The sequence below is a fragment of the Cryptomeria japonica genome, chromosome 6, assembly GCF_030272615.1.
Source record: "Cryptomeria japonica chromosome 6, Sugi_1.0, whole genome shotgun sequence".
NCBI classification, from domain to species: Eukaryota; Viridiplantae; Streptophyta; class Pinopsida; order Cupressales; family Cupressaceae; genus Cryptomeria; species Cryptomeria japonica.
This window is the reverse complement of record NC_081410.1, coordinates 81033346-81177524: the sequence shown is the minus strand read 5'-3', so window position 1 is coordinate 81177524 and position 144179 is coordinate 81033346. Positions and strand designations below refer to the sequence as shown.

At 37.3% G+C, this 144179-nt stretch overlaps 2 protein-coding genes across 2 annotated transcripts; one reads left to right on the top strand and one right to left on the bottom strand.

The window, feature by feature from the left end:
• Positions 1–30087: 30087 nt before the first annotated feature.
• LOC131072865 (lysine-rich arabinogalactan protein 19) lies at positions 30088–32944 on the bottom strand. Its single transcript, XM_058009150.2, has 3 exons — positions 32598–32944; positions 30976–31833; positions 30088–30417 (listed from the first exon to the last, which is right to left on the bottom strand). Exons 1-3 carry the CDS (start codon positions 32721–32723, stop codon positions 30337–30339), a joined length of 1065 nt encoding a protein of 354 aa, XP_057865133.1. The 5' UTR covers positions 32724–32944; the 3' UTR covers positions 30088–30336.
• Positions 32945–33758: 814 nt separating this feature from the next.
• On the top strand, positions 33759–119129 carry LOC131876499 (uncharacterized). The gene is made up of 3 exons (XM_059221916.1): positions 33759–33821; positions 37726–38135; positions 119018–119129. Exons 1-3 carry the CDS (start codon positions 33759–33761, stop codon positions 119127–119129), a joined length of 585 nt encoding a protein of 194 aa, XP_059077899.1.
• Positions 119130–144179: the final 25050 nt, after the last annotated feature.

The window sequence follows — 144179 nt, the reverse complement described above, 5'->3', positions numbered from 1 at the left end:
TAACATGACTTATCTCCTAACGGAGATCTAGATTCCTAATAGGATCTGATCTGGTGAAGAACATTGTATGACCTTAACCGGTCTGGTTACTATTCTGTAGATAGTTACTTGTGGGTTTCTGCTCACTGTGGTTTTTCCCATTTGGGTTTCCATGTCAAATATCTTGTGTTATGGTGATTGTGCTTTTGTGGGTGAATTCTTTGTTTTCTATTTGGTTTGCATTTATCTTAACCGGTTTATTAGTGAATCTGCTGCACCGGTTATCTACTAAATTGTTTAAGAATTTTCTTATAGTATTTTTTGGCATACTAATTCACCCCCCCCCCCTCTTAGTATTCATCAATTGGTATCAGAGCCAACCTTTCTATAAGTCTAACCACTTGGAAGGAGATATGGGGGAATATAGTGTGAGGGAGCTTGCTCGTCGTCTCACTCAGACTGAGAGAGCCTATGATGAACTCAAAGCTAAGTATAAAGCCTCTTTGGCCAAGAGAAGAGAGCATGCTGAGAAACTGATGGAACTTACTAAAAATAGCTCTTCTGATGAAGCAGACATGGATGTCCTAGTTGAAGAAGTTGAAAAATTGAATGAATCTAATGCCAACCTGAGAAGGGAGTTGGAAGGACTGACTATCAAAATGTGTCAGGAGCTTGAGAACAGAAGGAAAGCTGAATATCTGGTAAAAGACAAAGATCATGAGATCTCCAAGCTAAAGCAAGAAATTAGTACCCTTACCGCTCATCTCCAAGAAAGTAAAGTGGAAAAAGAAGAAACGCAAGGTGAACTAAACATGGCTATTTCTGAGAATTCAACCTTGATGGAATCCAATGCTGCTATTTCCAAGGAGCTTACTGAGTCAAAGGAGATACTTGCCAAATTCAATCAGAGTACTGCTAAGCTAGAGAAAAAGCTAGAATCGGCAAAGCCTGCAAAGGATACCACTAGACTTGGTTTCTCTAGTTATGAGGAAGGTGAGACCTTCGGAACAAAAGCTGAAGCATCAAAGAAGCAACCAACATCCAAGGATAAAGATAAGAAAAAATTTAAACCTGTTTGCTTTAATTGTCTCAAAGAGGGACATACTACCAATGTGTGTAGAAGCAAGGCCTACAACAATTTTCCTTATTTTCAAAACAATGTGCCTAGATCCAATAGATTCAATGGAAACTGTTATGCATGCAACAAGTTTGGGCATAGAGAATTTGAATGCAGGTCAGTTTTGCACAACACTGGGAGATATCCTCCAAGGACTCAAGGAGTTATCCCGAAATTTTCTGTGAACCAGAATCCCAACCGGTACAATACCTATGACCATCTTTAAGTTCGTTATCAAGCAGCAAATAGTTGGAGAGAAACTTGTTTGATCTATCGTGGTAGCGGTCACACTGCTACAACATGTAGAAGGAAGAATGGAAGTATGAATGACGGACCATGGAGAACACCTAGAATGGTATGCTATCATTGCAACAAATTGGGACACACTGCCAGAACTTGCAGACTGAGAAAGAACCTATGGGGTGATATACTGATCACTCCAGAAGGGAAGATTGATGTTGAAACCGTTCAAATGGAAATGAATAAAACTTGGAAAAAGAAATCAGAAGAAGAGTCACAGGACGAACATGTTTCTGCACCTAGTGTGGAAGTCTTTAAACCAGCAAACTGAGCTTCAAAAAAGCTTAGGGGGAACATATTGGTGAAATATTTTGAACCCCCCATTTATATCGGTAAAGAAATTTATTGGTATATGTTACCTGTCAATTGGCAGAAGATCTGAAGCAGTAAAAGGCAAAATTAGGGTTTGTACCCTAGCGGTGATGCATTTATTATGGTAGGTGAGAGTTTGTTTAAAAGGGATTTTCATCATCATTTCTACTTAGTTGTTTTCGGTAGAAGAATTTTCAAGAGAAGAGCAACTAGAGCGATTTGTTTAGCATTTGAAGAAATCTTGTGTGAAATCTTGCAATCATTTTCAAGCAATCAATGAAGAACACTAAGCGGTGAACTAGTGACCGAAGTGGTGTATTGTGCGTAATATTGGCAAAACCTAAATTTCAGATTGTGAAGGTATTTTTCAAAATTCATTCTTATCATTTGGTTATGGCTTCTGCATCGCACTCTAGTTCTAGTGCACTCGTAGATACACCTGAGTTTCTTCAAAAGAAAATGAGATACAATGCCCCATCTCAAATTCCCCCTGGAGTTATTGTCAAGTGAGATATTTCAGGGTATATAGACTGTAAGTTGGAAGACCTAGGATCCCTAGTAATTTACTCCCAGCTAAGTTTGTTCTATGGAGATGACAAGAAGATTAAACTAGAGTATAGCATCCTTGAGAAGATGAAATTGCACAATGCGATATACTTTCTAGAAGAATTCTCAGAAGAACATATTTGCATTATCCTCAGCAAAGTGCATGGTGACAAGATGTACCTCGAGCAGACCCATGACATCACACCAGAAGCAATTTGTGTCGTCACTAGATTCTGCAATGTTGGAGAAGTACCAATTCTATGGAAGGTCACCAAAACTAAAATGACAGAGCTCACCGGTTTTGTGAGTGACCAATGGGTAATGACCGTCAACACCATTAAAGATGATCTAGTGAAATATTCTTGCATGGTGATTGGTTACAGGATATTTTAGGCCAGCAGAATGAATTTTGTCTCTACTGCTGCAGTAAATGCTTCTTACAGGATGATTAAGGAAGATACTGAATATGACCTATGTACCTATTTACGGAAGCAATTGTTGGAGAATCTGAAGTCCATCAAACAGGACAAATCACTGAGGTTCAAGTTTGGCCAACTTCTAGTCAGTCTATTCTTCTATTTTCAAGGTTATTTCCCTAGAGTTGGTGATGTTCAATGGTCTACTGACCTGCTAATTTCCAGACAGATTAAGGAGAGTCAACAAGTAGTGGGAATTGCATATTCTGAGGTTCTAAATAAGTATTTTGATGAATTCAAACTAAAGATGAACTAGAGAATGAGGATATCTGGTGATTTAGTGAAGAAGTATGAAGATGACATCTGCTTCACAATAAGGACAAATCACTGCATAATGGAAGTGATGGAACCTAGAAAGGAAGTAGTTGACCCTATGGGGTATGAAGTGGTGAATGACATATTGATTGGGTATGCCTCTACCCTACTTGCCTCCCCACTAGATGCAAAGAAGAAAAGAACTAGTACCTACTTGGAGAGGATCACATCGATTGAGGAACCGAAGCAGAAAAAGAGCAAAGCAGTGCCATTGGTATCAGCACCGGTTACATCTGCCAATCCAAAAGTGACCAAGCGGTCACCAGCCAAAAAGAAACCTAAGATTATTCTGGAAAAAGCATTCAAGAGGAAGCAGAAATCCAGGACTCACTCACCGGAGTCAGAAGGCACTGAACCAAAGATTGAAATAAAGAAATCAAGGCAATCAAGAAAAAAGCCAAAGTCTATTGATAATGTATCAGCAACTTCTGCACCAGTAAATATAGATATTACTTCTTATAAACCAATGACATATTGTCAGAGGACAATAAAGAATATTAGGAGGAAAGTGCTTGATGACTTAAAGGAATATTTTGATGACTTTAATGATAGTGAGAAAGAGGATGTACAATAGGAGGTCATTAAATATTTATGTATTAACGATCGGTCACCTTTTGAGATTAAATCTGTTACTCCAAATTCTTTGTATGATTCTTTGGATAATAAATGGCGTATTTCCATTAAAAGAGAACAAGAGATCAGGGAGAAAAAATTTCCATAGTACTTTCCTGATTCTTCAAATTTTGAGTTATTTGAAATTATTGATAAGTACAAAGGCATTTTCTTTATGAGAAGAAGGTGACTCAAGTTACTAGAAGGTAAAGCCCCTGAAGTAGAAAAAGATACACATATATAGGTTAAAGTTGTTGTCAAAATACACCAAGTATATGAAGCCACTAGGCAGGCTGATCAAGAACCTGACCTATCCTCAGTCAAACCGGATGAGGTATTTGACAGTCAAGGTGAAAGAGTGACAGAACAAAATGACCCTATTGATTTTGATGCATTAGATAATGAGGATGTCATTCCAGACAAAGAAAAAGATCAGAAAGAGAAATAGGACAAAGAGAAAGCGGAGAAAGAGCAAGAAGAAAAGAGGAAAGAAGAAGACAAGAGAAAAGAAGAAGAAAAGAGGAAAGAAGAAGACAAGAGAAAAGAAGAAGAAAGGAGGAAGGAAGAAGAAAGGAAGAAGGAGGAAGAGAAGAAAAAGAAGGAAGAGGATAAGAAGAAGAAAGAAGTGGAGAAGAAACAAGAAGAGGAGAAAAAGAAAGAGTCAGAGAAGAAGAAAGAAGAAGAAAAGAAAAGAGTGGAAGAGGAGAAAGAAGCAGAGAAGAGAAAGCAAGTGGAGATCAAGGCCAAAGAAGGAGGGCAGACTCCTAAGGAAACCGGTGATCAAACCAAGCAGGTTGATTCCACCAATCCTATTGATCTAACTCTTGCATGTCTGACTCAATCAGCAGATGAGTCTGAGTTGTTACGAAGCATTAAACTTGCACAGGAGAGACTAGATGAATTATGGAAGAAGAAAGAACAGGATGTCATACAATTTGTTGTTGACACCCTTACCAGTCTAATTCTTGGTACTAACCTCCCCAGTACTGACTCCTCTCTATCCAAGCTCAAAATTCTTTGTACCGTAGTGGAGGACCAGGTACAATGCTTGGAGGATGTTGCTCAAGCAACTGCAAGAAATAACCATGAAAAGGCACTCAATATTGCCTTAGTCAAGAAAATGAATGAACTCAGGACACAACTACTGAAGCAAAAGGATGATATCAGTGTTGCTATGGGTGAGGGTAAATTACTTTTGAGTAAAATCTACCAACCCCATCTGTTTTGTGAAGATGTGCTCAAACAGAAAGCTCAACTCCAATCGGAGTTACAGGAATACATCTGCAACTTCAAGATGCCCTATGATTTATTCATTGTCTATGGATGTTCATCATTTTCAGCATCAGACTACCAAGATGGACTTAGAAATCAGCAACCGAACCCAAGATCTGTAGGAGCTTCAACTGCTCCTATTGCCAAAACTGTAGGTTCTTCAGAGATGTTTTCTCAACTTGGAAGCTATCATGGTAACTCAAGAAATGAGTACCATGGATTCAATGGAAGAACTGGCATTTCAGATGAATACTGAAAGTGAGATTGCTACCTCGCTACTTGAGTCATAGACATTGGACATGAAGACTTTTGTGCAGAACTTTAAATCTGCTTTTAAGAAATTTCATTCCTTATTGTCATGAACATCTACTCTATTTTATTTTATAAAAGGGATACTTTGCATTACTTTGTCATTTTTGGCAAATGGGGAGTAGTGTACTTTAAAATTTTGGTGAATGTTACCATTTTATGCACTTACTTGTAATTTTTGCAAAGGGAGGAGTATATATGCTTAGGGGGAGTAATTTTGATTATGTCATCATTTTTTTGTAAAGCACTTAGATGTCAAAATTTTCCTAAGTGTTGCCATCAATGCCAAAGGGGGAGATTGTTGGTATTTTGATGATGTTTTGATTGTCATTGATGGACACACACTTACTTGATGTATGAGTTATGCTCAATCGATAGTCGTTCCAACCGGTATTGTATGTCATTGAATGTGTAGTCTTTAAACTATCGGTATTTTTTAGAAGATGGTTTACCAGTCATAGATTGACTGAAGACCCCAAGCGGTATGAAGACCCTAAGCGGTACGAGGATCTCAAGCGGAACAAAGGACCTGAGTGGTAGTCAATTTTTTATCAGAACACTACGATCTTCCAGTCTTCATTTTTGACAACCGGTAATCATTATATTGTATTAACCGATATATATCTGTGATGAGTTACCGACCAGTATTATTGTAATGTGTGATGAGTTATCATCCACCGACACTTTGGCGGTGTTTTTGTGTCGTGTTACCAAATGTGTCTAGATGCACTGTACCTAGGAACTTGTAGTCTAATGTTATTGGACCGACATGAAATCAGATTCTTTTATAAGGACATCATGTCTAGGTTTTGTATGTAACATAGAAAAGGGAAGGTTATTATGTGCGATCATTGAAGAAAATGTTAGGTCTGTGTGAAGAGATAGAGTGTGCAGATATAGAAGATTGAAGTAATGCTGAAATGCATTAACAAGGAGTTGTCAAGGATCTAATTAAGCATACTATTCTATTATCTAGATCATTCACTTGTTGATTACTCACATCTTCGACAAGTCTAAAGCATACTATTCTATTATCTAGATCATTCACTTGCTGATTACTTATCTCCTAACAGAGAGCTAGATTCCTAACAGGATCTGTTCTGGTGAAGAACATTGTATGACCTTAATCGGTCTGGTTACTATTCTACAGATAGCTACTTGCGAGTTTCTGCTCATCGTGGTTTTTCCCATTTGGGTTTCCACGTCAAATATCTTGTGTTATGGTGATTGTGCTTTTGTGGGTGAATGCTTTGTTTTCTATTTGGTTTGCATTTATCTTAACCGGTTTATTAGTGAATCTATTGCGTCAGTTATCTGCTAAATTGTTTAAGAGTTTGCTTATAGTATTTTTTGGCATACTAATTCACCCCCCCTCGCCTCTTAGTATTCATCATTTTTAACCATAATCCATTAGTTGGGAGCCATGTAGAGACCAAATAAGAAAGAATCAACATTTAATTTAATGAAACACTTCACTTTCAAAGTTCCTTAAATTTTCTCTTCGATCAAACAAACCATCAAGAGATAGAGTTATAAAGTGTAGTAATTTTGGGAGAGTTATTGCAATGGCTTGTTGGAAATGAGCCAAGCATAAAAGAACTAATAAATTTGCAAAGAAGGATTGGATTTCAGAGTTTAAGGTGGATTTTAGCCTTAGTCAAAAATAATAGTGATGGTTGACAAAGATTAGACCCAAAAAGAATCTACAATGAAATAATTTTTAATAAAATTCACCTCTACTATCAAATCTTTATTTGATGAGAAAATACACAATAACCAATGCCTAGGGTATTTTAGAAAATACCCACCATCAAAAAATTATAGATCCTTTACCTTAAACTATAATTCAAATATCCATACTAGATTTATGTCTAATCCAATAATGTAATAACAAAATTTGAATATAAGTTCATTCACTATAGGAACAACAAATTATATTGGAGATCCATCCAAGATCCTCTAGATGAAAGATTATGGCATTACTACTTGTCAAGGGTCGTTATGGTCACCCATTTTTCTACATGCAACATATTACTACTATACATGTTAATCATTATGTCTATATGTTCAACAAGGTGCTTACAAACCCTGTCAAACTACTCATCAAAATGCAAGAGCCTTCTAACTTCTCTTTCCATGTATTAGCTCTACCTTTCATGATGACAAAAAACTTATTTATAGAGAAAATTTTCTTGCTAAGATTATCACTTTGGGGAAATGGTTTCTCTATTAATATTCAGAGCCCTTTATCATTCCTTCAAATTCTTAATAGAAATTAGAATTCATAGGCTATGGTAAGACAACAAAATGCACACAAGAGGTAGTGCTAACATGTAAGGGGGACATAGATTTAGAGTTATGTTATGAGGTCTATCACCACCAACCTATAGTGCAACACCTTATATAATCAATTGTTATCTCATATTCTTGACTTAATTTTATGCCTTCAAAGATATCAAGAATTAAGTTGCTACCAATAACTTCAAATAACATGCGAATAAAAAATTATATTGCAACCTTGATTTACTACAAGATAGTTTTGACCAAAATATTGTTAAGAAATATCTAGGCTCTAAAGCCAATGGTTTTTAAATTCAATATCTATCCCAAAAAATCAATCAAGATACAAGACTTGGACTAATACAACATGAAAATATAAAACTTAAATGCAAATTATATAAAATTATTTTTTCTTAATATGGAATCACTATGCTTAAATCCTTCTTCTTTATGATGCTAAAATTCAACCAACATATCATGCTTATCAACACTACCTTATATATGAAATTATAATAGGAATAAATAAAGCATAAAATCATCATGAGATATCAACAATGAGGCACAAATCAGCAACATAAGAGAATCACATAACATAGGAGAAGCATGGAGAAACCCTAGTAGGAAAAAACTTCCACCAAAAAGAGAGGCCAAGTATGCATTATCTACAAACAAATGAGATAGCAATACATTCAATTCCATTCTCATATTTGCCTCCATCATGGTAGCATTGCGTTCCTATCAACAACCTCCTTATGCCTCAACCTATCCTTTTTCCTATAGAGTAAATTTACATCCAAGGAGTTATTGAGATAATATGACAAGAGTTTTAAACCACCAAACCAGGTGTCCAAACAAGACTCTTCATTCCAAATGACCCAACCTCTTTGATTGCCTCCTCAAAATGTGAAAGGATGCTGACTTTGGCTCCAATACATTGCATAAAACTTGGGCATGCCCAAACATGGAAGATACACATTACATTAAATGTAATAATTGACAAAAGACCAAGAGACACTTGTTGCCTCTTCTAAGCACCAACTTGTAAAGTCCAAAGATCTCTCATTTTTCCTCTTTACATATCGTTAGTTATCTCATTCTATAAATCCACATGTAAGGAAAATAATATTAAATAATTATGTCTACAACCCACTTTGTTATGGCTAGTGGAACTCATCACCCCTTATGAATGCATTAGAAACAATAGTGAGAATAAATATTACAAATTATTTTCTTAATACACCCTAAGTGTCTTAGGACACTTTCCAAGGATTTTGGAACCATGAAATATGATTTACAAGGTAGATGGCACCTTAATGCTAACGAATATGACAAAATCTTGTAGGGTTTTTGTGTGAGGGGAAAATGTGCATGCTAAACTAAACGATTGAAATAATGAAGAAAATAACCAAACAAGCCATTAAACTCAACACTTCGAGATAAGAATGTTAAAATCAAAAAAAAGAACACAAATGACAAGCAATGCAAACCAATATACTTGCTTTGATTTGATTATTCCAGGATTTGATGTGTGTTCATGACGTCAACAGATGTTCGATTATGCTCCATGATTGTTGATGAAAATGATAATGGATGTGATAATGCAAATATGGGAGTGAGTAATGATTTCGGCAAAGTGACAGTATGATTTTATGAAGGTGGATGTTTTGCATAGGAAACGGAGGGTTTATATAGAAGATAAAGGTGTAAAGCGGAAAAATCGAACCCTAGTCGTTCTCCCCTCCCCAACTCCAAGGAGAGAAGGGAGAGTCACTAGGGTTGATGGTTTTCACTTGGGAGAGACTTTACATTCAAAAGAGGGGTTGAAACCCACAAGATCCAATCCCACACAATGCAAGATTGGATTCTAAATGAGTTTCAAGGGTTAAGACATCAAGGATACCCTCTTTTGTAAAGAAATGTAGATAGGATGAATGAACTAGGAATGCATGTAAAGTAGGAAAGATTCATTTATAAACAGAGATAGGGATATGGGATGAAGCTGCGGACCTAGAATTAGCAGTAAAATGTCAAGATGGTGCTGTTCTGCAAATTTGAGCAAAAGTTGACAAGACGATGGCGCTCGGCGTGCACACGGTCCTCCGAAAAATCTACGAAACGAAGGTGGATCTGTTCGTCTCTGCACAAGGATTCCAGATCTTCAATTACAGCCGTGTACCTGCAACCTACACACAGAAAAGAGAGGACGATTGGGGGGTTAGGGATGAGGGGTTTGCCTTTAGGTCAAACCCCGGTTTTGGAATTAACCAAGAAACGAGAATGCTGTAAATGTAAATGTTTGTTACATAAACAAGTATTGATACCTTGTTGTAAGAATGTTTGTATTCTTACATGCGAAGGTGTAATGTATGTAGTATGTTGTATGTTGTAAGTGATCTCCTCTTCAATGGTTGAATCCTTGTCTTGAATGCAACACCTAGCCTTGAATGGAGACTTAGAAAACTCAATTGCTTGAAGGAATGCTTGAATGCTTGAATGTTTGAATATCGCTTTCGCGCCTTGCTCACATATATGTCCTCCTCTTTTTCTCTTTTTTTTCTTTCTAGGAGAGGGAAAGTAGTTTATATACTTGTCAATTAGGGTTGATAGACTGATTTTCCCGACCTTAGGCCGACCAGGAAACATTATTTTCCAATTTGCAAACTTAAAGACCCGAAGCCCCATAAGAGACCGGGCCCAAAATAGGGCCAGGGACCAGGGCGCTGGGCGCCCTCGTCCTGAAGGACTAGGGCACTAGGCGCCATGGTCCCACCTCCCGGGACAACAGGGTGCAAGGAGGGATCATGCCAAGGTGTGGAAAAATGCAGTTTTTGGTGTCACAGTAGGTTTCGGGGTCTCCATTCAGGTTCAACGTTGCACCGCCATCATGAAGACCCAAATGCAGTCAAAATTGCAAGTGTTGCAATTTTAGGATGCTACATTTAGGCCCCACTTTAGCCGAAGTATAAGCGTACGCTGATACTTCCGGTAAAGTACAAGGAAACAACATTGAAAAACTTTCACCACGTCAAGGAGGCAAGATACACCCTGCCCCCAGTGGACTAAGGATCTTATGACTTCGATTGACAAAGTAAAAGGGAAGATCATGAGGGAGAACCATGACTGTCAGTAGTAAGGTTCCCTCACTATGAGTCATGCAAGAAAGATATCAAAAATTTTTGAGGCAAAGCTAAATTTGTCAAGAAATTTTCAAGTATCTTGAAAAGATATGAACGGGATGTATGCCCCCCTACGTTAAAGCGATCACACATGCCTCATCGGGGGTGATTGCTTTAAGGTAGTGATACATATAAAAAATGAGAAGGGAAAGGAGCACGTTATCACAAGGATTTAGCCCCCAAGTGTGAGATAAGCCCAAGGATAATAGACACAAAACACAAAGCACAAGGTGACTTTGCTTTCCTCGGGGTTAGTATGCTATATGATAATTCATGTATATCATATGTATGTATGCATAATTGTTCTTCATTCCCCAATCAAGGAAGGTCACCTAGAAGAAGGGAACACATGTGTCTTTTGAGTCAACATGAGAGAGACCAAAAGAGATCTCAATGCTTTGCATCGTCCTCAAGTAGACAACACTAAGGACAACAAATAGAAGAATGAGAATAACACATAGAAGAAGTAACAAAAGAGATCAAGAGAGGAGGAGAGAGTCTGCTATGCTAATGAAACTAGTCTAGCACGTCATCTACCACCCCATCTTGCTGATCAATATTTCGGGAAGGCAGGAAACATGCTAGAGGAGGAACATCCAACACAGCAGATGGAGCTATCACAAGATCCAAACAAGGGCTATGTTCATGTTCCAAGCCACGTTGTTCTTGTCTAGGAGCTAGGATAAGTGCTTTAGAAAATTCGTTAGATAAATGGTTATCAACATCAACATATTCATATTCACTATCAGAATGAACAGGAGTAACCTTTTCATCATGAATAACATTTTCATCTATATCATCATCAAGATTTATAAAAATAGGATCTTTAACTCGCACAGGATCAAGACCATCACACATCTTATGTTTAGGAGATTTCGGTTCAATCGTCGACCGAGGAGAAAATGGAATAATACTGGCTGAAGGTGTTTTTGGGGATTGCAAAGTTTGAGAAGCAGCTGCCTGAGCTCTAAGACGACGCTTTCATCGACGTTCACGTGCAAAACGATTTCGTCTAGTCTTAGTAGGAAGTTGAGAAGATTGAGGAGGAGGAATGTTCTCATCCTTATCACTTGGGTGTTTAGGTTGTGGTCTCTTAGGTTGAACAATAGGAGAAGAGGAAGCTCTCTTCTCTCCATAAGAGGAAGGAGGAGGAACTGCTCAATATAAAGGAGGAATATTTGGTTTAGGAAGGAGACCAAGTCCATCATGACGAGGAGGGATAGGTCTACTTTTAGGAAGTTTATTAGATATAGACATAGTCACATTCATAGGGATGGGTTGAGAATCTTCTTGAGGAAAGACATTTGTTTTATCTTTCAAGGGAAGAACTTCCTTCTCAAGAACGATAGGAATGTCAAGTTTGGGTGTTCTAGGTTCACTTAGAGATAGGATCATATCTTTTTTCCACTTTTGATAAGATTTAAAAAGATGATCACTCCACGGAGGAAGAGATTGGAATTGTTTAGGCCAAAAGTAATCAATAGGAACGCTAGAAGTTCTTTTAGCTAGTTTAAAGAGACTATGATTGACAGTAACGACTTCACCATTATGGGGAAATTTCAAGCACTTGTGAATAGGAGAAGCAATAGCTTTCATGGAAGATAGCCAAGGATAGCCTAGCTTCACACGAAATTGTTCAGACGATGGAATAATAGAAAAGTCCACATCAAGGGATTTGTTATGGACCTCAATAGGTAATGTAATAGAACCAATTGCAGGAGAAGAAAATGCATCAAATAATTTCACAATCACATCTGTTTTGTCATAGATAACTTGATTCAATTGCAAAGTAAAAAGAAATTCTTCAGTAATGACATTAACCATACAAGAAGGATCAATAAGCACTCCACGGCAAGGTGTGTTCTTGACTTTTGCAACTATATATAAAGGACCATCAGGTGCCCTAATAGTTTCACTAGAATCAAATGTGATGGAAGGTTCTTTAGGGATTTTCTGCTGCTCTACAAAATTAATCACATTCGGAGTCATGGACACAAGATCATCAGGTAAGACAGAGGAATCAGTAGTATCAATCGCATTAGAGGTATGAGAAGGTAATGGATCAGTGAAAATCTGAAGATTTTGGTTGGGAGGAGCTACAGATGTATTGCCTTTATCATTCACTCCAGAAACAAAGATAGTATTATTATCAATCAAATCTTGAATTTTACCCTTTAAAGCATAACATTTTTCAGTATCATGCCCAGGATGACGATGAAATTGACAAAAAGATTTGTTATCAAAATAAGACGAATTAATCTTTGTAGGATCTATTTGCCTTATAGGGGGAAGAGTAAGCACATTTTGTTCCAATAACTTATTCATAATACTATGCAATGATTCATTCAAAGGAGTAAACTTTCTTTCTTTCTTGAAAAACTTAGAAATAGGAGGCACACCTGATGCTACATTCACATTGTTGTTGATGATGTTTTCATTGAATTTAATTGACTCTCTGTTCGGTTTAAACTTCCCAAATGGTTGTTGACTACTATCACCCTTATCACTCGGAGCCATAGGATTTGCTTGTTCCATTTGACTCACAGTTAGTTGATAATTGTGAAGAGTTGCGCACAACTGTTGGAAAGAAGTAAACTCAAAAAACAGAAATTTTTCTCTAATATCTTTTTGTAAATTAGAAATAAAGATTCTTTGAATATCATTGTCAGGCACTGGAAAAAAAATTTGAGCATACAAATGCTTATATCTACCAATGAAATCAGTCACTCTTTCTTTAACACCTTGTTTACAATGCATTAAATCAATCAAAGTAACTTTAGGACTTATATTGTTTTGAAATTGTTGAATAAAAGCATTTGCAAGTTGTTCGAAAGAAGAAATAGAATAAGAAGGCAATGAGAAATACCATTGTAGGGCTTTATCTCTTAACATTCTAGTAAACAGTTTTGCAAGCAACCTTTGGTCATAAGCAAAATCGGTACATATTGTTTGAAAGGTCTTAACATGTGTTAGAGGATCACCCTTACCATTATAAAGCTCCAAATGCGGAATTTCAACATGTTTAGGGGGGATAGCTCGAACAATGTCAAGAGAAAGTGGGCTCGCAACATCAAATGTCGGTGCACTAAACTTAGATTGATTCATAGAGGCAATTTGTTGTTGTAAAGAAGGGACAGTTTGTGCAAGATTGTTAATGGTCGCTTCAGTCGAAGAGTTCATATTAGACGTGTTAGATTGTGATGGAGGTGTTATGTTATTGAAAGAAGGTAGAGAGTAAGGTGGTGGGACACTATGATAGTTAGTCATAGGAGATGATTGGAAAGGAGGAACACTACAAGGAGGAATGGAATGATTAAACGAATTGCCTCCTTGCGTCATGTTCATTTGTGGAGATATAATAGGAACACTCATTGAAGGAATGAATGAAGAAGTCGGATTGAATGAAGGAAGAGGGTTGATTGAAGAAGAGGGATTGCCCCCATGACCGGTGATCATAGGTGGAATGTCTTGTGTTGAAGTAGTCATTATGTTTGATGTAAAAGTAGGTATACTAGCAATAGGAGTTGTCAAAGGAATAGAATGATTAACTTGAGTAGGAGGTTGTGTATAACCCAAAGTTTCAGCACAACTCTTCATAGGCATCACATTCGAATCCACAATGTGTGCAATACCATGCAAAATATCAATTCCATTCTTATCACTTTGAACCATACGTTTTAGACCCTCAATTAAGGAAAGAGCTTCACTATCAGGGTATTCTTGAGACATCCATTGTCGAAAATCATCAAATTGGTTATCCAATTTCGAAAGTTGTTCTACAGAAACCTCATGGAGAGCTTCTTCATCATTAAGAGGATTAGAGGAATTACCCATGTCCTCGTTAAAAAGGCCATTCAAATTAGGTTCCATCTCCTCGATAATTACACCTGGGAAAGACTTAATTCTAAGGCTTCGTCTAACGGGAATAGTGTAAGTAGGGCTTATTGTTGTAAAACTCATACACTAATGAGAGAGAGAAGATTTTGAATTTTATAGCTAGCAAATTTCAATAAAATCAGCCAATCTCCTAGATTTAAGCTGTTAAATACAATCAGGACAATCTCCCAAAATTTCGGAAAAAATGTCCAGGACCATGGCGAACGGAGTGCACATGGTCCTCGCAACTTTTTTCAAAATTTTCAAGGATGAAAGTTATGATGATTTTAAAGCTAATCTGAAAAAATTGAGTGATTTTACGATCTGTAGATAGGCCAAATTAAAGTTGCAATCTCAAAATTGAACCCTACCAAGATTGTTGAAAAATGTAAAATTTGAATTTTGAAAAAGAGAGGGAAACTGAAATTTTGAATTTTAAGATTTTAGAGGGAATACTGAAAGCAATGCAGGCTTTGAAATTTAAAAGTTGACTCAATTTCATGCAAAATTCAGATTTGAAAGTGCAAATCAGAGTTATCGCAATTAAACACTTAATTTCAAAAGTCACAAATTATAAAAATTAGAATAAAGCACTAAAATTTTGAATGAATGCCAACACACTTTTCAGATTTAGGACTGTAAGAAACACAATTTTGATATGAATTTTAATTTCAACAATTTTTGAATGATTATAAGCCTTTATCCAAGCAATCACTAGACCAACTTTGACTTTAATTTTGAAAGTGTTAAAATTGATAAAATCAGCCAAAATTCTGGATTTTAGCAGAAAAATACAGTGAGATCTAGCTCCCGAAATTTCGGAAAAAATGTCGGGGATGATGGCGCTCGGGGTGCACACGGTCCTCGCAACTTTTTTCCAAATTTTCAGGGATGAAAGATATTGTGATTTTATTGCGGAATCCAAAGTTACAGCCGATTTGGAAGTGTTTTGATTAGTGAAATTATCAGTCAAAGGTTGAATCAAGAAGGTCTTAAAAATTAGGGTTTTGACATTTAACCACTTAATTTTCAGAATTAAAGCACAAATATGAATTGACAATTTGCAATAGAAGGGTAGATCTGAAACAAGCATTAATAATTAAACATTTCACAAGCTTAATAAAAAGAAAATTTTAGTGTTTTTATGCAATCAACCTCTAAAATTTGCAAAAGATCAAACATGGAAATGTAATTAGGGAAGCAAATTTTTCAGATCTAACCATGAATAATCAGAATGAGGATGTTCACGTCGGGTTCACCAAAATGTAAAGCGGAAAAATCGAACCCTAGTCGTTCTCCCCTCCCCAACTCCAAGGAGAGAAGGGAGAGTCACTAGGGTTGATGGTTTTCACTTGGGAGAGACTTTACATTCAAAAGAGGGGTTGAAACCCACAAGATCCAATCCCACACAATGCAAGATTGGATTCTAAATGAGTTTCAAGGGTTAAGACATCAAGGATACCCTCTTTTGTAAAGAAATGTAGATAGGATGAATGAACTAGGAATGCATGTAAAGTAGGAAAGATTCGTTTATAAACAGAGATAGGGATATGGGATGAAGCTGTGGACCTGGAATTAGCAGTAAAATGTCAAGATGGTGTTGTTCTGCAAATTTGAGCAAAAGTTGACAAGACGATGGCGCTCGGCGTGCACACGGTCCTCCGAAAAATCTACGAAACGAAGGTGGATCTGTTCGTCTCTGCACAAGGATTCCAGATCTTCAATTACAGCCGTGTACCTGCAACCTACACACAGAAAAGAGAGGACGATTGGGGGGTTAGGGATGAGGGGTTTGCCTTTAGGTCAAACCCCGGTTTTGGAATTAACCAAGAAACGAGAATGCTGTAAATGTAAATGTTTGTTACATAAACAAGTACTGATACCTTGTTGTAAGAATGTTTGTATTCTTACATGCGAAGGTGTAATGTATGTAGTATGTTGTATGTTGTAAGTGATCTCCTCTTCAATGGTTGAATCCTTGTCTTGAATGCAACACCTAGCCTTGAATGGAGACTTAGAAAACTCAATTGCTTGAAGGAATGCTTGAATGCTTGAATGTTTGAATATCACTTTCGCGCCTTGCTCACATATATGTCCTCCTCTTTTTCTCTTTTTTTTCTTTCTAGGAGAGGGAAAGTAGTTTATATACTTGTCAATTAGGGTTGATAGACTGATTTTCCCGACCTTAGGCTGACCAGGAAACATTATTTTCCAATTTGCAAACTTAAAGACCCGAAGCCCCATAAGAGACCGGGCACAAAATAGGGCCAGGGACCAGGGCGCTGGGCGCCCTAGTCCTGAAGGACCAGGGCGCTAGGCGCCATGGTCCCACCTCCCGGGACAGCAGGGTGCAAGTAGGGATCATGCTAAGGTGTGGAAAAATGTAGTTTTTGGTGTCACAAGCAGGTTTCGGGGTCTCCATTCAGGTTCAACGTTGCGCCGCCATCGTGAAGACCCAAATGCAGTCAAAATTGCAAGTGTCACAATTTTAGGACGCTACAGAAGGAAAGGAGAGGGGGTGTGAAGAGGAGACACTTGTCCTCAAAGGGGACAAGTGGCTCGACTAGAGGAGAAGGGGTGACATGTGTCCCTAAGGACACATGATGTCCATTTTGGGCAAAGCCACCCAAAATAGGATATTTTCCCCAAAAGGAGGAAAAGAGGTTAGAATGTGCACATATGGAGGTTTGGAGGATGACTAGGTTAGGGTTGGTTATGATAGATAGGGTTGGTTGGAACCCCGGGTTAGGACAAGGGTTAGATTAGATGGGGGGTTAAGGTTAGGAGTTATGTTCTCAAATAGGATTTGAGTCTAATTAATTAATCCATGGGGGTGTAAAGCGGAAAATCACGATCGAACCCTAGTTGCTCTCCCCTCTTCCAACTCTGAGGAGAGAGAAGGGAGAGTCTCTAGGGTTGATGGTTTTCACTTAGGGGAGAGACTTTACATTCAAAAGAGGGGTTGAAACCCACAAGATCCAATCCCACACAATGCAAGATTGGATGCTAAATGTGTTTCAAGGGTTAAGAAAGCAAGGCTACCCTCTTTTGTAAAGAATGTTGATAGAAGAATTAAGCTAGGAATGCATAGAAAGTGACAAAGATTCGCTTATAAACTGAGATAGGGATATAGGATGAAGCTGCGGACCTGGAATTAGCAGTAAAATGTCGATACGACACTGTCCTGCAAATTTGAGCAAAAGTTGACAGGACGATGGCGCCCGGCGTGCACACGGTCCTCCGAAAAATCCGCGAAACGAAGGGGGATCTGTTCGTCTCTGCACAAGGATTCCAGATCTTCAATTTCAGCCGCGTACCTGCAACCTACACACAGAAAAGCGAAGACGATTGGGGGGTTAGGGATTAGGGGTTTGCCTTTAGGTCAAACCCCGGTTTTGGAATTAACCAAGAAATGAGAAATTGCTGTAAATGTCAATGTATGTAATGTAAAACAAGTACTAATACCTTGTTGTAAGGATGTTTGTATCCTTATGTGCGAAGGTATAGATGTTGTTGTTTGTTGTATGTTGTATGTTGTTTGTAGCATGTAGTAAGTGATCTCCTCTTCAATGGTTGAATCCTTGTCTTGAATGCAACACTTAGCCTTGAATGGAGACTTGAAATGATCAATTACTTGAAGGAATGCTTGAATGCTTGAATGCTTGAGTATAGTTTCCATGCTTTTTCCATCATATGTCCTTCTTACCCAAATGGGAGAGGCAAATGTAGTTTATATACTTGCCAATTAGGGTTAATAGACTGATTTTCCCGACCTTAGGCCGACCAGGAAAGATAATTTTCCAATTTGCAAACATAAAGACCCGAAGTCCAAAAGAGACCGGGCCCAAAATAGGACCCAGGGACCAGGGCACTAGGCGCCATGGTCCTGGGGGACTAGGGCGCTGGGCGCCCTGGTCCTGAAGGACCAGGGCACTGGGTGCTCTAGTCCCACCTCCCGGGACAGCAGGGTGCAAAGGAGGTTCAGGCCAGGGTGCAAGAAAATGCAGTTTTCAGTGTCATAATTAGGTTTCGGGGTCTCCATTCAGGTTGCGTGTTGCGTCGCAATCGTGAAGACCGAAATGCAGTCGAAATTGCAAGTGTCACAATTTTAGGATGCTACATTTAGCCCCCACTTTAGCGGGAGTATAGGCGTACGCTCATACTTCCGGTAAAGTACAAGGAAACAATATTGAAAGACTTTCACCACGTCAAGGAGGCAAGATACACCAAGCCCCCAGTGGACTAAGGATCTTACGGCTTCGATTGACAAAGTAAAACGGAAGATCACGAGGGAGAACCATGACTATCAGTAGCAAGGTTCCCTCACTATGAGTCATGCAAGAAAGATATCAAAAATTTTCAAGGCAAGGTTAAATTTGCCAAGAAATTTTCAAGTATCTTGAAAAGATATGAACGGGATGTATGCCCCCCTACGTTAAAGCGATCGCACACGCCTCATCAGGGGTGATTGCTTTAAGGTAGTGATACATATAAGAAATGAGAAAGGAGCACGTTATCGCAAGGATTTAGCCCCCAAGTGTGAGATAAGCCCAAGGATAATAGAAACAAAACACAAAGCACGAGGTGACTTCACTTTCCTCGGGGTCAGTATGCTGTATGATAATTCATGTATATCATATGTATGTATGCATAATTGTTCTTCATTCCCCAATCAAGGAAGGTCACCTAGAAGAAGGGAACACATGTGTCTTTTGAGTCAACATGAGAGAGATCGAGAGATCTCAATGCTTTGCATCGTCCTCAAGTAGACAACACTAAGGACAACAAATAGAAGAATTAGAATAACATATAGAAGAAGTAACAAAAGAGAGGAGGAGAGAATCTGCTATGCTAATGAAACTAGTCTAGCACATCATCTACCCCCCGATCTTGCTGATCAATGTTTCGGGAAGGTAGGGAACACGCTAGAGGAGGAACATCCAACACAGCAGATGGAGCTATCACAAGATCCAAACAAGGGCTATGTTCATGTTCCAAGCCACGTTGTTCTTGTCTAGGAGCTAGGATAAGTGCTTTAGAAAATTCGTTAGATAGATGGTTATCAATATCAACAAGTTCATATTCACTATCAGAATGAACAGGAGAAGTAGCATTTTCATCATGAATAACATTTTCATCTATATCATCATCAAGATTTATAAAAATAGGATCTTTAACTCGCACAGGATCAAGACCATCATGCATCTTATGTTTAGGAGATTTCGGCTCAATCGTCGGCTGAGGAGAAAATGGAATAATGCTTGTTGAAGGTGTTTTTGGGGATTGCAAAGTTTGAGCTCTAAGACGACGCTTTCGTCGGCGTTCACGTGCAGAACGATTTCGTCTAGTCTTAGTAGGAAGTTGAGAAGATTCAGGAGGAGGAATGTTCTCATCCCTATCACTTGGGTGTTTAGGTTGTGGTCTCTTAGGCTGAACAATAGGAGAAGAGGAAGGTCTCTTCTCTCCATAAGAGGAAGGAGGAGGAACTGCTCCATATAAGGGAGGAATATTTGGTTTTGGAAGGAGACCAAGTCCATCATGACGAGGAGGGATAGGTCTACTTTTGGGAAGTTTATTAGATATAGGCATAGTCACCTCCATAGGAATGGGTTGGGAATCTTCTTGAGCAAAGACATTAGTTTTATCTTTCAAAGGAAGAACTTCCTTCTCAAGAATGATAGGAATGTCAAGTTTGGGTGTTCTAGGTTCACTTAGAGATAGGATCATATCTATTTTCCACTTTTGATAAGATTTGAAAAGATGATCACTTCGCGGAGGAAGAGATTGGAATTGTTTAGGCCAAAAATAATCAATAGGAACGCTAGAAGTTCTTTCAGCTGGTTTAAAGAGACTATGATTGACAGTAACAACTTAACCATTATGGGGAAATTTCAAGCACTTGTGAATAGGAGAAGCAATAGCTTTCATGGAAGATAGCCAAGGATAGCCTAGCTTCACACGAAATTGTTCAGAAGATGGAATAATAGCAAAGTCCACATCAAGGGATTTGTTATGGACCTCAATAGGTAATGTAATAGAACCAATTGCAGGAGAAGAAAATGCATCAAATAATTTCACAATCACATCTGTTTTGTCATAGATAACTTGATTCAATTGCAAAGTAAAAAGAAATTCTTCAGTAATGACATTAACCATACAAGAAGGATCAATAAGCACTCCACGGCAAGGTGTGTTCTTGACTTTTGCAACTATATATAAAGGACCATCAGGTGCCCTAATAGTTTCACTAGAATCAAATGTGATGGAAGGTTCTTTAGGGATTTTCTGCTGCTCTACAAAATTAATCACATTCGGAGTCGTGGACACAAGATCATCAGGTAAGACAGAGGAATCAGTAGTATCAATCGCATTAGAGGTATGAGAAGGTAATGGATCAGTGAAAATCAGAAGATTTTGGTTGGGAGGAGCTACAGATGTATTGCCTTTATCATTCACTCCAGAAACAAAGATAGTATTCTTATCAATCAAATCTTGAATTTTACCCTTTAAAGCAAAACATTTTTCAGTATCATGCCCAGGTTGACGATGAAATTGACAAAAAGATTTGTTATCAAAATAGGGTGAATTAATCTTTGCAGGATCAATTTGCCTTATAGGAGGAAGAGTAAGCACATTTTGTTCCAATAACTTATTCATAATACTATGCAATGATTCATTCAAAGGAGTAAACTTTCTTTCTTTTTTGAAAAACTTAGAAATAGGAGACACACCTGATGTTGCATTCACATTGTTGTTGATGATGTTTTCATTGAATTTAATTGACTCTTTGTTCGATTTAAACTTCCCAAATGGTTGTTGACTACTATCACTCTTATCACTCGGAGCCATAGGATGTGATTGTTCCATTTGACTCACAGTCAGTTGATAATTGTGAAGAGTTGCGCACAACTGTTGGAAAGAAGTAAACTCAAAAAATAGGAGTTTGTCTCGAATATCTTTTTGTAAATTAGAAATAAAGATTCTTTGAATATCATTGTCAAGCACTGGAAAAGAAATTTGAGCATACAAATGCTTATATCTACCAATGAACTCAGGCACTTTTTCTTTAACACCTTGTTTACAATGCATTAAATCAATCAAAGTAACTTTAGGACTTATATTGTTTTGAAATTGTTGAATGAAAGCATTTGCAAGTTGTTCGAAAGAAGTAATAGAATAGGAAGGCAACGAGCAATACCATTGTAGGGCTTTGTCTCTTAATGTTCTAGTAAACAATTTTGCAAGCAACCTTTGGTCATAAGCAAAATCAGTACATATTGTTTGAAAGGTCTTAACATGTGTTAGAGGATCACCCTTACCATTATAAAGCTCCAAATGTGGAATTTCAACATGTTTAGGGGGAATAGCTCGAACAATATCAAGAGAAAGTGGGCTCGCAACATCAAATGTGGGCGCACTAAACTTAGATTGATTCATAGAGGCAATTTGTTGCTGTAAAGAAGAGACAGTTTGTGCAAGATTATTAATGGTCGCTTCAGTCGAAGAGTTCATATTAGACGTGTTAGATTGTGATGGAGGTGTTATGTTATTGAAAGAAGGTAGAGAGTAAGGTGGTGGGACACTATGATAGTTAGTCATAGGAGATGATTGGAAAGGAGGAACACTACAAGGAGGAATGGAATGGTTAAATGAATTGCCCCCTTGTGTCATGTTCATTTGTGAAGATATAATAGGAACACTCATTGAAGGAATGAATGAAGAAGTCGGATTAAATGAAGGAAGAGGGTTAATTGAAGAAGAGGGATTGCCCCCATGACTGGTGATCATAGGAGGAATGTCTTGTATTGAAGTAGTCATTATGTTTGATGTAAAAGTAGGTATACTAGCAATAGGAGTCGTCAAAGGAATAGAATGATTGTCTTGAGTAGGAGGTTGTGTATAACCTAAGGTTTCAGCACAACTTTTCATAGGCATCACATTTGAATCCACAATGTGTGCAATACCACGCAAAATATCAATTCCATTCTTATCACTTTGAAGCATACGTTTTAGACCCTCAATTAAAGGAAGAGCTTGACTATCAGGGTATTCTTGAGACATCCACTATCGAAAATTGTCAAATTGGTTATCGAATTTTGAAAGTTGTTCTACAGAAACCTCATGGAGAGATTCTTCATCATTAAGAGGATTAGAGGTATTACCCATGTCCTCGTTAAAAAGACCATTCAAATTAGGTTCCATCTCCTCAGTAATTAAACCTTGGAAGGACTTAATTCTCAGGCTTCGTCTAACGGGAATAGTGTAAGTAGGGCTTATTGTTGTAAAACTCATGCACTAAAGAGAGGAAGAGAAGATTTTGAATTTTAGAGGTAGCAAATTTCAGTAAAACCAGCCAATCTTCCAGATTTAAGCTATTAAATACAATCAGGACAATCTCCCGAAATTTCAGAAAAAATGTCCGGGACCGTGGCGCTCGGAGTGCACACGGTCCTCGCAACTTTTTTCGAAATTTGCAGGGATGAAAGTTATGATGATTTTACAGCTAACCTGAAAAAATTGAGTGATTTTACGATCTGTAGATAGGCCAAATTAAAGTTGCAATCTCAAAATTGAACCCTACCCAGATTGTCGAAAAATGCAAAATTTGAATTTTGAAAAAGAGAGGGAAACTGAAATTTTGAATTTTGTGATTTTAGAGGGAATGTTAAGAGCAATGCAAGTTTTGAAATTTGAAAATTGACTCAATTTCACGCAAAATTCAATTCTGAAAGCGGAAATCAAAGTTGTTGTAATTAAGCACTTAATTTCAAAAGTCACAAATTGCAAGAATTTGAATAAATCACTGAAATTTCGAATGAATGATAACACACTTTTCAGATTTAGGACTGTAAGAAACACAATTTTGACACAAATTTCAATTTCAACAATTTTTGAATGATTAGAAGCCTCAATCCAAGCAATCACTAGACCAACTTTGACTGTAATTTTTGAAGGTGTTAAAATTGATAAAATCAGCCAAAATTTTGGATTTTAGAAGAAAAATACAGTAAGATCTCGCTCCCGAAATTTCAGAAAAAATGTCAGGGATGATGGCGCTCGGAGTGCACACGGTCCTCGCAACTTTTTTCCAAATTTTCAGGGATGAAAGATATTATGATTTTACTGCGGAATCCAAAGTTACAGCTGATTTGGAGATGTTTTGATCAGTGAAATTGTCGGACAAAGGTTGAATCAAGAGGGTTTCAAAAATTAGGGTTTTGACATTTAACCACTTAATTTTCAAAATTAAAGCACAAATATGAATTGATAATTTGTAATAGAAGGGCAGATCTGAAACAAGCATTAACAATTAAACATTTCACAAGTCTAATTACTTAAAAAGAAAATTTAGGGTTTTTATGCAATTAACCTCTAAAATTTTGCAAAAGATCAAACATGGAAATGTAATCAAGGAATCCAATTTTCAGATCTAACTATGAATAATCAAAAAGGATGTTCACGTTGGGTTCACCAAAATGTAAAGCGAAAAATCGCGATCGAACCCTAGTTGCTCTCCCCTCTTCCAACTCTGAGGAGAGAGAAGGGAGAGTCTCTAGGGTTGATGGTTTTCACTTAGGGGAGAGACTTTACATTCAAAAGAGGGTTTGAAACCCACAAGATCCAATCCCACACAATGCAAGATTGGATGCTAAATGTGTTTCAAGGGTTAAGAAAGCAAGGCTACCCTCTTTTGTAAAGAATGTTGATAGAAGAATTAAGCTAGGAATGCATAGAAAGTGACAAAGATTCACTTATAAACTGAGATAGGGATATAGGATGAAGTTGCGGACCTGGAATTAGCAGTAAAATGTCGATACGGCGCTGTCCTGCAAATTTGAGCAAAAGTTGACGGGACGATGGCGCCCGGCGTGCACACGGTCCTCCGAAAAATCCGCGAAACGAAGGGGGATCTGTTCGTCTCTGCACAAGGATTCCAGATCTTCAATTTCAGCCGCGTACCTGCAACCTACACATAGAAAAGTGAAGATGATTGGGGGGTTAGGGATTAGGGGTTTGCCTTTAGGTCAAACCCCGGTTTTGGAATTAACCAAGAAATGAGAAATTGCTGTAAATGTCAATGTATGTAATGTAAAACAAGTACTAATACCTTGTTGTAAGGATGTTTGTATCCTTATGTGCGAAGGTATAGATGTTGTTGTTTGTTGTATGTTGTATGTTGTATGTAGCATGTAGTAAGTGATCTCCTCTTCAATGGTTGAATCCTTGTCTTGAATGCAACACTTAGCCTTGAATGGAGACTTGAAATGATCAATTACTTGAAGGAATGCTTGAATGCTTGAATGCTTGAGTATAGTTTCCACACTTTTTCCATCATATGTCCTTCTTACCCAAATGGGAGAGGCAAATGTAGTTTATATACTTGCCAATTAGGGTTAATAGACTGATTTTCCCGACCTTAGGCCGACCAGGAAAGATAATTTTCCAATTTGCAAACATAAAGACCCGAAGTCCAAAAGAGATCGGGCCCAAAATAGGACCCAGGGACTAGGGCGTTGGGCGCCCTGGTCCTGAAGGACCAGGGCATTGGGCGCTCTGGTCCCACCTCCCGGGACAGCAGGGTGCAAAGGAGGTTCAGGCCAGGGTGCAAGAAAATGCAGTTTTCAGTGTCATAATCAGGTTTCGGGGTCTCCATTCAAGTTGCGTGTTGCGTCGCCATCGTGAAGACTGAAATGCAGTCGAAATTGCAAGTGTCACAATTTTAGGACGCTACAGGGGGTTTTTGGAAAAGGGACACTTAATTAATTAAAGGTAGTTAATCAAATGGGATGGCAACAAGGGAGTTAATTAACTAGGTTAATTAATTAGGAGGAAATGGGTTGGGGGTTAATTAATTAATTAAAAGGAATAGGATTGGGGGATTAATTAATTAGAGGAAAGGGCTTTAATTCGATTAAATTAATTAACCAAATTTAGGTGTCTACAATTTTAAACTCTTTGCCAAAAAAGTTGTAATTTTAACATTTTTTGTATAATATAGATTTTTATAGATTCATGTGGATTTTTTATGGATTTTATATTGTATAATAGGGTATTAGGCAAAAAAAATATTAAAAATTATCAAGTTTCACCAAATGAAAGTCTATTCTTTATTTCTCTAGCCTTTTGGATTCAATGAGGATGTTTATTTGGCTCCACAACTCTTAATTGATAGGTTTGTGTTAGTTTGGCCTAATTTCGGGAAGGAAATTGTAATTCATGGCTTTGATACGTTAGAGAAATCAAGATTTTAAAGAAAATTCAATTATATCTTCCACAAGAAAATAATAAGCACAAAAAACATGTATATCAATAAAAATGAGTGTCAAATATGCAATGATCAACCTTGCATATAGAGGCAAGGAATTGGAGGTAGTAAGGTACAACTAAATGTTTGACTTGCCGCAAGGTGTGCGCCCCTGGTCTCCTTGTGTTGTGCAGCGCAACGCTCAGGTTTGTGACATGGCTTAACCACCTCCTGTGGATTCTATAAGTCTAGTGGTTGTATCAGGCATTAACAAGTCGATCTTTTGGTGCAACAACAACCTCACTTGTAACAAGTGGTATCAAAGCTTGGTCACAAGTTCAAACCCCTCACTTGCGTTGGGAGGATTGTTGCAAGGTGTGTGCCCTTGGTCTCCTTGTGTCGTGCAGTGTAGCGCTCGGGTTTGTGATGTGGATTAATAGCCTCTTGTGGATCCTATAAGTCTAGTGGTTGTATCGGGCATTAACAAGTCAATCTTTTGGTGCAATGGCAACCACACTTGTAACATGACTACCCCTCGAAATGTACAATGCAAGTTAGTACATACAACAAGTGTGGGAATCACATGTTAAGTGTGTATGTGATAAGTGTCTTAAGCTTGGTAAGTACATACATCTCAACCATATGAAGTGAGACCAAAATTAAAAGGTCCCTAAGTGGAGAATTAACAAGTACAAATAGTTCAAACTAGAAAGGGTGATATACTAAGTAGTTTTATAATGACCCTCCTTACATTAATATGCCCTACTTGCAAGGAGCTAGGAATGATAAATAGATAAATATGGTGAAATAAATAAATAATATCCTTAAGAAAAATAATAAAATAATAAAATTTTGTAGCTATAAAATTATGATATACATTTGATGTAGATCCATTAATGGTGGAAAGATATCAATGAAAGCAAATTATGAATTCCTTAGAATTAGCAAATGTTTAGTTTGATGACCTAGATCATTTTCACAACTACAAATTTGATCTACACTATTAGATATTATCTTTGCTAATTTTTAAAATGTCACTTTTAGCTTCTCAAATTATTCCCACTTAGAAACCAGTTCTTATGTTTTAAATTGGTTTGTGTTAAGAGATTCATTTTGGCATTCTTATAAATTCTTCAAAGAATTGCCAAAACTTAACTCTATGAATAAAAGTTATACCAAATGAAATAAATTACAATAAATGGTTTCAAATTAAAATTTCTAATACCTAGTGTAGAATCCCAAAAATACTTGTATTGCTAAAAAGTGCTTGGAGAGAGCTTTTCAATGCCTATAAGAAGCAATATATTTGATATTGTGAGTGAAATTTATGGCCTCTATAAAACCATCCTAATGGAGAAAAGAACCTTCTTACATTGTTTGAGTGGTGTACTAGTGGCACCCCTAGATGAGCTAAGTGGTGATGGGAGATAAGAATTGGATTGAAGAAGAAAAGTGGGTTGTCAACAATAATCAAGTGGTGAGGACTTCGATGATTAGTGCCTATGGCTCATGTCTAATGAGGGGTTGAAAAATCCTATAAGTAAGGGATACCCCTTAAAGTTCTCTATGTAGTGATGATTGTGGATGACATGATCTGTTGACTTGCATTTGGGATGCCCATGTAAATTGGAAAAATGTTATTGAAATTGACACCTACAATCATATGTTGTACCCCACAATGCCCTCCAGTGAATAAAAACCCTTAAATATGTAAAAAAAATGGAGTCATATCTAATCTATGTAGATAAGTGGATATTTTCATGAATATGTCATATGATTCAGATCTAACTTCGAAAGTGTACCAATTAATAGATCACCTCCTTGTAGACTCTATGGACTATACACAATAAATATGAAAACAATAATGGTAATCTCTTGTGAATGTAAAAATAGTGTAAATGTGAATTATGATTGCAATAATAACCAAACAAACACAATAACATGCAAATACTTAGATTAGCCAAGGAAAGTTCAAACAAACATATTACTTAATAAAATTGAACCATGCTAGACCTCCCAGTGAGTAGAATTTTCCCAAATGGTCAAATCAATGTGTGTTGAATTTGAAATTGAATAGCATAATGATGCTCCAATGTAAAGATGGGTGAGAGAATACAAATGGAAAAGTGTTGGATATATATGTTGAGGGTGAAAATGGATGGATGGTTAGGATTAGAGGCAAAGGATCAAGGGAGAAGGATGAATGGGACCTCTCACCTCATAGGATGTTGCCAAGTGGCACCATTGAGATGAGTTGAGAGGGAGGTTGATACTTTGGAGTGTGAGAGGAGATCTTGCCATAAAGGAAAGCTTTGTCCTCACACTACAAAGGGATGGGGGCAAAAAGGAATAAAAAAAATTTAATTCCTTTGTGGTACATTGGAAGGAAGACCCATGGGGGGCCCCTTCCAAAAGGGGAAAGCATTTAAGGTTGAGAGGATAAATTAGGTGAAGAAACATAAGAAAGGTCCAAGCATGGATTAAGCATGTGCACATGATAAGTACATATATTAGGTGGGCATTAAGGGCTAATAATAAGTGATGGAGGATGAGACATTTTAGAGGAATTAAATAAACAAGTTATTTATTTAATTTTTAGAGGAAAGAGTATGGGAATACAAATAAATAATTAAATTTATTATTTCCCTTACGTTAGGACTTAAGGGTGATAGAAGACATGATTTAAGGTTGGGATAATCAAATATTAATTAAATAATAGTTATTATTTAATTAATATAGAGGTAAAAACTATGATGAGTTGGAGATAAACTAGTCCCAAATGTAGATGGTCAATTTTAGGTGCATGCACATCTAAAAAACTAAGACTTGCAACTATTCCAAACCTTATTGAATTTTCTATTAAACCATATAGATTTGGAGATTTCTTTACTTAACTATGTGGTCGAATTTGAGACATTAAATTAGATTATTTTTTGAAAAAAAAAATTCCAAACAAGAGAAGGTGCATATAGATCGAAAAAAATTAACAATATTGACATCATCAAAAGGAATCACATGAGTAAGAATCTACTACAATACCAAAAAGACTACCTCAAAAGAGAGAAGCAAGGAAAATTCTATAATGCTAATACTAATACACCATAATATAAGAATGGAATGAAATGTAAATATAAAACCCTTGCACTTATAGACAAAGTGAGACATATGCATTATGCAAGTATGACAATTGTCATGCTCACATGGGTTGAGATAGAAAAGATACTTGCCCTAAATAAATTTAACTAATTAGGTGCACAAATGTCCCGAAAGGAAAACTATTAAATAAGAAACACATTCACACCAATAGTTTGCATGTATTATGGATAATTACTCATTTGTATCAAACCATGCAAGAATACTAAGCTATCAACTTCATAAAACATTTACACATGCAATATGCCTTTATCTATGTGATGCATATTATTTAATAAATAATCTTGAAAATGAGTGCAAATAGTAATGATCACTTTGGGATTGGTAAGAGCTTTAGATGTCATGGTCTAATCTATTATGAAGTCTAAAAATAAACTAGGGCTAACGCTTTAAACATAACTCAAAAAATCACAAATGAAACACTTTTGTGTCTTGAGTTAACACAATAATTATAAGAATATGTTAAGGCAGTCTAAAATAAAAACTTTGGATACTAAAAATAAATTAATCATTTATTCAGATACACGACCGAAACACTTTTATATCTTTAATTAGCAATCTCAAACTAAAATTTGAACTTTAAAATAAAAAAAATTCTAAACATTGATGTAAATATTCTTTACACAATCTAATCTAAAAACAATTACATTAATAAATAAATTATTTATCAAAATATAAAAGTGAATAAGATCACTTCCACAACTATGAAAAATATAAATCAATCCCTAAAAATGAATACAAGTAACACTAAATAAAATGTATGTTGCATGTACTCTAAATAGAAAATGCTTATTATCATATAAAGCTGACTTTAATCAAATTGGTCCAAAGCATAAGGAAAAAAAGTTAGGAAATTTTAATAATGTTCTCAAGATAATTAAGAGTATGCTCATGGGACCAAGGATAAAAATCATTAAAATTTTGTACACCTTTAAAATTATTCTTTCTTTTGTCTTGTAGTGAAAAATGAATTAAGTGGAAATTATTGTAAGAGTGAAAAAATAAAAATTAGATAATGATATCAGATTTTTACAACTCATAATTGAATTTGCTTATAAATTTCTAATTTTGATTGTTAATAATTTTTAATCAACATTTCATATGATCATCATCAGAATATATGAAAATCAGACCGAACTCTATTACAATTTATTTTAGTACAGTAACAGAGGACAACAAACCCTGAAACCGCATCATTTCAGGCAGAGAAGAAAATGATTCTCCAATTTCATGTAAACAAATACAAATCATCCTTACATCTCATTTCTGCAAATAATCCAACAAATAAAAAAATGTCACGAATGAATAAAAAGATTCAAAATCGACTACGAGTAGTAGTCATGCCCTGCAATGGAGAATATCAGAGATCTACAGAATGAAGAAGACAAATGACGAGGCAATCATGGTGATCCACACAAATCCGGCAGCGAAGGTCTTCGATCCAGCGTTCTGTAAATTGAAACACAAATAAACAGATGACTAAATATCAAATGCACAGAAATGGAAACTTGAGATTTGTAAATTCAAACACAGATAAATAATCGACTGAACTTCAAATGCACAGAAATGGAATTTAAGATCTGTAAATTGAAACACAGGTAAATAAACAGATGATTAAACATCAAATGTACAGAAATGGAAACTTAAGATTTGTAAATTGAAACACAGATAAATAAACGATTGAACATCAAATGCACAGAAATGGAAACTTAAGATTTGTAAATTGAAACACAGATAAATAAACGATTGAACATCAAATGCACAGAAATGGAAACTTAAGATCGGTAAATTGAAACACAGATAAGTAATCGATTAAACATCAAATGCAAAGAGATGGAATTTAAGATCTGTAAATTGGAACACAGATAAATAAACGACTGAACATCAAATGTACAGAAATGGAAACTTAAGATCTGTAAATTGAAACAAAGATAAATAAACAGATGATTAAAAATCAAATGCACAGAAATAGAAATTTAAGATCTGTAATGAGAAAGACAAGATTACCGGTGTATCTGGTGAAGGAGCAGGGGAGCTGAGTTCCTCGGACTGAGAAGGCTCGGGAGAAAGCGGAGGCGCGGGGGGGCTAGGAGCGGGCGCAGGAGCGGCGTGGTGGTGGTGCTTTTGGCCCTTCTTCTTGTGCTTCGGCTTATGCTTATGCTTTGTCGGAGCCGGTGCCGGTGCCTCCATTACTGGTGATGGAGCCTCTACAGCCGGTCCAGGGGCCTCTACAGGTTTCTTCTTTTTGTGACCGGCCGGCGCTGGAGCTTCTACAGTCGGGGCCGGGGCTTCTACAGGTTGCTTCTTTTTATGTGCAGGAGGCGGCGATTCCACCACTGGTGCTGGACTCGGAGTCTCCATTGTTGGCGGTGTTTTGTGTTTTGGAGGGGCGTGGCTTGGCGCCTCCACTGGCGTAGCCGCTGGAACCGAGGCGGAAACTGGCGGAGCTGCGGCCGGGGGCTTTGTTGGCGCTTCGACTGGAGCTTTTGGGGTTTTGGATGGTAATTTTGCTGGGGTTTTAGCGGGCGGTGGCTTTGCAGGGGCGCTTACAGGTGGAGCTTTAGCGGGCGGCGGCTTCGCAGGGGCACTTACAGGCGGAGCTTTAGCGGTCGGCGGCTCTGCAGGGGAGCTTGCAGGCGGAGCTTTTGATGGCGGCGGCACTACTGGAGCCGATTTGGAGGGTTTAGGAGTCGCAGCTGGTGGTGCTGGAGGGGTTGAAGCGGGGGCGAGGCTTGCTTTGGGGGTTTCTGCCGCCGCCAAAACTGTGCCTACTACGCCACCATTTTCATCGGCTCTGCTACAAGTAGCAGCTACACACAAGCATATAAGTATGCTTATTTTAATGTTCCAATTCAGCTCCATTTTCTGCAAAAATCCATCGTTTTCAAGATCAGATCCCAACTAATTTTTTTTAATATTTTTATAAAATCTTCTTACATTTAAATATTCATCTGCATTGTTAGTATTCTTTGCCATTTTCAATATTTCAGAGGATACCCTGTATAATGATGAGCTTGAGGGATGAAAATCAAAAACTCTTTCAAAGAGGAGATCCAATTCAGAATCTAAGAAGCATAATCAAAATTAAAAACAAATACATAAAGTTGTACAGCATTACAGAGGAATTCGCCTTTACTGAACTATAAATTGCCATCCACCATTACAAATTAGTACACTACTTTTTTCCCTCTTTTAGCTCTCCATTATTCCGATTACGGATCAAATCACAAAATGTGACTAAAACATTTAGAATCACAAAATCTAAAATATTAATGTAAATTTTTTTCCACAATCTAATCTAAAAACAGCAATGATAAATACCCTACATATTCAAACTAAAAGATCAACTCCAGCTTTCCATTCAAATCCAATGATTGACATCATTCATTGCCACACAAATGATCTCTCTCTACTGATTATGTTCAATCTACAAAGCAGCATAATGACATTTATCACACAGATCTGATTCACAAGCATCAGCACTGAATCATAACCAGAATCAGAGATCCTTGGCTCTTTTTAACGTCCTTTATGCCAAGTTGATGTGTACACTTTTGGCGAGAATGCAAAACTGTGGATCTACATTTCCACAAAAAGATGAACAGCAAAAGTAGAACTGATACTGTTACCTTGTGTGGCGGGTACACTGAAGAAGTGGCCTCCGCTGCAGCCTCTTTGATTACTGTAATCACTGAGCAGAGAGAATGACTGGCTATCATTATAAGTGTGGATGACAGAAGAACATGATTAGGCATCCAGAATAAACAAGAGGCTGAGAGTGACTCCTCATGAGAACAACGAAGTCCACCAAATAAAAAGAGCCCGATTCTCAACAACCCGCTTCTTCAGCGTAAATTCATATAAAATTGTATATACGATAGTCCTTGTCACAGTAACTAGTATGGCAGCTTTCGGCCACCATTAGACACCTGTAATTGCCATGGAAATGAATGCAAGATAAAGTTTTGCTTAACAATCTTACAAAGTAACTCCAATTAAATCGGGAATCTCTCTTAACAATCCTACAAAGTAACTCCAATTAAATCGGGAAATAGAGATTTGCACGACGATTAATGGAGCTGTCAATGCCTTCGAACTTGTTTGCGTCCGTTAAGCAACATGCCCAGCTATGATCGCGCTGGATTCTTTTGGAATTTTTCACATTTTTATAAATTGTAAGTGCACATGAATCGTGTTTGTCGGTGTGAAATTTGTTCCCTGTACCAACTAATCGTAACGGAATACAACTTTTATTATACATTTTCATGTCAATGGCCCCTCAGCTTTATAGGGTCCTAATGTACTTCTATAAAGGGTCCTAATGTACTTCTATAGAAAAGTGGGTGGGTGACATGCTACTCTATAATTTTGAGGTAGGGATTGTGCATTAGAGAGAAAGAGAAGGGTTTCCGATGGGTGACATGTTACTCTATAATGTTAAGATGGGGAGTTGTGCATTGTAGAGGAAGAGAAGGGTTTTGGGTGGTTGACCTATAGATAGTAAGGAGGACCAAATTCTTATTTCAGTTCATGCAAGTCGTCTCCATAGAATTGTAGTGCTATGCCTCCATGGTGCTTATTCTAGCCCTTCACAATTGAGCTACCTCTCGGAGGGTAAAGGGTTAGCAGGGTTATTAATGAACAACTCACCCTACAATTCTATGGGAGTTGTCGCCCTAAAACTTGACTAGAGGGTGGGTGGAAGGCTTCCTCCATTCACTTCCACATGGTTAAATTTATATTTAGAGAAGAGACAGCAGGTGGTTGTCAAGACAATCAGTATGCAAGAGATGGCAATAGAAGTGGATAAAGAAAAACCAAAAAAAAAGGCTAGAACTCTCCACTCTACCAAGGTTAATGAGCTGGGGGAAAGAATTGTAGAACTTTCTACTCCTCTTATGAATAAAGATTATAGAAATCTCCTTCCTATAGATTATCAACTGACTTATATAAATTTGGGTAGGTAGACAAGAGGAGAAGAAATTTCCCCACTTGAAACTATTGTTAGAGACTATTGTTTCAAGAATGAATAAATACCAACAAGTTGAAGAACAAGAGGCTCAACTAGAGCAAATGAAGCAATTTATCAAAGGTTTAATCACACCATTGGCCTAGCAAGCTGCAAGTCTAGATGCACCAAGGTCGGTAGCTAAGTTAGAAATTGATTCTCTTTATGCAATGCAAGAAAATACTAGTGTAATGGATTGTTGTGAAACCAAATACCTTGGTAAGATGAAAATAGTTTTGGATGAAGGATTCAAGATATATGAAGATTACAATAGCTTGCAAACCCAAGTCATGTACCAACAAGTGGGGAGAAGAGGAAGATATAGATAATGAGAAACTAGAACTATTAGAGGAAATGGAGAAAATGGACCCTAAAGACCGAAGATCTCATTTTGATGTCTAAGCTTGTAGTTATAAATCTTATAGTGTTTCTATATGAGATTCTAGAATCCTCATCAAATATCGGTTTAAGTGTGGAGAGGTATACTTTATGTAATTAAATCTTGATGAAACTTAAATTCATAGAGGTTAAATATATAAGACTTTAGAACTCCACCAAACATAAAAGGATCTTAGCAACAACACACCCACAATAGCAATATATTATACCATTGATAACAATAATTGTTGCATTATTACTCAATCAAAAATTATAATTTTTAATAGATAATAGATAAATAACTATATAAATATACTACACTCGAGTAAAAGATTTTAAAGCTTGTGCTCTCATCATAGAAGTTTCTTTTCAAACATATTCTTTTATAATCAACATGATTTATGTTTAAGAAAGTCACTTTAATTAATGACACTCCATGGAACTACTCCTTACTTTAATATTCGATCATTGTCCAATCATATTGTTTTATTAAAAATACTAAAAAGTTAAATATTTTATGTTGCTCAAACTTTAAATTACTTAAAAAGGAAAAAATTTTGAAGACAAAAACAAAAAACAAAAAACAAAATCTTTTCTAATGAATAATTAAAATTAAATTAAATAATATAAAAAATATCTACAATTTCTAGTTAAAAGTAAGATGATTCATTATAATTTTATAAATAATTAATTATATATTTTTATATCTACTAAAGTTAAAAAGTAATCTAAAACAGATATATTTTAATCTTATTAATTACTCTACTTCAAATTCTTATAGAACGTTTTAAGAAAATAACACATAAATATCACCTTTTATCTTTAGCTTTTGTTCCCTCCAATCTCTTAATAACTAGTCAGAGTAATAATGTGTGTCCATGTCGCACTATTAATATCTAGTGGGTGTCGTAGAATATTCACGCGGAAATGATTATTATTTTTAGAATTTGAAGTCATTTAAAGACCGACTTTATGGTAGATAAAATACTATGATAGACTATATAGTAGGTAAAATACTAGGGTAGTTATACAAATCCTTTATGGTTATTCATAATTGGGGAGGTATTTTTTACCTACACTTATTAATACTTGTCTTAGATAATATTAATATTATTACACTTACTGAAATGTTAATAAGTTATTATTAAATTAATTTTTTATTAATTAGAAATTTTTATTTATTTAAATTTAATTTAAAATTATATTTTATGAAATTAAAATATATGATTTTTGATTTTATGAAAATAAAAATTATTTATATGAAAATAAAAATTATTTATTTTCAATATGATTGGTTCAAATAATTTAGATGTTATAAGAACGGATTTTAAAGATCTAAAATATGAACAATCTTTTTGACAAATTTCAAGTGATTTTTTAGGTCATAAAATGCTCTTGATTCCCTATAAATTCTATGGGATTGTGGAAAATTGTTAAACTGTCGATTTCAAATAAAAATCAAAACATTTTTAGTTGGTAGATTTTCATACTCCACAGGATTCAACTCTTATTTTCAAATAGTTAATGAGTTATTTGGTCGGTCATATGACAAACATAAAATACTCCTACACAACGCTTAAGTTAATGAACTTCAAAACAAAACACAACATAATTTATTTAAAGACTAAATTAAATTCTAAGTAGAAGGGTTATAGATAAATAAATCACTATTACTATGATTATTTAGCTTTCTTTATATTTCTTTTTCATATTTTAATATTATTTTAATTATTATTTCATTTTATTATTATTAATTATATTTTAAAAAATAAATTAAATATTAGAATATTCTAGATAACAAAATTTTATAGGAGTTGAGAAAATACAACACCACAGGGGCCTGAAGATCTTCTGCAAGCCGAATAACCTGTTACAAGGAGAAGCAATGAAGCAAAATCTGAAGAACATACAAAATACAGAGAATATGCTCAAAAAGAGAGAGCTCAATATTCACAAAAATATGTAATGTGATTCTTACAATGAAAAAAAAGAGCTCAACCTTTAATAGGTCAAGAAACCCTAAAAGGGAAAAACTAGGTTTGCACATAATAATTAATTAAAATAATTAATTATATGCACCTAAAGTTAGCTTAAGTGTAAAAGAGATAAAGGGAACTTAAATAATTAAACAAAGAATGTTTAATTAATCAAGTAAATACCCGAATACTCTAACACCCCCCCTTAAGCTAGACTTAGGGAGAAGCTAAAACCTAGAACAGCTACTAAAAGCAATAAAGATGGGTCCCGGCAACAAGGCCTGATCAGGTACCCAAATACAATGAAATCTCTATGAACTGGAGAAATAGAGAAAACCACGTGGGAACAAAACTCTACTCCAAAAAGAGATGGAAAAAATATCACTGAAGCATGAAGACCCTGCAAACTCTGTCGAAGAATAACTGCTGATCTGAAGAACATCCACCGAACTAGAACATGACCAGGTAGAGAAGACTGTAATCTGCATGAGTGCCCTCAAATGACACTACTCGAATCAGGAGGCAAACAAGGCAAAACAACTGAAATCGAAGATACAGATGGTATGAGAAACCAAAGCCTGAAGAGCTGATCAATCGAACCACGGAAGCATTAGAACCAACAGGATAAACCTCCCCATAATGCGGAAGTGGGAGAGGGATAGGAACACTGAAAAGGACGGCCAAAAACAACTGCATGACGAAGAACCAAGAACATCAAAGGCGCTGAGACACATCATCATGAGGCGAATGTCGTGGAAGGAACACTCACTTGACAAAGGAAGATGGCAAACAAAGGCAAACATCAACCCCCTCATGGCACTTGACCAACAGTGCATGTACAATGAGACACAAGATATGCAAGATTCCAACTAAACAATGCATGATGACACTTTATCTCAGTGTGTTTGCATAATTACAAGCTACAATGATAAGAAGACTGGAAATAGAAACGAGAATCAAAACAGAGACACCCTACTCAGAAAAGAGATCCCAGGACCTGAAACAACCACGATATCCACCAGAGTACTGAAAAGAAAAAAACTAAATAAAATATGCATGGAGTAGAATCTGGAAAAAAACTCATATTTCTGGAAAGTACACAGAACATGCTTTTCGAAAATATAAAGTTTTTGAAAAATGGAGGTCGGATGTTCATTCTACGTCTCCCGGAGTGCAAAAAAGAGACCTCACTTTGAATATAAAAAGAACATAGTCAAATAGAAAAATTGGAAAAAATTACCAACACCATGAGGTTGGCCTCGGAACCAGCTTTCCGAAACCTATTCGTTCTCAAAAAAATGACTCCGTATGCCCAAGATAGGGCCAAAAAACCAACCCCCCCCTGAAAAAGCCAAAAAAGGGGGTCTGGTTGCTTGTTGGTGGTCTGGTGGCCAGTGGGTGGCGCACCGGTGGTGGTTGGGCGGAGCTCCGGTGGCTGGGCGGCAGCCCGGTGGCGGAGTGGTGGCCGGTCGGAAAAAAGGGTCGGGGAGCCGGAGTGGCGGGGGCCAGGACGGAGGCCGCAAGCTGAGCGGCGAGTTGGGGCCGCAGGCAGGCGGCGGTGGAAGGCGACGGGCGCAGGGAGTAGTGGCGGCTAGGGAGGCGGTGCTGTCGGGAAGCGGCGACCGGGGAAGCCAGTGGCTGAGCGCGACAGCGGGCGGAGGGGCAGCCGGGAAGCGACAGCCGCAAGGAGGAGCCGGTGGGGGCCGGGAGCCGGCAGGAGGCCAGGAAGAACCTACTGTGGGGGCCGGAAAGGGCAGCCGGTGGGGGTTGGAGGGGCCGCCGGTGGGGGCCGCAGAGGCCGGACTGTCAGTCCGGTACCCTGCGGTACCCCCAAACCCCAAAAAAAATTTTCCCAAATTTTTTTTTTTTTCTTAAAAAGAAACAAACCTCCTTTTTTTTTCGCTTTTTTTTCAAAAAAAAATTTAAAAGCAAATTTCGGCTTGCATGCTGTAAAAAGGCAAAAAATATTTTAAAAATTTTTTTTTTCTCGATCTGCGTGCCAGGGTCGTACGACCTGGATTTGAGAAAAAATTTCACCCAGAGGCTCAGGAACCAAAAATGGTCGAATTTTATATGACCATAGGGGTTTTTGGGCCTTCTGAGCACGATGGTGAGGTCCGTTTAGGCCCAAAGTGCTCAGAAAAAAGCTCAAACCCTAGGTACATAAAAAATTCCTGAAACCCTAGATCTGCTTCCAAAGCAAAAATTCTCAAAACAAGAACAGGCAGCTGCAGATCTGAAGCTTTGATACCATATAGGAGTTGAGAAAATACAACACCACAGGAGCCTGAAGATCTTCTGCAAGCCGAATAACCTGTTACAAGGAGAAGCAATGAAGCAAAATCTGAAGAACATACAAAACACAGAGAATATGCTCAAAAAGAGAGAGCTCAATATTCACAAAAATATGTAATGTGATTCTTACAATGAAAAGAAAGAACTCAACCTTTAATAGGTCAAGAAACCCTAAAAGGGAAAAACTAGGTTTGCACATAATAATTAATTAAAATAATTAATTATATGCACCTAAAGTTAGCTTAAGTGTAAAAGAGATAAAGGGAACTTAAATAATTAAACAAAGAATGTTTAATTAATCAAGTAAATACCCGAATACTCTAACAAATTTTATATTAATGAATTTAAATCTAAACCATAAATTTCTATTCTGTTGAGGGTTAAAATATCTCTCATTATCAAATGTTTTCTTTTTCATTACTATTTACTTTGTTTTCTTGGTTTAAATTTAGAATATCATCTACAATTTCCATTTAAACTTAATTTACACTATAATCCAAAGTTTTATCTTACTATTTGTCAACATTGTCAAAGCTCACAATAAATGTCACTAGTCATTTTAATAAAATAATCTTGAGAGCAGTAATTTTAAAATACATATTTAATATGCACTTCGAAAGTAATAAGATATGTCAAATACCACTATAAAACAAATAGAACTAAAAGAAGAAGACAATACAAAAGGGGTATATATATATTCTAAAGGCAAAGTCTAGAAGTACTTTCATGGATTATATGACTTTTTTTCTTTTCTTTTTAGTCTATAATTAGAACTTTTAATAATCATATTTGAATTTTAAATATAGGGTAAGTGCACCAAGATGGGGAACCAAAATTTTGTCACTTTACTTTTTGGCCCCCATTAGAGCATTGAACACTAACCAAATAATGCACTAGCCAAAAAAGGTGCACACGCTTAGGTTTGGAATGATCAAGCCTTGGATTAGTTAGTTTAAACCAAAATGCTAGTTTGATATTTAGCTAACGTGCTACTTGGCTAGCACACTTTGGAAAATTTGCTCTCATTTCTACTATTTTCTCTCATGGTTAGCATGTTTTTTCTCCTCAAACTCATGCTCGTGATCAAAGGAAGTCATTTTTGCACCTCAGATTCGTGTTTGAGAGAGAATCAGAGAGTTTGGGGAGGGAGGGGGGGGTAAAGGATGGAGGTGGATATATATATATATATATATATATATATATAGAGAGAGAGAGAGAGAGAGAGAGAGAGAGAGAGAGGGGGGGGAAGAAAAAAAGGGAGAAACCTAGATAGAGGGGGGATGGAGAAGAGGAGAGACAAAAGAACAAAGAGAGAGAGAGGAGTAAGAAGGGATGGAGGAAGAGGTAGACATGGAGGGAGTGAGAGACCTAGGGAGAGAGGGGTGATATTAATAGAGGAGGGTAGAGAGAGGTGGAAAGGGAGGGAGGGAGAAACCTAGAGAGAGGAGAGAGAGAGGGTGGGAGGGGAAAGTGACAACCTAAACAATGAAGAAAGAGTGGGGGAGGAAGAGAGAGACAAGATAAGGAGAGAGAGAGAGAGAGAGAGAGAGAGATGGAAGGAGGGAGATAATGAAGGAAAGAAGAGATAGATATGTGATAGTTCATAAAACGAGAGGGGTAAGGGGGAAGGAGGGAGAAAGACAGAGAGGCAGAGAGGGAGGGATAGATCTAGAGAGGGGATAGTTAAAAAGGTGAGAGACCTATAGGGGGAGAGAGAAGGGGATAGAGAGAGGTGGGTAATGATACATAGATGGAGAGATAGAGAGGCAGATAGGGAGAGAGAGAGAGAGAGAGAGAGAGAGAGAGAGAGAGAGAGAGAGAGAGAGAGAGAGAGAGAGAGAGAGAGAGAGAGAGGTGACAACCTAGACAATGGAAAGAGATAATAAGAGAGAGTGGGGGAGGGAGGGAGAGAGAGAGAGATGGGGGTAAGGAGGGAGGGGAAGAGAGAGAGGGGGAGGGGAATAAAGGGAGGAAGAGATGTAGAGAGGGGAGGAAGGGAGAAGAGGAGATACATATAAGAACAAAAAGAGAGGTATATGGGTGAACCCACAATAGTGGGTTACACTTTTTTGCCAGCTTTGACACTGTAATATTCAGTTTCAGAAAAAACTTCAGATTCAGACACTTATTACTTCTAAACCATAAGGAATTTGTAGATGATGTGAACTAGTGATTTGTGTCACTTTGTATGTAGATACTAAATTTTATTTTTTTGATAAATTTTGGAATCAATTTGCTTCCATTTTTCTATCTCCCTCGAAAACTAGTTTTTTTTCAAAAAAACTGCATTTTTAAAGAGTGATACTCACTCTGTATAGCATAACTTTTTTTCTATAATAGATATGAATGTCATTCTTTTGAATTTGGTTTTGTAACATCTATATCCAGTGTTTGCAATTGGTTTTGTAACATTATCTTCAATACTTTATATTTTATTTAGATTTGAAGTCGAGTTAACTGTAATTTTGACATATGCCCATTTGATATTACACAATTTGTTGTATATGTAATAAGAATCAATTTTTTTTGGTTGGAAAGAGGACTTCATTACCTAGTGCATAAATATTTTTTAGAATTTTTTGGGTGACGTTTACTATTTTTCGATAAGCATTGAACAAAGAAGTTCATGTTCGGTGAAAACCTTACATTCATGAGAAATTAAATAAAAATATATTAATGAAATTAAATATATTAAAAATTATACTTGTTACCAAAATTTTATCACACTTAAAATTTTGGTGACCTATTACAACTCTTATGTATTGTGGAAAAAAGGTACACAATATTTTTTCCAAAAGTTTGTTGTCTTTATTAAATAAACATGTATGCCATACAAGTATCTTATTTCCAAATATGCAATGTTGAAATCAAGAAAGACATACATGTGTAAAACATCTGCATGTAATACAATTTTATTTATAAAGAAAAAACTATTTACAAGACCCCACACAAGTCGTGGGAATATCAGAGAAGAGATCACACTGATCATAGAAATATAAACACAAAAGAAGTAGAAGAATGTATGGAGAAAGGAAAGGAAGAACCCATCAATGTCTAGATAGGTTGATGAGATTTGTAGAAGGTCTTCTAGTCAGCTTCGTTGATCCAAGCATCTCGTTGTCTACTCCATGAGATGACCTGAAACGGAGAGGAAAAAATGATTTGGTTAGAGATCCGAGTTATTCCTTTCACTCCTACATACATAAAGCTACTCCTACTGTGTGTACACTACTATATCAGATTCAAAACATAGCAAAAAAGATGCCACGAGATAGCAGTGAGAACCATGTTTTTATCTAACTTGTTTGTTTCATGTGCAGATACAGGTTTTCATTTCATAAATATCATTGTATGTGGGTTAAAATGGGCTCCTGAAGTGATTGAGCTCAGCATACATGTCACTACTCACAAGGTGACACTAATCAGCTATCAAACATGAGACACAATTGTATCCATGGTCCCATATATTGGCTTTCAATGATAGGTAAAATATCTCATTCAATGTCAACACATACAACAATAAATAAAGTTGTGTCCCACAATCAATAGGAGACAAAAACCATCATATGAGCATAGGCAAGCATACAATACTCCAAGACACAAATCATCAAAGAACTACAAAAATATATGTTGCCATAGTTTTACAAGTACAGTCATGAGGTATTAGACAGTGGACCATAAGAGCAAGTTGTCCATGGAAAAGGTCATAACAAACAAAGAACAATATAGTACATGAGACTCAAAAGGGCAGTAAGGTTCATTCAACAAAGGGCAGTAACCAATTATGTAAATATGTCATCAATCAATGTCTTTTAAGGTCATAGAGGCAACAACCCATAATAACAATATTTAAGGTCAATGTTTTGATAGGAGAGAATGAACAAGGACAGGGGTATCTTTCAGCATAAGACAGTGACAAAAGTACAGACCTGGAGAAGATTAATACAAACATGATAATTTTAAGAGCCAATACAATCAATGAAGAAGCAAGATTATCATTATGTGACAAAGGATAGTTGTCACCAATGATATATAGTCAAGAGAATGAACTTTAACCTCAGAAGCTTTCAAACCTAGTAGGAATAGTTCCCTATGCAATGATGGTATACTTGTACACCATTCTTGGAGAAAATGAAGTCAAATGATCATTGTCATAGTTACAGAATTATGAAGTTTACACAGAAAATGTCATCTAAAGGAGGACAGTATAAAGAAAATATCATTCTCAAACATAAATAGGGATAACATTGTGTGATGGCAGCATAACATTTCAAAGAAAAGTTTCCAGTTTGCAGAAAAATACAAATCAAGGGTTACAATAAAGATCACTTGCTATAAATGTAGTCATGGAGTGAATAATTAGGAGCTTTTGAACATCATGGCAGTCCCAAAGTACAAGGCATCAATGAAAGTTGACAGAGAAACCAAAAGTCAATGCCTCACACATAGTCATCAAAAGAGATAGTGATCTCAGTGTTAAGGAGTAATACAGTCAATGAGCATGGGTATCTAAAAGATCAAGACCGTTAGGGAAAATATACAAAACAGGGCAGTCGCATGAAGTTTACTTGCAGCCCAAAGAGTTAATTTCCAAGCCACCAATGAAAAGATAGTGAATGATATCAAAGGAAGAGATCAATATAAAGTTTCTAAGTAGACCAAGAGTTGTCTAAGAACAATGCATAGTATAATAAATTAAAATAAGCTTGATATTCACTATCATTTGTGCCAGTATATCAATGATAAATAACACAGTGTCATCAACTATCATAATAGTAAAAACCAAAAGATATAAAAATTCAAAGAAATGAAGGCATGCGTTATCCATAGTTTCAGTAATAGGTGGTGTAGTTGTTTCAATGATGATGCATATTACTCACAACCATAAAGGAAGAGAATTGACAAAACATGAAGATAGAAGCTAGTTGCCCAAGATTCAAGGGCAGCTTCGTACATTCTTGAATAAGGTCATAAGTGTTCAAGAAGCAATCCATGCACCTACAAAGAAATCACAATAGTTATTGCCTTAGAATAGATCACAAGACCTATGAAGACAATGTTCTAAAAGAGGCAAGTATCAACACACCGATGTAAGAACAAATAAGTACTCTGTCATCATGATAGTCCATCAATCACAATAGCATACCATGATAGTCTTAGCTTTCTATTCACATTTTCAAATCAGATGAAATATTATAACAGTGGATAACAAGTTAAACTAAGCTAGAACCCTGGTCATTAGATTGATATAATACAAGCTAGACATCAATCCAATTATGAGAATACAATGACACTTTCATTGTTAAGTTTTCAGTCAATAATAATAGATATCATTAAGATATTTAGGATAGTTAATTTGTGAAAACAAAGAAAAGTGTAGCATATAGTGATGGTATGATGAAAGAATAAGTGTCTGATAGATTACTGAGAGGGGGGGATGAATCAGTAAATAGAAACACTGATACAAACTCCCCAAACTCAAACTCAAACATACAAAGTAAACTAATTAATGAAATACCACTGTCAAGATCAATACTCATAAAAATATCGATTGACTGTTACAACAACTTAACAGTAAACAACATTTAATCATGTAAACATCCAAATGCTTTACCATATGCCAATAATTCACTTCGCAATGCTTTCGGTTATCATGTCTTATCAGAAATAATTAAGTATTCAAATCAACCACAAGATCATAACCACAAAAACATTCACCGCATGACACAAGTATTTATACGTGGAAAACCCAAATAGGTAAAAACCACAGTGAGATGAGACTCACAAGATAATATCTGAACTCTTCTGAAGTTCACCCTGTTAGGAGCCAAGCCTATTAAAGCTTTTACAAAAAGTCATGTTAAGAACTGATCCTGTTAGGAATCACCCGGTTAAGGGATTGACTTTAAATGCCTTGTTAGAAGCAAATACCCTATAAGGAGTAACCTCAGTAGAGGATTTGAAAATCCAGTCTAATGGACCACCTTGTTAGAGGATTTAATAAGTAACCAAGCTTGTTAGAGCTTACCCGATTAGGGCATTTTAATTTTGCTGTAATTGTTAGAAAACAATAGGAGTTTCTTGGTCTGTCTGAATAGCATTACACTTGCTTGCTTAGATCCATTTAAGCTTCTATTTGCCTTTACTCAAACTGCAGACTCATTCTCCAGTTCGACAACCACACACTCAACTGATTTCTGTCAATTCTTGCCAACACTAAACAAAACAACCTCATTGACCTTAAATACAAATCAATTAGGTCGGTAACACAACAAAAATCTAATCCTCTCATCAAGATTACAAACAAGTCGGTACAAGCATGAACATTGGATTTCATAGCAATCTCTACACATCAATCAAGAAAACCTCAACTACTCTTTGATTACCACTTCATCGAGCTCAGTAACTCATCACACACTTTGCATTAGATGCAATACACTTTGATCATTCCCTAGACAAACAATCGCACCAATGCATTTTGAACTTGTCTTCATACAATGACCTTACGTGTCACCATCATTACCAACATAACCAATTCAACAACATTAATCAGTTAGGGTTTAACAAAAACAATTGGTATGGTTTACCAGTTACATAACATAGAAAGGGTTTAACCTTTTACTCCGATTACCAGTTCAAATCACAAACTTACATACCAGTTTACAATAACCTTCACAAAGTTCTTCCTACCGGTTATAAGACAATATCAACAATAACAACAATATCAGCAATATCATTACCGGTTCAATTGATATCAATGACAATATAACATATCATTAGTGCAATCTTCATGCAAATGCCAACATATAGGTCATGCAATCCACAGTGGAGCAATCACTATCAAATGAGAATAATCACCATTAAGGAAAAGATGTGATCATATCCAAGGGGAGGTAAGGATAGTTAGAGCAGTGCATAAAGTCATATCATAAATGACAGAGCTATAAATCTTGCCAATGATGATAGAGGTACATAACAAAGAGGTTGTATGTACATAGTTATATATTTTACTGTTTAGACTCAATCCAAGCTTAAAGAATAGTAACAATGTAGCATTCAAAGTTATACTTCTCCATAAAAGAGACATAGTAAAAAATAAGCCATGATGGAGCAGTCACACCAAAATATCAGAAAAAGATCAATGACCAGTAAGAACATATACGAGGTTTTGACAGTGATAGTGCTTATTATTGTCAAATGACCATTGAAAAGCCACTATCTTGTAAAGGAAGAAGTACATAAGGTGCATGCATCCTCAAAGCTAAAAGACCATGACAACCATCACAAACCATATGACAGTTCAAGGAACATTAAAGTACAGTGAAAGAAAATAGTGGTTAGTCATAGAACTTTCACAGAGTGGAAAAGCAACCATTGGACAATGAAAGGATTAATGAGAAGATTCAAGAAGGCTAAGGTAATAAAGAAAAGACATTGTTTATGTCAAAAGAGCAACCATTAGAGAGCAGTCAAAGGCATAAATAGATCATATTAGACACAAGAAGTAAATATAAGGGAGACTAGCATGACATTGAATCAATTTCTAAATAGTGAGGGGATTGTCCATTCACAATCATATAAACGTTTTCAAGTAAAGAATTGAAGCAATGAAACAACAGTCAAAAATAGATTTAAGTTTGCAAATGCCAAGGATAAACTACAATAGTTAATAACAATAGTCTTCAAATAGAGTATAGTAATATAATGATATGGACAGTGCCAAAAGATAAGTATATAGTCACTATTAGGAATAAATGATACAATTATATGCCACATATAGAACAATGAGAAGCATAGAGAGATATAAGGTGCAAAAGTTGTGAAAACAGTCACAAAGCATTCATTAGAAGTCACATTGCATATCATATTCACCCATGATATATTCACGTTGATTCCATCATTTCTTAAAAACTCAGATGTCAAATTGGTTGAATTTTTCACACAAATTAGAGAACTTCGAAACAAAAAAACCCAATAAAAAGCGTGAAAACCCAATGTGTATCCTATGAGATATCTTCACCAGTTTGAGGGCATAATATCAAATGACAGTGTCAAATAGCAGTCCATAAAAGATCTCAGTAAAGAAAAAATGAACATGAAAAGGGTAAGATCACAGGTCGATTGTCTCAGCCAATAAAAAGAGAGTTGTTCTCCATCATACCAAGTCATGCACATTTTTTAGATCCAGAGTGCTTTTTACAAGGGATATTGTGTAGAGAGCAGTAGACACAATTTTGTGAATCACAAAATCAAGTCATGGACCCCGAATAGCTTGCTAGAGTTCACATAGCCAAAACTAAAATAGTTCCCATAGATTGAGCAGTCAAAAGTCAGATGATATTCATGACATAGTTTTAGCAGAAATAACAACATTAATGTTGCCATAACTCCTCAAAAAACACATTGAATCAAGTTAAAGATTCTGAGAACAGTAAGTTAGCAATTGAATATCAATAATACAATGGGTCGTGCCTATGAAGTGTATACCTACAGCTGCAACACAAAATAATCAATAGATCATTACAAGCATGGTTAGCAAATTTAAAACAAAGAAAGATAAAACCATGGCTAATCAATCTATTGCCTCCTAATAAATGTGAGTGTAGATTTTCTCTTAGATCTGGATAAGAAAATTCCAGTGACTTGATTACATCTAGATGGAGGATTTAAAATGATGATGATGCAATTAAGCTAGAAAAGAGAATGATTAAGCTACATGATCCAACAATTATGCTAGAAAATAAGCTAGATCTAAGATGCAATTGCCTATAATAACAATGCTCAAATGATATGCTAAGATCAATATGACTATAGTAACAATGTTCAAAATGCAAATGAGATGGGATCATTATTGCTCCAAAATGGGGTCTATTTATAGGATTTTCAAGGCCAGGGGTGAGGGGGCAGGAATCAACAATCAAGATTAAGTCTGAATATATCAATGGTGAAATTGGAGGAGGTTGGAAAAGAGGTTGGATGAAAGGGAACATTTTCCATCTCTATGGTGACAAGTGTCAAGAAGCTTATAGAAAGGTTGGATGAAAGGGAACATTTTCCATCTCTATGGTGACAAGTGTCAAGAAGCTTTGCTCATGAGAGAGAAATTGTCTAAGGAAAGGGGACATGAGAATGCCATGTGTCTCAAGGGAAGAGTAGGTTTAATTAAACCCAAGGTTAGATGGAATGGGTTAGGTTGAGAAGGGGTTAGGTTAGGTGGTTAAAAGTTAGGAGGCATGTAGGTAAATTTGAATTTAAAAATTCAAATAAGACTAATTAATTCTCAACAACTCATAAATTGATTTGTTTTACTTAATTAGAAGATTAGAAGAATTAATTTTTGAATAAAAAGGGGTAAAAACTTTATTGAAAATCAGACACAAAAATTACAAGGAGGACCAAAGCCCCAAAGCCCCAAAAAAGAGCCACAAGCCCAGTCCAAGATCAGCCAACATCATAGCTATCCATGTCCTCAGCAAAAATCTTATGCAAGACCTGATAGTAATCTGAGGAGAGATGCTCCCAACCTTCAATTTTCCAATCACTATTATGTTCCAAGGACCATTTAGCCAAACAATCAGCTGCTCTATTCCATTCATGAGGAATGTGGATGAAAGACACCTGCTTCATTAAAGAACTATTTTTAAGAATCTCATGAACAATCCCCACCAGCTACTAATGAATCCCACTCACCTTCTGCTCTGTCAACAAATTAACAATAATTTATGAATAGAGAATAGAAAGTCCCTCCATAAAATTATTAGATTGCCTCCCTTTCTGCACCGAAAAGAAGAAAACCACCTCCCCCATATAATTCCTACCAACACCACCAACCCCTACAAGGCCTGGGTTGCCCCTGGAGGAGCCATCGATGTTAATCTTGATAAACTCATCCTGAGGGGGTCTCCACTTTCCCACCCTTTGAACCTTCTTCATAGCCCGTCTACCTCTCCTGACACAAGCAGAGACGAGAGACAACTCCTGCTAGCCAAACCTACTCACAATATCCGCCTCATCTCTATCCAAGGGAAAATTCACCTCACATTTAGTTTCCACCATCTCCCAAATCATAACCATGATTCTATTCCACACTTGCTGCACTAACAGTTTGGCCTCATGAAAGATCCTCCTATTCCTCTCAAGCTAGATCTGCCAGAGTATGAAAATGGGCCCAATATACCAGACAGTCTGAAGGAAGGAGGACAAGATAGGAGGTCTACCCAAACTACTCCAAAACTCCACCAGAGAATCAGTGTGAACACAAGGACACTTCCACACTCCCACTAGTAATGCCAAATAAGCATAGAGAAGGGGCATCTGAAGAACAGATGAGAGGAATCTTCCTCCCCATAACCACACAAAGCACAAATAGAAGGAACCAAGAATCCTCACTTGCGAATATTGTCCCAAGTTAGGCATCTATTCAAGGCTAGAGTCCAAGCAAAGTAGTTGCACTTTGGCCAAGAAAGATTATTCCAAACATGTTTCCACTAGAGCACCTCTCTTCCCTCCAATCTCCGGTTCAACAGTTCCCAGTATCCACTAGCTACAGTAAAGACACCCTTAGGATTCAGAGCCCAGACAAGTCCATCCCTACCCTTGAGGGAACTAGAGTGTCTACTCGCCAGGATGCCATGCAACTCAGCACACTCTTCCTCCATCCCAACAATTGGCCACTCATTAGGAGCCTTCCATTGCTCCAACTCCAACTGCCCACACCTATAAACAACCTTGAAGTCACTCACCCTTGACCATCCCGCCTCCAAAAACCTCTAGCTAAGATTCCCAAGATTAGAAAACTGATCAAGGATTGGGGGGTAACCATCCCAAGAGTCGTTCCAGAAGAGGACCTCTTCCCCCTCCTGTAGATCCAAAAGAGACCTTCCTTAATGAGAGAAGTCCCCTTCTTGAGAGTATACCAAATCGTTGAGCCTTTTCCCTCAAGCAGATACCTTGGAACCTACTGCACTAGGATCCTCTACATATATTTGAAGGCTAAAATCTTAGCCCAACCTTGATCCTACTCAACACACCACCTCCAGTACAGTTTATCCACCAAAGCCTCCCCGAATAAAATAGCCTACCTTAAACCAAACCCCCCATCTGCTTCGGGCTACACACCAAGTCCCAATTGACAAGATTCCATTTGGAAGAAGATAGATTGCCTACCCATAAGAATTGCCTTGCCAAAGAGTCCAAACCCCTCAAGAACCACTTAGGAGCCACTTGAAGCATGCATCGATAAATCGGAAGAGCCTGAACCACTTACTGAATCAGTTGAACCCTCCTAGCAAATGATAATCAAGATACCTTGCCATGACTGCTGAGGAGGGTTACCAAGAGAAATAGGAATACCCAAATAAGTAAAGGGCAAAGATCCAACTTGGAATCTCAATATAAGGGCAATCCTCCTCTGAATAGATCCAAGAGTGTTGAAGAAAAGGATAGAAGATTTATCCTCATTGATCAACTGGCCTAAGGCTGCCAGGTAAACATCCAAAACCTTATGCAGATTAGTAGCTTCTCTTATCTGAACAAGACCCATCAGGGCCGTGTCATCAACAAACTGCAAATGATACTGCGGCTGCAAGTCATTACCCCAACTCCAACCCTGAATGCTACCCAGACCCACATTATGCTTGATCAACCTCCCCAGGCCCTCAGCCATGAGAATGAATAAGAAAGGGGAAAGGGGACCCCCTGGCAAAGACCCCTAGACACACCAAATAGATCAGTATGATCACCATTGATTAGCATCAAGAAAGAAGTGGACATAACACAACATAACCCATTGGATCCATTCCTCAGCAAAGCCAAAAGCCCTGGGGATATTCTGGAGGAAGGACCAACGAACTCTATCGTAAGCCTTAGCCATGTCCAACTTGATAAACATAGGTTTTTGCTTGGAGGTTGCCATAGAATGAATGGTCTCCATAGCAATGACCACACCATCCATAATTTGGCGCCCTTCCACAAACCCACTCTGCTCCTCTGAGATAACATCCCCCAGACACTTCTTCAATCTATCCGCTATCAACTTAGAGATGATCCTATAAATCACATTGCAGATAGAGATAGGGCAGAACTGGCCTAAGCTATCAGCCCCATCACACTTGGGGATTAGCACAATGAAAGTCGCATTCAAAGCCTGAAGCATCTGTTTATTCCTCAGGGACTCCTGGACTACTTCCACTAAGTCCAGTTTGATGATATCCCAGAACTCTTGAAAGAATTCAACTGGGAACCCATCCAGTCTAGGAGCTTTTCCTTTCCTCATATGAAAAACAATCCTCTTGATTTCTTCCAACAAAATAGGACCCATAAGCTGCTCATTCATCTCCCCAGTAACAAGAGGAGGAATGCGAGCGAGAAACTGATTCTCCTCCACCACTTCCCCCTAAGATTCCTCACTGAAGAGGGATCGGAAATAATGTAAAGCCTCCCTAGAGATCTCTTGCAAGGATAATAACACCTCACCTCTATCATTGACCAGAGCAGGAATGAAATTTCCATGCCTTCTTGCTTTCACAAAGTTGAAAAAGAAAGTAGTGTTCTTATCGCCCGCTTGAAGCCAATCAATACGGGCTCTCTATTTCTAGTATATTTCTTCCCTAAGCTCCCATTCCTCTAAAGCCTTGATATCCATGTCCTCCTCCCTAAGCAAGGCTTCAGACAAACCATGCTCTCTGATTTCACTGGTGATGCCATTTAACACTGTTTGGGTGGCTTTCTTAGTGTGAAATATGTTCTTGAAACCATGTTGGTTCCATTGTTTAAGCTGAAACTTAACATACTGCAACTGCTTGGTAAAAGTGTACATAGTTGTGCCAAAGGCCGACCTCCCCTTCCTCCACCACTGCTCAACAAGAGCGTGCAAAGTAGGATCCCGAAACCACATAAGTTAGAATTTGAAGGAAGGAGAGCGAGCAACCCAGGCTGAAGAAGAAACTAGCTTGATAGGCCAGTGATCTGACCCTCTCCAGTAAAGAATCTCATAACTTATGGACCACCCTCCACCAACCCAAAAACTAGAGACCAAAAATCGATCTAGCCTCTTTGCAATCCAATACTCCTCCACTATCCTATTGTTCCAAGTGAATAAGCCATTACCAGGATTAATGTCAACAAGATGCAATGAAGATATACTATCCCAAAAAAGGAAAGAAGAAGGTTCCAAGTGCATGACACCCCCCTTCTTATCACTTAGCTCAAGAATAGCATTAAAATCTCCTGCCATAATCCAAGGATGAAAAGGGATCAACCTTCACATACAAGAAATATGAGACCATAAGTTCTGCTTGCCCTAAGAATCAGTCGGTGCATAGATATTAAAAAACAAGATAAGATCCCCAATCTCAACACTAAAGGTAACCCCGGATAACGAGGATCTGGAAGCCACCCACCAAACAAGGCGAATCCTTTCAGAGTTCCAAAGATAGGCCACCCCTCTAGAGGAACCAGCTGCCCCAATACACTAACACTCACCACACCCCCAAAACTTTGGCACCAGACCCATCATACTCTCCACCGAGAGTTTAGTTTCTTGCAAGAATAGGACATCAGGTGAATGATTCCTAATCAATTCCTAAACAACTTTTTGTTTAGGGCTACTATTCAAGCCCCTCACATTCCATGAAAGCACAATCATTTTGGAGGATTGGAAAAGTGAGAATCCAGAGTCTTTACTGACCCTAACTCAACCAAATTCTCTCCTATCAACTTGATTTTATCCAAATCCTTCTTTCTGCCAACCTTTGAGTTCTTATCCATAGCACTTTTCTTAATATCTTTCTGATGCAGACCCAGGTGAATAGAGGACTTATTACTTTTATCCCTAGCCGGTTCCAATTTTAGAGCTATAAGAGATCCCTCCCCCCAAACCAAATTCACCTTTGAACTAGGGGTGATTCCCAAATGGACCCCTACTATTTGATCCATCTCCATTTGCTGGCTTCCAACCTCTTGTAGGGCCTAGGTAAAGTCCTCAATAACTCTTTCTGGACCCCCCCTGAAGCACCTTGATCCAAAGGGGTTAACCCTAGATTCACTTCCTATTGGCTAAGGTCATCCAAGCCCTCAAATCTGTTGAAGGTATCCTCCTCCTGTCACTCCTGTAAGGACCTCTTTTGTCCTCAATTCCTATTCCTTGTCTTAACTGAGACAAAACCATCCTCACCCACTACCTTGACCGACATAGCCGCTTTTCCTTTATCAACCCTACCTTGGCTCTGGGCTGACTGTTGAGATTGGTGCACCACCGGTTTATATCTAGGGCGCTTACGCTGTAAATGACCATACCCATGACACAGACAACATCGAAAAGGTAAAGTCTCATAATCTAACTGCTGAACCCATGAGTAAGAGCCCGCACACATATCTATAGCATCTGGTAGAGGCTTACTAAGATCAATTTTGACATAGATATGTGCAAAGGTCATTACCTTTCTCCCTAGGGTTTGCATTGAGTATCCCACTGGCCTCCCAAGCAGTGCTGCCAACATCTGAAGCACATCCTCCCGACAACATTTCACTGGAAAATGTGGTAGATGAACCCACACTGGAACCCTATTTGGGAGCTCCTTCAAAGGATTAAACCCCGCATGCCAAGGTTTGATGAATAATCCCACCTGGTTGTAAAAATACGGGCCTCCTTCAAAGACCCTACTTTGATCCTCCATGCAATTGAAAGTAACCATGAAATAGTTATTTGCCAGCAACATAATCTCCATTTCCCCTTCCGGTGCCCAAGTCCTTTGTGCCCAGTTTTCCAAAAACTGCAAGGAAACCCTCATTCCCCAAAACTTGCAGTATAGCGAGTGTTTTGAAAAATATTCAACATCTTCAGCTATCATCTCAAGAGGAATAACCAGCTTCGGCCTCTCACTGCATCTCTCTAGGCAACCATTAATCTTCATAATGCGAGAGCTACCGACACTCCCTGACCCCGATTCTAATGAGAAAAGGTTATTCTTAAAAGTCTTCATACTCTGAAGTGGGGGTTTTGAGCCCACCACAATGCAAAAATCCATGGTGGGATCAACTGGCGGGGCCTCACCACCAATACTCGACATCGGAGTGCAAAAGACTTATACAAGAATGCTAAGGACCCACACCCCAAAGGGCCACTCAAGAAAGCTCGACACCCAAGACACCACCCCTCCAAGCTCCACCAAAAGAAGGGGCCAACCACTTCCCCTTGACCCATGGGAAAACAACGGGCCACAGCAAGCCAAAACCCCACGCACAGCCTAAACCCCACCCGATGACCACCACTTCTCCCCTCACACCCACTGCCGATCCCTGCCCAGCACCATCTACCACTGATCTCCCCCGGCGCCCAGCACTTCCCTCCCCCGATGCACCTACAACACTGCCTCCCACAAGCTAGGGCATTAAAACTCTAGCTCGACCACCCGCGAGCCCTCACACACACGATGCCATCCTCAATTTCATCCCAAAATTTGAGGTAAATTATGGTTTGAACCAAGGATGTAAGCACTACAGACAATAAGCCCTATTATTTCTCCAAGGTTCTCCCCAAGGTAAGGGTACTCCATTTTAAATATGGTAGAGACAAAACCATAGGGGTTTGAACCTAGGTTGTAGGCACTACAGGCAAGAAGCCCCACCATTTCACCAAAGGGTCATCCCCAGAAGAATTAATTGAAGATGGGGGGGAAATTAATTAATTTGAATTAATTAATCAAAGGGGATTATGAAAATGAACCTATTAAATAGATCCTTAGATTTATTAATACATAGATGAAAGGGGGATTTTAATCAAATTGCTTAGTGAATTCAATTAATTTAGGAAGGGGGATTAATTAAATAATTGCTTATTTAATTAATTATCTTCGGACCATTTTTAGGTGTATACATTTTGCCCCTCTTTGAAGTGAGGTGTGATGATGCGTTGATTCAAAGAATAATCTCATTTTGATGATGATATTGGTTCGATAAGATGCCCCAGCTCTTTAAATTGTGATACGATGATGCCCCCTTGGGAGATCAATTGAGGTAATTGATCTTTAGAGTTTTTGGATTTTTGCAAAATTGATATCTTGATTAGAAATGATTTGATTTCTGCAACTATGGTTGATAAAAATGTGAGTTCTACGATCATAGTGATGTGTTTTTTTTAATGATTGAGAAAGCTTGATTGATTTGATCAATAAGATTGAGATTTAGTCTGGTTTTAGGAATGACACCTCCTATATAAGACAAAGATGATCAAAGCATTTGGTTTTAGGAATGATATATCCTGTATAAGACATGATCAGAACATCTAGTTTTAGGAAAGATACATCATGTATAAGACATGAGAGAATCGATTTAGATGTGATTGATTGATAGAATTGGTAAGATTGATTGGATAAAGAACTGACAATTTGTTGATATCAAGTTGCAGAAAGATTTAGATATGCTGATGTTGGTTCTATTGAGAGGGTAGCATAAGATTTTCACTGGGTCGACAATATTTGGAGAGATATGAGTTATTAGTCTGATTGTGTATACACTTGTGATGATACCTTGATGATTCTTGTGATAGATTTTAACCTTGGATAAAAGTAGCATGCGAGATCCCATGCAAGAATGAAATGCAAGCTAAAATGCAAAGCTACTAGTAGACCAGTCACTGGATTATTGCGTTTTGTCATCATTGAGATTTTTAAAATGTGGGAAGTGAGTGCAAATATTGATGGTATAATTAACCATGATGACCTGAGCACTTCTTTCCTGGATTTTGATATGGCAAGTTAACACAAGCATCGAGGTATAATTGAACCGAGATGACCTGAGTGTTGCTTGCGTAAAACAGGCAATATTAACCATTTCAATACGCAAATCGGAAATGTCTTTAATGATCTCTGATGATCATGTCTTGAGACAAATTTGCACATATTAATGATTAATTTTCAGACAACAGATAAGAAAAATATCATGTTCCTTCCTTGTTTCTCTAGTCAAAGACATCCTGGAGTCACTCAGAAATCATGATAGTGAAAAATAATATAGAAAAGTTGAACAATCATGCTAAAATCCATAAGATATCATCCATGTGTTTAGACTAACTTTGTGATAGTTTGATTCCTGATAATTTGATCTCGTGTTCAATATTGGATGTGTCATAGTTTTCGCTTGATAAGAGTTGTCTAACTATTTGATTAAGCTCAAAATGATCAAGAATTTTACCCCCAACTAAGTGCAGGATTTTGCCCCAAGCCTAGAAACAAATTCAGTATGATATATCCAATGATCTAAACCATGACAAGAAGCCACCCAGGATGCCTGCGTATGTACAAAGGCTTTATGATGCATATGAACACCGCTGATGGAAAATGAATGCAAGCGGAAAGATGCATGAACTAATAGATGGAAGAGATAGCAGACAGATAGTGCCTGTTTGCCAGGTTTTCACCATCTGTTTTTATTGCACTTTTTCTCATATTTGATTTTTTTGGATTTTCTGCTTTTTCACTGTTTTTGATTTATTTTTTTTCACAGTTTTTTTGGATTTTTCTGCTTTTTCACTATTTTTAGGATTTTTTTGCTTTTTCAAACATAGAATTTCTTTAGATGCATGCTATTGATGGGTTCTTCAAGCTGATCTCCATCCTGTGTTGATAGCTGATATGCTCCTGATCCAAATACTATTGTGATCACAAATGGACCTAACCATTTTGGTTCAAACTTTCCTTTCTTTTCTCGATCTAACTAGTTGTGTAGCGTCCTAAAATTGTGACACTTGCAATTTCGACTGCATTTGGGTCTTCACGATGGCGACGCAACATTGAACCTGAATGGAGACCCCGAAACCTGCTTGTGACACCAAAAACTGCATATTTCTGCACCTTGGCCTGATCCTTCCTTGCACCCTGCTGTCTCGGGAGGTGGGACCATGGTACCCAGCGCCCTGGTCCTTCAGGACCATGGTGCCTAGCGCCCTAGTCCTTCAGGACCATGGTGCCTAGCGCCCTAGTCCCTCAGGACCATGGTGCCCAGCGTCCTGGTCCCTGGCCCTATTTTGGGCCCGGTCTCTTGTTGGGCATCGGGTCTTTAAGTTTGCAATTCGGAAAATAATGCTTCTAGGTCGGCCTAAGGTCGGGAAAATCAGTCTCTCAACCCTAATTGACAAGTATATAAACTACTTTTCCTCTCCTAGAAAAGGAGGAAGGAAATAAGCAAGGGCAAGAGGCGGAAGGGATATTCAAACATTCAAACATTCAAGCATTCAAGCATTCCTTCAAGCAATTGAGCATTCTAAGTCTCCATTCAAGGCTAAGTGTTGCATTCAAGACAAGGATTCAACCATTGAAGAGGAGATCACATACAACATACAACATGCATTACACCTTTGCATGTAAGAATACGAACATTCTTACAACAAGGTATCAATACTTGTTTACATTACAAACATTTACATTTACAGCTGTAGACACCTAAAATTGTCATGTCTAATTAAATAAATATCTTTATTTATTTAATTATCTAAGCTTAATTCTTCTATTAATTAAATAAATCCTTATTTATTTAATTAATTCATTTATCCTCTTCTAGCCTTATTTCTCATTTAAATAAATACATTTATTTATTTAAATTATCATTTTCCTAAATTAAATAAATATCTTATTTATTTAATTATCCTACTTCTTCTATTAATTAAATAAATCTTTATTTATTTAATTAATTCATTAGCCTTTTCTACCCATGACACATGTCATTCATCTCTTAATTCATACACTACCTACCCCTTTCATTATTTTATTATTTCTTTTACCTACCCTCTAATCATAGCCGACCTCCTTTTACACCTCTCAATCTTATCCCTCCATTTCATATAGTGTCTTCTATTTAAGGAGATGCTTCCTTCATTATCAAACCCTAATCATTCTATGCATTCTAATCAAGCACCCTAATGAGCTAAGGAGCTAATGACTTGATCACTTGTCATATACGATCCTACTTGCAACCACATTCTGTTCTTTGTTGAGCTCTTGTGCATATAAAATCTGAGAGCAAATATATCAAGCAAGATCAATAGAGATAGGAAGAATGGAGATCAAAATCCTATTGGACATGTGATGGTATAATCTTTGTGATTTCATGTGATTTGCATTGTCTTAGGTAATCTTCATATGTTATGGTGGATCTTTGTTGTTGTTAGGCTAGGGTTTTTGTGGTTGAATTCATTTAGCCTTTCAATATTGTTATTATTGTTATCCATTTTCACCATATACATTTTGGCATGCCCGGTGGGACACTTGTCCCTTTGCATTTAACCTCCTTGTTGCAGATCTTGTGTTTTTGAAGTTGCAGATTGGATATTTTCGGCAGTATTTTTGGTATTTTCGCGTCTACGCACTTTCGGATCGCGTTTTTTATTTTCAGGCACGTCTGCGACAACTGGATCCGCGTCTGTGTTTTGTCAATATTTCATTTTGCAGGTTCCAGGGAGGCGCGTCTGTGTTATAGAAGCGCGTTTGTGTCATTTTTTACCCGCGTCTGTGTTGGGAAAGAGCGTCTGTGATTTTTACTCGCGTCTGTGTCTCACAGAACCGCATTTGTGTCTCAGAGTCACGTCTGCGTAGGGGGTAATCACGTCTGTGTATTGCCTGTTCCAAAATTTTGAAATTTTAGTGATTCAGTTTTCAGATTTTGCATTTAGGGTTTCAGATCTGGTTTATTTTGAGCTAACATTTTCAGATCTAGCTAACAAAATTGGTGCAGCTTGTCTTAAAAGCAAAATTGTTTGGTTGAAGACCCCTATTTTCACAAAGTCTTTTGGGTTTTAAAATTTACCTAACTTGTGTGCTTGTAGGAAGGGGTGATCATTTGAAACAATCCAAACTACTAATAAATCTTTGTTGCAGGTCCTTGGCAAGGGTTTTTGGATTTTTATTGTGTGCCTTGTTTTCATAGACTAGCAAACACTTCAATTGGTGCACTAAAATTGAATCATTGTCTTTTGTGTCTTGAGTAATAGGCTCTTTTTGTTTAATTCTTTAGAGGGTATGTCTTCTCGTGTGGTCATTAGGACTACTAGTGAGAAGAGAACGACCCAAGTGGTAGCAAAAGAAAAACCATCTTCTTCCGAACCACTATAAATAAATGTATTCATGGTGAAAACTATGAATAATGTGTGCTGATTAGTTCATACCGACACTATGTCTCCCCATAAACCCGTTTGATCAAATTTATTTGATCAGTTGTAGGGTGTAACCCCTACCGGCTGGGAGCCTTCTATATTTACAGAGCTGAAAGTGCCGCATGTATGGCCACACGAGCAGATGCCCTTACTAGCACCTTTTTGGTTTAGAAGCCCAAATCCTTCTAGTTGTTGGGGCAGGAGGTCAGACCTCTGGTAGCAGCCCACACACATATGGTTCTTAGTAGAGATACAAAGTTCACCATGGGAACTGATGCTTGGCTGACCCAAGAAGTGAGTGCCGAGGGTGGAGCCAGTGAGGTCAAGCATCTAAGTATTCGCTCTGAATAGCGTAGCCTTGGGGGTAAAACCCTATGTGGGATCAACAACTATTGTCTTGGCCAGCCATAAGAATTGTGCTTGACTTATTTTAAACATTCAAACATTCAGGACCAAACAGCAAAACATTGTGTCTTTTGTGTCTTCAAGTGTATGCAAAACAATTTTACATCAAACAACACACTTTTCTTGGAGTCATTTTGAGTCTAGACACTTGCAAACATTGGGTCTTCATCAACACTGTGTCCTCTTGTCACAAAAATCAGTCAAACAGTCAAATTGAGTCACAACAAAACGACTTCACAGGTTGGAAAAAATTGCACAAATTTTACAGAAACGCGTCTGTGTCTGTTTTAACCGCGTCTGTGTTGTCTAGGTGCGTCTGTGAAGGGCAGAATAATGTCTGTGTTTATAACAGCGTCTGTGTGGAATATAAACACGTCTGTGTCAGGTAACCGCGTCTGTGAAGTATACAGACGCGTCTGTGTCCAAAATTGAAAAAAAACTGTTACGGTCCAGCAAACATAGACAAGAAAATCTCAGAAGCGCGTCTGTGTTAAACAGTGTAGCGTCTGTGTCAGGAAACCGCGTCTGTGAAGTATACAGTCGCGTCTGTGTCCAGAATTGAAAAAACTATTATAGTCCAACAAGCAAACACAGTCAGTTTCGGAAATCTTGAGCTTCCTAGGTCATCTCTCTAAGGTTTCATTTAGCATTCAACCTGTCCTTGGGTCTCACAAAATCCATCATTGCTTTACACCTTACATTACAGTCACATTTGTCTAAACTTGAGTCAAAAGGTCACTTGCTTATCCTCATCATACTTTGTCAACACACTACATATAACAACACTTTGCTAAGTGGTCCCTCATCAAGGTTTCTTACCTTTGGGTCTCATTTGGTCTTACTTAGAGTCAAGGTCAACTTACCTCATCAAGAGAAACTATCCTCTCTTTGGAAGTCACACCTACTCTACTACATACATACTTGGTCTTACACTTTGGACATTGCAAGTACACTTCAGACTCATTTACATTCCATTCAACTCTTGGTCTTCCATACTCTTTTTACATTTTCATCTAGTCTCTCACATCTTGGTCAATACCTAGTTCATGGTTGAAACCCATCTTAAAAAATCTAGGAGAGAAACTAAAGAGGCTCAAGAGTCCGCAAACATGAGTTCTTATGAGTATGACAATGAGATCTTTTTCAATTCTGATCATACTGCATTACCTGTCATGGATGTCTATAGAAACAATCCAAATGTTGAGAACATGGACACTATAAACAACAATGCTATACACAATGACAATGTGGACAACTTTTCAGTACATTCAGCAGATGCGGAAGAATCCATTATGAATCCCCATTTCAATGGATTGGTTGAGGAAATAATGAGGAGAGATCGACAATACTTCTTACACATGATGGCACAAAGTGGAGCCAAGATACCTCATGATTTTGACATGTCTCAAATAATGGAACATAGACCTTTGCAACAACCTCACTCTAACATGGATCAAAGGAGACCTAATAGTGGAGGAAATAGAGGACCACACATGGTACCTGAATCACCATCATCTTTGCTTCAAAAGCCAGAGGTCCCACATACACATGGTCAAACATATGATACTCACCTTCGCAGACCATTATGGAAGTCTTATGGAGAAAAATATGCTCAATCACATATCAATGCTAAGGATCAACCACCAAAGCAATGGGATATTCCAAGGCATGCTCAAAATTTGGACACAAGGAAACCTCATGTCAAATTTGGGGGCAATACAATAGAACATGACATGCCTGTAGAGTATGGTATACATGCACAAAATAGATATGGTATTCCTCAACATGAATCTATACCAAGTGGTCCATATATGCAGCATCACTATAGACCTCCTCCATATGAACATGTGTATGATCAATATCATCCATATATGCAACATGCACCTCCTCCAATTGGTGCCTCAAGCATGGGGTATGGTCCAAGAAGTCGATCTCCACCTAAGAGCAATTTGGAGCAGCAAATCAAGGACTTACAAAAGAAAATGGAGGACATAAATACACCGAAGCCAACATACACAATGAGAGACATATGTCCTTACCCATTTGACAAGAGCATTCCAATGCCTCCTTTTTCTACACACTTTGTGATGCCTAAATTTGATAAGTATAGAGGAAAAGGGGATCCTAAGGCACACATAAGACAATTTTTCACAGCTTGCATTGAGGTAGCAGCAGAAGAGACATATTTGATGAGATTATTCCCACAAAGCTTAGGTGATGAAGCTATGGAATGGTTCTCCCAACTTCCACCAGGAATTAAGTCATGGGGTGACTTAGCAGAGGCATTTATTCAACATTTCTCCTACAACATAGAGACAGACATATCAATCACTACTTTGTGCAAAACCAAGCAAAAAGAGGGAGAATCTTTTGCATCGTTCTTACAAAGATGGAGAAATTTAGCTAGCAGATGCTCTTGTGAAATTCCACAAAAACAAATGGTAGAGATGTTCACCCAGAATGTTAACAAAGACATTGGCTATGATCTAAGGAAAGCTTGTTTGCCTACCTTCAAGGACGTTATTGAAAAAGGCTTAGCAACAGAAAAGGTTCTAATTGAACAAGGAGTCATTAAGATATTCAAGGAAAACAAAGATGACTTTAAAGGAAAAGACAAGCCAAGATTTTGGAGTAAAAACAAGAACACAGTCAATGATGGTGTTGTTGATGCCAACACAGTGCGACCCAAATTCATCTTTTCGGGATCAAGTTCTACAAACAATCAAGTGAATACTCAAACAACTTCTAGATCACGAAGGAAGTACACTCCATTGGGAGAACCACTTGAGTCAGTCTTCAAGAAGCTAGTGGCAAACAAGGTGATCACAATTCCAGATTTCCCGCCATATGAACCAAAGGTCAAACCAAATTGGTGGAATGATAATGAATATTGTGAATTTCATAAGAGCAAGGGTCATAAGACAGGAAATTGTCATAGACTGAAGAACATCATACAAGATCTCATTGATAGAGGTGACATTGAGATTGAGGGACATTCGTCTAGTCAAGAACATGAGATGTTTAAGGAACCATTCCCAAAACATGACAAGGGAAAAGCTAAAGCCACAGATGACCAAGCCAACTATACTAGAGCACCTTAAAACTATGATTCAACTATCAATAACATCTCAATGGACAATTATGTCTCTACTATTATCATCAAGGACAAAGCATCTGAGAATTCTACTCAAAGACCCAAGATTGTCCTAAAAGGTGTTGGACCTTCTTCCAAGCCTACCTCTGAGTGTCATGTTACAACCCATCGAGGTAAAATTACTTTGCAAGGTGCTCCAGCTAAAAAAACTGCCTCTTCATCAACCAAACCTGAGTATGACCTTGTAGAACAATTAGGGAAGACACCCGCGCTCATCTCCATTCTTGAGCTCTTACGCATATCTCCCGCACATAAAGCCATTCTTGATAAAATCTTGAGAGATACTGCTGTTCCTACTGATCTAAACGTGGACCAATTTCAAGCCATGGTGGGATACCTTTCTATTCCACATTCACTTACTTTCACCGAAGTTGATGATGCCTCTGTAAGTCAGCCGCATAATGCACCATTACACATTGAAGCCTTCATACACAAACATCGAATAAAATGAGTCCTGATAGATGGAGGAGCAGGTCTAAACATTTGCACATTAAGCACTATCACACAATTGGGATATTCTGATAAAGCTATGAATTCTACAAACAAGATCACCATTAAGGCATATGATGATGAAGAGCGTTCATCCAAGGGTACAGTCATTTTACCTCTTAGAGTTGGGCCAGTTATGAAGGATGTGGTCTGTCAAGTCCTGGATTTAAATCTCACTTATAACATATTGCTAGGACGTCCTTGGATTCATGAAACGAGGGCAGTCCCATCTACATATCACCAATGCATTATGTTTCCTCATAATGGAGTGGAAGTAACAGTTAATGGCGATCCTAATCCATTCATATATTGCAATAACCTGAAATCAAAGACTGAGACCATCATTCCTAGTAATCAGGAGGCTATTCCTGCGTCGGCATACATTGATCCTGAGTCATTAAAACCTTTGACATCCAAACAAGGTGAGCTTAGAGGCAAGTTTCAGGACAAAGGCATGGGGGAATATACTTTCAATCAGACCATGTACTTAAGACAAGTCATGAGTTCCCCAAAAGAATATGGAAGACCACATCCTAACAAGCAAATCTCCATCATGACGCTCAAATGGGAACCTACTACCTTTCAAAGATGGGGTGAACTAGAAGAGGAAGGTTTATACCAAATGCTTTTCAGAGATAATGAAGAGGAAACACAAGATCATGTCAATCTACCATGTGAGAAATATGGCAAAGGCTTCAAAATTCTACAAAAATTTGGGTATGATGGAAAAAGCCCTCTGGGGTTACGAAAGGAAGGCATCATTGAACCTTTACAACCTAAATTGACTTTCAAGAAGGAATGCTCGAAAGGACTTGGTTTCTTAACTTCCAAGGTCCACACCCAAAGGACAGAAGAAGCCTTACAAGTCAAAGCTGCCAAAATTCAACAGGAGAATTGCTATTCCACAGATTCCAATGAATGGGAATGGGGTTCCGACAAGTCTTCCAGTGACTATGAGCTCACCGAGACATTCAAAGAGCCAGGTGAACCCACATAAGAGGAGGAGTTTTATAACAAATTCAGAGTTGGTCAAGAAACAACCCATGAGGAGTCTATACAGTCCTTGTCTCAAGGTTCTAGGTTGAAATCACATGGGATGAGAACACCTGTTTCAGAATGCGCTACTAGTGATGATAATTTGGATTCGCTCGTGATCGAGACTGATGAGGAGAGTGCCATCGATGACCTCGATGATTACCTTGACATACCCGAATATAACCACATCTTCACTCTTAGCCCCGCTAACTTCGAAGACATTAACGGCCTTCCCCTTGTTCACCACCAACTCATTGACTGGGATCATGAAGGACCTGCACAGCTGGATACATTTCAAAACGATGAAGCTTTTATTGACTATCTAGGCATACGAAATGATCTTCCCCCTGGAGACCATAAAGCAAGATACACTATAGAACTCAATAGCGTGACATATTTTGGTGAGGGTGTCGGACCTTCCAGTCGCAAAAATGTGAAAATAAGAACAAATCAAGGGTCTTATGGCGAAAACCACATTGTGGCGCTATCTGACCCCAAAAAAGTAAAAAGAAAGGACGTATCTGAGGGTGAAAACCTCTCTGAGGCACCCGAAGATGGAAGGCTCGACATTCTTCCAGGATCATATGAGGAAAAATCATCCATGTTGGTAGAGGAGACTATCAAAATAAACATCGGTACAGAAGAGGTTCCACACAACATATTCCTAGCTCAATCATTGACCGAGTCTGAAAGGTCAAAATTCATAAATTTCTTCAAAGAGCGACAAATCAACTTCACCTGGTCATACGCTGATATGCCTAGATTTGATCCGGATTTGGTAATGCATCATCTGATAGTCAAACCGGGGGCAAAACTAGTAAAACAGAAATTAAGAAAAATGCATCCACAAGTGGCATTACTAGTCAAAGCAGAACTTGAGAAATTACTCGATGTCGGATTCATACGTCCAATTGATTATCCTGAATGGATCTCTAACTTGGTACCTGTCAGTAAACCAGATCGCAGCATCAGAATTTGCACAGATTTCAGAGACATCAACAAAGCTTGTCCAAAGGATGACTTCCCATTACCAAACATTGACTTGATTGTTGATCTCACAGCAGGTCATGAAATGCTATCATTAATGGATGGATTCTCTGGCTATAATCAGATAAGAATTGCACCCGAGGATCAACATAAAACAGTATTTACTTGTCCGTGGGGAACTTTCTGCTGGAATGTCATGCCTTTCGGGCTAAAGAATGCAGGTGCTGCATATCAAAGAGCCATGCCTACTATCTTTCATGATCTCATGCATGTAACTGTGGAAGATTATGTTGACGATCTCTTGGTCAAATCAATAGATAGAAATACACATTTGGACATACTTTCAGTTGCCTTTGATCGGTTGGAAAAATACAAAGTAAGATTAAACCCTAAAAAATGTGTCTTTGGAGTAACCTCTGGGAAGTTCCTAGGATTCATTGTATCTAAAAGAGGAATTGAAGCGGATCCAGCAAAAGTCAAAGCTATCTTGGAAATGCAACCACCAAGAAATATCAGTCAACTTTGATCCTTACAAGGCAGACTCCAGTCCATTCAAAGATTCATAGCACAACTGGCAGATAAGTGTAATCCTTTTCAGCACCTGCTACATAAAAACATCAAATTCAAATGGGATGACAACCGTCAACAGGCTTTCCAGACGCTCAAAGATTATCTTCTAAATCCGCCAGTTCTGATGCCACCAGTTCCAGATCAACCACTGTTACTATACATATCAGCTACTCCAACAGCACTGGGGGCACTCTTAGCGCAACAAATCGCTGAAGGCAAGGAAAAAGCAGTATACTATATCAGTCGCACATTGGTGGGATATGAGCTAAACTACACACCAATTGAGCATGCATGTCTTGTTGTGGTCTTTGCTTCACAGAAATTATGACATTACATGCTCACTCATAAGACTAAGTTGGTTGCAAGAATTGATCCCTTAAAATACCTTCTCAATAAAGCAACACTTACTGGGCGACTGGCCAAATGGGTAATGATACTGAGTGAATTTGACATCGAGTATGTGGACAGAAAAGCAATAAAAGGACAAGCCATCGCAGATCAATTAGCAGATGCTCCCATGATAGATGATGTTCCTCTAAGTTCAGAATTTCCAGATGAATCCATTTTGACAATGTCACATGCAAAGCCATGGCAACTGTACTTCGATGGCTCATACACACAGCATGGGGCAGGAGCTGGCATCCTCTTTATAACTCCTCAAGGGGATTCTATACCAAAATCATACTGCCTATCATTTCCTTGCACTAACAATATAGCGGAATATGAGGCATTAACAACAGGATTACGAATTGCAGTTCAATGGAAGATCCAGGAACTTCGTGTTTTTGGGGACTCCCAACTTGTCATCCGTCAAGCAACTGATGATTACCAAACAAAAGATGAAAAATTAATGCCTTACAAACAAATGGTGGATGATCTGAAACAATACTTCACAAGAATAGATTTTGAGCAGATACCAAGAGAGCAGAATCGCGCCGTAGATGCCATGGCTACAATTGCTTCATTGATCGATTTACCTCCAAATGAGACCTGCTATGAGTTCTTGGTGGATAACCTTTTGGTTCCTTCATATGAGATCACTCCTATTGAAATGATATGTGTTGTTGGTCCTGAATCCCAGTTATATGGTTCCATTTTCACATACCTACATGACAATACTTTACCTCCTGATCTATCAAATAACCAACGTCGCACTTTCATTCGCCAATCCTCTCGATATGTCATTTTAGCTGATATCCTATACCGGCGAGGTCTAGATGGCACTCTTCTTAGATGTTTAGAAAGCGACGAAGCTCAGATTGCGTTACGGGAAATGCATGAAGGGATATGTGGTCCACATGCTAGTGGTCCTACCTTGGCCAAGAAACTCGTCAAGACTGGATATTACTGGCCCACTATGGAAAAAGACTCATATCAGTTTGTCAAGAAATGTAAGCAATGTCAAATTCATGGAGACCTCATACATGCGCTAGCACAAGAACTACAGCCACTTGCGTCTCCTTGGCCCTTTTGTCAATGGGGACTCGATCTCATAAGAAAGATTCACCCTCCTTCTTCTAATGGTCATAGATTCATTATCACTGCTATAGAGTATTTTACAAAATGGATTGAAGCCGTGCCTCTCACACAAGTTACTGGAAAACAGATTGCTACATTCATCCTTAACTATATCATTTACCGATATGATATTCCTGTTTCCATTATCACTGATAATGGGCGTCCCTTCAAAAATTAGGATGTTTGCAAACTCTGTGACCGCTTCCATATCTCTCATCATTTCTCCACACCATATTACCCCCAAGGTAATGGCCAAGCTGAGGCGTCTAACAAAAAAATCCTTAAAATCCTAAAGAAGACAGTCGACGATGCTGGTCGTAATTGGCATATTCAACTTAATCCTGCACTTTGGGCCTACCGCACAAGCGTCCGTACACCTATAGGAGCTACACCCTATTCACTAGTCTATGGTTGTGAAGCCATCTTGCCTATCGAGGTCGAGTTACCCTCTTTACAGGTCTCTTTGCAAAACATCATCAGTGATGCAGACTACAGGGTCTCTCGCTTACAAGAGCTGGAATTATTCGATGAACGAAGACAAACTGCTTTTAATCATCTCAAGGCTTACCAACAACGAATGAGTCATAGCTACAATCACAAGATCAAGCCTCGCACATTTGAGGTAGGTGACTTGGTGCTCAGAGAAAATCCTAAAAATCAACAAGACAGAGAGAAGAAGGGCAAGTTCGAACCAAACTGGCTTGGTTCTTACATTATTACAACAACATATGGATCTGGTGCATATCAGCTCTCAACTACAGAAGGTGAACCTTTGGAAGATCCTATCAACAACATGCACCTTCGTAGATTTTACACATAGCTCTTCAGAGTATCCTAATTCAAAAATACAAACAAAAAAATCATAAAAACAAAAAAAAATCGTTACTTGGTGAAAACCTGGCAAACAGGCGCCTTGTGACACAAATAACATTGAAAAATCGAAAAAAGTAAAGAGAAATAATTTCATCCAACAGTGAAAACCACTTCGGTGGCGCCCTGGGCAAGTACCATGGTGAAAACTGGGTCACCAGCACCATGCGTAGAGACATTGCTCCTCCCTCCTTCAGGATTCTCTTTCATCATTTCACTTTGCACACACTCACAGCCTATTCGTTCATAATAACTTACCCATTTCCATCATGGCTTGTTATTGATCTACCCAAGATTAGTTAGCCATTCATAATAAACATTCCTAAACCTCCCTTTCCATCCATAATAAATCAGATTCTATCTATGGCTAAGGCAAAATCCTACGTCTAGTGATGGGTGTGGAACTGAGAGCATCATATGTTTTCGAGGAGTATAGTTTCTTCCAGTTTTCTTCAGTTTATCCACGCACAATCCGCAATAGAGTAACATTTGCATCACAGATCCGCAATAAAGTTCCGTCTTCTTCACAATAAAGTATCAGTTTCATGGATTCAGTCAGTTTCAGATGGGACAGCAAAAACAATGGGCTTCAACAAATCAAATCTTTCAACAGACTCAGACAACTTTATGGTTCAGTGCTATCTATCCTTTCTGTGAAAGTAAACATTGTGACCACAATCAAATAAGACTTATACAAGTGACAAGAGACACTAAACTTGAGGACTACAGTGGATGTTGGTGTTGAGTCTTGGTTTTCTTTTGATTTCATCTTTTTTGGTGACATGTCTTTTAGCTTTTCTGGGATGTCTCTGACTAGAGATTCTATCTCCAGGATGTCTTTGACTAGAAAGGCGAGGATGGGGTATCGTCACCTATTTGTATTTGTTGTCTGTGGATTGTCTCTTAGTAATGCTATAACTTGTCCAAGGATATGAGGACACTATGAGTTTAGTGTGAACTGGGGCATTCCTTGTTTGTGACTGTCTTATCTCCATGCAAACAGGTACAATGACTTTTTGGGTCGAACATATGCCTCGATTGTCATAACCTACTTGCCATAATAAAGCTCAATGATGATAACGTACAAGAAGCTCTTTCACTTTCATATCTTCTATCTTCCATCCCCCCTTTCTTGATTGACTTCCATCATCCTTCTCGAGTCCGCGTAGCCTGCTATCACATAACTGAGTATAATGACACACCAAAAACATTTGCATTTCATGTAGTTTCACCTGCATTTAAGCATTTCATACATACATATAGATATCACAACTGCATCACATCCTGCATACAACACCTGTTAGAACAATTTACATTTGCATTATCATATTCATTTGCACTTCATATATTTACATTTGCACTTGCATAACATTTTAAAACATAAAAGAACAAAAATATTGCAGTACATAAATATTTGCATCCATAGCATAAAGCATCACATAAGAACATCTCATCACATAGGTATACATGCATATAGCTTCCGCAAAGATGAATCATCTCATATATAATCATAAAGTGTCATAATACAATGATGTCAAAATCATATGGCTACAAAAGCACCCGCAAGTGTCTACAATACAAAAATGGTACAAAACTGATACAAAGGGAGCCATCTAAGGCTATGATGAACTCCCTCCCTCGGAGCCGCCTGGCCTCAGTGGAATCTGAGCCCTTGAAGGACCTGCCCCAGGATCATCCTACCTATCTCCTCTATCTGGTGGTGGTGGAGGACCCATGACCCCACCACTTGATGCATGTCTCCTACGGCTCCCTCCCGTAGCTGTCGCTGTATGTGACGATCTATGGAAGCTCCTCGCCCACTGATCTACTGGCACTGCACCATAGTAGAGGTCCCTCCAGTAGCCTATCTCCTCTCCTGCCCATAGGACATATGCATATCTTGCCCCTGTGTCCTCCGCCGCCTGTCTCCCTGCCCTCAGTTCTGTCTCGGCCTCTGTATAGCGCTGGATTGCCTGATCTCTCTCCCGCTTAGTATCTCTGAGCCTCATCCTGAGCTGATCCCTCTCCCTCTCCAGCTCCTAAATCTCATCTGCCTATCCCTGGTAGATCTCCCTCAGATCCAGTAGCTCAACCTCCACTGGGTCAACCTCTTCTACCTCTGCCTCTACCTGTGGCTCCCTCTGTCCCTGTCCCTGTACCTGTACTGGTCCCTATCTCTGTCCCTGTCCCTATGCCTGTACCTGTCAGGGACCCTGTGCTGCTGGTACCTGTAGCGGCAATCCACCGCGACCCCTCACCACCCGAGCCGGTCTCTCCTCATCACCCTCCCTCCGAGGTGCAACCCTCCTCTCTCCAACTACTCCCCTCCTTCTCTGTCGACCTCGACCCCCATCACCTCCACCGTCATCATCATCTCCCCCACCATCTCCCTCCACTGCCTCTCCTGGATCTGTCAACCGTGGGAACGGATGCTCTACCCAATAAGCTGTATACTCGGCATCCATGCTGGCATCCTCGATCTCTGGCCACATGTCCCAGGGTAGAGGTATCATCTCCACTAGCTGTGTCACTGCCTGATCATACGACAGCAACGACCCAAACTATGCCTGATCTCTCACGGTACGGGCATACATGCCTGAGCCTCGCGGCATCCTCTGAATCCGGCCAAACTCTCAGCCAATCCTGTCTACCAGTTGCCTCTCTAGCACATAGGGCATCTGCCTAATCAGGTACCTGCTCCGAAAGGTGTACAGTAGCTCGACTGCATTATCCTCCCACTGCTCGTAGCCCAGATAAGGTCGCCATATGACCTCATCAATGTCATCAATCACTCGCCGCCAGTACTCTAGCCTGCCAATCCGTGGCTGGGAAGTGATCATATCATATAAATGCACGAAGTTGCGCCCATGACCTCTGCCCCTGAAGTGTATCGGTCGGGTAACCGACAGATGCTCATAAGCCCATACCTGTAGCAATGTAACTCCGCAGCCCAATCCCACTGACCCGTGATAAACAAACTGATGCAGCTCGTAATACAAGTGTGCCAGCACACACGGTCCCTAGGCATATCTGGTATGCTGTGTCATCAGCATCTCTAGTGCTCCCCCCTAGCCCACAGCCAACCCCCGTGTCACCCTGTCCGGACATAGGAACCCACTGATAGCTCCTCCGATCATTGCTGACAATGCTAACCCGGTGGCTATCATGGTATCCCATGCCACGTGTCCTACCCTCATCTCTAATCCAGGGTCCTGGAATACTCATCTCAAGGCCTCTCTGTTGCCATCTCGATCGTACGGAATCAGCTCCCCATCGATCGGTATCCTCAGTATCCTATATACATCCTCCAAGGTGACTGTCATCTCACCCATAGGCAAATGGAACGTGCACGTCTTAGAGTGCCATCTCTCAGCAAGCGCAGTCAACAAACCCATGTTTTCCTGAAACTCAGGCACATATAGTACATGTCTCAAACCCATCTCCTCGATGGCAGCTCGGTCCTCGAACGACAACTCTGGTCGCAACCTTTGTGTCGACGGGAATCTCTCCCGTGACTCCAGCATTGGCAAATACTCCTGCAGTTAAGCAACTCAATCATTTCAGTTATAGTGGCATTCACTGTTTATCACAAAATGCTACTCGCTATCTAACAGCATATGGCTATCTACCCTAGTGACACTCACTGTTCATCACAAAGTGTGGCTATTTATCCTAGTGGTACTTCCTGTTCATCACAAAGTACTACGTGTGTGACACTTCCTGTTCATCACAAAGTGTTACTCACATTCGCACTCCCTGTTCATCACAAAGTGCTGCTCATATTTCAGTACTCCCTGTTCATCACAAAGTACTCTATCTTGGTACTCACTGTTCATTACAAAGTGCCTTGATCTATCCTAGTCTTCCTAGAGGACCTGCTTGAGTGTATCCTCTCAGCAGCTTATCCAATCGACAGCATATGTTCATCATAGAACTGTCGATTTGACTTAGAAGACCAAAACTTGCATTTTTCAATGCAAACGCGCTTACATTACATAAACGCTCCTACAGACTACACAGACGCGCCTGTATAACACAAACATGCCTATGCCGGGCATAAACACGACTAGACCACGCAGATGCCCCTGCACATCGCAGACGCGCCTGCATTCGACACAGATGCGGTTCCAGACACAGACGTGCCTGGCACCGACACAGATGCGCCTGGCGGACATAGACGTGCCTGGCATCGACGCAGACGCGGTTAGACGGTTTTTGACATTTTCAACTCTACTTCTAAGCGCATTTATTGCCCTATTCGACATGCATTAATGACAAAAATTAAATGCGTCAAAGTACAAGGAGGTTTGGTGGTACTTACTGGCTCTCCTGCCTCTGCTGGCCTCTGGAATCGACGAACGCGGTCGAATCTATGCATGAAGGCCATCGCTGCTGACTGTTCCTGCTCTTTTCTCGCTCTGCACTTTGATCTCGTGAAGGTGTAGATGACAATGAGGATGTATTTTCCCCCGTGGTCTATCTTATAGCCTACCCTAGCCCTCGCATTCATTTCCTGAGTCAGTCTTCATTATCCCATGACTCTGTCACTTTATCCCGTCAGTACATTCTATATTGTCTTTCTTATCGAGAGATTGTCTGCAATCTTTTCAGACATTTTCATCCAATCTCTCGAGGGGGCATATCATTCCCATTCTGGGGCAACTCTGTATCAGTTCATCTTATCTTCTTTGAAACAACGCGACAAGCCGCATTGTCTCAAAGAGGGGCAAAATGTAGACACCTAAAATTGTCATGTCTAATTAAATAAATATCTTTATTTATTTAATTATCTAAGTTTAATTCTTCTATTAATTAAATAAATCCTTATTTATTTAATTAATTCATTTATCCTCTTCTAGCCTTATTTCTCATTTAAATAAATACATTTATTTATTTAAATTATCATTTTCCTAAATTAAATAAATATCTTATTTATTTAATTATCCTACTTCTTCTATTAATTAAATAAATCTTTATTTATTTAATTAATTCATTAGCCTTTTCTACCCATGACACATGTCATTCATCTCTTAATTCATACACTACCTACCCCTTTCATTATTTTATTATTTCTTTTACCTACCCTCTAATCATAGCCGACCTTCTTTTACACCTCTCAATCTTATCCCTCCATTTCATATAGTGTCTTCTATTTAAGGAGATGCTTCCTTCATTATCAAACCCTAATCATTCTATGCATTCTAATCAAGCACCCTAATGAGCTAAGGAGCTAATGACTTGATCACTTGGCATATACGATCCTACTTGCAACCACATTCCGTTCTTTGTTGAGCTCTTGTGCATATAAAATCTGAGAGCAAATATATTTAGCAAGATCAATAGAGATAGGAAGAATGGAGATCAAAATCCTATTGGACATGTGATGGTATAATCTTTGTGATTTCATGTGATTTGCATTGTCTTAGGTAATCTTCATATGTTATGGTGGATCTTTGTTGTTGTTAGGCTAGGGTTTTTGTGGTTGAATTCATTTAGCCTTTCAATATTGTTATTATTGTTATCCATTTTCACCATATACAACAACATTCTCATTTCTTGGTTAATTCCAAAACCGGGGTTTGACCTAAAGGCAAACCCCTAATCCCTAACCCCCCAATCGTCCTCTCTTTTCTATGTGTAGGTTGCAGGTACGCAGCTGTAATTGAAGATCTAGAATCCTTGTGCATAGACGAACAGATCCCCCTTCGTTTCGCGGATTTTTTGGAGGACCGTGTGCACGCCGGGCGCCATCATCCCATCAACTTTCGCTCAAATTTGCAGGGCAGCACCGTCTCGACATTTTACTACTAATTCCAGGTCCATAGCTTCATCCCATATCCCTATCTCTGTTTACAAGTGAATCTTTCTTGCTTCTATATGCATTCCTAGTTCAATCATTTTATCTACATTTCTTTACAAAAGAGGGTATCCTTGATGTCTTAACCCTTGAAACTCATTTAGAATCCAATCCTGCATTGTGTGGGATTGGATCTTGTGGGTTTCAACCCCTCTTTTGAATGTAAAGTCTCTCCCAAGTGAAAACCATCAACCCTAGTGACCTCCCTTCTCTCTCCTTGGAGTTGGGGAGGGAAGAACAACTAGAGTTCGATTTTTCCGCTTTACATTTTGGTGAACCCAACGTGAACATCCTAATTCTGATTATTCATGGTTAGATCTGAAACATTTGCTTCCTTAATTACATTTCCATGTTTGATCTTTTACAAATTTTAGAGGTTGATTGCATAAAAAACCCTAAAATTTTCTTTTTAGTAATTGAGCTTGTGAAATGTTTAATTGTTAATGGTTGTTTCAGATCTACCCTTCTATTGCAAATTGTCAGTTCATATTTGTGCTTTAATTCTGAAAATTAAGTAGTTAAGTGTCAAAACCCTAATATTTAAAACCCTCTTGATTCAACCTTTGACCGATAATTTCACTGATCAAAACACCTCCAAATAGGCTGTAACTTTGGATTCCGCAACAAACTCACAATATCTCTCATCCCTGAAAATTTGGAAAAAAATTGCAAGGACCGTGTGCACCCCGAGCGCCATCATCCCCGACATTTTTTCCAAAATTTCGGGAGCTAGATCTTACTGTATTTTTCTGCTAAAATCCAGAATTTTGGCTAATTTCATCAATTCTAACACTTTCAAAATTAAAGTCAAAGTTGGTCTAGTGATTGCTTGGATTAAGGCTTATAATCATTCAAAAATTGTTGAAATTGAAATTTGTGCCAAAATTGTATTTTTTACTGTCCTAAATTTGAAAAGTGTGTTGGCATTCATTCAAAATTTCAGTGCTTTATTCAAATTTTTACAATTTGTGACTTTTGAAATTAGGTGTTTAATTACAACAACTTTGATTTCCACTTTCAGAATTGAATTTTGCGTGAAATTGAGTCAACTTTCAAATTTCAAAGCCTGCATTGCTTTTAGTATTCCCTCTAAAATCATAAAATTCAAAATTTCAGTTTCCCTCTCTTTTTCAAAATTCGAATTTTGCATTTTTCAACAATCTTGGTAGGGTTCAATTTTGAGATTGCAACTTTAATTTGGCCTATCTACAGATCGTAAAATCACTCAATTTTTTCAGATTAGCTTTAAAATCATCATCACTTTCATCCTTGAAAATTTTGAAAAAAGTTGCGAGGACCATGTGCACTCCATTCGCCACAGTCCTTGACATTTTTTCCAAAATTTCAGGAGATTGTCGTGATTGCATTTAACAGCTTAAATCTAGGAGATTGGCTGATTTTATTGAAATTTGCTACCTCTAAAATTCAAAATCTTCTTTCTCTCTTTAGTGCATGAGTTTTACAACAATAAGCCCTACCTACACTATTCCCGTTAGACGAAGCCTTAGAATTAAGTCTTTCCAAGGTTTAATTACTGAGGAGATGGAACCTAATTTGAATGGCCTTTTTAACGAGGACACGGGTAATTCCTCTAATCCTCTTAATGATGAAGAAGCTCTCCATGAGGTTTCTGTAGAACAACTTTCGAAATTGGATAACCAATTTGATGATTTTCGACAATGGATGTCTCAAGAATACCCTGATAGTGAAGCTCTTTCATTAATTGAGGGTCTAAAACGTATGGTTCAAAGTGATAAGAATGGAATTGATATTTTGTGTGGTATTGCACACATTGTGGATTTGAATGTGATGCCTATGAAGAGTTGTGCTGAAACTTTGGGTTATACACAACCTCCTACTCAAGTCAATCATTCTATTCCTTTGACAACTTCTATTGCTAGTATACCTACTTTTACATCAAACATAATGACTACTTCAATACAAGATGTTCCACCTATGATCACTAGTCATGGGGGCAATCCCTCTTCTTCAATTAACCCTCTTCCTTCATTCAATCCGACTTCCTCATTCATTCCTTCAATAAGTGTTCCTATTATATCTCCACAAATGAAAATGACACAAGGGGGCAATTCATTTAACCATTCCATTCCTCCTTGTACTGTTCCTCCTTTCCAATCATCTCCTATGACTAACTATCATAGTGTCCCACCACCTTATTCTCAATCAATACCTTCTTTCAACAACATAATACCTCCACCACAATCTAACACGTCTAATATGAACTCTTCGACTGAAGCGACCATTAACAATCTTGCACAAACTGTCTCTTCTTTACAGCAACAAATTGCCTCTATGAATCAATCTAAGACTAGTGTGCCCACATTTGATGTTGCGAGCCCACTTTCTCTTGACATTGTTCGAGCTATCCCCCCTAAACATGTTGAAATTCCACATTTGGAGCTTTATAATGGTAAGGGTGATCCTCTAACACATGTTAAGACCTTTCAAACAATATGTACCGATTTTGCTTATCACCAAAGGTTGCTTGCAAAACTATTTACTAGGATATTAAGAGATAAAGCTCTACAATGGTATTGCTCATTGCCTTCCTATTCTATTACTTCTTTTCCACAACTTGCAAATGCTTTTATTCAACAATTTCAAAACAATATAAGTCCTAAAGTTACTTTGATTGATTTAATGCATTGTAAACAAGGTGTTAAAAAAAAAGTGACTGATTTCATTGGTAGATATAAGCATTTGTATACTCAAATTTCTTTTCCAGTACCTGACAATGATATCCAAAGAATCTTTATTTCTAATTTACAAAAAGATATTAGAGAAAAACTTTTGTTTTCTGAGTTTACTTCTTTCCAACAGTTGTGCGCAACTCTTCACAATTATCAATTGACTATGAGTCAAATGGAACAAGCAAATCCTATGGCTCTGAGTGATAAGGGTGATAGTGGTCAACAACCATTTGGGAAGTTTAAACCGAACAGAGAGCCAATTAAATTCAATGAAAAAATCATCAACAACAATGTGAATGCAGCATCAGGTGTGCCTCCTATTTCTAAGTTTTTCAAGAAAGAAAGAAAGTTTACTCCTTTGAATGAATCATTGCATAGTATTATGAATAAGTTATTGCAACAAAATGTGCTTACTCTTCCTCCTATAAAGCAAATAGATCCTGCAAAGATTAACTCACCCTATTTTGATAACAAATCTTTTTCTCAATTTCATCGTCATCCTGGGCATGATACTGAAAAATGTTATGCTTTAAAGGGTAAAATTCAAGACTTGATTGATAATAATACTATCTCTGTTTCTGGTGTGAATGATAAAGGCAACACATCTGTAGCTCCTCCTAACCAAAATCTTAAGATTTTTACCGATCCATTACCTTCTCATACCTCTAATGTGATTAATACTAATGATTCGTCTGTCTCACCTGATGATCTTGTGTCTATGACTCTGAATTTGATTAACTTTGTGGAGCAGCAGAAAATCCCTAAAGAACCTTCCATCACATTTGATTCCTATGAAACTATCAGGGCACCTGATGGTCCTTTATATATAGTTGCAAAAGTCAAGAATACACGTTGCCGTGGAGTGCTTATTGATCCTTCTTGCATGGTTAATGTCATTACTGAAGAATTTCTTTTTACTTTGCAATTGAATCAAGTGATCTATGACGAAACAAATGTGGTTGTGAAACTATTTGATGCATTTTCTTCTCCTGCAATTGGTTCTATTACATTACCTATTGAGGTCCATAACAAATCCCTTAATGTGAGCTTTTCTGTTATTCCATCATCCGAACAATTTCGTGTGAAGCTAGGCTATCCTTGGCTATCTTCCATGAAAGCTATTGCTTCTCCTATTCACAAGTGTTTGAAATTTCCCCATAATGGTGAAGTTGTTACTATCAATCATAGTCTCTTTAAACTAGCTGAAAGAACTCCTAGCGTTCCTATTGATTATTTTTGGCCTAAACAATTTCAATCTCTTCCACCGCGAAGTGATCATCTTTTCAAATCTTATCAAAAGTGGAAAAAAGATATGATCCTATCTCTAAGTGAACCTAGAACACCCAAACTTGATATTCCTATCATTCTTGAGAAGGAAGTTCTTCCTTTGAAAGATAAAACTAATGTCTTTCCTCAAGAAGATTCCCAACCCATCCCCATGAATGTGATTATGTCTATATCTAATAAACTTCCTAAAAGTAGACCTATACCTCCTTGTCATGATGGACTTGGTCTCCTTCCTAAACCAAATATTCCTCCTTTATATGGAGCAGTTCCTCCTCCTTCCTCTTATAGAGAAAAGAGAGCTTCCTCTTCTCCTATTATTCAACCTAAGAGACCACAACCTAAACACCCAAGTGATAAGGATGAGAACATTCCTCCTCCTCAATCTCCTCAACTTCCTAATAAGACTAGACGAAATCGTTCTACATGTGAACGCTGACGAAAGCGTCGTCTTAGAGCTCAGGTAGTTGCTTCTGAAACTTTGCAATCCCCTTCAGCTAGTATTATTCCATTTTCTCCTCAGCCGAAAATTGAGCCAAAATCTCCTAAACATACGATGCATGATGGTCTTGATCCGGTGCAAGTTAAAGATCCTATTTTTATAAATCTTGATGATGATATTGATGAAAATGTTATGCATGATGAAAATGTTACTCCTGTTCATTCTGATAGTGAATATGAATATGTTGATGTTGATAACCATTTATCTAACGAATTTGCTAAAGCACTTATCCTAGCTCCTAGACAAGAACAACGTGGCTTGGAACATGAACATAGCCCTTGTTTGGATCTTGTGATAGCTCCATCTGCTGTGTTGGATGTTCCTCCTCTAGCATGTTTCCTGCCTTCCCGAAATATTGATCAGCAAGATTGGGGGGTAGATGACATGCTAGACTAGTTTCATTAGCATAGTAGACTCTCTCCTCCTCTCTTGATCTCTTTTGTTACTTCTTCTATGTGTTATTCTCATTCTTCTATTTGTTGTCCTTACTGCTATCTACTTGAAGATGATGCAAAGCATTGAGATCTCTTTTGGTCTCTCTCATGTTGACTCAAAAGACACATGTGTTCCCTTCTTCTAGGTGACCTTCCTTGATTGGGGAATGAAGAACAATTATGCATACATACATATGATATACATGAATTATCATACAACATACTAACCCCGAGGAAAGCGAAGTCAACTTGTGCTTTGTGTTTTGTGTTTATTATCCTTGGGCTTATCTCACACTTGGGGGCTAAATCCTTGTGATAACGTGCTCCTTTCTCATTTCTTATATGTATCACTACCTTAAAGCAATCACCCCCGATGAGGCATGTGCAATCGCTTTAACGTAGGGGGGCATACACCCCATCCATATCTCTTCAAGATACTTGAAACTTTCTTGGCGAACTTAGCTTTGCCTTGAAAATTTTTGGTATTTTTCTTGCATGACTCATAGTGAGGGAACCTTACTACTGACAGTCATGATTCTCCATTGTGATCTTCCCTTTTACTTTGTCAATTGAAGTCGTAAGATCCTTAGTCCACTGGGGGCTTGGTGTATCTTGCCTCCTTGACGTGGTGAAAGTCTTTCAACATTGTTTCCTTGTACTTTACTGGAAGTATGGGCGTACGCTTATACTCCTGCTAAAGTGGGGGCTAAATGTAGCGTCCTGAAATTGTGACACTTGCAATTTCGACTGCATTTGGGTCTTCACGATGGCGACGCAATGTTGAACCTGAATGGAGACCCCGAAACCTGCTTGTGACACCAAAAACTGCATATTTCTGCACCTTGGCCTGATCCTTCCTTGCACCCTACTGTCTCGGGAGGTGGGACCATGGCGCCCAGCACCTTGGTCCCTGGCCCTATTTTGGGCCCGGTCTCTTGTTGGGCATCGGGTCTTTAAGTTTGCAATTCAGAAAATAATGCTTGTAGGTCAGCCTAAGGTCGGGAAAATCAGTCTCTCAACCCTAATTGACAAGTATATAAACTACTTTTCCTCTCCTAGAAAAGGAGGAAGGAAATAAGCAAGGGCAAGAGGCGGAAGCGATATTCAAACATTCAAACATTCAAGCATTCAAGCATTCCTTCAAGCAATTGAGCATTCTAAGTCTCCATTCAAGGCTAAGTGTTGCATTCAAGACAAGGATTCAACCATTGAAGAGGAGATCACATACAACATACAACATACATTACACCTTTGCATGTAAGAATACGAACATTCTTAAAACAAGGTATCAGTACTTGTTTACATTACAAACATTTACATTTACAACATTCTCATTTCTTGGTTAATTCCAAAATCGGGGTTTGACCTAAAGGCAAACCCCTAATCCCTAACCCCCCAATCGTCCTCTCTTTTCTATGTGTAGGTTGCAAGTACACGATTGTAATTGAAGATCTGGAATCCTTGTGTAGAGACGAACAGATCCCCCTTCGTTTCGCGGTTTTTTCGGAGGACCGTGTGCTCGCCGGGCGCCATCGTCCCGTCAACTTTCGCTCAAATTTGCAGGGAAGCACTGTTTGACATTTTACTGCTAATTCCAGGTCCACAACTTCATCCCATATCCCTATCTCAGTTTACAAGCGAATCTTTCTTGCTTCTACATGCATTCCTAGTTCAATCATTCTATCTACATTTCTTTACAAAAGAGGGTATCCTTGATGTCTTAACCCTTGAAACTCATTTAGAATCCAATCCTACATTGTGTGGGATTGGATCTTGTGGGTTTCAACCCCTCTTTTGAATGTAAAGTCTCTCCCAAGTGAAAACCATCAACCCTAGTGACCTCCCTTCTCTCTCCTTGGAGTTGGGGAGGGGAGAACAACTAGGGTTCGATTTTTCTGCTTTACAGGTTGCATGGATTTTATTTTAATACTAGTTCCCCTACTTGAAAGATTAGTGGTTTGATGCTGTGATTATAGCTCTGACATATTCTTTTCTGATATACCTTTAAATGATCAAAAGAATTTTGTCTTTGTTCATGGATCAATTCTAACTCTTGCAGTCTAGATACTCGCTGTTCTTCATCTGGGATGAGACCTTTTAATGATACTCATAGAGAAGGTATCTCTACTTCTATTGGTAGTATTTCTTCTGATCCATAAACAAGAGAGAAAGGTGTGGCACCTGTTGGTGTGTGAATACTAGTACGATAGGCCCATAGAGCAAGGTTCAATTGAATATGCCAATCTTTTCCAGCATCATTCACTATCTTTTTGAGGATTTTCAAAATAGTTTTGTTTGATGCTTCTGCTTGCCGATTCCCTTGTAGATAGTAGGGTGTGGAGAATCTATGTTGGATCTTGAATTTCTCAAACAACTCTTGTACATCTTGATTCTTGAATGGTCGCCCATTATCAATGATAATGGTCATTGGTATTCTGTAATGACAAATGATGTAATTCAAGATAAATGCAACACTTTGTTTTCCTATGATATTTGTGAGAGGTACTGCCTCAATCCATTTTGTGAAATATTCTATAGCTACAAGGATGAATTTGTGACCATTAGATGAAGAAGGATTTATTTTTCCTACTAGATCAAGACCCCATTGACAAAAAATCCAAGATGTTGCTAAAGCATGAAGTTCTTGTTCTGGAGCATGAATCAAATTCCCATGGATCTGACATTGTTTGCATGTTCTATCTATTTGAAAAGAATCTCGTTCCATAGTTGGCCAATAATAGCCCAAGCGTATGAGTTTAATCGAAAGGGTAAGACCACTTGAATGAGTGCCACAAATGTCATTATGGACTTCATGTAAGGCCTTCTCAGATTCTTCTTATTCAAGACATCTTAAAAGAGTACCGTCTAGACCTCATTTAAACAGGGTATCTGCGACAAGAGTAAAATGGGAGGATTGGTGAATAAAGTTTCTCTTTTGGTTCTTTGGTAAGTTGGGAGGTAAGGTGTTATCTTTCAGGTATGTGTAAGTTTGACCATAGTGAGATGAATCATGCCCCACAAGGTGACAAATAGTTTGGGAATCATGACAATTATGAGTAGGGTAAAACAACTCTTCTACTAGGAATTCATAATGTTGTTGATTTTCCTGTGTCTGAAGTAGAGAAGCAAGTGTAGCCATGGCATCTTCTGCTTTGTTTTCATTTATTGGAATCTGTTGAAAGGTTATTTCTATAAAGTATTTCTTGATATCATCAACCATCTTTTTATAAGGCATTAATTTTTCATCCTTGGTTTGATAGTCATCATTAATTTGATTGATGATGAGCTGAGAGTCTCCAAAGACTTGAAGTTGTGTAATGTTCCATTCTATAGCCATTTTGATACATGTTACCAAAGCTTCATACTCTGTTGTGTTGTTGGTGCATGGAAAGCTTAATTTTTATGCTTTTGGGATTGTATGACCTTGTGGTGTGATGAATAGAACACTTGCTTCTAATCCATGTTGTGTATATGAACCATCAAAGTATAATTGCCATGTTTTTGTTGTGACTATTAGGATGTCAGCATCAGGAAACTCAATCTGTAAAGGATGATCATCTTGAAGTGGTGCCTTTGCTAGTTGGTCTGCAATGACTTGTCTTTTTATAGCTTTTATGTCAACATACTCAATATCAAACTCACTCAGGATCATGATCCATTTTTCTAGTCATCCTGTTAATGTTGTCTTGCTGAGTAAATACTTCAGAGGATCAATTTTAGCTATTAACTTGATGGAATGAGATAATAGATAGTGTTGTAATTTTTGAGAAGCAAAAACTACTACCAAGCATGCTTTTTCTATTGGTGAATAGTTGATCTCGTATCCTACTAGTGTTCTATTGATGTAGTAGATAGCTTGTTCTTTTTCTTCATTATCCTGTTGTGCCAGCAAAACTCCTAATGATGCTTCAGTGGTTGATACATAGAGTAATAATGGCTTCCTTGGAATTGGTGACATTAGGATGGGTGGTTGCATGAGATATGCCTTGATCTTGTTGAATGCATCATCACATTGATGGTCCCACTTGAAATGAACATTTTTGTGCAATAGATGAGTAAATGGTTGACATTTATCTACTAGTTGAGCAACAAATCTTCTAATTGACTAGAGTCTTCCTTGGAGTGATCTGAGTTGACTTATATTCTTGGGAGATGCCATTTCCATGATTACTTTTACCTTAGTTGGATCCACTTCGATACCTCTAGCTGAAACAATATATCCCAATAGCTTTCTTGAAGTGACACCAAAGGCACATTTCTTAGGATTTAGTCATTGCTTGTATTGTTCTAACTTGTCAAAGATCTTTTCCAGTATCTCTATATTTTCTTCTCTATTGTATGATTTTTCCAAGATGTCATCCACATAGTCTTCTATGAATGTATGCATCATGTCATGAAATATAGTTGTCATAGCTCTTTGATATGTAGCACCTGTGTTTTTTAATCCAAAAGGCATGACATTCCAACAGAAAGTACCCCATGGACATGTGAAAGCTATCTTTTCTTGCTCTTTAGGTGCTATTTTGATTTGATTGTATCCAAAGAAACCATCCATTAAAGAAAACATGGAGTGTCCAGTCGTTAAATCTACAATGATGTCGATGTTAGGAAAAGGAAAGTCATCCTTTGGACATGCGTTATTAAGATCTCTGAAGTCTGTGGATATTCTAATGCTTTTATCTAGTTTTGAAACAAGAACGATGTTGGATACCCACTGAGGATAAGCTACAGGTCTAATGAATCCTACATCCAATAATTTCTTTAGTTCTGCTTTGACTAGGAGAGCAATATGCGGATGCATTTTCCTTAACTTCTGTTTGACTGGTTTGGCTCCTAGACTAACATTTAAGTGATGCATAATAAGCGTTGGATCCAACCCTGGCATGTCTGCATATGACCAGGCAAAATTGATTTTTCATCGTTTGAAGAATTTCACATATTGTTGCATTTCTTGCTCAGAAAGAGAAGTCGCTAGATGAAGAATCTTTGGTTGCTCTATTGCGCTAATGTTAACTGCCTCTGTTGGTTCGATCAAAATAGATGACCATTCTTGATAGTGCTCAGGTAAAGTGTCAAATCTCCTATCTTTTGACACCTTAAGGAGGTTTTCACCATTAGATGCGTACTTTCTTTTTACTTTTTTCTGATCTAATGTTGCCAAGAAAGGGTTTTCAACATCAGACTTGATATTGTTTTCTTTATTTTCACTTTTGCAACTAGGAGATTTTGCAACCACTTGACTGGAAGATGCGTTGCTGACATTCCTAGTGAGAGTTGTTATGAGTTTGATTGCATAAAGATATACAAATATGGCATGGTCATTCAGAAAGGTATCAATGGTGACATGTCTTTCATTTTCCCAATCAATAAGCTCAGGGTGGATTAGAGGTAAGGGATCTTCAGGTTGGGATGTTTCGAGGGTATCAAGGGTCATGATGGATGTATCAAAGTTTTCAATATGTATGTCGATGTCTAGAATGGTACTCTCATCAGAATGACCTTGCATAAGAAACTCTTGATCATCCTCGGTTAAGTCCAAGTCAGCTGAATGTGATTCTAATTCAAGTGAACTATTTCCTGACATTTGTCTTGCATACGTGTGAACTACATCAACTCCTACATCTACTTCAAAGCAATTTTCTTCAGCTGATTCTTCAGAGTGATAGGAATCCCATTCCCATTCATTAGAATCTGTATCACTTGCAGCTTGCAATCTACAGATTTGTTCATATGGTATTTGATTTGTTTCTTTAGCTTTTCTTGTTATATATTTTCTTCTTTCATATTCAACTTCTTCAAGACTGAGATTGAGTTCTGTCAACTTTGCTATGAGCTCTCCTTGACTTATATTAGCTTCTTTCTTGTTTTGATTGAGATTTAATGTTGCTTGAGAGGTGCTTTTAGTTTGTTTCTCTTGTTGATTCGAAGCTTGCTTCTTTTCCCATTTCATGTTTGCTTGTGTTTGTTGCTTAGCTGATGTTTCTTTTCTTTTAATTGCCAGTTGTTCTTGTCTGTTTTCATATTCCTCTTGTTGTTGACTAAAAGATGCATCTTTTGGTAGAGTGACTTGTCCATACCCTAAGCATGTTTTGTCCGTAGTCTACTGATTATGAGGTTGGATAGGTTCTGAGATACCTTCTTTTCTTTTTCCTATAGGACCTATTCCAGTGTATCCCATTTTTTGAAGAATGTTAAATCCTTTTCCATACTTTTCTGTAGGTATTCGAACATTGTTGATCTTTTGTTGAAATTCTTCATCCTTGTATAGTCACTGTAGCACATCTTTGTCCTCTTTTTCCTCTGATAAGGTTCCAACACTAACAAATGCTCCATCAAATATTGGAAGATGTTTTACAATTGGTTGTTGTTTAGAGTTTGATGGTTTTCCAAAGGATTTAGGAGAAAGTGGTAATTGTGATATTGAATATTCTCCGTTCTCTCGATCTCTTAGCTGCATTTGTTTTTCCATACTTGACAAGATAGAGGCAAATTATTGTTCCTTGGATTGTATGTTCGAACATGATGCCTCCCTATTATGAGGAACAATGACTTCTTGAATTGGTTTAAGATTACTACCATACTGAAATGGATTTGAATTTGCTGAGATCATGATTTCCTACCCACTATAGGCAAAATTTAAGCATTGATGGTATTTTGATGGAAAAATTTGTATGTCATGTATCTAGGGTCTTCCCAAGAGTATTTTGTATGATAAATCTAAGTCTATAACTTGGCATGCTGTGTCTTTCTGCAAAGGCCCCACTTTGATGGGTAACATCACAATTCCTTTAGAGGAACGTTCTTCTTCATCATAGGCTTTAATGGTGATATTTTTCTGAGGATCAACTGCTTCTTCTGAATAACCTAGAGCACATACAAGACTCAAAGAGTAGATGTTTAAGCCAACTCCTCCATCTATTAGGACACATTTAACTCGCGTCTTATGAATGATGACTTCGATATGCAAGGGAGTGTTATGGAGATGTTGTAAGGACATGTTGTCTTCTTCGATAAATGATAAGCAGTGAGGGGTTGTGAGGTGTGCCACCATCGTTTGGAATTGGTCAACATCAAGATCTTTGGAAACTGTTGTATCTACTAATGTTCGTTCAAGAATTTCTTTGTGTGCAGGTGAAAGCTTTAAAAGTTCTAAGATGGATATTTGTGTGAGTGTTTTCTGCAATTGATCCACTAGGTTGTATTGTTTGGTCCATACACCTGCTTTACTTTTCCTGTACTGTTCTTGCATTTTCAGTTTCTACTATGTTTTCTTAAACTTCTTCCTTTGGTGGCATTCAATTTCATTAAGTTTTGAGTTTGTAGCAAAATTGGTTGGATTTGATAGTTTCACTGCCTTGTCTAGGAATTTGGCAAGGATGCTTGACCAACTTGGCTTCTTGAAGTCCTAAAATGTTCATGGCTTCTCAAGAACCAGTTGGTCAATCTGTAAATTATGTAAATATGTGTTTTGGTTTCAAGAGTGCAGGTGCAAGGAGTTTTGTGGCCATGGAGCCCTAGGCAACTATGCCATTTGGCTAGGGCCTTGCATAAGTTTGATGCTTTTCTCTCCCATAGCAATTGCATTCTTTTGGTGAACAGACCTGTTTGATATCCAATTGATATATGCAAGCAAAGAGGCTTTCTAAGCCTGGAAAAGGAGGGTTATATGTTTCAATTTTGTAAATTGTAAACCAAAACAGCGAGTCACTGTTTGGTAGTAGTTTTTCCTTCCTTTATTTGCTCTCCACCATTCATTGGTGTGTGAAAACCTTGTCAATACTTTGTTTGTTTGAAAACAAGAACAAAGAGAGGTGTAAGCCCTGCCCATGGGTATTGTAAATGCCAAGATCAAACAATGATCTCTTTAGGCAAAATGATAATGCCCAATAGGCTGTCACAGTCATCTAGGACTGATTCTTACACTGTTTTGAAGATTGTACATGTAATCTCCATTCTAAATTTGCAGGTATCAAGGATACTAAGCATGAAGGGGAAGAGTAATGTTAAGAAAGCACAAAGCAGTCCTTTGAAAAGGAGTTCTAACAGTGTGAAATGCAGGTCCAATGTGAAAAAGGCAGTGAGAGGGCAAAATGTAGTCATATTTAACTTGACAGTGAACTATTTGTTAATTGTAATTGCCTAATGCCTTTTGTGTAGGGAAAATTGGATTCCTTCTTGTCTCTAATGTTGGGCATGTTCATATACTTCAATTTTTAATTGGAATTCTTGCAAAGTTGTGTTTGTAGAAGGCAAAAAGTGAAAAGTTGTCAAATGTTGCATTTCCCTTATGTGCATTTTGTGAAAATCTTGTTCTTCACCTTGTGAGGTTTAAACCTTCTTGTTTATGGCCTGGTTAGTCAACATCAAGGTAGAACTAAGTGTCCTTGAGTCATTTGGAGGATCTCAAGTTTGAAATTTGGTTTTTGCCAACAAGCCCTACCAAAACCCTCTTTTTATGCCTATTGTTGGGACAGTCATGGAGAAGGCCTTAGGGACCCCTAAAGTTGGTAAATCTTCAAGAACTCCCAAAAGGGTATCCAAATATGTGATGCTTTCAGTTTGGAAGTCCATCGCTTGAGCAGGGTGAGCACAAAACCCCAAAAGGAGGGCTAATTGCTTTTAGCCTTTTTAGGCCTCAAAATTGAGTTTTCATCAAATCGGGTACACAAATGGTGGATGTAAAACACAAAAGTCATCAATGTGAGTTGAAACAAGTTGTCCTCACATGAATTTAACACTTTTTGTGTGGTAGACTCCAAAATCTTAGTTTTAGCACTTGAGGAGGACTTCTACATCTCAAAACGTAGAGGACAAAAGACACCATTGGGAGCAAAACTTGGTATCAATGTGTAAACCAATAAAAGGAGACCTTGTGTAGTTAGGGAGAAGGTCAAGGATAGAGGAATGAATGCCAAGAGGGTGAATAAGGACTTAGTTTACCAAGCTAGAGTGATTATGGGGTTGAAGCCCTTGAGTAACCAAGAAGTCTTGTCTTAGGGAGGTGGATCAAGAGGAAGTGCCAGGTTGTCTATGAACCTTTTGCACTCTGATTGCAGCAACAATACCTTGAAACTAGTAAGGACCTATACTTAGTGAGCATACAAGTCACTTGAGCATTCCACTTGCACTACCTCCCTACCATAGACATATGGCCAAACAGAGGTGGTGAACAGAACATTGGGTAATCTCCTCAAGTGTCTCACCAAGGAGTATGGACAAAGCTAGGATCAGCTCATCCCATAGGAAAAGTTTGCCTACAATGATAGTGTAAACAGATCCACTGGTAAGAGTCCATTTTAGGTTGTTTATGGTATACATCCAAGAGGTGTTTTTGAGTTACATGATGTGACTAACTTGCAACATGTTAGTGGGACAACAGAAGACATGGCTCAATCTCTCAAAGAGATACATGAACAGGTTAAGTAGTCTTTGTAGGATACCACAACAAGAGTCAAGGCAAGGGTGGATGCTTGAAAGAGGGATGTCCAATTCACGGTTGGTGATTTTGTGATGGTACATCTCAACAAGTCTAGATTGCAAAAGGGAGTTCCTACCAAGTTACAAATGAGAAGAATTGGACCTTGCCAGATTTTGGCTAAGTATGGTCCAAATGCTTATAAAATTGATTTACCTGTTGATGTTTCTTTATGTCCTATCTTTGATGTTGTAGATTTGGTACCTTTCAAGGGGTAGCCTCCAGCAGAGAATCAAAGAGTTTCAGACATTTCAAATTCCCTTTCTGATCTACCTCTCCCCTCTTCTTCTTCTCCCATTCTTGAATAGGTACTTGATTCCAGAATCATCAAGAAGACTAGAAGGCATGACTACTTTGAACATTTGGTCAAGTGGAAAGATCAACTAGCCTCCGAAGCCACTTGGATACCTGAAAGTGACTTCCCCAAGGATGGTATTCCTCTCTCTTTTCTGCCCAAAGGAGTCACATGACTTCTTTGTCACCGGGGGAGTATGGTGCAGGAGCACGTAGGCCTCATTTTCAACACAGGTTTGAGAGTACGTTTGATTTTCATTAGCTTTGAGTGGGAATGGTTGATTAAGTTGTTTTTGTGTTGCTTTAAGTTGTTTGGATGAGTTTTGAACTCATTGTGTGGTTTTGATTTCCTATTTTCATCTTTTGCTCAAAATTGCCAGTTTTGGAGTTGCCTGGCAAAATGTTGTAAAAGTGAGTTTTTAATGTGTTTTTGTTTTGAAAAGGTCTAGGCATGTTTTGTGTTTCATTTGTAGGTGTGAGAAGTGTTCTTAGGTGTTTTGTGGGTTTTGAGATCAACCCTACACCTTCTAGGCATGAAAAGTTGTCATTTAGGCATAAAAAATGTCAAATTTAGTGTTCTTAGACATGTACCTATCCGTATAGGAGGCTAACCAACCTGGAATGGTATTTATTCTCCTATTGGAACTATTTTAAGGGTTGTTTAATTAGAGTTATCAACCATTTTGGAAGTTTGCACTCATTTTACCTTGTTTTTCCCTAGTTTCTAACTTGATGTGAACAATAGTCCGTACATCTACTATACTTTTCCATACTATTCTTGCATTTTTAGTTTCTACTATGTTTTATTAAACTTATCCCTTTGGTGGCATTCAATTTCATTAAGTTTTGAGTTTGTAGCAAAATTGGTTGGATTTGATAGTTTCATTGCCTTGTCTAGGAATTTGGCAAGGATGCTTGACCAACTTGGCTTCTTGAAGTCCTAAAATGTTCATGGCTTCTCAAGAACCAGTTGGTCAATCTATAAATTATGTAAATATGTGTTTTGGTTTCAAGAGTGCAGGTGCAAGGAGTTTTGTGGCCATGGAGCCCTAGGAAAGTATGCCATTTGGCTAGGGTCTTGCATAAGTTTGATGCTTTGCTCTCCCATAGCAATTGCATTCTTTTGGTGAACAGACTTGTTTGATGTCCAATTGATATATGCAAGCAAAGAGGCTTCCTAAGCCTGGAAAAGGAGGGTTATATGTTTTATTTTTGTGAATTGTAAGCCAAAACAGTGAGTCACTGTTTGGTAGTAGTTTTTCCTTCCTTTATTTGCTCTCCACCATTCATTGGTGTGTGAAAACCTTGTCAATACTTTGTTTGTTTGAAAACAAGAACAAAGAGAGGTGTAAGCCTTGCCCATGGGTATTATAAATTCCAAGATCAAACAATGATCTCTTTAGGCAAAATGATAACGCCCAGCAGGCTGTCACAGTCATCTAGGACTGATTCTTATACTGTTTTGAAGATTGTACATATAATCTCCCTTCTAAATTTGCAGGTATCAAGGATACTAAGCATAAAGGGGTAGAGTAATGTTAAGAAAGCACAAAGAAGTCCTTTGAAAAGGAGTTCTAACAATGTGAAATGCAGGTCCAATGTGAAAAAGGCAGTGAGAGGGCAAAATGTAGTCATATTTAACTTGACAGTGAACTATTTGTTAATTGTAATTGCCTAATGCCTTTTGCATAGGGAAAATTGGATTCCTTCTTGTCTCTAATGTTGGCCATGTTCATATGCTTCAATTTGTAATTGGAATTCTTGCAAAGTTGTGTTTTTAGAAGGCAAAAAGTGAAAAGTTGTCAAATGTTGCATTTCCCTTATGTGCATTTTGTGAAAATCTTGTTCTTCACCTTGTGAGGTTTAAACCTTCTTGTTTATGGCCTGGTTAGTCAACATCAAGGTAGAAATAAGTGTCCTTGAGTCATTTGGAGGATCTCAAGTTTGAAATTTGGTTTTTGCCAACAAGCCCTACCAAAACCCTCTTTTTATGCCTATTGTTGGGATAGTCACGGAGAAGGCCTTAGGGACCCCTAAAGTTGGTAAATCTTCAAGAACTCCCAAAAGGGTATCCAAATATGTGATTCTTTCAGTCTAGAAGTCCATAAATTGAGGAGGGTGAGCACGAAACCCCAAAAGTAGGGCTAATTGCTTATAACCTTTTTAGGCCTCAAAATTGAGTTTTCATCAAATCGGGTACACAAATGGTGGATGTAAAATACAAAAGTCATCAATGCTAGTTGAAAAAAGTTGTCCTCACATGAATTTAACACTTTCTATGTGGTAGAATCCAAAATCTTAGTCTTAGCACTTGAGGAGGACTTCTACATCTCAAAACGTAGAAGACAAAAGACACCATTGGGAGCAAAACTTGGTATCAATGTGTAAACCAATAAAAGGAGACCTTGTGCAGTCAGGGAGTAGGTCAAGGATAGAGGAATGAATGCCAAGAGGGTGAATAAGGAGTTAGTTGACCAAGCCAGAGTGATTATGGGGTTGAAGCCCTTGAGCAACCAAGAAGTCTTGTGTTAGGGAGGTGGATCAAGAGGAAGTGCCAGGTTGTCTATGAACCTTTTGCACTCTGATTACAACAACAATACCTTGAAATTAGTAAGGACCTATACTTAGTGAACATACAAGTCACTTGAGCATTCCACTTGCACTACCTCCCTACCAGTAGTGGATGATGTGTTTGTTGTAGGACTCGACAAAACAACTTTGGCTTTACATTGTGTGATAACATGAGCAGGTTCTTAATTTTTCTTTTCTTTAACTACAATCACGTTTACCACATTATCATATGTATGAGCATAGTTTACCTTCACTTTACCCTTACTATTGTTTGTTGTTGATGATTCACCTTTCTCATAGTTTGGAAGTGGAGTTTTAAAAGCATTATGAGATTCATTCATTGTATGTCCATCCATAATTATTACTCCATTATCTATCAAATATTGGATGACATGTTTCAACTGCTGGCAACTATCTGTGTGATGTCCCTTGTTTCGATGGAAATCGCAATAATGGTTATCATTCCACCAAGGTGGTTTTATTTGAGGTTTGTAGTTCCTTTCTTCTGGTAAAGTGATAAATTTCTTTATGAGAAGCATCTTTAGTGCTGATCCAAGGGGTTCACCAATGTTTGTAAATTGCCTTTGAAAGAAATTTTTGATACTTTCTTTTTGGTGATGTTGTTTTATCGAGCCACTATTGAGTGAGTGGATAAATTAAAAATTGGTTGCTTTGGTTTCACATTGTTGTTATCCACTATTCCATCATTGACGACATTTCGATTTCTATTCCAAAATTTTGGCTTATCATTGTGATTGTTGTTATTGGTGTTGTTAGGAGGATGGACTCTGTCTTTGTATATTTTTAATTCACCTTTCTTTATCATGACTTCCTCCATTCTGATAACATTATCAATCATTTTTCTAAAACTTTGATTTCCTTGCATTTTTAAGTAATAACTCATTTGATCATTTAAGTTGTCAATGAATATGTCCATTTTTTCATACTCTGGCACTGTACGAGGATACCGTGAAGCTAACTGTCTCCATCATTGTAAAAATGTTATGAAAGGTTCTCCAGCCTTTTGTTTGGCATTACTTAGGTCTAGCATTGTTACTTCATGTTGTATGTTGTAAGAGTATTGTGAGACAAACTTATCCACCAATTCTAAGAATGATCTGATTCCAAGTGGAAGTGTGGAGAACCATTCCATAGCTAGTCCAGTTAAGCTTTTTGGAAATAATCTCATCAAGTAGGTATCCTCATGTGCAAACTCCATACTCATTGTGTAAAATTCTCATATATGATCTTGAGGGTCAGTGCTTCCATCATATTTTTCGTATCTGGGAGTTTCAAAACCTATAGGAAATGGTATCATGTTTAGGTTTCTGTCGAATGGATAAGGACAAATTTCTTGAAGTGAGTATCTTCTAACATTTCCTCTCTACATATCTTGAATTTGTGTTTGCAGCATTTGTAGTTGTTGTGTGAGAGTTGTGATAGGGTTATCAACATGATTTGTTCTTGCATGACCATGATTTTTTATTCTAGGAGGATTTGGATCTCGTCTTGTTTCATCTCTAGTCCTTCTTGTATCTTCATTGGATTGAATGTTATTCAAAATTTCTACTTCATCTCTTTTGGGTATGTAAGTTTCTTCATTGGTTCTGGTGTTATTGGGAATTGATGTTTCATTCATGTGGAGACCAAAAATATCTTCATATTGTTCGTTATTAGGGGGAGGGTCACTTTTCTTTTATGTCAATTTGTTCACATCAAAATCTTGGGGGAGTGTAGCACCAGATTTTGCTAACATTAGAAAATATTTTTCTTTTTCTCCCTCCAATAATTTTTGCATAAATTTATCGAATTGAGGATCCTTTCTGATGTCTCTGATATTTTGTTATGTTATTTCTCCTTCAACTTGTATTTTATCTTCATGTTCCATGGTTATATGTTCTTCAGTTGTTTCCCATGTTTCAATTTCCATCTCTGCGATTCTTCGTCTCTGATCTCTGGTTAGAACGAGCATACACATGTGTTATTTTGCTAGGATTCGATTGTCTAAAAGTTGTTTTGATAAGTGATCAATTGTCAAGGTAAACGTGATAGCGCGATATGACACGAAAAGAAGGTTCAAGTGTTTAAAGTGTTGCAAGTTTTTTGATCTTCGGTTTTGGAGTGCAATGATGATGTTTTGATAAAAACCAAGTCCAGTAGGAACGATATATCCTACGATGTGGGATGAGATTATCCTAACCAAACGTTTTAGTTTTGTGATAAAGGATGATAGATCCTGATGAGAAACTATGTTTGAGTGACCAGTTTACCAAAGAGGGTGATAATGCACTTTGAGATGTTTAGATCTTGAACTCGTTGAGGGTGAGCACTTGAAAATCTTGAGGTGTTTATGTTCTAAAGTCTAATTTTCATGGATGATAACTAGACCAAGCGAACTAAGAAGACAATCCAACCACAGAATGACAAAGAACATGCATTTATGATTACTGCAAATTGATCAAGTAAAAATGACAAATATGAAAAAGATATGCAGGACACAGCTCTAGATGGGTAGAAATAGAGACTCGTACGACAAACTATACAACCCCAAATGACAAAAGATAAAAGGCCATACAACAAACTGAGATTTTCATGTACAAAAGAACAAGCTCGTATGACAAACTTTTCTGAACCATACGATAAATTAGATTACTCGTATGATAAATAATACTCAGCAATACGATAAATCACTAGTTTGTACAACAAACTTTTCTGAACCATACGACAAGATAAATGTCTTGTACGACAGAGAACAGGATAGAGAAAAATGTGTTTGTTTGGTCAAATTTTGATCACTGAAATCTGATGTTTTGCTTATGTTTTCCAGTTTTAGATGTTTGATTTTTCAATTTAGGGATGAATACACAACAAACACGCGATGTGATAAGTGACCTTAAGCATGCTAAACCCTAAGGAAGTTGGCTGAGGAGAGAAAACCTTTGCTTTCAAGCTTAGGTATACACCCAATAGCTAATCAGAATATAGCCACTGAGTCTCACACAATGGATTCTCAATGTCATATTATCCGACTCCAAACACTAATGGGGGCACGATATGGCAAGTATCTTGGGAGAGTTACTATCTCTCTTGCACAAAGATTATCACCCTTTCTGAGGTGAATCGGGTAGCTTCTAATTTAACCGGTACTAGTAAGGGATCCATTTGGCACGTCGGGGTATAATACTCAATTAAGAGGTCTCCCAGCCTTGAAAACCAAGGTTTTCCCAGGCTTGAAAACCAAGGTTTTCTATACCTGGAGGTACGAAGGAGAGCTATTCTCAAGCACTGCTGTTGACTTGATTTTCATCAAATCACATTTATTTTATAGTGTGTTGGATTACTTGGTGTTAGCCATTCCCACTTAGGTTGTTCCCCTCTCACTAACCTTAATGGCTAAGAGTTATTAGCTCCTCGGGAGGCCAGGCCGACTAAAGATATGCACTAATGCAAGTAAAAGATGAGTCTAGCTTTCTAATCACCTAAGAAAGGTGAGAGCATACTCGCCTATCATCAAAAACACAAAATACATGATTGTTCATTCCTTTAGCAAAAGATAAGTGTGCCTAGAAAGATTTAAGAAATACACAAAGTTTTGTTGAATTCTTCTTAGGCAACCTACAAAATAGATCCATTAGTAATCATGATGTGTTTGGTTGAAATAATTGTTTGGCTAGCGTATCTTCGACAATCGTCCTACAAAACTAGTTAGGCTACCAAAAAAATCTCACAAACAGACCAGGGTTATCATTAGTAATGATCAGATTAAAATCTGAAGAAAATATAGTCTATTTAAAAACACACCGGTAGAGTGTCGTATGATACAATTTACCAGCTCGTACGATAATATTTCTGATATCGTACGAGTACAGAAACAGGCTCGTATGACAAAGAAATGAGCTTATATGGCAAAGAAATGATTTTTGTCCCAGATCACAAAGTAGTTCACACAAGCCAGTAAAGGAGCTCGTACGATATTCTGAGCCAGATCCAAGAAGAGATGAATGTTGATGAAGCTTAAGAGGCCAAAAAAGATAATTCCGGCCCCATGGTGGGCGCCAAAATGTTGTTCCTGTGAAGTGTATACCTGTAGCTGCAACACAAAACACTCAATAGATCATTACAAGCATGGTTAGAAAATTTAAAATAAATAAAGATAAAACCATGGCTAATCAATCTATTGCCTTCTAATAAATGCGAGTGTAGATTTGCTCTCAGATTTGGATAAGAAAATTCCAGTGACTTGACTACATCTAGATGGAGGATTTAAGATGATAATGATACATTTAAGCTAGAAAAGAGAATGATTAAGCTACACGATTCAACAATTATGCTAGAAAATAAGCTAGATCTAGGAATGCAATTGCCTATAATAACAATGCTCAAATGATATGCTAAGATCAATATGCCTATAATAACAATGCCTGGAATGCAAAATGAGATGGGATCATTATTGCTCCAAAATGGGGTCTATTTATAGGATTTCCAAGGCCAGAGGTGAGGTGGTAGGAATCAACGGTCAAGATTAAGTCTGAAGATATCAATGGTAAAATTGGAGGAGGTTGGAAAAGAGGTTGGATGAAAGGGAACATTTTCCATCTCTATGGTGACAAGTGTCAAGAAGCTTCTAGAAAGGTTGGATGAAAGGGAAAATTTTCCATCTCTATGTTGACAAGTGTCAAGAAGCTTTTCTCATGAGAGAGCAAGTGTCTAAGGAAAGCGGACATGTGGCTCAAGAATGCCATGTGTCTCAAGGGAGGAGTAGGTTTAATTAAACCCAGGGTTAGATGAAAGGGGTTAGGTTTAGAAGGGGTTAGGTTAGGTGGTTAAAAGTTAGGAGGCATGTGGGTAAATTTGAATTTAAAAATTCAAATAAGACTAATTAATTCTCAACAACTCATAAATTGATTGTTTTAATTAATTAGAAGATTAGAAGAATTAATTGAAGATGGGGGGAAATTAATTAATCAAAGGGGATTATGAAAATGAACCTATTAAATAAATCCTTAGATTTATTAATACGTAGATGAAAGGGGGATTAATTAAATAATTGCTTATTTAATTAATTATCTTCAGACCATTTTTAGTTGTATACACAATAAATTTTAAAGTGCAATGATTATGATGTTAATAGTTAGTAAACATCAGGGTGAAAGGAGTCTCTAAGCTCTAACATAATCATCACAAGCAAAGCATAATGAAACTCTGAGTAGCCCAGATTAGAGGTATAAGTACAGTCATAAAGATAGCAGCCAAAGGAGTTTTAGATTATCAAAAGGATGCCTTAATCTCAATAAAACTCAGTCAAACATAAAATATGGATAAAAATCCTAGTAATGCAATCACGGAGAATATAAGAAGCCACTCACCAGTCTTGGATGTCACTATACAAAGCTCATAAACAGTCTCGTATAAAGGCATAATTAACAATTAACATTCATGATCAAAGAATACTGTTACAAAATAGTAGCTATGAAAGTCATGAAGACCACACAATGCTTACAACCATAAAGAAGAGGTGTACATAAGCAGTACATAGTAAACACAATGGTCACATCTCTCAAAATCCACATACACTCACAGAGTAGTTAATAGATATAGTGCATGTCCAACAGACAATAATTGATAAAGATAATGAAAGGAAAACCTATTATTTTAGCTACAATACAGTTTCAAATTAGACATGAGCAACCATTATCCAAAAGCAACATGCATAGTCTTCTGCCCTCTCAAGAAGAGTCTATTTTCTTAGATAAATGTTACGGTCTTTGGAAAATGGACAGGTGCAAGAACATTTATTAAATATCAATGATACTCGAAAAGGTTTCAGAGCACACATACTAGATAGTAGATGCACATATATAGCAACTAATGAAGATATGGATGAGGATAAAAGATACTTATCAAACACAAAATAGTGATGCCCAATACTGAGTATAGAACATACCCAACTGACTATGACAATCATTATTCTTATAAGCTGGTAGAAGTATGAAGTATTTGAAACCGTTAAAAAGGCATATCTTAAAGATCAATGAAAAATAATGGTTGTAGGTAAATGCATACCATAATGATGACTAGGACTGTCAGAGCCACACCTTTATTAAAGTCTAACCTAAAATCTCAAATAGACTCGTTATATTTATGGTAGCCCATAGTCCTTTAAAGATCAAAATAAACAGTGTAAATATAATATTCAATAGTTAATAGAACCAAGTCATGCGAGATATTATGGATATTTTCACAACAATTTACCCACATGATGCAATCATAAAAAGCTCACTGTAATGGTTCAGAAAAGTGAGTGACACATCACATTCAACATTGAAGAAGCATAATACATTTTTAAGAAACAGCCACAGCTTCAAGATGCCAATGCACAAGTCAAGAACCCTAGGTGCTTACGTAATTTTGAAAGAATAAAAGTTTTTTCTGAAATATGCCGAATAGTATTGACAAGATAAATGTTACGGTCTTTGGAAAGTGGACAACCATCATGAAAAAAGCACATGGTATTGATAATGCAAAGGCAATTTTTAGTGAAGCCCTAATTTCAAACACAGTGCCAAGAGATAAAGGAAAAAAGATCAAGATACAATTTTATCAAGAAAATCCATCTCGAAAAGCATAAAAGATAGATGCATGAAGGAAAATATAGATGAAACCCTAATATTCTACATGCACATCAAAGTAAGATTTCTGCATTCTTGTCAAGTGAGATAACAATGTAATGTAACTGAGGGAAAAAAGCACATACTCGAGATATCATTTCATGTAAAGCACCACTTCCACATCAAAACCCATTATCAAAGCTCAGTTTAAACTTAGAATAAGCATATACCCATGCAGTTTTTAGAGGGGGGCAAGGAAGCTAAGATCTAGTTAAGATTCATGCAGTCAAAACCTTGCTCATACCCTAATCCGAGCTCAGACAGAAGAATACATAAAGGCAACAAAAGCTCCTCAAGTTCGACAGAGATTAAAATGCAAAATGAAAACAATCTTTTTATTTTAGGGTTTGAAAATAACTTTTGATATGTATGCCCTAAAAATATCGGGCTTCATGTTTCTTTTTATTTTTTGTTTCCTTAAAGAAAATCCAATACATGATTTTAAGGGGCTCATATGCATTAGGGCCAAAAGAGCTTCATTATCTTTTATTTGTAAATTACATTATGATATATAATAATTAAAGTTTAGTTTATAAAAAATTTAATTAATATATATCATAATGTAATATAAATTTATATGTGCCAATATTTTATTTGATTTTAATTTAGTATAAATTTATTAAGGTTTATCTTACAAAAATCTTAATAATATTATATTAAATTATAAAATCAATGGGAAATAAAATAATTAATTTTAATATCTAAAATAGAGTGGTTTGCTTTATTTTAAATATTAAAATAAAATTATTTTTGAGAGACAAGGAGATAGCATGCCGCTTTCACATGGAGAGGTTTTTCTTTTTTCCAAGTGCTATATTTGATAGTGAGCATGCAGTTGTGCAAGGAAGAGTTTACTTTTTCAAGAGAGTTATATTTAGCAGCTGAGGACATGCATAATTTTCAGAGGTTAAAGCTATTTCAGATCAGCTATTTTTGGCATCTTGGAATTCTATTTTCAGTAGAGGGGGATTTTTTCCTTTCAGAGCTATTTTTGGCACACAGATATGTAGATTTTTGGACTGGGAAGTTTTCTTTTCAGTGGAGCTATTTTAGGTGAGATTAGAAATTCTATATTTGGTAGTGGGAGTTCTTTTTCATGCAGTTGTAGTTGGAGACCTTTTTGAGCATCAATGGCTATTTTTGACATATTTTTGGCATGATTTTTTCAGCTTTTTTGGGTAGATTCACCCAATGCTTGTTCTAATGCAGTTTTTTTATTTTTTAGGATTTTGGAGGAGATGTACATGATGGGGTTCTATATATTCTCTCTCTCCTTATTTTTTCCCTTTGGTTCTTTCTTTTTTGCATACACATTTTTACAAAAAAGCATTGTATCTTAGCACTTTAGTTTATTTTTGAATTTTATATAGTAGGATTCCTTTGATATTATAGAGTTTCATGAGTTTGCCTTGGTAATTGTGAATGCTCATTTTGCAGATTTGATAGAGATTTATTGTATTTTGATCTAGAAACCTTTCAATTTCAGTTTCTTTCATGTTGTATGTATCCTTGCTTTTCATATAATCACAAGTTTTAGGTTGCGTAGAAGAGATAATTATCAATTTGGTTGCGAAACTGGTTTTCCTTCTAGGTTTATGATTTCCTTAGCCTTCCTAGGAAATGTTTATGTGGTTGGAGAGTAAAATTACTTTGTGTGGGCGAAGTTTTGTCATATTTTAGTGAGTTTTTAGGCTATTACCATTATAATTTTGGTGTATCACCTCCTAGTTTAGTTGTAGATTTCTGTATTCTCATATTATTTCTCACACTTTTCCACATCAGTATTTTAGTTTTAGGAGGGATTCAAGGGAAGTTGGACCATAACCCAGAGATTCACCTTCACTTTGAGAAACCCACAGGCTCGAAGGTGTTTCCATGTTTCATAGGATTGCTTGGTTTCACACTTAGCATCACAGGTGCAATCCTTCATGACAACAATACTATTTGGAAAGATATTAATAAGGGCTAAATACTTAAAAAAATAGAACTTCTAAATTAATTCATTTGACTCCCTAGAAGATAATGTAAAATTGGTTTTTTATCAGCATTTGATAGATGCAAAGGAGACTTCATTGCAAGTATGATTTAGAAGTAGAGAGGTTCTATCCAAACAATTTTGATCTAAGAGCCTTGGATCTAACTCTCTTAAATTAATTAATTGAAATGGGACCTCTTAAATCTTAAATCATTATATTTTCTTAAAAATATACGATTTCAGCAAAAAATAGGATGTACAAAAAAGTGGGAACCAACATTGTTAGTTCACCCTATAAGAAGGGGTGAAGGGAGAGGCAAACATGGAGGGGGTAAGAGACCTAGGGAAGGAGGAGAGAGAGAGAGGGGAGGGGAGAGAGATAGAAGAGAATGAAAGATTTCATAAAGAGTGAGGGGTAAGGGGGAAGGAGAGAGAGGTGGAGAGGGAGGGAAAGAACTAGAGAGGGGATTGATAGAGAAGTGAGATACCTAGAGTGGGAGAGTAAGGTGAGAGACCTATATGGGGAGAGAAAGGGGTGAGATAGATAAAGGAGGATAGAGATAGGTAGGTAATAGATATGGATGGAGAGGTAGAGAGGTGGATATGGAGGGAAGAAGAAACTTAGAGAGGGGAGAGAGAGAGGGGGTGGGAGGGAAAGGTGATGACCTAGAGAATGGAGAGAGAGAATACGAGAGAGTGGGGGAGGGAGAGAGATGGGGATAAGGACATAGAGGGATATAGAGAGGGAGGGGGGAAGAAAGGGAGGGAAATGCCGAGAGATGGGAGGGAGGGAGAAGAGGAGAGACAAAAGAATAAATAGAAAGAGGATTAAGAAGGGATGTAAGGAGAGGTATACATGGAGGGAGTGAGAGACCTAGGGAAGGAGGAGATAAAGAGGTGAGGGTGTTAAAATTGTCATTAATGTCAAGTGACTATGAATATTTAAGATATAACCAGGAATAATCAAATTAAGATTGTTTATTATAAACAATGACCAGGTTCAAAATTAATAGACAAAGCATCTAATGAAGTCAATCTCCACCAAAAATTTACTATGGTAGAAACATATAGCCACACAACCAACAATCATCATAAGATAGTCACATAAAATAAAAAATTAAATAAGATATAATATCAAAATTTATTTTATTCACCTTGTCTTTTTCACAAGAAAGAACATAGTGATTGAATTAGTCAAGGAAATGCTCCTTTTTTAAAGACTAAACAAATCATTTAAAAGGTTGTTAATACATTAATAAAATGCAGTAGTTTTATTGAAGAAAGGTAGCACACCAACTAACGAATAAATATAAACATTTCATAGTAATCAAGATTAAAATAAAGATGTGGTTGTGGGCCTAGCTCAATTGGCGAGAGATTCCAATGGTGAAGCACGAGGTCACAAGGTCTAGTCTCCCCCTAGGCCACATGGTACCAGAGGACATGTCGCGCCAACGTCACCAGTCACATTAAATAGTTTACCCGACACACTACAGTTTATAGTTGGTGCTATACTCGATTCCTATAGTCTTAAAAAAAAAGATTAAGATAAAGATAGTTTCATTGGGACACCTCCCTTTGAATAAGAATGAGTCCTTAGAACTTGAGTTTGCACCTTTTGTGAAGAGGTATGTGAAAGATGTAAAATCATAAGGAAAGAGTTGATTGAAGTGCGCGTTGTGGAATGAATAAGGACAAAAAATAAGATATATAAACCATATTTATAAAGGAAAAATTGTAAGAGATCATTTACAAATTTATGAGGAGGTTATTATGCTCAATGCAAGACCATGTGGATCCAAACTAGGTCCTTAATTGGCAATGAAAATTCAACAGAGTTAGGCAACTTGACATAAAAATTTGAATAGGTAATTAGCATAATTTAAAAAATATGTAAGAATATAATTTGTATAAAATTGAATGTAATTTCTAAGCTACTATTTGCTTTTTAGAAAAAAAGTAAATCTATATAGTGAAAATTAAAATTTCAATGTAGTAGTACTAAAATTTTAGGGAAAAAACAAAAAGATGTGTCTAAACAACCAAAGAAAAAGAAAAGAAAATTATTATTTTTTGAAACTTTCAATATAAATAGAGGACACATGGCTGAATGTGCCCCATTTTATGTAATTTTTTGGCAAGTAAATAATTAATTATAATTTTTTTATTAATTTTTTTTTAAAATGTAAAAACTCGTATGTATGAACACAATAACTTGGTCAAATCTTTATGAAATTATTATTTTTATCATATAATATGTGAAGCATAGAATTGTAGCGTCCTAAAATTGTGACACTTGCAATTTCGACTACATTTGGGTCTTCACGATGGCGATGCAACACGGAACCTGAATGGAGACCCCGAAACCTGTTCATGACATCAAAAACTGCATTTTTCAGCACCCTGGCCTGATCCTCCTTGCACCCTGCTGTCCCTGGAGGTGGGACAATGGCGCCCAGCACCTTGGTACTCCAGGACCATGGCGCCCAGCGCCCTGGTCCCTGGCCCTATTTTGGGCCCGGTCTCTTATGGGGCTTCGGGTCTTTAAGTTTGCAAATTGGAAAATAATGTTTCCTAGTCGGCCTAAGGTCGGGAAAATTAGTCTATCAGCCCTAATTGACAAGTATATAAACTACTTTTCCTCTCCTAGAAGGGGAGAGAAAAAAAGGAGGACATATATGTGAGCAAGGCGCGAAAGCAATATTAAAACATTCAAGCATTCAAGCATTCCTTCAAGCAATTGAGTTTTCTAAGTCTCCATTCAAGGCTAAGTGTTGCATTCAAGACAAGGATTCAACCATTGAAGAGGAGATCACATACAACATACAACATACAACATACTACATACATTACATCTTTTCATGTAAGAATACAAACATTCTTACAACAAGGTATCAGTACTTGTTTACATTACAAACATTTACATTTACAACATTCTCATTTCTTGGTTAATTCCAAAACCGGGGTTTGACCTAAAGGAAAACCCCTCATCCCTAACCCCCCAATCATCCTCTCTTTTCTGTGTGTAGGTTGCAGGTACACGGCTGTAATTGAAGATCTGGAATCCTTGTGCAGAGACGAATAGATCCACCTTCGTTTCGCGGATTTTTCGGAGGACTGTGTGCATGCCGGGCACCATCGTCCTATCAACTTTTGCTCAAATTTGCAGAACAACACCATCTCGACATTTTACTGCTAATTCCAGGTCTGCAGCTTCATCCTGTATCCCTAGCTCTGTTTATAAGCGAATCTTTCCTATTTTACATGCATTCCTAGTTCAATCATTCTATCTACATTCTTTACAAAACAGGGTATCCTTGATGTCTTAACCCTTGAAACTCATTTAGAATCCAATCTTGCATTGCGTGGGATTGGATCTTGTGGGTTTCAATCCCTCTTTTGAATGTAAAGTCTCTCCCAAGTGAAAACCATCAACCCTAGTGACTCTCCCTTCTCTCTCCTTGGAGTTGGGGAGGGGAGAACGACTAGGGTTCAATTTTTCCACTTTAGATTTTGGTGAACCTGGCGTGAACATCCTCATTCTGATTATTCATGGTTAGATCTGAAAAATTTGCTTCCTTAATTACATTTCCATGTTTGATCTTTTGCAAATTTTAGAGGTTGATTGCATAAAAACCCTAAAATTTTCTTTTTAGTAATTAAGCTTGTGAAATGTTTAATTGTTAATGCTTGTTTCAGATCTACCCTTCTATTTCAAATTATCAATTCATATTTGTCCTTTAATTCTGAAAATTAAGTGGTTAAGTGTCAAAACCCTAATTTTTAAAACCTTCTTGATTCAACCTTCGACTGATAATTTCATTGATCAAAACACCTCCAAATCGGCTGTAACTTTGGACTCCACAATAAAATCATAATATCTCTCATCCCTGAAAATTTGGAAAAAATTTGCGAGGACCGTGTGCACCTTGAGCTCCATCATCCCCGACATTTTTTCCGAAATTTCGGGAGCTAGATCTTATTGTATTTTTCTGCTAAAATCCAGAATTTTGGCTGATTTTATCAATTTTAACACTTTCAAAATTAAAGTGAAAATTGGTCTAGTGATCGCTTGGATTGAGGCTTCTAATCATTCAAAAATTGTTGAAATTAAAATTCATATCAAAATTGTGTTCCTTACTGTCCTAGATCTGAAAAGTGTGTTGGCATTCATTCGAAATCTCAGTGCTTTATTCAAATTTTTACAATTTGTGACTTTTGGAAATTAAGTGTTTAATTGCAACAACCCTAATTTCCACTTTCAAAATTGAATTGTGCATGAAACTGAGTCAACTTTTAAATTTCAAAGCCTGCATTGCTTTCAGTATTCCCTCTAAAATCATAAAATTCAAAATTTCAGTTTCCCCCTCTTTTTCAAAATTCAAATTTTGCATTTTTCAACAATCTTGGTAGGGCTCAATTTTGAGATTGCAACTTTAATTTGGCCTATCTACAGATCGTAAAATCACTCAATTTTTTCAGATTAGCTTTAAAATCATCATAACTTTCATCCCTGAAAATTTTGAAAAAATTTGCGAGGACCGTGTGCACTCCGTTCGCCATGGTCCTGGACATTTTTTCCGAAATTTCAGGAGATTGTCCTGATTGTATTTAACAGCTTAAATCTAGGAGATTGGCTGATTTTATTGAAATTTGCTACCTCTAAAAATCAAAATCTTCTCTCTCTCTTTAGTGCATGAGTTTTACAACAATAAGCCCTACTTACACTATTCCCGTTAGACGGAGCCTTAGAATTAAGTCCTTCCAAGGTGTAATTACCGAGGAGATGGAACCTAATTTGAATGGCCTTTTTAATGAGGACATGGGTAATTCCTCTAATCCTCTTAATGATGAAGAAGCTCTCCATGAGGTTTCTATAGAATAACTTTCGAAATTGGATAACCAATTTGATGATTTTCGACAATGGATGTCTCAAGAATACCCTGATAGTGAAGCTCTTTCGATAATTGAGGGTCTAAAACGTATGGTTCAAAGTGATAAGAATGGAATTGATATTTTGCGTGGTATTGCACACATTGTGGATTCGAATGTGATGCCTATGAAAAGTTGTGCTAAAACTTTAGGTTATACACAACCTCCTACTCAAGTCTATCATTCTATTCCTTTGACGACTCCTATTGCTAGTATACCTACTTTTACATCAAACATAATGACTACTTCAACACAAGACATTCCTCCTATGATCAATAGTCATGGGGGAAATCCCTCTTCTTCAATCAACCCTCTTCCTTCATTTAATCCAACTTCTTCATTCATTCCTTCAATGAGTGTTCCTATTATATCTCCACAAATGAACATGACGCAAGGGGGCAACTCATTTAACCATTCCATTCCTCCTTGTAGTGTTCCTCCTTTCCAATCATCTCCTATGACTAACTATCATAGTGTCCCACCACCTTACTCTCTACCTTCTTTCAATAACATGACACCTCCATCACAATCTAACACGTCCAATATGAACTCTTCGACTGAAGCGACCATTAACAATCTTGCACAAACTGTCTCCTCTTTACAACAACAAATTGCCTCTATGAATCAATCTAAGTTTAGTGTGCCCACATTTGATGTTGCGAGCCCACTTTCTCTTGACATTGTTCAAGCTATCCCCCCTAAACATGTTGAAATTCTGCATTTGGAGCTTTATAATGGTAAGGGTGATCCTCTAACACATGTTAAGACCTTTCAAACAATATGTACCAATTTTGCTTATGACCAAAGGTTGCTTGCAAAACTGTTTACTAGAACATTAAGAGATAAAGCCCTACAATGGTATTGCTTGTTGCCTTCTTATTCTATTTCTTCTTTTGAACAACTTGCAAATTCTTTTATTCAACAATTTCAAAACAATATAAGTCCCAAAGTTACTTTGATTGATTTAATGCATTGTAAACAAGGTGTTAAAGAAAGAGTGACTGATTTCATTGGTAGATATAAGCATTTGTATGCTCAAATTTCTTTTCCAGTATCTGACAATGATATTCAAAGAATCTTTATTTCTAATTTACAAAGAGATATTAGAGAAAAACTTCTATTTTCTGAGTTTACTTCTTTCCAACAGTTGTGCGCAACTCTTCACAATTATCAATTGACTGTGAGTCAAATGGAACAAGCAAATCCTATGGCTCCGAGTGATAAGGGTGATAGTAGTCAACAACCATTTGGGAAGTTTAAACCGAACAGAGAGTCAATTAAATTCAATGAAAACATCATCAACAACAATGTGAATGCAACATCAGGTGTGCCTCCTATTTCTAAGTTTTTCAAGAAAGAAAGAAAGTTTACTCCGTTGAATGAATCATTGCATAGTATTATGAATAAGTTATTGGAACAAAATGTGCTTACTCTTCCTCCTATAAGGCAAATAGATCCTGCAAATATTAACTCACCCTATTTTGATAACAAATCTTTTTGTCAATTTCATCATCATCCTGGGCATGATACAGAAAAATGTTTTGCTTTAAAGGGTAAAATTCAAGATTTGATTGATAATAATACTATCTCTGTTTCTGGTGTGAATGATAAAGGCAACACATTTGTAGCTCCTCCTAACCAAAATCTTAAGATTTTTACTGATCCATTGCCTTCTCATACCTCTAATGCGATTGATACTACTAATTCCTCTATCTCACCTGATGATCTTGTGTCCATGACTCCGAATGTGATTAACTTTGTAGAGCAGCAGAAAATCCCTAAAGAACCTTCCATCACATTTGATTCCAGTGAAACTATCAGGGCACCTGATGGTCCTTTATATATAGTTGCAAAAGTCAAGAATACACCTTGTCGTGGAGCGCTTATTGATCCTTCTTGCATGGTTAATGTCATTACTGAAGAATTTCTTTTTACTTTGCAATTGAATCAAGTGATCTATGATGAAACAAATGTGGTTGTGAAATTATTTGATGCATTTTCTTCTCCTGCAATTGGTTCCATTACATTACCTATTGAGGTCCATAACAAATCCCTTGATGTGAACTTTACTATAATTCCATCATCTGAACAATTTCGTGTGAAGCTAGGCTATCCTTGGCTATCTTCCATGAAAGCTATTGCTTCTCCTATTCATAAGTGTTTGAAATTTCCCCATAATGGTGAAATTGTTACTGTCAATCATAGTCTCTTTAAACCTACTGAAAGAGCTTCTAGCGTTCCTATTGATTACTTTTGGCCTAAACAATTCCAATCTCTTCCACCGCGAAGTGATCATCTTTTCAAATCTTATCAAAAGTGGAAAAAAGATATGATCCTATCTCTAAGTGAACCTAGAACACCCAAACTTGACATTCCTATCATTCTTAAGAAGGAAGTTCTTCCTTTGAAAGATAAAACTAATGTCTTTCCTCAAGAAGATTCCCAACCCATCCCTATGGATGTGACTATGCCTATATCTAATAAACTTCCCAAAAGTAGACCTATACCTCCTCGTCATGATGGACTTGGTCTCCTTCCTAAACCAAATATTCCTCCTTTATATGGAGCAGTTCCTCCTCCTTCCTCTTATGGAGAGAAGAGAGCTTCCTCTTCTCCTATTGTTCAACCTAAGAGACCACAACCTAAACACCCAAGTGATAAGGATGAGAACATTCCTCCTCCTCAATATCCTAATCTTCCTACTAAGACTAGATGAAATCATTCTGCACGTGAACGCCGATGAAAGCGTCGTCTTAGAGCTCAGGCAGCTGCTTCTCAAACTTTACAATCCCCAAAAACACCTTCAGCCAGTATTATTCCATTTTCTCCTCAGCCGACGATTGAGCCGAAATCTCCTAAACATAAGATGCATGATGGTCTTGATCCTGTGCGAGTTAAAGATCCTATTTTTATAAATCTTGATGATGATATAGATGAAAATGTTATTCATGATGAAAATGTTACTCCTTTTCATTCTGATAGTGAATATGAATATGTTGATGTTGATAACCATTTATCTCATGAATTTTCTAAAGCACTTATCCTAGCTCCTAGACAAGAACACCGTGGCTTGGGATATGAACATAGCCCTTGTTTGGATCTTGTGATAGCTCCATCTGCTGTGTTGGATGTTCTTCCTCTTGTGTGTTTCCTACCTTCCTGAAATACTGATAAGCAAGATCGGGGGGTAGATGACGTGCTAGACTAGTTCATTAGCATAGCAGATCCTCTCCTCCTCTCTTGATCTTTTGTTACTTCTTGTATGTGTTATTCTCAATCTTCTATTTGTTGTCCTTAGTGTTGTCTACTTGAGGATGATGCAAAGCATTGAGATCTCTTGGTCTCTCTCATGTTGACTCAAAAGACACATGTGTTCCCTTCTTCTAGGTGACCTTCCTTGATTGGGGAATGAAGAACAATTATGCATACATACATATGATATACATGAATTATCATACAGCATACTGACCCCAAGGAAAGTGAAGTCACCTTGTGCTTTGTTTTTTGTGTCTATTATCCTTGGGCTTATCTCACACTTGGGGGCTAAATCCTTGTGATAACGTGCTCCTTTCCCTTCTCATTTCTTATATGTATCACTACCTTAAAGCAATCACCCCCGGTGAGGCGTGTGCGATTGCTTTAACGTAGGGGGGCATACATCCCGTTCATATCTTTTCAAGATACTTGAAAATTTGTTGACAAATTTAGCTTTGCCTTGAAAATTTTTGATATCTTTCTTGCATGACTCATAGTGAGGGAACCTTACTACTGACAGTCATGTTTCTCCCTCGTGATCTTCCCTTTTACTTTGTCAATCGAAGTCGTAAGATCCTTAGTCCACTGGGGGCTTGGTGTATCTTGCCTCCTTGACGTGGTGAAAGTTTTTCAATGTTGTTTCCTTGTACTTTACCGCAAGTATCAGCGTACGCTTATACTCCCGCTAAAGTGGGGGCTAAATGTAGCATCCTAAAATTGCGACACTTGCAATTTTGACTGCATTTGGGTCTTCACGATGGCGGCACAATGTTGAACCTGAATGGAGACCCCGAAACCTGCTTGTGACACCAAAAACTGCATTTTTCCACACCTTGGCATGATCCCTCCTTGAACCCTACTGTCCTGGGAGGTGGGACCATGGTGCCTAGTGCCCTGGTCCTTCAGGACAAGGGTGCCCAGTGCCCTGGTCCCCCAGGACCATGGCGCCCAGCGCCCTGGTCCCTGGCCCTATTTTGGGCCCGGTCTCTTATGGGGCTTTGGGTCTTTAAGTTTACAAATTGGAAAATAATGTTTCTTGGTCAGCCTAAGGTCGGGAAAATCAGTCTATCAGCCCTAATTGACAAGCATATAAACTACTTTTCCTCTCCTAGAAGGGGAGAGAAAAAAAGGAGGACATATATGTGAGCAAGGCGCGAAAGCAATATTAAAACATTCAAGCATTCAAGCATTCCTTCAAGCAATTGAGTTTTCTAAGTCTCCATTCAAGGCTAAGTGTTGCATTCAAGACAAGGATTCAACCATTGAAGAGGAGATCACATACAACATACAACATACAACATACTACATACATTACACCTTCGCATGTAAGAATACAAACATTCTTACAACAAGGTATCAGTACTTGTTTACATTACAAACATTTACATTTACAACATTCTCATTTCTTGGTTAATTCCAAAACTGAGGTTTGACCTAAAGGCAAACCCCTCATCCCTATCCCCCCAATCATCCTCTCTTTTCTGTGTGTAGGTTGTAGGTACGTGGCTATAATTGAAGATCTGGAATCCTTGTGCAGAGACGAACAGATCCACCTTCGTTTCGCGGATTTTTCGGAGGACCGTGTGCACGCGGGCGCCATCGTCCCGTCAACTTTCGCTCAAATTTGTAGAATAGCACCGTCTCGACATTTTACTGCTAATTCCAGGTCCACAGCTTCATCCTGTATCCCTAGCTCTGTTTATAAGCGAATCTTTCCTATTTTACATGCATTCCTAGTTCAATCATTCTATCTACATTCTTTACAAAATAGGGTATCCTTGATGTCTTAACCCTTGAAACTCATTTAGAATCCAATCTTGCATTACGTGGGATTGGATCTTGTGGGTTTCAATCCCTCTTTTGAATGTAAAGTCTCTCCCAAGTGAAAACCATCAACCCTAGTGACTCTCCCTTCTCTCTCCTTGGAGTTGGGGAGGGGAGAACGACTAGGGTTCGATTTTTCCACTTTACAAGAATGTGTAGCATCTTTCAGATTCAAAAAATGTGTAACCTATACACACCTATTTCTGTCCACCCAATTAAATGAATTTTATATTTTTTTAATTATCCTTCATCCAATTATTAATAAAATTTAGATTTATTTAATCCTTTCCCCTTCTCAACTATTAATTAAATTAATATTTGGGTGAACTCACAAAGTTGGTTCCCACATTTTGGTACGTCCTGATTTTTGCTGAAATCATACATTTTTTAGAAAATATAATGATTTAAGCTTTAAGAGGTCCCATTTTAAGTAATTAATTGAGGAGAGTTAAATCAAACACTCTTAGATCAAAATTTCTTGGATAAAACCTCTCTACTTCTAAATCATTCTTGCAATGGAGTCTCCTTTGCATCTATCAAATGCTGATAAAAAACCAATTTTACATTAGCTTTTGGGGGGTCAAATTAATTTATTTAAAAGTTTTTTTTAAAAAGTATTTAGTTCTTATTATAAGCTTTCCAAATAGTATAACTTTTAATATATTTAATTTCATTAATATATTTTTATTTTATTTCTTATGAATGTAGGTTTTTCACCGAACATGAACTTCTTTGTTCAATGCATTAGGAAAAATAGTAAACTAATTCAAAAAAATTCTAAAAAATATCTATACACTAGGTATTGATGTTTTCTTTCTAACAAAAAAAAGAAAATTAAATTTTGATATATATAGAACAAGTTATGTGTTCAAACGTACACCTATATCTAAATTATAATTAGTCAAACTTCAAAACTTAATAAAATGAAAAATATTCAACATATCACTATCAAACCAACTGCATGCCCTGGGTATTGATGTTACAAACCAAAATTCAAAGGAATTAAGTTTTTATCATTTATAGAAAAAAAATTATGCATTTCGGGATACTAATCACTCTTAAAAAATATTGTTTGCTGTAAAATATTACTTTTTGAGGGAGATGGAAAAATCAATAAAAATTTTATTCAAACAAATTTGAAAAAAATATATTTAAAATCTACAAACAAGATCTGAAAAATCACTAGTTTATATCATCTTCAAATTCTTAACAGTTTAAAAGTTATAGATGTCCGAAAGTGAAGGTTTTTTTTTAAATATTCATATAAGTGTCAAAGTTGGTCAAAAAGTGGGAACCAGTATTGTGAGTTCACCCATTTAATTAATTCATCCCAACCCCCTTCTTCTATTAGTTAAATAAATGATTCAATTTATTTAATTTAATTCACCTAGCCATATTCAAACCATTAATTAAATAAATAAATCATATTTGTTTAATTAAATCCCCCCTTTTCACATTTAATTAAATCACAATCTCACATTTTATTGAAATAAATAAATTTTATTTTAATAAAAATCCTAAATCCTCACCCACTTGCACACTAACCTTTCTTCTAATTTCTTCTAATCCCTTCTAAATTAGCCTAATCCCCTCCTAAGCATTTGCATATTCCTAAACTAAGGATTAGGAAGGAATCACTTCTCGAAACAATTAAGGCTCTTACAAAAGCCTTAAAGGTTTTCTCCCTTCTACAAGTTAACCCTCAAAGTCTCCTCAAGCCTTAAAGGCTTTAATCCAACTAACCCACCTTTGACCCTTGGTTAGAGACGTTTCCTCTAACTCAACCATCTATCTAACCCTCAAGTCTCTTCAAGAATTTAATGCTTTGACTAAGGTAACCCTTTAACCCTTGCACATTCATTTATTCCTTGGATAAAATATTTATCCATTAATCTAACCCTAACCAAACCACCTAGGGTAACCACCATGTCTCTTCAAACATTTAATGCCTCTTCCCTCTCCTCTCAAGCCTCCCCATGATGCCACTTGTCACCATGGCATTGGTGGAAGTTGAAAATATGGATTGAGGATCAAGCCCTCCTCATGCAATCCTAGCCCTTACTAAGCCAAATCCATCTTAGCCATCCAATTGCTCATTTCTTCTATAAATAGGACTCATTTTCTCATTATCAAGGTGCTACATACATTGTGCTCTCATTATCAAGGTTCATTCATTATCAAGCCATACAAGTCTCTCTCACTCAAACATTTTTTAGCATAACAATTATCCATTATTAGCTTAACATTTTTATTATCGTAAGCATAATATTTCCATTATCATAGACCAATTTTAGTAGCATGGTTATCATCATATAAGATTTTAATTGCATAGCATGTAGATCATTTCATCATAGCACTTATTCTTTAGGTTGTCATTCTAAAAGTTAAGTGCTCAATGATTTGAGAGCAAAACCATAACTTTGAGAATTCTTATAGATAGAGAACAATGGAATGCTTTGAAGGATTGTTTGTTTCATTTGTTTTTCTTAAATATATCCTTCAATATAATATTTAATTGGTGTATCACTTACTTCATCTTTAATTGATTGATCACACTTTTGTGCACACAACCATTTGAAAGTTATAAATATTTTTCAATCAACCTATCAATTAGGACTTTAGTCATAATGCGTGTAGAAAATCAATAATAATAGTCTTGTAGACGTCTAAAATTAATTCAATTAAATATTTAATTAATTTGAGCCTTTCTACGAAATTAATTAATTAAATTATGTATACCCTTATTCTTCTTAAAATTAATTAAATTAAATTTAATTAATTTTATCACTATAGTCCAATGATTAAATTGTCAATAAATTAATTATTTTCCCATTCTTCTGAAGTCAACCATAATCATTATTTCTTCTAAACCCACTTAATTAATTCTAATTAATTAACCTAACTAAAGTGATTCCTACAAATCACTTTCTATAATCTTTACTTAGCCTAATTAATTCATTTATAATCATGCTTATCATTATCCCTCAATTTTATATTCCTCCACTCATTCTCTCCTCATGTCACATCCTCCTAACTTTCCCACTTGCACTCGAATTCCTTATTAATCCTCTTAATCACTCTTTAAATAATTTTTAGACTCCTAATCCCCAAGATTAAGAGCAAGTCAACTCTTTGCCATAAATGGCTTTCCCCTCTCACCTTCCAAACCTTAAATGCCACCCACTTTGGTCATGTCAAAGGCTTTCAAATCCTTTGCACATTCTCATGCCCTCTCTTCCCAAGGAATTTTTAATTCCTTTTTCCTTTATTCTTCTCACACATCCCTTATTCTTGGAATTTTTAATTCCTCTCCTCATTCCCCAAGGAATTTTATATTCCTTTTCCCTTCCCAATGTACCTTGTAGGATGTGGAGACAATAAATGTCTTTATGGAAAATCTTTTGATCCCCACACCTTGTCCTCTCAATATTCTCCCACCTTCTTTCAATCTCCACCCTCCATTTTAAATCAATCTTGGCCCTTCATTTGGACCTCCTCCAATCTATAAATTGGAGTCTTCTCCCTTCATAAATCATCTCATCTTTATACAAGTTTATGTTGTCCAAATAGACCTTAGAAATCATCCATAGCACCCTTATGCTACCAAATTCATCTCACACTTAGCCAATTTCATCCATCATCCCATCAATACACCAAGATCCTTTGTTGTTGTACTGGAGAGCAATCCACATCTCTTCCAAGAACCAATCCAATCAAATGAGGAAGAGGTGCATTCCTTGCTTCACCAAAAGTTCAATCTGAAGGAGAACAGAAGGTATAAACACTTCATTTGCATACTTTATTTGATTATTTTGTGTTTTATGTTTATTGTATGCATTTGAATCATCTAACCCCTTTTCTTGTCTCCATTTTGGCAATGCCTGATGGGACCCACTTCCCTTTCATCTATTTTTTGTTGTTGTTTCTAAGCATTTTCTTTTGTAGGTTTAGCGAATCAACACCTAAAACTGCACTTCGACGTCTCTGCAGGCAATTTCAACATCTTCATTGATCCCAAACAACACCTCCATTCAAATTTAAAACTTTCCCACTGACCATTTTCTATAGGTTCTCATATAAGAATTTGTGTTCAACTACTTCAACGTCTCTAATTTCTCATAGGTTCTTTTCATTTTTGGCTTTTTATATTTTCTAATCAATTAAAAACAGAAAAAAATCACAATATAGGTTTAAAAATCACAAAAACAGTTAGATTATTAGATTTTACTACAACAGTCAAATTTAAGCAGTAAATTTAGAATATTTAGGCTAGTTAGCTAATCTTTTTCAGGATTAAGGAGTTCGGCATTTGTGCAGACGTCGACGTCTGCACTACAGAACGACATCTCCGCTTGACGGTTTTCCCACTTGGTTTTTAATTTTTAAATTTTCAATTTTCTCGGCTAACATTTTCTGCAGATGACCTACTTCAGTGTTTGCAACATAGATGGTAATGTCTACACTAGCTGAAGCATTTCAGCATGTCCGTAGGTATACATTTCCCTCCTCTTGTCAAATTTTTATATTTAATTTTTTCTCGCATTCTCTCTTTGCTTTTTAGGTTCGGGCCTTAAGTCAACGCCTGCACCGATGTGGATAGGATTTTTGTGTTACTAATCATATTCAGGTTTTTGCAGCTCTCTTGTTTGTCCAAGGTTGTTTTATCAGACTTCTAACAATGTTTTTGCAACCCATTTGTCAAAGATTGTTATTTTCCCACTAGTTTAGTTTTATTTTATTGCATTTAGATTAGATAACATTTACATGTGGGACTAAAAAGAACCAATGTTTTGCATGTTTTGTGCACTTGCACATTTGTAGGGTGGACCCACTGTCACACTTATTATCCTCTCCCCTCACCTTCGTGTACCTTGGGTGAAGAGAAAGTTGATTGACAAAACCTATCTTTTTCTTTTAGTAGTTGAGGGGTATCTTTGATTGGGGATTTCATCACCCCACAGGGGTACCTCAAATTGGGACATGTCAAGGATATCGTATCTCCCAGTGTTATCTCGAGCAGTGTCTTTCAAGCCACTATAAAAAAACTCGGTCAAATAGATGAAGTGTTAAGTGAATTCGATGTATGTGGAGGCCTTCTCTGCACCAATAATCTCAGTTAGAGCCTTAAGTGGCTTGCTTCGCAGATTCATTATTGGCCTGGACTCATCAAAAACTTACTAAGAACCTTGTTGTAGTAGTGCAAATCCCACATTTGATGCTTCAAGGAGTGCGGATTATATCTCATAGATACCCTTCATGTACCCACTCAAGATGAGATAGGAATTCATCGGTTAAAAGATATTTGGATCTTCGGTGTAAGAGAATCTAGTATGCCCAAGAAGTATTTGCCATGGAGTGGAGCCAATGCTACCAAATTCTCTATTTGTATGCTTGTTTGAGGTATTTCTATGTCATAGGGGCCCCATTAAATGGTTTCAAATTTCCAACCTAATTTGTATGTTTTCGATTGTTTTCATTGTGCAAACCAATAATTTTGTTAGTGGGATAATCTAGGCCCACCTCACTTTCACGCTTGTTATAAATTGTTATCATTGGCCAAGACCATTGTTTGATTTCTCTTGCCAAGAGTAGACACATTCTATTCTCACTAACATTTGACCGAATTCACTCATGCACCATAAAACAAAGTCCCTCAAGCATCCCAAAAAGTCCATTTATCACCAAGTCAAGAAGAAGAAGCCTAGTTACAAACAAATCCTCAAGTGTCACAATTTTTTGTACATCAACCGCAAGCTCTTGTTGAAACATCGAACCTTCTTTCATCATTTCCATGATTACCTACATGGTTATGACAATGATTTTGATGAGGAGCCTTTGATAACCCAAGCATTCCATCAAAGATCAGGACTATCCCAAAGCATTAATAAGAGTGGTCGCATCTCGTTGTCCAACTTGCCCTACCTCAGAATCACTTATTGAGTCTTTTGTCCACCCAGGGTATCCTTCATTTTCTTCCATTTATTTTCTTCAATCTATCTTTTTATCCATAATCATTGTCATCTTTCATCTTTAAGGACTTAGAACACCCATCAACCAATCCCTAATTTTCAGTCTCAATCAATCATCAACCTTAATCCAATCAATCAATGAATCAATCTCCTGATCCAAGGTCAACACTTTGTAAAAGTCTAACTTAGACCTTATATCATTAATCAAATCCACAATTGATCTTGTGCTTGAGACAAAATCTACCTCAATTATATTGCTTAATTGATCCTAAACATTTGGGTTGATCAAAACCATAATCCTTTTCCTGAATTGGCTTAGGAATGAAGTCTATCCTAAGTAGAAGAGGGATTGATTAAACTTAACCTAAGGTTTGAGTTTGGCCTAGCTTTGTTATCACCTTGTTTTGCAATCCCCTCTCTATCTAGGACCTAATCCAAGGGCTAAGATATCATCCATTTCATTTTGTCCTAATCTAAGGAAATGAGCTATGATCTAGGGTAACACCTTCTATGTATGCATCCTGATTATGGTTCTTCTAGATTTATGTTGGTTTTAGCGTCATTCTATTTGTTAGATGTAGATATACTCAGTTGATTTAATGAAGGTTGCTTAAATTTATAATAGATCTATGCTTTAGGACATGACTATGTAGTGTTTATGATTAGATCTATGATGTCCTAGTGGTGTTGATATGCTAAGGGTATAGCAATAAAATATTAGGGTTTAATGCTTAGGGTTATTTGACAATTAGATGTGAGATGAATTATTATGACTACGATGTTTTATGCTCATGAGGACTTATGATGATGTTAGGGTTTTTAAGTTATTATCTCTTGATGGCTATATGTTAGATGATGTATTGTGTTTATGATGTACTAACATATGTTCAAATGATTTCATATGAGGAATGCTTATGATTAGTAATGCTATTTGTCAAATGTATATATATGGATGTGTATGTGTGTAGGTGTTTTGTGTTTTATTTTGATGCAGGAACCAAGCATCGACTCCACTTGGCTTCACAAGTATGAGTGTGCCTGACAATCCTCGATGGTGGTAATTGGGGATAACTTTAAGAAACCCCGCCTAGGTAAAGGTGTAAAATCCTAGCGAATCTTTCAATATTTTGGGGAAAAATATTATTTTTTTTGGCGATTTTTTTTTTAATAGGGGAAAAATATTAAATTCCGTTGGCGAAATTTTCTTAGTTGCGTAAGAACTGTATGAAAATTAAGGCTATTTTTTCATTCTTTTTGGGAAAAAATATTAACTTTATTGGCGAATCTTTTTCTTTTGCATGAATTTTTTTGAAAAATTAAGGCGAATATTTCATTATTTTTGGGGAAAAATAATAATTACATTAGCGATTTTGTTCATATTGCATGAAAAATGTGGAAAATTTAAGGCAAAGCATTCATTATTTTTAGGGGAAAATAATAATTACATTGGAAAATGTTATTCAATCACATTAAAATTGTAGAATAATTAAGGCTAATCTTCCATTACTAATTGGAGAAAAAAACTAATATAGCAAACACATCACATCTTAGCTGTAAGTGTCCTTCATATCCGTATGAAATCTTTTAGAAAGAAGCTTTTTGGCACGTATGAAATCTTGATTGAGGATTATCTGCTATCCTTTTACATAGAAAACTCAAAACACTGCATGTGTTAGAGGAAGACATATGCAGAGGATAGCACATATTTAATATTCAATGAGAAGCTACTAGTATTAATCTGTGTTGAGGTTTGTGAGTCATTTACAGGTGTCAAGACTATTGGAATGAAAGATTTCTTTGTGGAATGAGAGAAAATTACATCTCACATAGATTAATATAGTATATGGAATAATCCAAAGTATAGACCCGACAGTTAATTGCCGCCATTTTGCAAATCAAGAAATAGGGTCATTATTTGCATGCTGCATTTCAGAATGTAGAAGATAGAAGTTATATCATTTGCATGCTACATTTTAGAATGTAGAAGACAGACATTTTCTAGAGATAAGTTTTTATGAAGTGTTATTTTTTTGCTTGCAGAGGTTTTAAAATGAAGTGCATAGAAGGTGCAGCTAAATTCTGGAATAAGGAGATATGGCTGAAGGTTTGTAGATGGAATGAGTAAAGAAAATTGATGACTTACCTTCTAGTCAGAGGGTTATTAAAATATCCAAAGATAACCAGAGGGTTATTGAAAGGGTCAAGTGCAACTGCAGGCATCAACTGCAATTGCAAATAATTTTGATCTCCCTAGCAACCACCATGTCCCCCTTATAATGGGTAGAATGCAGAGATAAAGAAGGGTGAAGACACATGAGATGTGGTTTTGGAGTCAATCATCCCTGCTTGATAAAAAATCTCAAAGTTCTCCCCTACAAAGAAAGGCAATGAGAATCTTGTATCCTAGTATTCTCTGCATCAATAAACACAAATGTGCAATAGTGGCATGGCTCATAAGGTAGTTCACATTCGTGGAAGCTTTCTATATGCCTCTAAACCAAAGCTTTCATGAATACTGGCCTGGAGGTTTTACGACATTGTAATACATGTTACACATTCTTGTAAAAGGTTAGCAACTTGTTGTATTCCTTATGATTATAAAAGGAATATCAAGACCGTAAAGAAGGATTCTATAATTTTCTCATCTCCGGGGAGAGTAGAACTAGAAATAGGGCTTTGTCTTGTCTAGTGTGTAGGATGGTTTCAAGGTGAAAGAATGTACACTTTCTTTTAGTAGTTTTTCAATTAGTTCATGAATAGACTACTATATTTATTATTGTTTCTAACATTGTCTTCATTTGTACTTTCATATATTACATGAATGGTGAATCATGATATTAAGGATATTTTGATTATTCTTGGAAATTTCATTGTCAATGTTTGACCATGTAGTGTGAATGTGGATTTCCTTCAAGGAAGGAATTACATTCTATTTGCAAGTTACTATAAGTTTGGAGTAATGTAATGGATCTATAAGAATAATTTGTGCAACTACACATGAAGTTGTGTTAACGCTAGGCATTAATGCTCAAGTGACTCACTATTACGAAACTATCTGCTACTTGGGTTTGCATTCTTGATCTCATATTTGACTTCGAGATCTGTTTCATAAATACATCAAAATCAAAGTGCAATTTCCTTTGTTTCAGAAATACATCAAAATCAAAGTCCAATTAAATGTAGAATAATTAAGGCACATCTTTCACATTTTTTTTGGAAAATAACCCAAATAAAAAGTGTACTGCATATCCATTGGAATTAGAAACATACTTTTTAGCACATATGAAATCTTCATCTTAGATTCTAAGAGACCTTTTCGTATAGAAAACACTCCTTCTGTCAGAGGAATTTATGCTTGTCATTTTGATGAAAAGTTGCATGGGTCCGGATGTTAGCTTATTCTTGAAGAAAATATTGAATTGGTAGTTAAATGATTATAGCATACTGATGAGTTTTGATCCTTTCATTAGGTGGCATGAAGAGTTGCATGCCAACATGGAGAGTTCTGATTCTTTGGAAAGGCAAAAAGGTGAAAAGGAATATTTAGAACTTCTAAATTTAGAGTTTCGAGGTTTTTCATAAATTGGCAGCAATTGAGTTGATCAAGGAGCATTATAATTATTTCCCTCTACACTTGTTCAAGAACAATATCAGAAATGGAATGCCCATATGTAGATGTTTCCTGTGTGTTTATAAGATATAGGTTTAATGACACTGGGTGGAGAATATTTCAGGAAGGTTGTGTTTATAGTAGAACAACAAATTTATTTGTAGCTAAAGGGACTTTCAAATCCGAGGAGGTAGCTAAAGGGATTTTCAAAGGCCATCTTTAGCGGCAGATGGCCTTTCCCTGGCTGCTTATATTTTCCCCCTCATCTCTTGAAGCCTAAGAGAAAGAAAGAGAGAGGAGGAGAACAATGAGGACATGGAAGATTTGGCTCTAGCAAAGAGCCTATTTAGTTAAAATTGATAACTAAAGTTGGACCCCTGTTCTGTTTACAATACTCATCTTTGGAGCTCATCTAGTAGTTTTTGTGGAGCTCATCCACTAGTTTTTATTGTTAGAATCTTGCATCCGTAAAACTACTCCTCTAGTTTTTATAGTTAGAATCTTGCATCCATAAAGTTATCAACAATGCGATGGTGGTTCAGCTCAAGCAACTAAATTTCAATAGTTTTTTATTCTTCACCATGGTCCATGATAGTTTCATGATAATTTTAGTCATATGGTTTGATAAGTTATCCTGTTCTATTTTACGTTTCATATTGGGTGTAGACGTCTAAAAATGGTCAACGCTTGTGGAGTTATACTTTAAAATTTGCGCATTGCCTCATTTTAGGGTTTTTGTGTCGCATTAACATTTCTTCTATGTTGCACACTTGGTCTTTATCATTTGCGAACATCGAGTCCTTCTTCTGCATTCTTCATTTATCTCGCTTTCAAATTTGGTCTTGTCAATAACAATCTTCAGTCATGATTTTGGTTGATCTTATCTTGTCGCATCAATGTGCGTGCTCATTTGGCATATTTTGACATTGTCAATCCTAATCGATGATAGAATTAGGGTTTTGTCCTCTTGTCAATCTTGTCATTTTGCGATCGATTTGTCATCGATCATTGTCCTTTTCAATCTTGTCATTTTTGTGATCGATTCGTCATCGATCCTTGTCCTCTTGTCAATCTTGTCATTTTGCAATCAATTTGTCATCGATCATTGTCCTTTTTAAATCGTGTCAATTTGGATCAATTAGTCATTGTTCCTCGTCAATTGGCGCCTATCAATTTGGTCTCTTTATCAATCTTGATCAATTTGTCAACCAATCTCAATTGTTTATCAATCAAATCATTTATCAAATCAAAATCATGATCAAATCGACCTTATATCAATTATCTTTTGTCAAGATCTAATTGTCATCCTTGCATTTCTAATTCATCTTCTAAGGTTTTATGATTTATTCATTTAATCTTGTTTGTCATTTTGCCTCTAGGTTAAATAATTTATTTATTTATCCTAATTCTTCTTGTCACAATTAAATATTTATTTAATTGGCTAATTAATTCTTTCCTCTTTTTGTGAATTAATTAATGAATGAAAAATTATTAATTAATTTACCTAATTTACTAATTTCTAATTTCCTAATTTCCAATTCATCTAATTTTCTATTTTCTCCTATTTTTCTAATATTTCTCCTAATTTCATGGGAATGACATTTCAGTCTTGTCATAATTTGTCATAATTTGTCAATCAATCAATTTTGCATAGCAACCTTGTCAATTTTGTCATAATTTGTCAATCAATCAATCTTGCATAGAAAGTGTCAATTTTGTCGTAATTTGTCATATTTGTCATTCTTGATTTGAAATTTCCTTTCAAATCTCTTCATGCTAATCTTTTCATCTCTCCAATTTATCTATAAATTGGATGAATTTCTTCAATCAGGGCCCCTCGATCAATCAATCACGCTTCTAGTATCCTTACGTTGTCATCTCGTCTTGTCAATCTTGCTTTCATGCTATACCTTTGCATTTGTAGGTGAGATCCACAAATAAAGCAATTTGAAGGAGAAAGAAGGACAATGGAGAATTCTGGAGGAGACATTCACGTTTGCGATGGTTTGCATTTGATTTGAATGTCTTGTTTTCATATCTCTATTGAATGTTTTTTAGGATTTGTCATTGCAATTTAGTTTTCGTGATTGAGCTAGTCTAATTTGCCACTTACTTTGATGATTTCCAAATTACTATCTACATTAATTGGTGAACCTGACGTGAACTTAACCCCTTAACTATGTTTTTGAGTTCTTTTGAGCTGATTTGTAGGTGGAAAACTCAAGAAACAGGGCGACCCAGAGCTTTTAGGACACTTCTGCCCTGTGTAGGAGGGATCTGCGCCTATGTTAAGGAGACCTACGCCTGTGTCAAGACATTATGTGCCTGTGTCAAGGAATTTTGCGCCTGTGTCAAGGCATTCTGCGCCTGTGTAAGGCCAGAAACAGAGGTGAAAATCAGTGTTTTTACTTGCAAATTACTTTGTTTTCATTTTGTTCTTATATTCTACTTTTTTTGGTACTGATTCTCTGTGCAGCACCTTGGCGTTATGTGTGACGAAGATAAAAAAAAAGAATGAAACTACTAACAAATCTTATGCAGGTTCGCTAGTCAAAGACCAAACAAATCAAACTCCTAACTTTGTGATTTTGTAGGTTGCCTTATATTCCAACCAAACTTTGTGTTTGTGATTTTTAATTAGGCACCTAGTATGTTTTCTAAGTAGGATGGAATGAACATGTGTTCACTTTGCTTGTCGAGTTTGACATTGGAGTAGGAGAGTATGCTCTCATCCTTCTTAGGGTGATTAGAAATCCAGACCTTCGATACCATTCTCATGTTTTGGATTGTTTGTTACCTTTAGAGGGTCTGCCTTCCCAACCATTTGCTTTCTTTTGCAAGCAAGTGACAATCGTGAGAAGGGAATGACCCAAAGTGAGTACAGCTAGAGTACCTTGGCATTCTAACTCACTATAAATAAATACCTGATGGGCGAAAGCTTTGAAGGAAGGGTTACATGGGAATTGTAGTTACTTGGGAAGTGATGACCCTTGGACTCTTTCTCATATCAACATCTAAGTATGGCCTCACAGTCTAAATCATGCTTGTGCGACTACATTTGTTTGGTATCTTGGTGGGCCTGTGTCTCAATCATGCTTGCGTGACACCAAGGAGTAGCGCTTAATAGAAATCCTTATTAAACACCTTGTATTTAGAGGCCAAAATCCTTCTAGTTGCTTGAGAAGGAGGAGTTCGGATACTTGGAAGAGATACTAAGTTCACCACGGGGAGATTTCCATGGGGACCGATACTTGGCTACCCTGAGAAGTGAGTGCTGTGGAGGGGAGCCCGTGGGGTCAAGCATCTATGTATTCTCCTTGAATCTCATAATGAGTCTACCTCTCAAGTACCTACTGTCCTTACCTACCATAAGAAATGTGTGAATGAGCATGATTGTCTTGAGTCTAAGTTAAAATATCTTGTCTTCTTTGCTTGTCAAAAGTTGAGTTGTGTCTCATTTCAAAAACAAGACAAATTGATTCAAAACAAGGTTAAACACAAGAGTATATCATTCAACAAAGTTCAAAACACCTTCAAACATGGTTGTCAAACATTTTTCAAAATCTTGTCTCAACATTCATGTCACTTAGATTTAGGTCCTCCATTGTCCATACTTAGGGCTTAGAGCATCATTCTTGCATTCCACTTGGTCCATTTCATTTAGGTGTCCATTTGCATGTCCTTATTAGGTTCTCATTTAGGTGTCCCCTTGCATGTCATTATTAGGTCCTCACTTAGGTGTCATATTGCATGTCCAACATTAGGTTCATCCTAGGTTTGCATTTTGCAAATTCATTGTCAACTACCTAGGTCATACTCCTTTGCATATCAATAAGGGTCATCCATTTGCATGTGTCCTCTTGCATTAGAGTAATATCATTTCATAATTCAAACTTAGGTTTTTGTCTTAGGTTGACATTGTCATACATTTGCTTTTGCATCCTTGTCCTCATAACATTAGGTCACATTTGCATACCCTAGGTCTCTTCATTAAGCTTAGGTCATTATCATATCATATTAGGGTCATTTGCATAGTAATTGTCCCTTTGCATATAGTGTCAAAACTAGGTTTTGTCATACTTGAGTAATGCAAATCTTTGATAAACCCTAAGTTATTGTTAGGAAGTCAAGACCTTATCAAACTTTTGTCTTTTTGTCATCAATGTCATTTGTTCAAACCTAGCTTAGTATCCAAGCATATAGGGGAGACATTGTCATCTTGTCCTTTTGTCCTTTGAGGTCTAGACATCATTTGAATTTCCTAAGGGTCTCATTTTTAGAATTGCATTCATGAGTTTGTCAAAATCTTGAAAAAACAACAAAAACATAGGTTGCATTCTTGCCATAGATTGCATTTTCATCTATTTAGTTTGCATTTAGTTGCATATCATATATTATCCTTGAAAAATTCTGAAAATATTGCATTTGCATAAGTGAAATGCCTGTTGAAACAAGGTCAAAATCTAAGAAGATGGGTGAACCAACGTATCAACCCATTGACAACATATCAAACTCACAGTTTCAAACTAGTCAAACAGTACAAATTGAAGGTTCGTCAAGCATATAATTACCACCATATGGAATGGTTCAGCTTGGACCACCTCCATTATATGAACCAGTGTTTGTACCCATGAAACCAAGACATGGGAGTGTTCCACCAACACCAAGAGGAAATGCACCTTTTGATTAGAATCAACCGAACCTGCAACATGACATTCAAACTCAAACATTATATGAGGAACAAACTCTTTCACATGGATTTGGTTCAGATCAAGGCATTCAACAAGAAACAAATCCAAGTATTTTACCAGATTCTTCATCAGATTCCAATGCTTCTGATGATGTTGATATGTTCCTTAAAGATCCGAAGTTGACAAAAAAGATGGATAAATTCTTGAACAAGGTCTTTAAGATGTTCCCACAAAAATATCTTGACATGATGAGTAATGTGACCTCCTCAAGTGAGCAAATCAATGTGCAAAAACAGCAAGGTGGTGAGCTGTTAAATTTCTCTCCACATCCAAATGAAGAAAATGTGCAACAAGAAACTCAACATACCTTGATGAGTAAACATGCTTCAAAAGTGTTGACAATGACTATTCCTCAAAAGTCACCATTTGAAACAATAAATAATCCATTATTTAATACAACACCTGTAACACAAGATCAAATGAGGGCCACACAAATATTGACAGCTATCCCTCAACAAGAAGTGGTTCCTCGCATGCATGAAATTGGATCAAAATCTAAGATGCAAGAAAGCTTTACGATTGGAATGCTCGATCTTACCAATGTCCAAAACAATTCCACAATGCAACAAAGTGCCTATGTCCCATTAAGCTCAATATATTTGCCAGATACTCAAGTACCCATTATGCAAAATATTGTGACAGATACTTCGATAGTGGCAACACAAAGAGCCACAAATAATGGTGTGCACCAACAACAAATGTTGCAACAACTAAGGAATGCACAAAAGGCACACTCGAATGCGCAAACAAGAAATGCACAACAACAACAATATCGCATTCAACAACATGTTGCAGCGTCTTCTACACCATTGCAAGTTAATTCAAACTTGCAACCACCATAATGGATTGGAAAAACAACACAGCCAGCAAATGTGAGTGCCATACCCCATCTCAAGGAGAAACAACAAAAACCTCCCAAACAAAGTTTTTTTCAAATGATGGGATTTACATCAAGACAACAACAATTGGCACAAAGTCAACAAATTCCGATTCATCAACATCAACAACAACATGTGCCTCCATATGTGCCAAGAAAAACAAATTATTATACTTCACAACCACAAGTGATGTCTGTGCAATATCAACAACACCCTCAACTGCAATATCAACCTAGGCTACAAATGATGATTCCACCACAAGAAGCACAACAACAAGGTCAATATCAAGGCATGACACAACCACAACAACAAGACTTGTATCAAGAACATTATATGCCAGAGACACCAAAGACAGCAATTTCAGAGCATCAACAGCCGATGGGAAACATGATGTATCGACCAAGAGTACCCACCAGGATCAATGATGAACCTCCAAAATCTGACACAATTACGCAATAGCTTGAGAAGTTGCAATGACAAGTCGATGCATTGGAAACCAAAGGAACAAAGAAATTGTACATAGATCAAGATTTGTGTCCTAATCCATTTGACAAGAGCTTGTACATGCCTCCCTTCCCTAAGCATTTTGAGGCACCTAATTTTGAGAAATATAAAGGGAACGGCAATCCAAAAGACCACATTTGAGCATTTTTCACAGCATGTACTGAAGTGAGTTACTAGGAAACATATTTAATGTACTTATTCGCATGAAGTCTCATAGGACAAGCCATGGATTGGTATTCGCATCTGCCAGGGAATATAATGACATGGTCAGAATTGGCTCAAAAGTTTATATCTCACTTCGCATTCAACATTGACAGTGAAGTGACTATGTCAGATTTGTGCAACACCAAGCAAAAGCAAGGTGAACCATTAGTGACTTTCTTGCAAAGATGGCGAAGCTTGTATAGTCGTTCTTCCCTAGATATACCTGAAGAACAACAAGTGAACTTATTTATTCAAAATTTGGTCTCAGAAATGATGTATGAACTCAAATTGAAAAGTCCCAGTACCATTGAGAAACTCATTAAGAAAGGGATGAACATTGAAACTGCTCTTGTAGCTAAGGGAATCATTAAGCTCAACAAAGACAGTGACAACACAAACAATTCAGGGGACAGAAATAGATTTTGGTACAAAAACAAGAATGTCACTAATGATGGAGTTGTCGATGCAAGAGCAGTAAATGCAAATCAACCCACATTCACAATAAAGAAATTGAGTGCTCCTAATATGTCAGCTATGGAACAAAATCAAACACTAGCAAGCAATGTTACTCAACAGCCGCAATACCAACAATATACCCAACAATATAATCAACAACAAGGTTAGCAACAAAACCAACAATGAAAACCTTTCCTATCAAGGGATGGGCCTCCTTGATAGTTTACGCCATTGGGAGAGCCTATTGAGTCAGTCATGAAACAATTAATACAAGCAAAGTTTATCAAGTTACCAGATATTAAGGTAGAACCATTGGTAAAGCCGCATTGGTGGAATGATAATGCATATTGTGAATACCATCGATCAAAAGGACATAAAACTACATCGTGTTTTCAATTGAAACATATGATTCAAGACTTGTTAGATCAAGGAGTAATTGAGGTAGACCCGCCCAACGCGACCTCTAACACTGATCATACAATTTTCAAAACTCCTTTGCTTGATCATGACAAGGGTAAAGCATCTTCTTCAAACTCTACCCAAACAACAAATTATGCAAATACTGGTTATAACAATGTCATCAATTGTTTTCGAGCGTCAAATGAGTATGTTTCCACCATAAGAATAAAGGGACAAGATCCTTCTTGCACAGTCACCACTTGTCGATCTAAAATAGTCCTGAAAGGAGCTTCTGCAACTCCTCCCAAATCAACTCCTGCGAGTCAATATAATCTCCTAGATCATCTGGGAAAGACACCTGCACAAATATCAATCCTTGAGTTGTTGAGAATGTCCCCTATGCATCGTGCAGTCCTAGATAAAGCTTTAATTGAGTCCACTATCCCGACAGACATTGATGTTGACCAGTTTCAAGCCCGAATTGGACATCTAGATATTTCCCAACACGTTGCCTTTTCTGATAATGATATTTCTCCTGATAAGCTCCCGCATAATGATCCTTTACATCTTGAAGTATTTATCCATAATTGCAAGATCCGACGAGTCTTGATAGATGGCGGAGCAGGTCTTAACATTTGTACCCTGAGAGTGGTCATTGGTCTTGGTTATATAGAAAATGATATTGATTCTTCCACAAGAATAACAATCAAAGCATATGATGATGTTGAGCGTCCATATAAAGGGGTAATTTCATTGCCTATCAGAGTTGGTCCAATGACAGAAAACACTTTCCTGCAGGTCCTAGACCTTGATCTCCCTTACAATATGATTCTTGGCCATCCGTGGATTCATGCAATGAAAGCAGTTCCATCTACTTATCATCAGTGTTTAAAATATCCTTACAATGGGACTGAGATAACAATTCCAGGAGATCATAATCCATTTCAATTTTGTGCTAATCTAAAGGATTCCCCCTGAAGCAACAAGTCCCAGTTAATAGGGAGGCCCACTCACATAATTATGTGGATCCTAATGATTTGTTAGATGCTGCCAAAGGAAAATTGAAGATACAGGACCAAGGATGTGGAGAGTATTCAATGGCTCAAACATTCCTAATTGGGAATTTACCTATATCTCCAAAATCACATGGCAAACCACATTTATTGCAAAAAGAACCTAAGATAGTCATTCAATATCAGCCCCCCACTACATTTACCAGATGGGGTGAACTTGATAAAGAAACTTTGGACAATGATGTCATAGATTGGGTTTATAAGGATCCAACTGAGACACCACCTGTCAGGTTGCCGGTGGAGCGGTATGACAAAGGGTTTACTATGCTGCAGAAAAAGGGATATGATGGCTGCAGTGGCTTGGGCCCTGACAAGAAAGGAAGGCTAGAACCTATTATACCCAAGATGCAACCTCAAACTTTAGGGTTAGGTTTTGTACCATTGCGAATTGGACCCTCGTCTACCAAAGTGACCATGTGTAGAAAGGGGCATGACTCTGATGATGAAACAACACCTGAGGATAGCCGACCTAAAACTGATTCCAATGAATGAGAGTGGAGTTCCTTTTCTTCTAGCTCCTATGCCCTTGATAATGTTTTCCTTGACCCTGATGATTTGCCCATGGAAGACAAACATGAAATAACTCCCCCTCCTAAAACATGTCCTAATGCTTGGATAGAGTCATTCTGGGACCCAAGCTCCGAATCAGATGCGAGCAGTTTAGACAGTGATACCACAGATGTTTACATCTTTACCATCTCAATCCTCTCTCTCCTTAAAACTGATGATGACATGCCCCTTGTCTATCCTCAGCTTATCCAACATGACCAACAAGAACCACTCACATTAGATTGTTTTCAAAATGACAAAGCAATTGCTGAATTTTTGGGACTCCAAGAAGGCATACCACAAGGTGATCATAAGGCAGGATTTACAATTGATCTAGATTCCACAACATATTTTGGGGAGTCAACTCCATCTTCTAGTCATAAAAATGAAAAAGAAAAAGTAAAAAATCAAAAGAATAGGTCTTTGAGTGAAAACCGTAAGGTGCTCTCTGACCATGAAAAAGTAAAAATAAAAGACGTACCTGTGGGTGAAAACCTCTCTAAGGCGCCCAAAGGTGGAAGATTGGACATACCCCTATCAAGTCAGGATAAATCAACATTGCTTGTGGAAATGACCGAAGAGATAAATTTGGGTACACCTGACAACCCTAAGGTCATTCATTTTGCTGCTTCTCTATCAAAACATGAAAAGATAGATTTTGTCAATTTCTTTCTTGAGAAAAAGATCAGTTTTGCGTGGTCCTATGCAGATATGCTCGGTCTTGATCCAGAATTAGTCCTTCATCACTTGCCATTAAAATCAGATGCTAAGCCTATCAAACAGAAACTCAGAAAGATGTATCCCTAGGTGGCTCTCTTGGTCAAGGTAGAACTAAAAAAATTATTAGATGTGAGCTTTATCAGACCCATTGATTATGCAGATTGGATTTCAAATTTGGTACCAGTTAACAAAGTAACTGGGGGCATCAAAATCTATACAGATTTTAGGGATCTTAATAAAGCATGCCCTAAAGATGACTTTCCACTGCCAAATATAGACATCATAGTTGACATGACTGCTGGATATGAGATGCTATCATTGATGGATGGTTTTTCTGGATACAATCAATTTCGCATTGCTCCTGAAGATCAACATAAGACTGCATTTACATGTGCTTGGGGCACTTACTGCTGGAATGTGATGCCCTTTGGTCTTAAAAATGCTGGTGCAACATATCAAAGAGCTATGACGACAATTTTCCATGATTTTATGCATACTTTGATGGAAGACTATGTTGATGACCTATTATGCAAATCTGTCACAAGAGATAGTCATTAGCCATCCTTGGCCCAATCTTTGATCGAATGGAAACCTACAAGCTCAGACTCAAACCAAAGAAGTGCGTCTTTGGTGTCACAACCGACAAATTATTAGGGTACATTGTTTCTCACAAAGGCATCGAAGTCGACCCTGGCAAGGTTAAAGCAATAATGGATATGCCTCCTCCTTCCAATCTCCATCAACTAAGAAGTCTGCAAGGAAAGCTACAGTCAATCCGTCATTTTATAGCTCAATTGGCAGACAAATGTCATCCCTTCTAGCATTTATTGCATAAAGATGTCACTTTTAAATGGACTGAGCAATGTCAATCAACATTTCAAACTCTCAAGGATTATCTGTTGTCGCCACCTATTCTAATGCCTCCTATAGAAGGAAAGCCATTCATATTGTATATCTCTGCAAGTGAAATGACACTAGGAGTTCTCTTGGCCCAATAGGATGAGAAAGGCAAAGAGCAGGCTATTTATTATATTAGTTAGACACTAGTGGGCTATGAGCTGAATTATTCAACTATTGAATGGGCATGTTTAGCAGTGGTATTTGCAACACAAAAGCTTCGACACTATATGTTAAATCATCAGACATTGCTAGTTGCAAAAATTGATCCCTTGAAATACTTGCTTAGTAGGGCAGCTTTGACAAGTCGCCTAGCAAAGTGGGTTATGATCCTTAGTGAGTTTGATATTGAGTACATTGAGCGAAAGGCAATAAAAGGACAAATCATAGCAGATCAACTTGCCGAGGCTCCTATTTATGATGATCATCCCATGTTGACCGATTTTCCAGATGAATCAATCTTTGCTCTCACATCTTCTAATGAATGAAAGTTATATTTTGATGGATCCCATACCAAATTCGAGTCTAGTGCGGGTATATTGTTTGTCGCCCCTCAAGGTGATGCTATTCCCAAATCCTATAGAATAAATTTCCATTGTACCAATAACATTGCAGAATATGAAGCTCTGGTCACAGGACTCCGAGTAGCGATCCACTGGAACATCACACATTGACAAGTCTATGGAGATTCCCAGTTAGTCATCCGTCAAGTGAATGATGACTACAAAACAAAAGATGAAAAGCTTATTCCTTAGAAGCATATGGTGGATTTCTTCAAGACAAAATTTATGGCTATCCATTTCAGTCAAGTTCCATGAATTCAAAACAAGTCGACAGATGCGATGGCCACTATTGCTTCCATGTTAAATATGCCCCATAATATGGACAGATGTGAATTTTTGGTCGAACAATTGCTTGTCCCTTCTTTTGAAATTTCAACAGCAGATGTGATGTGTGTTCTTGTTGGTCCTAATTCCCCATGGTACAATGACATCTATCAATATTTGAAATCCCAAACCCTACCACTTAAACATTCCTCTAACCAATGCCGAGCCTTCATCCTCTAGATCGCCAAATATGTCATCATCGCTGACACCCTTTACCATCGTTCCTTTGACCATACCCTCCTTAGGTGTTTGGATTCTAATGAAGCACAAATGTCTTTACAAAAGGTTCACGATGGTATATGTGGGGGCCATTTCAATGGTCTGAGCTTAGCCAAAAAGTTGGTTCATGCTGGGTATTATTGGCCCACTATGGAAAAGGATGTTCATGATTTTGTCAAGAAGTACTACAAATGCCAAATCCATGGAAATTACATTTATGCACCAGCCCAAGAGCTTCATTCTGTCATATCTTCGTGGCCCTTTTCTCAATGGGGATTGGATCTTATTGGCAAGATTCACCCGACATCTACAAATGGACACAAGTTTATCATTACAGCCATAGAGTACTTTACAAAATGGATCGAGGCTATTCCTATGACCTATATCACCGGTGTGCAAATTTCAAAATTCCTACTGAATTATATCATATGCAGATATGGGGTTCCTCTTGCAATAGTCATAGATAATGGCCATCCTTTCAAGAACAAAGATGTCAAGGAACTCTGTGAAAAATTTCACATCCAACACCATTTCTCCAGTCCTTACTATCCATAGGGTAATGGTCAAGCTAAAGCATCAAATAAAACCATTATTAAGATCCTGAAAAAGGTTGTCAATGACACTGGTCGAGATTGGCATGTACAATTGAATCCAGCACTATGGGCTTATTGCACTTCTATCCGCACACCCACTGGCGCAACACCTTATTCCTTGGTGTATGGTGCGGAAGCCATTTTACCCTTGGAAGTGGAAATTCCCTCTTTGCATGTTTCCCTGCAAAATTTGATTGATGATGAGATGCACAGAGTCTCTCGGTTGCATCAGCTTGAGATGTTAGATGAGAAACATCAGACAACCTTGACACATTTGCAAGCATATCAAAACCGTCTCCGTCACTCTTATAATAAGAAATTCAAAGGGTGACACTTCAAAGTGGGAGATCTGGTTCTAAAGGCAAACCCCAAGAATGCACAATCTACTGACATCATCAAAGGAAAGTTTGAACCTAATTGGGTTGGGCCTTTCATAGTTACTGTAGCCTATGGCTCGGGGGCATATCAGCTTGCCACCCTAGAAGGTGAACCTTTGTTAGATCCAGTCAATAGCATGCACCTTCGCAAGTACTGGGCATAGTTTTCTATCAGTAGTTCTTCAAATATGATCCTGAAAAAATTTAAAAAAATCAACAAAAAAGTGAAAAAGCAAAAAAAAAGAAAAAAGAAAAAGGCAAACAAAAGTAAAGAAAAATTGGCCCTCTAGTGAAAACCTGGCAAACAGGCGCTTTGGGCAAGTACCATGGTGAAAACTTGGCAAACAGGTGCCATGTGTAACAGATTATTGATCTGTCTTCTATCATGACCCCTAGCTATACTTTTTCCCCACAGGTTTATCATGCTTGCTCTGACCCAATGTTTTGTTCCAGGCCTATGATTGGTCAACATCATTGTCTTACATACTTAGGTTTCCAGTCCTTGTGCATATGTTTTGGTCCTGGTCGCTGTATGTCTTTCAAAATTTCATTGGGTGCATGCCCCTTGTCATGATCAATTACTGGAGCTTTCGAATTGAAAAGTGTCCTGAAAAAAATCATAAAAATTGAAAACTATCTTGAAAAAATCATAAAAAAATCAAATAATGTCCTGAAAAAATCCAAAAATATCAAATAATGTCCTGAAAAAATCCAAAAAAATCAAATAATGTCCTGAAAAAAGTCCCTAAAAAGTCAAATAATGTCCTGAAAAAACAAACAAAAAAAAATTGTAAAAAACTCAGAAAAAACAAAACAACACAATATCCCCTTTGTGCATAGACAGATCGTTGAGCATACATCCAACGACACTCAATCACACACTGTGCTTTAATGAAATCACATATTAATAGATGAACTTTTCAATCAAACCAGATATTCAAACTGATCAAAATTGTCATGTCAATCACTCAACATCAATATCATTTGTCCTTGTCACTATTATCATGGGTCTTATACAGGGTGTGGTATACTCGAAACCAGACTGTGTCCTATCTTAGATGGGGTATCGCATTCCCTGGAACCAGACAACATGATCATTCTTGTTTTCCACTTTTGACAATGACGATCAGACTGTTTGTTTGACTTGGTTGAATTTGTGCGTCTTATCTTTTTATTGATTTATCTTTCGCTTCGATCATGTTCCTATGTTTCTCAAGGATATCACTGAGTGATTTAGAGTGACCGGGATGGTTCATGGTCCCTTTCCTTTTTTGTTGTGTTTGTTGTTTGTGGAATGTTTGTCACAAACTAGGGCAACTATATCATTGGGTGTCTATGATAAGCACAAAGCCGCACATACCTCGACCCTTGATGTATGCACCCTAGGATGCTTCACTCATTCCTTGTGTGCGATGTGTCTATCTTTTGCAAAAGGGGTTGCATTTCATCTCCGACCTTCCATGCCATGATGCTCTACATCCGCTTTGCTACATTAAATAAAAGGTTCTCACCTACTTCTGTGCATTGGTGAAAGCAAGTTTTTCTTCATCTCTAACTATCCTCTGTCTAATTTCTTCTTACTAACATTTCTTCCATTAGTTTGGGCAGTCAGTTCGGTCTAGTTCTCCGATCTCCAAAAAACATAAGCTGCATCCTGCATTCATTGATTAGTACATTTGCATTATATATCAAACATCATATCAAATATTTTATCCATTTCATAGTATAAATGCATCAAAAACACATAAAAATATATTCATACATGTTCCACAATGGTACATAAATAGTGCATAAGCCATCCATGCATGGAAAGTACACATGAGCCATAACACATTGCATCCCATCATATAGATGCATATCATATCATATATCAAAACAATATCGGTGTACAAAATTGGACTATCTGTCCTAAGTATGGCCCGCAGGCTGCATACATAATGTCACACTACATATGTCTCTATCATAAGGAGCATGTGCCTCTGTCACTGGGTGCTCCCTCTATCCTCCTCATCCCTGCCATGTCTCAAGGATGATGTCCCTCCTGCCCCAGGTCCTGGCTATGGTGGTCTCCTAGGTCCACTCACACCCATGCTGCTCACTGACCTCCGAGAGCGTGGCCTACTCTATGTCCTCAACCATGACCAATATGATGCTACCCTCTGCTCTGGTGGAACTGCACTCTCATATAGTGTCCTTCAATGGTGTATCTCATCTCTGATCTCTACCAACATCTATGCCATCTCACGTGCACTGGCATCCCTAATCGACCCAATATACTCGGTCACTCTCTGCTCTGCTTGCTGTGCCTGCACTATCGTTGTATCTCGAGCTGCTGTCAGTCTAGCTATCTCTATTCTAAACTGATCCTTCTCTATCCTAAAGATAGCATTCTGTCTCTCTAATATCGCAATGTGATCATGCTGACTCGCTATGGTGGCCCTGCATATCTCCATCCCCTCTATGCTAGCTGTCTCCGGCTCTATGGGTATATCCTGCAATGACTCCTCCTCCTTGTCCTCCTCTCCATCCTCATCATCCCCTCCATCCTCATCATCCTCCTCATCCTCATCACCTCCATCCTCATCATCTTCCTCATCCTCATCATCTCCCTCCTCCTCTTCGGCGAGTGGGAAGTCCTCCTGTCTCCTAGGTACCAGAATATCAGGATCAATCAATGGCACTGGTTGTCATCGTGCAAACCATTGCTCATACTCCTCTATCATCCTGGCATCCACCACATCTGATCTCCAATCCCACTGTCTCTGTTGTAGCTATGTGAAGTTGGCATATGCTATGTGTGGCTAAATCATCCTCCCCCACTGACTCGTCTCTCTGTGAGATCAGGCAAAGTGTGCAGTCCCTCTGAGTACATCCTGTCTCTCTCCAAATTGTCGTCTGACTCTCTTTGGTAGGTACATCTCAATCACTCTCTGGCAATTCACTGGTCATCTAATCAAGTATCTCTCCTGTCTACAAAATGGTAGCTCCTCACTATCATCTGACCATCCAGGGCAGTCAAGATATGGCCTCCATGTGAACTCTCTCAATCTATCTAGCTCATGTCGCCAATACAATATGTATCCAAAAGGACCCTGTCTCAATGTACCCCCATAGCAGTACACATATGGTCGATGTGGTACTACCCATCTCTCTGCAATCGATTGACATATGGCTATGTGCTCAAATGTCCATACCTGTAACAGTGTGACCCCACAGCTCAAAGTCTACACCCTCTGATATGCTATCTGATGCAACTAAAAATATAGCATAGCAAGCACACATGGTCCCCATGCGTATACAGTCCCCTCTGTCGCCATCTATTCTAACACTCTTCCCCATCCAATAGGGAATCCATGTCCTCATCTATCCCCTACTAATAGGCATGCTATAACCACTGCTATCACCACATATTGCTGATCATACTCTGCTGCCATGGTCTCCTAGCCAATCTCCCTCTCTATGATATCAAGGTCATCTATGTCACACTCAAATAATCTGTACAATGAGTCTCTCCCTGTCGCTGGGTCATATACTATCATCTCCCCATGAATCAGAATGTGGAGGATACGCCACATGTCCTCTAGTGTCACCGTCGCCTCTCCTGTCGGCAGATGGAAAGAGGAAGTCTCTGAATGCCATCGCTCTACCAATGCGGTAAGCAGTCCTGTGTTTGCCCTAATCTCGGGCATGAATGTGATATAGTATAATCCAAGTCCTGCTAATGTATCTCTATCCGTGCTCTTGAGTCTATGTCACAACATGAAGCAGTGGGGTCTGTTCTCTCGCGTAATCAATGGATACTATCAACTCTACATCACAATTGGGGCACAAATTTGTCAGTTTTAGGGTTTTCTCCTAACGGCTGCATTTCCTTGTTTCCTGCACCAATCAACGTGTTTCTTAACTATTTTGACCTATCCTATCCTTATCCCCCTTTTCGGGATCATCCGCGCACTGTTTTAGGTCAAATTAGGGTCCTCAGTGCACAACTGTGCCTGTGTACCCTGTCCTATGCCTATGTAGCATCAAGCTACGCCTGTGTACCCTATACAGGCACATAACATCCTCACACAAGCGTAGAATGTGCCCACACAGGCACAGAAGTCCTTTTTTTCATTCCCCATGGGCCCCGCAATGTCCCGCAAGCAAGTAAAATTCATGAAATTTGACATATGGGTTTTTGAGATACATACCGCTGCTCCCACATCGTTCGGTCATCTGTAGGTGTGTACACATTCCCTGAGGTGATCTGCCATTGGAATTTTCACCATCTCTATGCAAGGGTCCTTTTCCAGAGCAACAAATCCTCTACTTTGGCTAGTGCAAATGAGCTATTTTCCTTCTCCTTGTCTCATTTATAGATCTTTGTTAGTACATAGATGGACGTGCATCCTCTCCATCTTATGCTGGTCACGGTCTTTTACACCTTCCATTTCTTGTCATCCGTGTAGCCGACCTTCAATTCTTGATCTGTTCGAACCTATCATTTTCTATCATTCTTATCAATCAATTAGCCTCTTTTCTGGATGTTTCTGGCCAATTCCTCGAGGGGGCATGCATATGTCATTGTCATTGTCTGGGGCATTTTCATTATTGTTCTTTGAAACAACACTTAAAATCACATTGTCTCAAAGAGGGGCAAAATGTAGACATCTAAAAATGGTCAACGCTTGCAGAGTTATACTTTAACATTTGCGCATTGCCTTATTTTAGATTTTTTGCATCGCATTAACATTTCTTCTATGTTGCACACATGGTCTTTATCATTTGCGAACATCAAGTCCTTCTTCTACATTCTTCATTTATCTCGCTTTCAAATTTGGTCTTGTCGATAACAATCTTTAGTCATGATTTTGGTCGATCTTATCCTATTGCATCAATGTGCATGCTCATTTGGCATATTTTGACATCATCAATTCAATTTCATTTTGGACATCGTCAATCCTAATCGATGATAGAATTAGGGTTTTGTCCTCTTGTCAATCTTGTCATTTTGCGATCGATTTGTCATCGATTGTTGTCCTTTTCAATCTTGTCATTTTTGCGATCGATTCATCATCGATCCTTGTCCTCTTGTCAATCTTGTCATTTTGTGATCGATTTGTCATCGATCGTTGTCCTTTTCAAATCGTGTCAATTTGGATCAATTAGTCATTGTTCCTTGTCAACTGGCGCCTATCAATTTGGTCTCTTTATCAATCTTGATCAATTTGTCAACCAATCTCAATTGTTTATCAATCAAATCATTTATCAAATCAAAATCATGATCAAATTGACCTTATATCAATTATCTTTTGTCAAGACCTAATTGTTGTCCTTGCATTTCTAATTCATCTTCTAAGGTTTTATGATTTATTCATTTAATCTTGTTTGCCATTTTCCCTCTAGGTTAACTTATTTATTTGTTTATCCTAAGTCTTCTTGTCACAATTAAATATTTATTTAATTGGCTAATTAATTCTTTCCTCTTTTTATGAATTAATTAATGAATGAAAAATTATTAATTAATTTACCTAATTTACTAATTTCTAATTTCCTAATTTCCAATTCATCTAATTTTCTATTTTCTCCTATTTTTCTAATATTCCTCCTAATTTCATGGGAACGACATTTCAATCTTGTCATAATTTGTCATAATTTGTCAATCAATCAATTTTGCATAGCAACCTTGTCAATTTTGTCATAATTTGTCAATCAATCAATCTTGCATAGAAAGTGTCAATTTTGTCATAATTTGTCATATTTGTCATATTTGTCATTCTTGATTTGAAATTTCCTTTCAAATTTCTTCATGCTAATCTTTTCATCTCTCCAATTTATCTATAAATTGGATGAATTTCTTCAATCAGGGCCCCTCGATCAATCAATCACCCTTCTAGTATCCTTACACTGTCATCTCGTCTTGTCAATCTTGCTTTCATGCTATGCCTTTGCATTTGTAGGTGAGATCCACAAACAAAGCAATTTGAAGGAGAAAGAAGGACAATGGAGAATTCTGGAGGAGACATTCACGTTTGTGATGGTTTGCATTTGATTTGAATGTCTTGTTTTCATATCTCTATTGAATGTTTTTTAGGATTTGTCATTGCAATTTAGTTTTCATGATTGAGCTAGTCTAATTTGCCACTTGCTTTGATGATTTCCAAATTCCTATCTACATTGGGAATATATCATTTCCATGCGTAAAAAACAAACATATGTCAAATGAGAACATGACAGTTGTATACAGCTTGAAGCTTGTTGCATTCCTTACTCTTATAAAAGGAATTCCAAGGCTGTAATTAAGATAATTTTTTGGAGGGAATCTTGGTCTCTTTGGAAAAGGGTATAGTAGTAGTGTCTAAGTTAGAATGTGGAGTCTTCCACAGTGAAGAATGTATATACTCCTTCAACAATATTAATTAGTTTATGATCTGTCATGACAATTACTACAGATATAGTCTGTAGAATGTACTTCTTGATATCACATGAATAATAATATCAATGGTTTTGTTATTTGTCTTGTAAATCTCTTGTGAAAGTAAAATTTTGTTTTTGGGTTTATGTACTTGTATCAAAAATGAGAAAAAAAAGAAATATACTATTCATATATATCACACAAGGCAACTTATGGTAAGTGTGCATTTAATGAGACATTTATGCTAAAGATGATCGAATGCCTTTAAATTGGGCGTTGGGGTATTACCGTATTTTCACATTACATGTTTGAGTTGGAAACATTGAGGTGGGAGTGATGGACACACGAATTATGCTTAGGGAAATGAAACCACATACATTGTTTGTAGGTGAAGTCATAGATAAATAGTTAGGGGGGGTCTTGGTGAATGGCCACCCGTACATAATGCATGCGGTCAAGAAAGTGCTAGGGTTGGAGTTTCTGATGGCGTACCATAGGTATAGGCTCAGTTAGGACATTCCAATCTTTTTTTCTTGCCATGTTGTTATATGTCAAGGTTTCCAAGGAGTGTTCGAAAAAACTCACCCAGATGGTGTTCGAGCATGCATATTTGTGCGAAATTGATTCATTCATCGATAATGGGGATTAGAAACTCCTCATTCCCCTCCCACATAACAATTACATTGGAAGGGTTTTTAAATTTCCGATTGTACAAAAGCAAGATGTGTAGTTGTTGCAGGCACAAAGGAGTGATATACTATGCAATATCAATTTCCTCATGTATGTAGCCAAAATCAAGCAACCCGAGGGGGACGATTGGCATTGGGACTACCTGACCACTAAAGGGTTGGTAGATGAAGATGAAATTGATGAGGAGGATGTGGTTGAGATTGTAGGGGTGCTGGAGCAGGGGAGTGGAGAGGAATAGATTGAGGATGACAGATGCAATGTGGAGGAAATTGCAACAGGCGAAGGTCATCCTAACTACAGATAGGATTTTTCGCTCATCTTACAAGCCAAGAAAGTCAGGAAGGAATGTGAAGCTACAGAGGTGGAAAGGCAAACTGGGAATGTCTCCTAGCCCTGAAGTATGGTGCAGATGCTTTGTTCTAATTTGATGGTTGAATTTTGTATTGTGGGTTATGGGTTGTTATGGGTGATCATTGGAAATCTGCTCCTCAAACAATTACTAATCTGCAGTAATAGTTGATTGATTGTTAGAATAATCTGCAGTATGTTTTGCATTTCTTGTGTCTATGATTGATTTACTTTTACAAGAAAATGACCGGAATTCTATGTAGTGCAGCTTTGTTATGTGCTTTATTGTAAAATGACCCCCTATCTCCCTTTTATCCTAGGTGGTAATTTATTGTGAAGGATGAAAATAGATGCAGAATAAGTTTATATTCAGAAATACCTTATAATGAACACAAAGGATAAATACCAAAATAATCCAACCCAATTCTAGCATTTGAAATTATGGATTTGTACCAAAGGCTTATGATGGTGTTTATGTGATTTACAGTGTCGTATATTGTGAGATTTGCTTATTTATTATGTTCTATGGCTCCAACAAGTTGATGTGTCTTGCTGTGGAGTTTGAGTTATATATATGTGTATGGTTGAATTTTGTTATAGATACTATGTTTAGTGGTTGCTGGAGTGTTATATGCAAGACACATCAACTTGTTGGAGCCATAGAACATAATAAATAAGCAAATCTCACAATATACGACACTGTAAATCACATAAACACCATCATAAGCCAATCACAATCACATAAACACCATCATATGTCCCAAATCTCAATAGTGCACCAAATTGTTGGAGCCATAGAACATAATAAATAAGCAAATCTCACAATATACGACACTGTAAATCACATAAACACCATCATATGTCCCAATCACAATATATAATTTCATTTTCTTATAATAATTGTGATATTTGTTTTCTCTGAGAATTAATATCATGTAAATATTTTTTGTTTTATCCCACATTTGCTGGACTCCATAATTTCAAATGCTAGAATTGGGTTGGATTAACAGCCGCTCAAAAGAATTAAATCAGTCATTCTGAACTATGTTCTGAGCATTAAATCTGATCTACAGAATAAATTATTAATTGTAAAATTTGGATCAATCTCATCAAGATAATTAAGAATTTCATATTTATATTTAATTGTGCAAATTATAATAATTGTGACAATTTATCTTGTTACGAGTTCAAAATGATCTGCATAAGCTGATAGGGGGTCATTTTACAATAAAGCACATAACAAAGCTGCACTACATAGAATTCCGTCTATGGGTCTAAAAAATAAACGAATAGATTAACAATCTTGTTACCAACTTCACATGAAATTGCTTTTAATTCACTAACAACCTACATGATAATGTCCCAGTCATTTGAGTCTGTATGTGGTCTTGCTCCTCAAACAATTACTAAAAACCTTTTTGTAGAGACCCACCCATTATTTTGACCAAATATTGTGATTGTTTCAGTGGAAGGGCATAACTAGTTTTTCCTTGAAGATACTCACCATAGGGCTCCTATAAGATGAAATGGAAATCACTAGCTTAGCATAAGCTACTTGTATGTTCAGTAAGATTCCCATATGACACTTTCCCATATGACACTAGACCATAATCCTGAAAGAGTTCCTTCTTGATTACTTTTTTTTTTAATTGATGGTTGAATTTTGTATTGTGGGTTATGGGTTGTTATGGGTGATCATTGGAAATGCTACCGAGAATTATATTTGGTTACAAGCCAAATACTGTTGTATCTTTTTTTTTTCATCTTAATATAATGGGTGTTGGCCCTACCCAACTATTCACTTATTAAAAAAAAAGTTGTTCAAATGATTTATTTTGGAAAATCTTTCATTATTTTGGGGGAACTAGAATATATTATAATGGGTGTTGGCCTTGCACAACTATTTACTATTAGGGTTTATCAGATTGTCACTTTCTAGACCTACTAGTAGGTAATATGATATTTTATTGATTTAAAGCTTCAAAAAATATTACAAAAAGATTGGAGTCATCAAATAACCTCCATCCAATCCATCTATCTATACCCGCCACCACCGAAGCCAACTCTAAAACAAACCCTAATAACCACCTCCCATCCTCTTCTTGCGAGCTATTTGCATCTCACCTTCATCTCATCCTCTTGCCAATGAACAAAGGGTAGTGGGTCTACAAGATTCGTCGACCCTTCAAAAATGATGAAACCCACTCCTGGAACAACCTACTCCCAAATTGAATCCATCCCTCCTAGGTATTCTGCCGCAATTAAATTTTGCAAGGCCCTCTTCACATTGTTTGTATCCTCTTCAAATTATAATCCCCACGCTCTACCATCAATGTGTTGTTCGAGCTTTGTTCTATAATCAATCTACATGATTCAACATTAATTACACCTCTATAAGTGTGAATGAGGCACTTTTTGATTTTAAATTTATTCATTACTTGGATCTAAATACTAGATTAATTTACTCACTTGTAATGTTAAACTACATTAAATTTTATCTTTAATTTTCTTTCAGCTATCCATATAATGAGCTACAAGTGCTAGTTAACTATAAGCCTATAATTAATTATTCAATCAACTTAATGATCGTTGGATGATTGCAGATCAATGACATAAGCTCTATTTCAGCCCAAAGTTTTGAAGGACAAAGGTTTCTTCAAAAAGTCACTAGAATATAGATAGGCCCGAGCATTATCTAATTAACTATTATAAATTGTATACTTAATTAACGAGGAGGATAGATTGGGCCAACCATTTTCGATGTGTCCTTTGACCTCCAACATGCATAATCTTATTGGTCCACTTAAGAAGAGATCAACATTAGTAGGGCCCATGTGCCATGTGTGCAGCAGGGCTACGGAGTTAAGGTGAAAGAGCATCTTGATCTAAATGCGCAGTCACGCAGAGATCTGGACCGTTGATATCAAAGAAAGTACACGACGGTGTAAAACATGAAAGTCATTAATTTTAATTTTTATTATATTTATATTGTGAGTGTGAATCTCACCATGGTTTTTCCCACACTGGGTTTTCTAGGTAAAAATTATGGTTTTCATGTGTTTGGTGTTTTTTTGTTTCATCTTGCATTGATGTTTAATTTGTTAATGATAATTGATTACTTGTGATTAAAGAAATTTCAGATTTGGTTAAAACTAATTCAGTACCCCCATTTCAATCTTGTGGTGTTTTCAACATAAAGGTTAGGTCATAATCCATAGCATCATATTCACAAGCATATGGATTAAAATTATTACATATATGCATCATAAATACATCCATAATCGTATATAACATCATAGATAAAAATGTGTATATATATATATATATATATAACTATCACATAATAGGTATATACATCTATGTATGCTAAATATTGACCTATTTGTAAACCCTAAAGATCCAACCACTAACCCTAGATCTACAAACTAATTCAACAATTAACCAATAAAGAACTAAAAATACATGCAAATAAAATGAAATAAACAAAGTATAAATTTATTCGTTACTTAGATTTAAATATTAAATCAATCAATCAACTTAATGATCATTGGATGATCACAGATCAATGACATAAGCTCTATTTTGGCTCGAAGTTCTGAAGGACAAAGGTTTCTTCAAAACATCATCGAAATAGAGATAGGTTTGAGAATTGTCTAATAATTAATTAACTATTATAAATTATATACTTAATTAACTCTAAGTCTATACTTAATAAATTTTTATCAATGACATAAGCTCTATTCCAAGCTGAAGTTGTGAAGGACGCATGTTTCTTCAAAAAGTCCCCAGAATAGACTTAGAGACATGTGTGAGCATTGTCAGGAATGAAAGGTTTTAATAAATGAATAAATGAATGTTTTTAATAAAAGAGAGAAAGAAAAAGAAACAAATTTTAACCATGGGTTTTCCCTTTGAGGAAGCTATTGAAATTAAGGGAGATAGGTGTCATGGAGGGTGGAGATTCATCTCTCCTTCCAAGGTAGAGGATTGGTTGGCATCAACCATCCATAGTTGTTTTCCCTGGAGGATATACTCTAGTTCAAACTTGAGATATCATGTGGAAATGGGAGGATCATCTGGAGAACAGGATTGGTGGAAGTCAGGAAAAGATGATCGAGCATGTGTAGGAATTGGACAAAGGATTTAGTCAAATAAAAAATATTAGTACCACTATGGCCTTTGTTGGTTTTGACAGTTGTATCACGAAGTTTATTATTGGTGATGTGGAAGGGACATCTCCTGGGTCTAGAACAAAGGTTTATAGTACTTTTTCCTTTCCCAGTGCTATCCATGGAAGAATCCAGAAGGAGGTAGGCTATAAATGGGAGGGAAGATAGATCTAAAAGTTATCTAGATTGATTCGAAGAGCCACGTAGGACTTAGCTCTTGAGAAGCTTGTTGTATAGGAAAGGAGCCATCACAAGGGAAGCATGGTTCATCATTTTGGGGTGAGTTGTATGTGCAAAGATGAAACTCTACGAATGCAATGCAGATGATTATTCCATACGGATGAAAGAGTATTTTTCACAGTTAAGAGCTTAGTCGAATGCATGCTTGTTGTAGGAAGGCATTAGTGCGATGGATTCATGTATGAGGCTATAATTAGCCCGCTAGTAGATGTTCTGGATTCTAAGAATGTGTGCATCTAGAGGATTGATGGGTTCATTTGGGTAGTTGATGGGCATGCAATAGCCAATGGCATTCTAGAGAAGGCTGACTTGGGGGCTAGTGTATTTCACACCTTTTTCAACCCCAACAATTATGTTTCATTGGACTCCAAGGATGATCCAAAGGAGGATGGGTCTATTGGGTATGAGGAGGAGGATGAGGAAGTTGTTAAGCATAAGGCATAGAAGATACAAAAAATATCATTCATTGAAGAAGCTTGGGAGGTTTATCAGATAGGAGTGATAAATACTAACTTGGCTCTATTTCAGAGGATGATCGAGCTCTCGAAGGCTTTCCCTAGAGCTATGATGGAAATTGGAGAGTAGTTGGCCATCATTCTACAATATATCTAAGGGGGATGAGGATATGTGTTTTTCTGTTGTTTTGGGAGTGGGTGGTGTCTAGCATAGGA

Excerpts from the sequence above, each read along its gene's own strand:
- LOC131072865 (XM_058009150.2), bottom strand. The coding sequence starts at position 32,723 with ATGCCTAATCATGTTCTTCTGTCATCCACACTTATAATGATAGCCAGT. Across the intron at positions 31,834-32,597 it reads CAGTGTACCCGCCACACAAG|AAAATGGAGCTGAATTGGAA; the intron begins GTAACAGTATCA and ends GGATTTTTGCAG. Across the intron at positions 30,418-30,975 it reads CTCCTTCACCAGATACACCG|AACGCTGGATCGAAGACCTT; the intron begins GTAATCTTGTCT and ends TTCAATTTACAG.
- LOC131876499 (XM_059221916.1), top strand. The coding sequence starts at position 33,759 with ATGGCAATAGAAGTGGATAAAGAAAAACCAAAAAAAAAGGCTAGAACT. Across the intron at positions 33,822-37,725 it reads GAACTCTCCACTCTACCAAG|TGGGTGGCGCACCGGTGGTG; the intron begins GTTAATGAGCTG and ends TCTGGTGGCCAG. Across the intron at positions 38,136-119,017 it reads GGGGCCGCAGAGGCCGGACT|GTGGCATGAAGAGTTGCATG; the intron begins GTCAGTCCGGTA and ends TCCTTTCATTAG.